At 51.6% G+C, this 140948-nt stretch overlaps 1 protein-coding gene across 3 annotated transcripts; it reads left to right on the top strand.

Annotated features, from left to right (window-relative positions):
• The first annotated feature begins 27040 nt into the window (after nt 1-27040).
• On the top strand, nt 27041-124640 carry GFRA2 (GDNF family receptor alpha 2). Of its 3 annotated transcripts, XM_021942094.2 has the most exons (9): nt 27041-27772; nt 32974-33288; nt 40816-40899; nt 67494-67848; nt 111138-111247; nt 112375-112515; nt 114513-114685; nt 122154-122207; nt 123262-124640. In XM_021942094.2, the coding sequence occupies exons 1-9, from the start codon at nt 27733-27735 to the stop codon at nt 123382-123384; spliced, it is 1395 nt and encodes a 464-aa protein (XP_021797786.2). In that variant the 5' UTR covers nt 27041-27732; the 3' UTR covers nt 123385-124640. The 3 variants fall into 3 exon arrangements, with proteins under 3 accessions (XP_021797786.2, XP_021797788.2, XP_021797787.2); XM_021942096.2 differs by lacking the exons at nt 32974-33288; nt 40816-40899; XM_021942095.2 differs by lacking the exons at nt 27041-27772; nt 32974-33288; nt 40816-40899 and adding an exon at nt 42349-43322.
• The last annotated feature ends 16308 nt before the right edge of the window (nt 124641-140948 follow it).

Genomic DNA, 140948 nt, shown 5'->3' with positions numbered 1-140948 from the left:
TCTTCTGACTCCCATCAGCCTAGCCACAAAAACCCAAGGGAGACCTGTGGGTTTTACTAGGTTCTCCTTGACCTTCTGTCAGTTTCAGTGTCCTCCCAGCCTTCATCTGCCTTTCTACATCCTCCCTGTTGAAGATCAACCTCCAGGCACTCGTACTCAGGGCTTTTTTCCTTCTTGGTATAATGTTTGTTAACAACTGGCCCTATGTGGGCCTTACTGTCGGTGAGTTGAATGTAATCCGTGGAAGCCTGTAGCTGAGATATTCCAGCAGGTAGCTTTCTGGGCTTCTTCATTTGGGACACCCTCACACATTCCCAAACCCACTCAGACTCGCCTCTCTCTGCCCCTGATGGATATTTATGAGAAAGAATGGGATAATGGACTTGAATTCCTCGCCTGCCACTTTTTATCTGTGTGACCTTGGGCAAATCACTCCATTACCTCAATCCTGAAATGGGGATAATGATACCTCGAAAAGTTGCTGTGGAAATTAGAAATAATTTATGTAAAGCGCTTACCACAGCGGCTGGCTTCAACAAATGGCCCTGGGGTAGTGGAATAAACCTGGCATCAGGAGAATCGAGTCCTCGTTCTGACTCTGAGACTCTCTGGCTGAACTTTAGCACGTTACTTCTTTCTTTGGAGCCTCTGTTTCTTCATTTGTGGAATTAGCAGACAGGTCTGGACGGTAGTTGAGTCTCTTCCAGTTCTCCTTATTGTCTCTGACCCAATCCCCAACCCCTAAAGGGCGTGGATGAAATGTTTTCCTGCTGGGAACCAAGCCAGTAAGACTCAACTTGAAATCCCAAGCACTGGAGTTTGAAGGTGCCTGCTTTGCCCCTGGATCTGGTTGGCTGCCTTTTGTAATGGGGAAAGGTTGGGTCCTTGGCTCTTTCAGGCCTGGCGTGAAGAGGAGCGAGGGGCAGGAAGGAAGGAGGGAGGAGGACAGAGTGACCTTGAGGTTGGAGCCCCGTCATCAGCCCCGAAGTGACAGGTAAAGGAGGAGTTCTGGCTTGTTGCTCTTCTCAGCTTCAATTACTGTAATTCAGAGAAGACTTGCGGCTAAGCCTTAGAATTCCTCCATGGAAAACCGTGTCTTTGCAGCGTCCGCAGACAAGGACGTTAGCAAACTGGCAGTCATCGCTCCATCAACTCCCCACGCAGGGAGGGCCGTCGCTGACAGATGGAGGTGTGTTGGCAGCATGGGTCAGAGCCTGCCCGAGCCCCTCCCGCCTGCCTGGCTCCCCTTTCTCTGCGATCACATGGCTGCTTAGCCACAGTCACAATTACAGAGCTATGAAGACGTCTCTTACCTCTGGGTGGAGGGATGGGGTGGTGGAGAGAGGGGAAGGAGCAATTCTAGAGAGGTGAAAAGAAGACAGGATGGGAAGAATCATGGACGTTGGCTTTGGACGTCTTTATGCTTGGTGGCACGTCCGTGTCAGTGGAGCGTAGTCTCTGGTGGGTGCCTTCCTGCGTGTGCGTGTGTGTGTGCGTGTGCATGTGCGTGTGTGTGATTCTCATGGTGAGTGAGGGGGAAGGAACAGCTGGCTTCCACACTTAAGGAAGTGCATCAGGCCCAGAAAGCCTGGACCTTCCCTGATTTTGGAAATGATTATTCAGTAATTTCAATGTTGACTCTTGGTAAAATTCCAAAACTGATGACTGAAACTAATGATTTGTGAGTTATTGGAAAAGAAAGGTGATTGCTGGAAGCCAGCGTGAGTTCACTTAGGACAAAGAGGGTCACTCCAACTTTTTCCTCCTTGTGATCGCTGTTTGATTAGAAAGTCAGTGTAACAGGGCACTTCAGCTTGGCAGGGGCGGTAGAGGGTGGCGGGTCAGAGGTTGTTCCTCTCCTCATCCATGTGCATATGGGACTTAAGTGTCACAGAGTGGCCTTGTGGGCTGTGCCTCTCTTATGTGTCTATTTTTATTCTGAACTTATACAGGGTCAGATGGGTCCCCACAGAGACTAGGGAATGGGACCCCTATCCTCACATGGCTGGAGAGCATGGCTGCAGTGAGATGAGCAGGCAGGAAAGAACAGCATGTTCCCCGAGAGCATGCTCACCACAAGAGAAAGGGAAGCAGGACCGGGGCCAGGCCGTCAGGACCATCAGCAGGGGCAGCTGGCATGGATACCTGGCGGCTGCCAGAACCCAGGGCCAGTGTAGAACTCTGGGTGGGCCTTGGGAGAAAGCTGTATCTCTCTCTCTCTCTCTCTATTCTATTATCTATCTCTATTATCTGTCTATTATCTTTCTATTATCTATGTATATCTATCTATTATTCATCTGTCTGTCATCTATCTATATTTAGACAGGGTCTCACTCTGTCGCCCAGGCTGGAGTGCAGTGACACAATCATGGCTCACTGCAGCCTCTACTTCCTGGGCTCTCAAGCCACCCTCTTACCTGAACCTCCTGGGTAGCTAGGACTACAGGTGCAGGCCACCATGCCTGGCTAATTAACAAAAATCTTTTTTTGTAGAGATGGGGTCTTGCTCTGTTGCCTGGGCTGGTCTTGAACTCCTGGTCTCAAGCAATCCTCCTGCCTCGGCCTCCCAAAATGCTGGAATTACCAGCATGAGCCACCACACCCAACCTAAAGCTGCATACTTCTGATTAGAGGTACAATACTTAGGTCCCAGACAGATGAAATGTCCTTCTTCTCGCCTCACAGAGCCATCATGCACCACCGCCCCCCCCCGCCCAAATCAAGCAGACATCCATGGCTAGACTAGACAGCAGAGTGAGCCTTTCCGAGTTTCTGCTTTCTTTGCAGGTAGCAGCCATATAGCCTCAAAAGGCCTGAGTTTTAGACAAGTGTGTACAAACCTAGGTGTTCTTGGGAACATCCGGGAATTAGACCCTTGGCTAAGCGGGTGGGGACTCATGTGGGTTGGTCCGTCTGTGAGCAGGCGGTGCAAAATCATTCCTGGCAGCCTCATGAATAAATGAAAAAGATAGAGTCTGGTTGGTAGCTCACTTGGGTGGATTTAGAGCTTCTGAACAATGGTTTGTAAAGGGGTTGCTGGGATCCCAAATCTCAGTCTTTCTCCTCTAGAAGGGGCACCTGGTATTGTACCAGAACACTCTGTTCTAAACCCTGTTTAATTCGACCATTTCATCTATGACGTGGACGAAGATGCAGACAGCAGGATGATTAAATTTCTAGATGACAGAAGGGATAATTGAAGTTCAGAGAGATAGCTGAAGATTTGAAAGCATCCTGAGAAGCTGAAAGGATGCCTGAAACAAACAAGATGAAATTTAACAGGACCAAATATTAAGCCCTATATTTAGGTAATAAAAGTGAATTATGTAGGTACAGTATGGGAGAAGCATGACTTGGGAGAATTTCGAATTAAAATCCTGCGGCCGGGATGCTCTGAGCGCAGGCTGCCTGATGGGGGCAGCAGAGAGCAGGGTGCGGGAGGGGCCCGCAGGAGGGGAATGGAGCCAGCAGCTGAGGCCCCGGCAAGGGCAGCCATGGGTCTGGAGTTGGAACGGGACAATGCGCCATCAGGCCGGCAGAAGCTGGCAGATGAGGGCCGAGTTGTGGCACACAGGTGCCAGGTATGTGAGTTGTCTGCATCCAAGTGAGACTGGGTTCCCTTTGTCCTGGGCCACTTGTGTCCCAGGACTGCCTGCTCTGGTCAGCTGGGATCTACCCCTTCTCCAAGGTGGTTTCCAGTGGCCACACGCTTCAGTAGGGGCAGAGAATGGAAATGACAAAATGACAGAGAACACAGATGGGTGATAGCCAGGGGCTGGGGGAGTGTAGAATGACGGGATCTATGTGGAGAGGGAAGAGTTGCCCATCTCGATTTCCAGTGTTGGTGAAGTAATCAAAGGGCACAGAACTATAGACACACATTGTAACCAAGTCAGTTTCCTGGTGTAGCATAGTTATGTAAATTGTAACTGTTCAGGGGAAATGGGCAAGGGTCTGTGAGATTGCTCTGTACTATTTTTACAACTTCCTGTGAGTCCAGAAGTGTTGTTTTAAATTAAAAGGAAACAAGAGCCAAGCTTTTCTCTGCAATGAGAGGGCTGGAGGTTGGGGGATGGGGGGTGCAGGGGCAGATCTTCATTCACTTGCAGGGGAAGCTATCTGTTAGGATAGCCTGTGGGGAAGGTGGGGGAGGACTTGTATGCAGAAGGCCACGGTCCCTGGCCTTTGAAGAGCCTGTGACAACGGGCCCAGGACATTAGGAATGTAAAACTTAAGCCAAGGCTGTTCCTCTGACCCACGTGCCCTAGGTGGGTGGAGGACCCGGGAGGCACCAGAGTCTTGGGTTCCTGCCTACAAGTTTGGTTACTTGTTGCCAGGGAGAAATGCTTGGGCATTTAATTCTAGGAAGGGCACTGAAAAGGCCTCTGATCCAGCCTGGGAAAACCCATCCCGAGTTCTCTAAGAGCTGGTAAAGTCACATGTTAAGATCTTCTGCTTGGGAACTTAGGAGGGGTTAGAGTCCCAGGGGAGACACTGCCTCTCAATCTCAGTCCAGCACTGGCCCATGCAAGGACCCGCTGTGAGGATGCCTCACCGGGAGGCCGATCCCTGCTTCTGTTCCAGGGGAGGCCCGAGGCAGAAAGTACAGAGGGATGCTGCTGGCTGGGCCTCCACAGGGGCCCTCAAGGCCTCTGAGGAGGTGGCTGCCCATGCCGGCTATGTCCTGGCCACTGTTCTCTGCAGGCTGCTTCCCTTCTTGCCTGGGGCCCAGGAGGGGCCAGCCACAGGCCTGCTTTTGAGATCAGTGTGATTTAAAAATGGGTTTTCTGGAGAAGACAGAGTGTCAAGCAATTCTGCGAGGCTGTCAAGAGGCAGCTCCTTCCCCTGATGGGAGGCCAGGTGGCTCCCCAGGTGCTTCCTCTCCCAGAGTTGCTGGGAAATATGACTTCCTTTATACCCATAGGCTGGTGGCCTGGTTGCTGAGGGTTGCTTGGGTGCTGGGGGCTCCTCTGCAGCCCACCAAGTCTGGTTCCCAGGACAGGAGCCTCACTTATGCCTCAGTGCCCACCTCACTTCATTCCAGAGGCCCCCTTCCCAGAAGCCTGCACCAACTCCTTTTTTTCCCATAGAGTCCTAGAGAATTCAGGCTCTGTACCTGACATCCCTACTGTTACCATTGGCTCCACTGAGTGCCTGCAGCCCCCTCCCATGATGGCATATCCCAGCCCCTTGCTGCCATCACAGCCACTGAGAAGGGGTCTTTGAGTGACAGCTCCTTTGGTGCCTCCATTACCCCCAGTGCCAGCCAGGACCTGCCATTTCCCTGCTTCCCTGGGGCCCCGTTCTTTTGTATTCTGAGCATGCCAAGGAGCTGGCACCAAGTGGTCATAGATTTTGATCTCTATTGGCAGCAAAAGCCCAGGAAGGACTCTGTCCAGAAGGGAGGACTTGACGGGATTCTGGGGCTACGGCTCCAGGTCAGTGAGGGGGGTGGGCAGAGGGAGGAGGCTGACCTCCCGCAAGCTGGAGGGGATGCTAAGGAGGGAGTGGAGAAGGATCGCATGTTGTGGGTCACTTCCACCCCCATAGTCCACTGTTGTGGATGGTATCTGGGGGCAAGTTTGGGTTTGGTGCTCCTGTGTTCATCAGAGAAGAAAGCCGGAAGTGACGTGCTGGTGGCTCAGGTGTAGGAGGGGTTGGATCCCATCTGTCATGTGCTTTTGCATTTGGCTTTTTATGGAGCCTGTGAGGCTCACAAGTGCTCCTCCTTGAGCCGAGCTGGTCAGAGACCAAGGCTTGTTTATTCTGCAGCCTATTTCAGATCATGCGTTGGGGGATGATCAAGGAGGGTAAAGTATGTGTTGCAGTTCTGCCCAGGACTGTAGGAGAAGCAGCATCTGGTGGCTTAAGGTACTGGATCCCATCAGCTGCTGCAAATTTATGTTGCTGTGTGAGGGTGTGGGTGATGTTGCCTTTGCTGTTCCCCTATTTCCCTTCCTGGGCCGTGTTCTATAGCTAAAGACCTCTCCCACCCCTGGTGCCATTGGGCTTCCCAAGGAAGTTACTGCAAGGCTGTTTTTCAAAGACCAAACAGAGGTTGCAAACTCAAGAGCCATGAGTGGCCAGACAGCAACACAAAAGTGGGGGCAACACAGTACGATGATGCAGGGGCCAGGTAGGGAACTGGGGGGCACAGGCATCAACTGAAATCATTCACATACAGATTGTTCAAAAACTCTGCCAAAGGAGATACATCCACAGGGGACATGCATTCCTTCCTCTCCTGCCCTTAGAAGGACTCTCTCCTGGTCCGGTTCCTCGGGGTTCCTCCCACATCAGCCAGTGACAAACAGGAAAAAGCATGGAGTGCGGGTCTAGGCCCAGCTCATTCACTTACTCCTTGCATGATGTTGGGCTGACACTTGACCTCTCTCTGCCTTGCTTTACCCGTCTGCTAAATGGGCACACTACCCTTGTTATCCACTCTGAAACATGGCCCCAAGGAAGAAATGAGACAGTGTATTTTTTAAATTCATACCCTGCTTCATTCCACAATGCATTTGAGGCAGCTTCTAAAAATACCCGTGATAAAAAGAGATAGAAATAAATAATATGTGAAATCACTTTGCAATTGTACCGTAAACTCATTTTCCTTATTGTCACTCGTAGCAGTGTGGAAGTGATAATAGATATATTTCCAGACTCATTTTCGATTCAACCTTGGCTTCAGGGCCTTCACTGAAATGCAGCTTGGGTGTGGGAAGCTCAGACCCTGAAGCAGGCCATCCACATGGCCCTAGGGCCCAAGGGCTGGTTTTGCTGGAGGGGGTTTGGGTGGCTGGGTGGTGGTCAGTACTGAGACTTCAGATCCTCTGGATAGAGACTCCTCCAGCAGCTTTGTTATTATTAATGCCAAATCTCCCTGAGCGTTGTACCCTTTGTGCCTGGACCTGCCCTGGAGGCTCAGCTGCAGAGAAGAAAATGACGGAGTCCCGTCCTACAGGGGTTCACAAGGAGGGATAACGGAAGTGAAAGGCACGTATTAGGCTTACTCTGACTTGGGAAAATTGACTAATTCCTTTTTATTTCAATTCCTTGTCCACAAGATGGACATCATAACACCTCTTCCTCCATCATAGCAATGCTGGAAGGATAAAATGAGACTGTGCTCTGATAAGAAAAATTGCTATGCAAATGCAAGAAATCACCATCTCTATTCAGTGCTGCTCTAAAGTGATTTCAAAAATAACAGAGCCATTAGGATTTGGGAGCCGACATGACGAGAGGGTTTGCCTTAAATACTCCACCACGGAGTTTTTCAGGGGTCTGTGCAGGACTAGGAACTCAGGCCACAAAGATGAGCCCTTTCCCCAGAGAAAATGGAATGCCTACCAATTTTGGAAGATGTGTTAAATATTTAATATGTGCCCAGCCCTGAAGTTGGCACTGTGGAGTGAAAAGGTGTTATGAGCTGAACTAGTTCCCCTCAAAATTCGTATTTGGAAGCCTTGACACACACTACCTCATGTGAGTGTATTTGTAGGAAGGGTCTTTAAAGAAATGATTACATTAGGCCGGGCGCGGTGGCTCACACCTGTAATCCTAGCACTTTGGGGGGCCGAGGCGGGCAGATCATGAGGTCAGGAGATCAAGACCATCCTGGCTGACACGGTGAAACCCCATCTCTACTAAACAAAATACAAAAAATTAGACGGGCGTGGTGGTGGCGCCTGTAGTCCCAGCTACTTGGGAGGCTGAAACAGGAGAATGGCATGAACGCGGGAGGCGGAGCTTGCAGTGAGCCGAGATTGCACTACTGCACTCCAGCCTGGGCAACAGAGCGAGACTCCGTCTCAAAAAAAAAAAAAAAAAGAGATGATTACATTAAAATGAGGTCATTAGGGTGGGCCCTAATCCAATCTACATCTACATAGTAATTTTTCTTATCAGAGCACAGTCTCATTTTATGTTCCTAGCATTGGCATGATGGAGAAAGAGGTGTTATGATGTTCATCTTACAGACAGGGAATTGAAGGAATTAGTCAACTTTCCCAAGTCGGTATGTGGTTTTCACTCCCAGTATCCTTTCTTGTAAGCCCCTGTAGGATGGGACTTGGTCATTTTCTTCTATGTTTTCTCTGGAGTTCTTATAAGAAGAGGAAATTTGGACACATGAAGAGACACGAGGGGTGTGCAAGTGCAGAGGAAAGGTGATGTGAGGACACAGCAAGAAGGTGGCCATCTGCAAGCCAAGGAGAGAGGCCTCAGAGAAGCCTTGATCTCAGAATTCCAACCTCCAGAACTGTGAGAATATATATAAATTTCTGTCATTTAAGTCACCCAGATTACTTTGTCACAGCAGCTGTCTTGGTTTGTTTTCTGCTGCTATAACAGAATACCACAGACAAGGTAATTTACAAAGAATAGAAGTTTATTTGGCTTACGGTTCTGGAGGCTGCAATCCAAGAGCACGGTGCTGGCATCTGGTGAGGGCCTTCATGCTGTATCATCCCATGGAGGAAAGTGGAAGGCAAGAGAGGGTGAGAGTGAGCAAGACAGCAAGAGATGGCTGAACTCACTTCTGTAACAAACCCACTCTTGCAATCATGAGCCCACTCTCTCAATAATGACATTAATCCATTCATGTGGGCTCTCAATGATCTCAGTGCTGAATACTACCGTAATGGCAATTACATTTCATTATGAGTTTTGGAGAGGACATTCAAACCATAGTAGCAACCTGAGCAAACCAATACAGATTTGTGCAGAAAAGTATGAGTAATTTGCTCCTTTAATAAATACTTATAAGGGACTATGGGATTATGTTAGGTACAAGAGATACAAGGATGAATGAGAAAGATGTGGTTTCTGTTTTTAGGAAGCTTGAAGTGACCAATAGGAATGTTGTAGCTGCCTTTGAGATAGGAAGATAGGACCAATGCCCTGAGAAAATATGATGACATATCATTATGTGTGGATACAAAAAGTTTACATTGAGAACAGATGCCCCTCTATTTACAGTGGAGTTATTTCCCAATAAATCCGTTGTGAATTGAAAATATCATAAGCCAAAAATACATTTAGGCCAGGAATGGTGGCTTGTACCTGTAATCCTAGTGCTTTGGGAGGCAGAGGTGGGAGCATCACTTGAACCCAAGAGTTCAAAAGCAGCCTAGGCGACACAGCAAGACCCCATCTCTACAAAAGTTAAAAAAAAATTAGCTAGGTGTGGTGGCTTATGCCTGTAGTCCCAGCTACTCAAGAGGCTGAAGCAGGAGGATTGCTTGAGTCCAGGATCTTTGACTGCAGTGAGCTGTGATTGTGCCTCTGCACTCCAGCCTGGGTGATAGAGCAAGACACTATCTCAAAAAAATGCACTTAATATACCTAACCTACCAAAAATCATAGCTTAGCCTAGCCTACCTTAAATGTGCTGAGAACACTTACATTAGCCTACAATTGGGCAAAGTTATCTAACATAAAGCCTATTGTATAAGAAAGTGTTGAATATTTAATGTAATTTATTGAGTACTCTTCTGGAAGTGAAAAACAGAATGGTTGCATGCATATTGGAAGTAGTTTCTACTGAAAATGTATCTCTTTTCCACCATTGTAAAGTTGAAAAATCGAAAGTTGAACCATCAGAAGTTGGAGACCCTCCGTAGCTCTGACGTCAAGTGATAGAAACTCAGAGAAGATAAAAAGAAAAGAAAGCAAAAAGGGGCAGTTTTGTGGAGAGGAGTCTTGAATAATTAGGGTAGATGAAGATCTGGGCTGCCTCGACCCTTTGCAGGGCAGTTATAGGACCAGCAAGAGGTGGTTTACCAGAGGCGCCCATCCCTGGGGACTCAGCTCCAGGTGACTGGCCAAGACAGGCTTCTCCCCGAGGGAACTGCCACCCTCTGGGGCCCAAAGCTTCTGCCTTGCAGCCGCTGGGGCTTGGCCAGCCCTTCTGTGGTTATTTGCTGTTGTTTCTCCAGGCAGATGGGGACTGCTGGCTGTTCATCAAGTTAGCAATTAACAAGTAATTCATTAGGTGCCTAATGAACAAATTATTAACCTGGCAAACCATGTCCAGCCACTGACTGGGGAGAGAAATGGCTATTAATAAGGTCTTGGAGTGGCAGCTGCAGTTTAGTGGTTAAGGCACTGGACAGGACCACAGGAGACGTGGGCTCTGGAAGCTTGGGCCAAATTGCTTTATGTCTCCCGGCCCTAGTTTGACTGCTCGTGTAGTGGGGGTAAGCAGACCCTATTAATGGGGGCAAATGAAATGTCAGAAACTGTATGAATGCAGAGCATCAGACTGTATAAACTCCAAGGCCCCTTAGTTCTTAGTCTGCATGACTCTACCTCCCCAAGCCATTGTAACATACACTGAGGCCATCCCATAACCCCATAATTGGTAAGTACTCACTCGCTGCTTCAGCTCTTCCTGAAACTGTGCAGAGGGCTGTGCAGCATAGGGAAAATATGTGTAATATGTCCCCTGCCCTCATGGAGCTTACCATTTGGTTGGGGCTACCAGATGTTCATGCCCAGCAAACTAACTAGAGTGTAAAGAAATTTATGATAGGGCTGAGAACTATAGAATTTCACAGAAGAAACAGAATTGTAAACTAGGGTGAAGGGGAGGGGCTCACAGGAAGGTAGGAACTTAAAACATGATTTCGTTGTGCTTTTTTTTTGATGAGAAAAATATTATGTGCTCATTCCCCCAGATCTCCAAATAGAGGAAATTGGAAAGAAAAAGATAAAGATAATCTGTAATTTCATCACCCGGAGGCAACTGCTGTTGACATTGCCTTGTGCATCTGAGGAGGACTTTGACAGGCGAGGTGGTGGGAGGATATTCTAGGTGGGAGGCATGCTTTGAGTGAAGGCTCTGGGTTTGGGGAGAATGTTTGGTGGACACTTCCGGGGATGGATGTGTGGACCAAGCATGCTGGAATAGTGGTCCTGATGCAGAATGGAATCGGAGGCTGGAGCAGGGGAGAAAGGGCTGGAAAGGGCAGTAGGGGCCATTCACCAATGAGGCCAGGGTGAAAGAGGGTCGGGGGAGCTTATGAGCCCAGAAGCCCCAGCCAGCAGGCCAGACACTCTGCTCTTCAATAACACTCATGACACAATGGAACTTATTGATGTTGCTGCCCCACTTAGCAGAAATCCTGCAAAAACCTCTGCAGGAAAAAGACAAATCTGAGGCTGTGCTCGAGCTGCCAAACAGAGCGTGGGGACAAAGGAAGAGGCAGGGTGGGCCCACTTCTGGTTGTTGTTAGGGGCTGTTTCAGGGGTGCCAGCAAGACTCCTCAGAGTAAGGCATCTGTCCTATTTTGTTCCCCACCCAGGAGGTGTGACCTTGCTTCATCCCTAGGGCATATCTAATGCACCAGTTTTTTTTTTTTTTTTTTTTTTTTTAGCAGAGAAGTTTATAGTTGAAAAAACTCTTTTCTATAAGATAATTAAATAGATAATAGATATTTCTATTATTCCTGTTTTGCAGATGAGGAAATGGAAGTTCAGAGAGGTGAAGGGACTTACTTAAGGTTATGTAACTAGTGACAGAACCAGGCTGAGAATCCAGATCTTAGAACTGCAAATTGTGTGTATGCATGTGTGTGTGTGTGTGTGTGTATGTAAAATTAGTGACTCCATTTCACTATAGGGAGTAGCATAGGTTTGTGGTAAAGTGGAGACAGGGGACTGACTTCTGCATTCAACTTCCTGCTCTAATACATTATGAATTAAAAAATATGAAGAACCTTTGACTTGTTCTTTATTATCTTCATATATCAAATGGGACTATTAGTACTATTTATCTTCCTGGGTTGTGAGGCTTAAATAATATAATACAGGTGATGTGGACTTAGCACACAGTAAGTGTTTACTTAATGTTAGCTATGGGCCGTGCACAGTGGCTCACTCCTGTAATCCCAGTGCTTTGGGTCGCTGGGAGTTTGAGACTAGCCAGGGCAACATAGCAAGACCCTGTCTCTAAAAAAATAAAATAAATTAACCAGTTACGGTGGTTTGTGCCTGTAGTCCCAGCTACTTGGGAGGCTGAAGTGGGAGGATCACTTGCACTTAGGAGTTGGAGATTACAGTGAACTATGATTATGCCACTGTACTCCAGCCTGGGTGACAGAGTGAGATCCTGTCTCTTCAAAAGAAAAAGTTAGCTATGATCATTATTGTGTTAACTCTATGCTCATCTGAGTCACAGAAATAACTTGAGTCTTGTTCCTCAGTTCTCTGCCATTGCCAGTCACTTTGTAGTTAGGAAGAATACATTTCCAGTTCTGCAGGGATCGCTTGGCTCTGCAGGGATTGCTTGGCTCTGAGGGGACCAGACTTAGAGTTCCCTAAAGGACTCTGATTAGCCAAACACCCCAGTTCTGCGAAATGCAGACAGTTCTTTGTTGTCTGTGACAGAGGTCTTGATGCTCACCAGACATTCCATTTCCTCATATCTTCTAGTCCCACTGTTGTTAGACAGGAGCATGTAATTGATTCTGGCAATGGGCTATGGGTAAAAGTGACATGTATTCTGGCCAGCTCTCTGCACTTCAGTTGTCTCTCCTCTTGCCTCAATGACTGAAGAGGCCTTGTGTTCTAGGTGTAGCACTTTCAAGATGATAATGCATAAGTCAGCCTGGATCTCTGAGTGACTATGTGGAACAGAGTCCTCTGCCAAACTACACTGAACATGTTGCATGAGGAATAAATAAACCTTGGTGGTGTTAACCCTCTGAGACTTTGCAGTAGTTTGTTGCTGCAGCAATAAACTTAGCTTAACCTAGCTTAACTAATACAAACCATTTTTGTTGACTGAAGTCTGATATTTTACATGAATGCTTTGTATTGTGCAACTCCCCACAGCCTATTATAGAGTGGGTTCACACCCATCATCTTTTTTGATATCTAGAACAATTATGTATATGGAAGTACCTCCTGGGAAGAGCTTAGCAAGTATTATTTCCTTATGAAATGATTTCTCTAAAACCTCCATTTCTATGTGTATGCATTATCCAGTCAGTCCTTCTCCCCACTATACCATAATGCTACCACCATAGCTTCCAAACATTATTGCACTTACTCGTTTGTACATCTGCCTCCTGCTACTAGGCTGTACGCTTTTCGATCCTGTCTTATTGAAGACAGAAGGCCAGGCATGGGGGCTCACACCTGTAATTCCAGCACTTTGGGAAGCCAAGGCGAGAGGATCGCTTGAGCCCAGGAGTTCTAGACTACCCTGAGCAACATAAAGAGACCTCATTTCTATAAAAAATTTAAAAATTAGCTGGACATGGTGGTGCATGTCTGTAGTCCTAGCTACTTGGGAAGCTGAGGTGGGAGGAACACTTGAGCCTGGGAGGTCAAGGCTATAGTGACCCGTGATTTAGCCACTGCACTCCAGCCTGGACAACAGAGTGAGACCCTTTCTCAAAAAAAAAAAAAAAAAAAAAAAAAAGAAGAAGAAGAAGAAGACAGAGGCAATGTGTCTATGTCAGTGCCTGGAACATAGTAGGTGCTTTAAGGCTGGTGGAATGAGTCACCAATGATGTGAAATAGGCTGGTGGAATGAATCACCAATCATGTGAAATAGGCAGGGCAGGTGTTATTGTCCCTGTTTTACCAAGGCACAGCCAGATTTAGGGACTTTACCAAAGCCAGGCAGCTAGAAAGTGGCAGAAGCAGGATTGAGCTCCATCTCCTGACTAAAGAGCCTCAAGTAACAATCACCAGCCGTTCACTGAGCAGGTACTTTTGAGCATCAGCTGAGACGGGATGTGTGAGGGCACTTTGTACAGGGTGAGGAGTGAGAAGGGTGAGACATTCTGGTTCCTTTTGCATTTCCAGTCTGCAGACCGCCAGTCAGGAGTCCCGCGTGGTGGTGTCAGAAATGGAAGGACCTAACTAGAGCAAGGCAGCGTGCTGAGGAGCGGACGGGATGGAAGTTCCCTGGGGTAGGAGGCCTTGCCTGCCACACCCTTATCTGCAGGACAGAAAGGATGCCTTTCTCATTCTCCAGCACCCGACTCCCATTCATGCTTCTGGGTCCTATCCAAGGGGCGTGCTGGATGGAGCACTGGGCGTGGGAAGTTTGGCGAGGGCTGCGGGCAGCACCTTGTGAGGGGATGCCGCCTTCCTCAGGGCTGATGAGGTGTGGGGCCCTTCTGTAGCAGGGATTTGTTTTAATGGGTTGTCAGATTCCCACAGGCGCTGATGGTTTTTCTTGACAGGATACGTCTCTAAAAACCCACTTCCTTTACCCACTCTGCCTGGAGCACAGTAGGTATCTAATGCCTTGTTCCACTGAATCAAGGGGAAGCAGGAAAGAAGGCTCTCACTTGATCTCAAAAGGGCCAGGCCTGTGAAGGGTGGGTGTGGTGAGGAACCTGCTGGGCTCCCTTCCTGCTCTCCCTCTGGCTGCATGAATTTCCTGGGCCCATAACGGCGTCTGTCTCCGGTCCCTTGCTAACAGCAGCAGGGCTGTGTTGACTGCTGAGCAGATGACATTGCGTGTGGCTGGCTATTGGTTGCACCTGTGCAGCCCATTTCAACGCTCCCAGAAGGCTCATTAGCAAGCACAACGTTAGCCCTGCCCTCCTGCCTCCCAGTCCTGCAGCCGCTGTGTTGGGAGGCCTGAGGTTACTCTCATTGAGAAATGAGACCATGAGTCCCATTCATACTCCTGGGTCCGATCCAAGGGGTGCAATGGATGGAGTATCAGGTGTGGGCAGTTTGGCGAGGGCTGTGGGCAGCACCTTGGGATGTCCCCCTTTCTCAGGGCTGATGGGACATGGAGGCCCTTCTGTAGCAGGGATTTGTTTTAATCGGTTGTCAGATTCCAGCAGGGGCTGAGTGTTCTTCTTGGCACAATAGGTCTCCTCCACAAATCTTCTCTGTTCTCCTTAGGAAAGTGGGATGGTCTGTGTCTTCTGAAAAGTCTTGTGGATGCCCTCACTGGACTTTTTTTTTTTTGACTCCAGGTCTCATTCTGTCACCTAGGTTGGAGTGCAGGAGTGCAATCATAGCTCACTGTGGCCTGGAGTTTTTGGGCTGAAGCCATCCTCCTGCTTCAACTTCCCAAGTAGCTGGGACTACAGGTGTACAACACCATACCTGGCTAATTATTTTTTATTTCTGTAGAGATGGGGTCTCACTGTGTTGCTCGGGCTGGCCTCCAACTCCTGGGCTCAAGCTATCCTCCTGCCTTGGCCTCCCAAAATGTTGGGATTACAGGCGTGAGCCACTGTGCCTGGCCCCCTATTGAACTCTTATGGTATGGCTGGGCATAACACAAGTCATCCATGGTGTGAAGGATAGAGGGCTTCTCAGTCACCTCATAGAAGCCCAGATTCTACAACTGGAGGGGACTCAGAATTCATGGAACTAGGACTTGCAGATGGGTTAGATAAACTTGTGTGCCACTCCAAGTGACTGGTTGTGTGCCTAGAGCATTGCATCCAGAAGCCTTACAATATCTGCCATGATTAGGAGAGGGAGTGGCATGTGAATGCTGTAGATTCACCTTCTGGGGTCTCATTTGAATCCCTTTTTCATGGTATGGGACTTCTAAAGTTAGAGATCTATTATTTTGCATTAGGGCCTTGTCTCTCTGTTAACATTTCTTTAAAATGCATATGCCTCAGAGAGGAGTAACAAGAAGGTATTGAAGAATTCAGTGATTGAGATTGATTGCAAAAAAGGGCCATTATCAGTTTTGCTGGTTCTGGAAAAAGAGTTTACTGCACCAGTATCTCTTAAAATAAATAGATGATCGCTTCCCTTAGGATCTGTTTACAAGACTGTCTTCCAAAGTGGCAGTTGGCTGAAAGGAAATGGGAGAACAGATCCGTTTGGTGGAAGGTGAGGTTGGAAGCTGAGGTTGGAAGCTGGAGGTGTCCCCTAGCCAAAGTGCTCCCTGCAATGGGAACACCAGGGGGCCAGAGGTACGGAGGCACTGACTACCTGTGGGAGGGCACAAGGCCAGCTCTACCTTTTCCTCTATTTAGAAGCCACCAGCTCTTGATCTCCCATCCAGAGAGCCTTGCTTGGTTTGTCTGAACAGGACACAGGCTTCTTGTTGGGGGAGCCCTGTGTTCCCAGGACTGTTGCTAGCTCTTTGTGGGCCATGCCTCCATTGCCCACTTCAGGGGGATTGGCTTGGGGACTGCAACCCCTTTGTTTCTTCAGACTGACAAGTGACTTGGTTCACTGGGCGGGAGGGTGGTGGGCAGGGGATCACACTGCTAATAGGTAAGAATGAGGCAGTGTATTGTGTGGATTGGGAATTCTAACGAGTCTGTCTCCCATGAATGCACTGAGTCTTTATAGAATTAGACTTTAAAGTCAAGAGCGTAAGTCAATCTAGCTTGAATTAAAATAACTTAAATGGCTAAAAAATCCTCTGGTCAGGGCTGGGTGCAGTGGCTCATGCCTGTAATCCCAGCACTTTGGGAGGCCGAGGCAGGTGGATCATGAGGTCAGGAGATTGAGACCATCCTGGCTAACGTGGTGAAACCCTGTCTCTACTAAAAATACAAAAAATTTAGCTAGACGTGGTGGCAGGCGCTTGTAGTCCTAGCTACTCAGGAGGCTGAGGCAGGAGAATGGTGTGAACCCAGGAGGTGGAGCTTGCAGTGAGCCGCGATTGTGCCACTGCACTCCCGCCTGGGTGACAGAATGAGACTCTGTCTCAAAGAAAAAAAAAAAATCCTCTGGTCAGATTTATCAATTTTCCCTGAAGAGAACAAAAGAGGAGGAAAGAGAAACATTTATTATGTGGGTCAGTTAGAACCCAGTGAGTCCCAAACAAGTAGCTAAGTGGTTTGAAACAGGCTAGTGATCCTGAGCCTCAGCCCCTGTGCTAAGGTTATATTGGGTTAGAGGCATCATTTGCCCGTTCATTCATTCTACACTCATTTGGCAGTTATCACAGGCCAGCCCCTAAGGCTATGGTGATGAAGAGGATATAGGTCGTGTTCGAACAGAGCTCCGAGTTGAATGAAGAGTACAGATAAGAATGGGAGATTTCAACAGGATGCAAGAAGAGCTAAGAGAAGCATACACAGCAGGACCTGGAGGCCTCAGTATTCTTACTTGTGAAAAGGGAAAGATCCTTTTTACAAAGAAGTCCCAAGTCACTGGAGTAGCAAAAGCTGTCCCAAGTAGTGCAGTGGCCAGGGAGTACTCATCCTGAAACAGATAGCAAAGGGTGGTCCCCAGAACTCACCATGGGATGTGGGTTGCCTGGAAAAGTCAACAGGTTCTTACATCTGCAGGACATCGCTTACATTTCAAAGCATAGTCATATTCAGTGTCTCATTTGATCATCCTTGTCCCTTGTGACAAGGGCAGGGTAGAGGACTGTTATCCTAAAGGAACTAAAATCACATGGTCAGCTGGTGGCAGAGCTGGTAGCTGAATCCAAGTGTACCTTGCTGGCTCATTCCATGAGGTGAACTGGATGGAAGATGAATTTGGGGAGTTAGGTTGGAGCAGAGATGAGGAGAGCACTGAGATTCAATGGTACACACATCCCTCCCTCTCTCCCTCCATCCCTTGCTTCCCTTTTCTTCCTTTCCACTAGGAAATCCTTCCTGAGGGCAGATCATGGGCACTGTGCTACCCCAGACTGTGCTGAACTCTTTTCTGGGCTGGCAGCAAGTCTGGGTTAAAGCTAGAACTCAAATTCTTGTCCAAGCCTCTTTCCAGAATACCAGGTGGGATGTTCTCCCAGGAGTCAGGTAGGAAGAATATGAAAGGCCGGGCCCATCCCAGGGCAAGGGAAGATGGCAGAATCCTGGGCTTCATTGCCGGGAGGAGGGCAGAACGCTTAGCCCAGCCTGCCCCTCCCCTCCCAGGGAGGAGGGACTCACCTATTTTGTAGTGGGGAGGCAGCAGTTGCCTGTACCCCTGGGAATGTCCCATCCTGGAGCCCACTGTGTGGACTGGACGTGATGGTGACTATGTGACTTATGCTGGGGAGTAGGAGGGGGAATTGTAGCTGCTCGCTATGGCAAGGAGCAGGCTGCTGTCATTGAAAGCAAACAGCATCCACAACAGCCAGCACTTCAGGGGCAGACATGCTGCTTTCTGCCCAAAGGCCACTGCAGTCCGAGTGACTTCTGGGATCCTCCCCATATACTGGATCCTTGTGGACATGGGAGTTATGGAAAGGCAAATTCCATATTGGCATAAGGAAAAACCACTCACCAGCCTGGGCAACATGGTGAAACTGCATCTCTACAAAAGGTACAAAAATTAGTTGGGCGCCTGTAGTCCCAGGCATGCACCTCCATGCTCAACTAATTTTTGTATCTTTTGTAGAGACAGGATGCTGAGGAAGGAGGATCACCTGAGCCTGGGGAGGTTGAAGCTGCAGTGAACTGTGATGGCACCACTGCAATCCAGCCTGGGTGACAAAGTGAGACCCTGTCACAAAAAAAGAAGAAGGAGAAGGAGAAGGAGAAGAGCCACTCAATTGTCCGAGTTATCTGTGACTATAGAATGCGGCCCCTGAGTCAAACAAGATGCTGTCACTGGAGATGTTTATATGAAATTGTCTTTGTTCTTAAAATTAAAAAGTATTTTATTTTATTTTACTGAAGCATTTAAGCAAAAGATAACTCATAAATAGGGAATTTGGGGTTAGGACACCTTGGTCCAGTCCCAGACCAGCAACTTCATGACTGTGTGATCCCTGTCAGTGGGACAGATCACTTGATGCCTGGACTATATGTCTTCCCATGTGAGAGACACTGACTTCAGAGAGCTCTTGGGAGGCCCAAGGGAGGCAAACTTGCAGAAAAAAGCACCAAAGGCTGTTGAAGGCTGTGCACTTGCTGGTAGTTTATTATTGTTTTCATGGAGGGCTCCTTCCAACCTACAGCAGGTGATGACTAAAATTCTACCATTAGCAATTCGTTCTTTGAGGTTAAACATTGCTCCGCCACCTGGGGTTTCCTATTCTGGAAAGAGAGGATAGCAGGAAAGTAGGAGCGCGTGGGGACAGTGCGGGGAAGGAGACAAAATTCTAGATGATGGGAAAAGAAGTTTCCAGAATGAAAGTCAAGGTGAGGGGGTAGGCATACAGCTAAATGTGCTCATCTGGCCAAACTCTGGGTTGGGCCCAGGGAAGGCATGTGTCCTCAGAGAGAGACACTTGTCTCTGTTTTCTAGCCAAAGCCCCTTGGGAGCTGCCCTCTGTGTCCTGCAGTCGGACCTGTGCCTTTTGAGTGGCAGTCCAGCTCAGACCTAGCCCTTGGCTAAATAGATACTGTCTGTGGGAGCTGTTGGGACTGAGAGCTCTCTGCAGGGGGCGTCAGGCAGCAGGAGCCGGCTCCCCAAGGCTTGGCAGGAGGAGTCATTGCCCCTCTTCCTTGATTCTGCCTTGACCTTGGGTAACCTGGCAGATGGCCAGTGTCTTAAGAGATGTGGTGGGTGTGTGTGTCCAAAAGAGAAGCTGTGAGGTTTCTCCAGGCAGTTTTCATCTGCAAACACAGCACCAACTTCAGGACAAGGCTGGGGTGTAGCCAGTATGGTGCTAACTACAGAGGGAGTGCAGTGTCACTGGGGCAGCAGGGGCAGACCAGACACCCAGCTAGGATATTTTAGGCTTATGATAGCTAAACAGAAGGGTGGTTTAGTAGCTCAGCTCCTGCTGCCATCGGGCAGCTGTGAAGGGGGAAGGTGAGGAATGAGGTTTCACAGTTTTCTTGGGAAGTCTGGGATTTCTGGTGAAACAGGAATTCAGAGAAACAACCCTTCCCAGGTCTGTCTTGGATGACACAAAGACGATGCCAGATGACTTGAGCGCTTTTTCCTTGCCCTCCATCATCCCCTATTATGGGACAAAGCAGCAGAGAAGCCCGGGCCTGTAGTAGGTGGGTGCGATTTCTGTCCTGTGAGAGAGGCCGGGTTGGAATTGGAAAACCCACTGGACGAGTCCTTAGCACTGCCACTTGCTGGCTATGTTTTAACCTTGGCCATGTCATGAGTGGTCTTCAAGAGTGAGTTTGCTCCCCAAGGCCGGGTGCGATGGCTCACGCCTGTACTCCCAGCACTTTGGGAGGCTGAGGGGGGTGGATCACCTGAGGTTGAGGGTTCGAGACCAGCCTAGCCAACATGGTGAAACCCTGACTCTGCTAAAAATACAAAAATTAGCCAGGCAAGGTGGCACATGCCTGTAATTCCACCTACTCGGGATGCTGAGGCATGAGAATTGCTTGAACCTGGGAGGTGGAGGTTGCAGTGAACTCAGATGGTGCCACTGCACTCCACCCTAGGTGACAGACTGAGACTCTGTCTCAAATTAAAAAAAAAAAAAAAGACAGTGTGTTTGAGTTTGTTCCCTGAGAAGGGAAACTAATTCTCTCATGCCCCCCTCCCAGGAATGTTGTAAGGACTTCGAGATCATGGATGTGGAAGATGCTTTGTACAGCCGGGAAGTACAATAGTCACATAAGGTGGTCTTGATGGCTTCCTGTCGGAGCAACTTCCCATCTGCTTCCCCACTCTGCCCACTCTTTCCAACCCCCATGGGAGCTGCAGCAGCTGCAAGTTCCTCCCTCTCTAATGGGCTACCCTGGGGCTTGCAGGACTCCCTGGGATGGGTGGGGCTGCAGAGAGGTCTGTGAGGCCCTGGGGAGAGGCTGGGTAAAGCCAGAGCTCCACCTCCTGCCGGTGCCTACCTCTAAAGAGAATGATGAAGCACTGAGAACACTGACCGAAATCAATTAGAGAAATCAATGGCCCTGAGTGCAGTATGCATTTCTTCCCTCCTAGCCCAGTCCCACCCAGCCTGCCCCAACAGCCCTGTTCATTCTTCGGGATCAGATGGTTTATTTAAATTCCTGCTGGTCTCCATTCCCAGACTACTGTGCTCATTCCAGGCTGGGACTCTGGGATCTGGAGTGTGGAGGGAATGTTGGTGAGGGGTCAACCTGTCAGTAGGAGGGAGACAGGGGCTGGGAAAGCCCATGCATGACCCAGGCCCAGGGCACTTAGCTGGGCACCTGACAGAATCCTTTCTAGGCTCTAGACCTGAACTCCAAAGGTTACGCCACACAAAGTCCACAGTAAATATTTTATTTATTTTTTAAATAAAAAATAAAGTGCTCGGCTGGGCGTCGTGGCTCACACCTGTAATCCCAGCACTTTGGGAGACTGGATTGGGGGGGGTGGATCACCTGAGGTCAAGAGTTCGAGACCAGCCTGGCCAACATGGTGAAACCTTGTCTCTACTAAAAATACAAAAATTAGCTGGGTGTGGTGGTGGGTGCCTGTAATCTCAGCTACTTGGGAGGCTGAGGCAGGAGAATCACTTGAACCTGGGAGGTGGAGCTTGTGGTAAGCTGAGATCGCGCCACTGTACTCTAGCACTCCAGCCTGGGCGACAGAGTGAGACTCCGTTTCAAAAAAAAGAAGGTCACTCTCAGGATATGCTTAATTTTTTTAGAATAAAAAATAAAACAAGGTCCACAGTAAAGGTTTTTTTTTGTTTTTGTTTTTGAGACGGAGTCTCGCTCTGTCGCCCAGGCTGGAGTGCAGTGGCACTATCTCGGCTCACTGCAAGCTCTGCCTCGTGGTTTCAGGCCATTCTCCTGCCTCAGCCTCCCAAGTAGCTGAGACTACAGGTGCCCGCTACCACGCCCGGCTAATTTTTTTGTATTTTTAGTAGAGACAGGGTTTCACTGTGTTAGCCAGGATGGTCTCGATCTCCTGACCTCGTGATCCGCCTGCCTTGGCCTCCCAAAGTGCTGGGATTATAGGCGTGAACTACCGTGCCTGGGTCACAGTAAAGATTTTAAAAGCAATTTCAGGCTGGGCACAGTGGCTCGGACCTGTAATCCCAGCACTTCGTCAGGGTGAGGCAGGAGGGTGGCTTGAGGCTAGGAGTTCAAGACCAGCCTGGGTAACATATGGAGGCTTCATCTCTGTTAAGTAAATAAATAAGCCAGGTGCAGGCCTGTAGTCTCAGCAACTAGGGAGGCTGAGGGCCAAGGATGACTTGAGCCCAGGAAGTTAAGGCCACAGTGAGCTATGACTGCACCACTGAACTCCAACCTGGGTGACAGAGTGAGACCGTCTCAAAAAAAAAAATTATTTTGATTCTTATGATATATTTTCACACTGTTGCTGGACAGGGAAGGGAGGAAGAGGGTATCTCAGGTATTCTGAAGGGGAATATGAACATACGTGGGCCTGGAAAGCCACCACTTTTCTTGTTGATACAAGGCACAGAATTGACCAGTGAGGGTTGCTGGATCCTGACTGCCCGAGTTTGAATCCAGATTCTGCCACTTAAAATATGACCTTGGGCAGCTGAATCACTTCTCTTGCCTCTCCTCTCTCATTTGAAAATGAGGCTATTAATAGTACCTAATAATAGCCATCGAGTTGTTACAGAAATTGAAAGAGTATTAACATGTATCTAGCCATAAAGTTGGCTACTTTAATTATTATTTTTCCAAGGACAAAGGCTGAGCCGCTAGGCTGGTCACTTTGTCTTGGCCTGGCGACTTTCCCTGTGTTCCAGCATCATGCTGATTCATCCTTAACACTGCTTCTAACAACCCTTTCCCTCTGTCCACGCCCACTGCCACTCCCTATTGGGCCCTCATTACCTCCGCCTGGGACTGTTAAAATCGCCTCCTAATTGGCCCCTGGTCTCTATCCCTCACACAGTGATCAGATCAATCTTCCTAAAACATTATTCTCATCATGACACTTGCCTGTTCAAAAACCTTCAGTGGCTCCTGGTGTGTGAGTCTGAAGACTGCAAGGCTTAGTTTTCCACTTGAGCACCCCAACTGGACCCTCTAGTTCTTCCCCAACCTGTGCCCTTGGCTCCTGCCACCCACCGGATTGTTCCTTTCCTGAGAACTTTCTCTTTTTTTGAGGCAGGGTCTCGCTCCATTGCCCAGGCTGGAGTGCAGTGGTGGGATCTCGACTCACTGCAACCTCTGCCTCCCAGGTTCAAGTGATGCTCCTGCTTCAGCCTCCCGAGTAGCTGGAACTACAGGTGTGCGCCACCATACCCAGATAAGTTTTTTGTATTTTTTGCAGAGACGGGGTTTCACCATGTTGGTCAGGCTGGTCTGGAACTCCCAACCTCAGGTGATCTGCCCGCCTCTGCCTGCCAGAGTGCTGGGATTACAGGCATGAGCCACCGTGCCCAGCCTCCTGAGACCTTTCTAACCACTGTGCTCTTGCCTCCGCTGTTTGCTTGCCTGGAGTGTCCTCCTCTGTGCTCAGCCAATTCTACCCATCCTTCCAGCTCCAGCTTGAATCCTACCCCTAGCAAGTCCTCTCTGACTGCACTCCTGAAAGTCAGTGGTACCAACTCTTCCTTTCTCTCACTGTGCCTTTGGTTTTTTCAGTATCTTCTCATAGCTACACGCCTGACTCTATAAATGCTTCCAGGGCAGGGGCAGTCTTGCTGTATTCCCCAGAGCCTTTGGCACTGTGCTGGGGCCAGAGAAGGCATTCAATAAGTCTGTGCTGATGGATTGATTGTGGGGTGCCCTGGATCACGTTGTGTCCTATAGACGAGGACACTTCCATCTTGCCAGTTCTGTGGCTCCTGACAGTCTTAGCTGGATGTGAGACACCTTCTTTTGACTGCTGGTCGATTTTTATCTCATGGGTCAGGGAACCCTCAGCCTTCTTCCGTTCACAAAGGAATGAGATTGTGGTCAGTGAGCGGTGTGGCCCAGGCCTGGGTGCGCATGTGTATGTGTGTTGGGGTGGGGCTGCAAAGCCCTCCCCTCTGCTGGTCCTTCTTCCCTCTCCTGCTGTCCAGAGAACCTACTCCGTAAGCAGAGAGAACTAGACAGATAAGAGAAAGGGAAGGAATGGAAGGTTTCGGTGTTCCCCTCCCCTGCAGATTCGGACTCTGGGATCTGTGATGGGGAGGGGCTGTGGGCAGGAGGCTTAGCTGCCAGTGACCTTAGGAGCACTGGAATGAGCCAGGAAGGCTGTAAAAGGACTCAGGCACTATGGAGTGTGTGGAAGTGTGTTGGTGAGCCTAGGGCTTGCTTCCTACCTGCTAGAGACTTCGCCTTTCCCTGTGACTACCTCTTGCGCCATCTGCTCAGCAGTCTCTGTTGCCCTTGAACCCCTATAGCTTTTTATTTCTGCTCTCATTTGCCCCTTAGGTTTTATTGCCTTGTCACAGGTCCCTAATTCTTCTTGTAGAACCCAGAGTAAAGCAGTAAACAACTTTATATGGGCCAGGCATTGTACTAGCCACTTTGTGTAGTATCTCATCTAATTTCTACAAGGTTGGTTTATTATCTTTTTTAATCCCCATTTTATAGATGAGATAACTGAGGTTCAGTAGTCCTCTTATCTATAAGGTGTTATAGTACGTGTCCAACTGTGTTTCCTCTGTAGATCCCGGCACAAGGGGGGGTCCTTCCTCATGGCAGATGCTCTGGACATACGGGAAGATGCCATTTCGAAGAGCAGCTTGGGTTGAGTGTTGGGATGGGCAGAGGGTGGGGTGTCATGGGATGTTTGTATAGGCAGTAGGTAAGAGAGGGTCCAAGGTCAGAGCGCCCTGCAGCCACATGAGCTGAATGCTGGTGGTGACTGATTGGTGTTCTCTACTGTCTTTGGGATGGCTGGATGCTCTTGGGTCCTAGAAGCGTCACTTACCTCCTGCTACTGGAATCCTCTTAGTCCCGAATGGGAACTCAGAGCCATCCCCAGGGCTTCATTGCTGCTTTCTCAGTGTCTGGATAGGTGGGAGGGGAGAACTACCATATATGATTCAGCGAGTCTCCCTCATTATGCTCAAATGAGGTTAAAACAAAGTGATTTTTTTTTTTTTTTTTTTTTTTTTTTTGTGGGGAAGGGGAGAGGGATATGCTGAGCAGAAATTCTGGAGTTTGGAGCGGGGTCCTTGGAAGAGGGAAAGCCTGCGTGAGATTCCGAAACGGGTGGTGGTGGGGAATATTTGGACAACCAGGAGACTCTGGAAGTCGGGGAGCTGGGAGTGGGGAGAACATTCACTTAGGCGAGGCTCCCAGCCTCGGGCCTGCAGGCCAAGACTGCCTGGCAGTGTAATTCCTGTCAAGTTTTATCTTTTAACCTACACGTATCCAAAGCCGGTTCCTTACACTCCTCAATTTTTTGGAATAAAAGCCAAGAGACCTGGTCAGATGCGAAGTCACTTCCTAGAACAGGAGAGGCTTGGAGGAACGACAGGGAGAGCAGGCCTAAAGGTGGCTTTCCAGAACTCCAATCCCTAAGCCCTCTGTCCCAGACTCGCCACTACCCAGCTAGGGCCTAGGCTCTAAGCAGGCACCATTGGATGGCTGGAGGAGAAGATGGAGGGAGGAAAGTCGATGCCCCAGGACGGACCACAGGAAAGCGGCGTTCACAGGAGACCCGCTCTCTGTGCTTCCAAGGCCAGGAGCAGCCGCCTTCCCGCCCAAACCCGCAAGATGGAAGTTGCTCCCTCTAGTTTTCCCAATACCTAAGGCTGCTGGTTTTGTGAGTGACCCCTCCCTTCTCGTCCAAGTCGATTTCTAGCATTTGCTGGATTCCAGAGTCTTGTTATTTAAGAATGCATCTTAACCGATACTACTGAATTCATCTTACGTGCAGCCCAGATTCAGTTTTGGGCAGCACGAAAAGTTTCCGAGGTGCTGCGGGTACCCCGCCCCAGTACACCGCGTGTGCGAGCCGAGCTGCGTGCGAGGAACGTGGCGCGAAGGCCGGGGGATGCCTGGTAGCTCCCCGGCATCCCGGGTGCCCGGCTGCGTGGGTGTGAGCCCTCGCGCGACCGCGGGCCCGCGCCTCTCCCGCTCTCGCCGGAACGTGACCGCAGCCGCACCTCTCCTCCAGCCGTTTCCCAGCCAGACGCTTCCTTTTTGGTCCTTCTGGACGTTTATTGTAAATTCTGTGACTAAAACACGCCGGTGAGCCCGGCCCACCGACAGATGGATCAATCGCCCCCTTCCCGGCTGAGTGGGGAGGAAACACCCCACCCCGGAGCCTCGGGAGCCGGCAGCTGCCTCGGGACGAGCTCCTCGGAGCCCAGCAGGCCGCGGAGCCCCGGCCCGGGTCGGTCTCCGGGCGCTCCTGCCGGGGTGGGGTGCAAGCCCGTGCCCGATCCCTCTGGGGCGACTCTGGCAGGTTCGCTGGCCTCCGAGGAGGTGGTCAGGGTGCTCCGGCGCAGCAGGCTTCTTTCCGAGCCGAGGGAGGGGAGACCGACCGGGGAAGGGGCGTCTCGAAGGGGTGGAGGCCGGAGCGGGCGGGAGGTGAGCGCGCCGCGGGCGTGAGGGCAAAGTTCCCGAGGTCCGCGCGGAGAGCACACGTGTATGTGCGCGCGGGGCTAGGCCGGGGCCGGCAGGCTGCACTGGGGCCGGAGGGGATACTTCCTTTCCCTGGCACCATCGGGGAGACGCTCTGTCGGCCTCGGCGCCCGGGCGCAGGGACGCCTCAGCCTACGGAGGGTGGAGCCCCCGCTCAGACCCGGGCCACCAGAATAGGATTTTTCTAGCGCCCTGCTCCCCGCGCCCCCGGATGGCTCGGGCGCCACGGACTCCGCGCCCTCCAGCCTCAGCTCAGCTCCCCAGGCTTCCCAGACCCGGCGGCGCAGGGGGCGGGGGCAGGGGCAGTGGGGGTTGGAGGGCGCAGCCCGTCCCCAGGGTGGGGAGCGCTGCGCGGGGAGGAGGAGGGTGCCGACGCTTGGGTGGGTTCGAGCCCGAGCGGTAGCCGGGGGAGCCAGTCAGTTTCCGGCCAAGGCAGCAGGTCAGTCCCAGGAAGGGCGGGCGATTGAGCCGAGGGAGCCGGCGGCTGGGCTCTCCTCTATGCCCGCGATTCCCTGCGCCGCCGCCACCGCCACTGCCACCGCCGTGTAGCCGCCGCCGCTGCAGAGCATCGCCGCGCTCCCGCGCCCCGCTCCGCCAGCCGCCTGGGAGCCCTAGCGCCGAGCCCGGGGCGGAGGAGAGGGGCGCGGGCGCGAGAGCCGCGGCGAGGGAGCCGCGAAGGGGGAAGGGGGCGGGCGGAGGGAGGAGCAGGGAGAGTGGGAGAAGGGGGAGGGAGAGAGGAGAGCTAGGGAGAGCTGGAGAGAGCGAGAGCAAAGAGCGAGCGAGGGAGAGGAGAGAGAAAGACACACGCACGCAGAGACACACGGTCACTGGAATTCCATTAGAAAAAAGTGAGCCGAGCAAGGGTTAGCGGGAGAAGATTATTTTTGAATCTTGTCTTCGTCTTGGTGCGAAAGAAGCGACTCCAGTCTCTCGTCCTCGAAGCTCCGACTGGATTGTTCCTGGGCGCTGACACCCGTCGGTGGATTTCATTCCTATTTGCATTTTATTCCGACCCCCTCCCTCGCCGCTTCCTTCCAGCCCTTTACTCGCAAATCGCCTATCTCCCCACCTCACCAGGCCCCTCCTGGGAAGCGCAGGGGAATTGGACCCGCGGGGACTCACGCTTTCCCGGACGATTGGAAGGGAGGGCTGACCCCAGGACCGGGCTCTTGGCTTAGAAAGCCGATACACAGATACGCGTATATTTGATTGTAGCGGGCAAGGGGGGCGTCAAGAGGCAGCCCACCGCCCTCCTCTCACCCCACCCCCTCCAGCCAGAGGCGAGAATCGCAGGACTCGGGATCTTCATCGGGTGGACTAGCTGGGATCTCTGCATTGGATTTGGGGCTGATTACCACTGCTTGACTATTATTATTGTTGTTGTTGTTATTTTTTTTACACAAGGGAGAAAGACAAAAAACGGTGGGATTTATTTAACATGATCTTGGCAAACGCCTTCTGCCTCTTCTTCTTTCTAGGTGAGTACCTGCGGGCGGCGAGCTCAGGGAGAGGCGAGAAGCCGGGGAGGCGGGGGGCGAGCGGAGCGCCGGCGGGGGGCTGGCGGGAGGCCGGCGGGGAGAGCGCGCCGCGGAGCGAGCCGGGCCCGGTGCTGGCGAACCAAGCGGGGCCGGGCAGCGGGGATGCGGACGAGGGACCAGAGCCACGGCTGGCTGGCGACGCGGGGGGATCGGGAGGGAGACTCAACATCCGAACCGGCCCCGCAGACACGCACACACACACACACCCGCGCTCGATCACATGCCAGTATAGCGCTCATCTCCCCCGAAATAATGGGTTCGAATTGCGGCAACTTAAGGAAAAAAAAATATCCAACTCTTGATCTGCAAGGAGGGAGGGAGGGAGAAGCTCCGAGGCGTGGAAAGAACAGTCCTGCCGGGTCCGCCTTTCCTGGTCTGCTCCCCGAGTCGGTCGTGGTGGAGGGCGCGGGTTTCTCCGGCGGCTACCGCTTGGACATCGCGGGGTGGTGGGGAGCGCTGGCAGTCACTCCCCACCTGCCAGCCGCGCCTGGCAAATGCAGCCCGCGTCCCCAAACCCTGAGTCCCTAACCGGCGGCTCCACTCCCCGGAACACTTTTCAAGTTTCTCCCTACCCAGTCCCGAGCCAGATGGGTGGGCGGGAGCGGAGGGTTGTGAGCAGCCGTTCCCGGCCTTCCCTCCTCCACCTCTGGGGGCCGCGGACACCCGTGACTGGTGGGAAGAGACCGGAGGGAGGCCAAAGTTCGCTTCCTCCGTTGAAGAGGGTGGGAGGCGAGGGAGGAAAAACGGGTCTTAACAAAGACCACTGCTCCTTCTGTAAGCGCCCCCCTCCGGCCCCCGCCTCCAGGACGGGAGGAGGGGCTGCCTGGCGCCCCGAGCCCCACGCAGTTTCTTTTCCACACACAATTCCCAGCCGCTCGCTCCCTTAGCTTAAGCTCGGTGAACTCTCAGCGGCTTGGGAAATGGGTCTAGAGAAGGCAATCTCGGGAGGGAGATGAGGAAAGGCGGGCGTTTGCAAGGCTGTGCACCACCGAGGTCCCAGGCAGGGCTGCTGCCAGGGAGTAGATGCTCCCATAGAGGGAGCTGAGTAACTACTGTGTGTGTGTCTCTCTCTGTGTGTGTTTGTAAGGAGCACACGTCTGCTTCAGTGAGGGTGCAGTTCTACCACCTTGGCTTGCTGTGTAGCCAGTGTTAAGCCAGGCTGATCAGCCGGGGTCATGATCCTACCCTCTCCCTCCTGCAGCAGGGGATCCGGGAAGGCCCCGAGTGGGGAGGTAGGAGGTGGTTACAGGAGGATGTGTGTGGTCTAAGAAGTGCCCACCAGACTAGGATAAGGGACCGGAGTCATTGGGTGTCCACGCAGGCTCTGGACTTTCTGCCTGTCCCCTATGCTTCCTGCCAGGTGCGAGTCTCCAAGGGGGCAAGGCCCTGCTCTGGTGTGTGGCCTTAGAGGTCCTGCCTCCCTCAGCCAGAGGCAGCTTCTCTCTGGGGTGGGAGGGGCTCATCAAGGAAACTGGAAGGTGCTCTGGGCCGGCTGTGATCCCCAAGCCCTTTCTGACAACCCTGGCAAGTGGACTCTCGTTCTGAAGGGGCTACTATAAAATCTGACCTTTTCTCCCACCGCTGGCTTGAAAACCCGGCCTTCTGGGTCCAAGCATGATCAGGGCCAAGGGGAAAAAAAATTGTATTTCAGGCAAAGCAGCCCGATTGTCTACTGCTGAGCTGTACACCCCAGGATGGGCAGGGCTCCCAGGTGTGGGTACCATCTGGGGTCGGGCTGGAGAAGAGCAGTGTGGGCCCCTGGTCATTGCAGGCAGGCTTTCTTCAGCCAGGCAGGCCGAGGAGTCCACCTTTCTCCTTCTCAGAAGTGGGTGTGTATGCGTCTGCTTGGGGGATGATCAGAGAGGCCCATCCCAACGTCTGCAACCCTGGAGGCTGAGTGTTGAGAGGTGGGGGTGAGAGCAGAAGAGCAGCAGGCTCAGCATCCCATTGGGTCACAGCCCTTCAGTTTCCTTTCCTCGAGAAGTCCCCTTCCAAAGCTGGGCTGAGTGGAGTGACCACAGATAGTGAAAGACTCTGGGTTAGGCCAGTGGAAAGGAAGGGATGGGTTGGTGTTTAGGAAACTTCAGCCCTGGGGCCCTTTTCCTGGCAGGGAACTGGTTGAAAATTCCACTGGGTGGGTGGGTGGGTGGAGGGTGGGGGGAGGTTTTTCTGGGGCTTGAGACTTGGTGGTCAATTTCAGCTGGGGGCAGAGGCCTTTTGTGTGCCCTTACACTGAGATTCTGAGTGAGGTCTGAGCTGGATAACCCATGGTGGAGAGAGAGAGAGGCCTTTCTTGCCTAGTATCTTGACCTCAAGTGCTGACCCAGGGAGAAAAGGAGATGGGGAAAGTGACTCGGGCGGGGGTGTTGAGCTGGCCAGGGGGCCACTTCCGACTGGCTTTCTAGCACATGCTCTAACTCTGGTGGGATGTTGGATGCAGTAGGGCAATTGTAGCTCTGTGTCGCTTTTCCACCCCCCTCTACCCCCGTGTCTTGATGGATCAAAGTTTTCTCCTAATTTAGGATTTGGAAACATCACCAGGATACCTCCTGCCCTTCACTCTCTTAGGATTTTTAGCTAAAGGCTGCATGCTGCATGCTGCAGGGATTCCTTTCTCTGGCTGGGCTTCATTGGTTCTGGGGGTCATGGAATGAACTAGAAGAGTCAAGGATGGTTTGGTGAATGGATGCCCTGGCCCTTCGCAGAGTGCGTCCCTTGCCTGGTCACACGAGCCAGGTGGCAGGATGGGGGAAGCCCTCTCTTTTGGCATGGGAGCCTCCCTAAGATTGTGCAAGGATCATCCTGTGAGGCTCTAGGCCTCAACTGTAGGACAAGCAAAGTAAATGTCCTTATGGCCTGAATCCCCTGGGCTAATCTGACCTTTAAGCATGCTGTGAATTCTGTGCCTACAGAAGGCTAAGGAAGCCAGGAAGTTCCATTCCCAGGCCCCCTATGACAGTGCAGTCTTCGTTTCAGTAAAGGTGGGAGGGCATTAGCCTATGGGGAGGCGGGGGGTGGGTGAAGTCCGTGGAGGGCCCAGGGCTGTGCTGTTCTAGAGGCTCCCGCAGGCTGGCTGGGGGCCACAGGTGCAGGCGGGGCCGTGTCAACTCATCTGCTCTTGGGGGCCCAGCTGTACCCGGGTCCTGCTCAGGGAGGTAGGAATCTGCTGCAGCCGGGAAAGAAAGATGCTGCCTCAGCTTGTGTGGAGGACACCTCTCCAGCCGTTGCCGGGCCTCAAACTCCGCGCTGATTTCTTCTCTGGTCTTGTCTCAGCCTGGCCACATCCATCAGCCTTCCTGTTCTGGGGCAGAGGTCTGGTCAGTGGGAGAAGGGCACGTTTTTTGCTCTGGGCCCCGAAGAAGCCTTCTGTACCCCAGGCCCACCCCTACTGCTCTTCTCTGTTGCCTCCTGGGGGTGTGTCTCCCACCCGCCTGGTCCTACAGGGAGTGGATGGATTCCTGTTCCCTGGGGGCTCTCGGGAGTGAAGGCCCGCTGTGCAGCGCGCTGCCCCTAGGTGTCGCTGTCTCCCTGCGGTAGCGCCCCCCTGAGCAGGGCCTCCCAGGGGAAGGCCTGAGAGCGGCTTTTCTGGGTAGGGATGGGGGATTCTGCGGTATTGAAGACGGGACTTCTGGCCTAGGATTTTATTATGTTCTGGGGCTAGAAGCCTCCCAAATTACTCTTGGGGGTCCAGGAAAGAGCAGTCATGGCTCTGGGCCCTGGTGCGTGCTTTTCCTGGGGGCAGGATCTGGAGTTAGGGGCTTAGCAGAGGACAGAGGGGCTGGGAAGACGATGTCTGTGTCTGGAGGAAACCATTTTAGGAGCTTGGCTTTGAAAGGATCAGGCGAGCCTGTCCTGCCGTTTATCTCTCTTCTTCCTTGTCCCCTCCCTCCTGAGGCACTGTGGGTGTGGACACTGGGGCCAGGACGGGAAGGTGGCCTGATAGGGGATTGCACACTGGTGGAGGAGCAAGGTTCCATTTGCAAGGCTGGGGTCCGAGGAGGGGAGCTTTTCCCTTTTGCAATTATTTGGCTTTTGGAAGGAAGAACAAAATAAGAGAGGAGAGGGGAAGGGGGTTTCACAGGAGGGTGGAGAGGAAAGAAAAAAGAGGAAAAACAAGGCCATTCGAAGATAAGAGGTAAAAGGTGATGAAGAAACAGACCTCTTGGGAGACTGTTAGCAAGAGAAGCGCAAGATACAGCCAGGCACAAGCCGAGCTAGAGTGGGGAGGAGAGAGCAGAGCGCGCAGGGGGCATGGATGCTCCCCAGGCTTGACAAAAGCATTTTCTATTGGAGGGGGCTAGGGTGGAACTTGTCTTGTGGACGGCGAGGGTTCAGGTCTCCGTCTGGTGTGAAGTTGGACTGGAAGGTGTGGAGGGGTGAGGCGGGAAAGGGGTAGCGGCGCCTCCTTCTTGGGCTTGTCGGGATGGTAGAGTTAGGCTCATCTGTCCCTGTCTTGTCTTAGAGTCAGAATGAGAGTCAGAGTGAGTACACTGGGAATCTGAGGGGGCGTTTCCACCGCTATGTGTGACCTTTATTTTTCATCATCCTTCTTCGGGCCTCAGTTTCCCTAGGGTAAAATGTGGGGTTGGACTCTATGGTGTCTATAAGGTCCTAACAGGCTATGACAACGAAACGACTTGACACTGCTTCCAAGGGTTAGTGCAGCGCCATGGGTGGGCCTCTGGCTGGAGGTTTATTGGGGTTTATAGGAGGCCTGGGTGGTATGAAAGTGAGATCTTCCCCACTCCCTGCAGTCCCTAGCAAGCAGTGGAGCCTCCAGCCAGCCGTGCAGTCCCCAGCTCTCTGCTGAGGCTGTGACATTCTCATCTGGGCTCCTGACGTCTTAGACTGTGATCTTGAGCCGGGATCTTCCTGGCTTTATTGTGCCGTGCTCCTAGGCCCAGGGCCGCTGCTAAGGAGGAATGGAGTGCAAACGGAGAAAACTTACTCGTCCATCCAGGGGAGGATGACGCCTGAGTTCTCCCTCGGGTGTGAGGAGGGCTGCCCACAGAGTCGCCTTGGTGTGCTTTGGTGTGAAATGGGTGTGACGTTCCCAGCAGGGCCCAAGCCCTAGGCCTGTATCTTGGGTGGGAGATTGTGGCGGCCATCATTCATGCTTGTCTTCCCTCCCCACTACCCAGACGAGACCCTCCGCTCTTTGGCCAGCCCTTCCTCCCTGCAGGGCCCCGAGCTCCACGGCTGGCGCCCCCCAGTGGACTGTGTCCGGGCCAATGAGCTGTGTGCCGCCGAGTCCAACTGCAGCTCTCGCTACCGCACGCTGCGGCAGTGCCTGGCAGGCCGCGACCGGAACACCATGCTGGCCAACAAGGAGTGCCAGGCGGCCCTGGAGGTCTTGCAGGAAAGCCCGCTCTACGACTGCCGCTGCAAGCGGGGCATGAAGAAGGAGCTGCAGTGCCTGCAGATCTACTGGAGCATCCACCTGGGGCTGACAGAGGGTAAGCCTGGGCGGGGTGGCCCAAGGGGAGGGGGTGTGGCACAGGCGGAGAGGACATGTGGCGGGCCAGGGGTTCAGGAGGGAGGACTAGGTGATGGGGCGAAGTGGCCAGCTCTCTGTGTCTACCTGCTAGGGGAACCTGGAACCCAGAGAAGTCGCCACCCCACCAAGGAGGGTGGCATTGTCGGAAAAGGCCAGGAGAGACAAAGAGGAGGCAGAAGCGGCAGCTGGAGAGGAGAGAGGGAGGTGGTGGGAGGAGGAGAGCATGTGCTGGAGGAAGCGGGGTGAGTGGGGTGGGGGAGGTGGGCAAGGGTTGGGGAGGATCAAGACCACATGATTCAAGCAAGGACAGTGTGAAGTGGTTCCAAGAGAAGGTGAGGTAAGAGTGACCAGGCAGAGATGGATCAGTGAGAACCAGGAGAGAGAAGGGGCAGGCTGGGTGCAGGCAGAGAAACCAGCCACTTCAGCTGCCCCGGCTGCTGCCCTGCCCCGGCTGCTGTCCTGCCCTGGGGCTGATCCCAGAGCTGGCTGCCCCTACTCTGCTCTTCTGGCTCCTGCCTCCCTGCTTCCAGGACACCAGCCCTTCATGTGGCTTCTGCAGCCCATGGCTGGCCTGTCACCTTCTACAGGGCTTGGGGCAGTGTGCAGGCAGCAGGCCCCACATCCTTTGGCAAACCTGCCCCTGAGTCACAAAAGTAGAACCTATAATCCCTCCGCCAATAACACACTCTCACATCCCCTTCCTCTCCAGACCTGGGTGTGGAGGATTTGCATTTGTTTAGGAGGTGGGTCACTGTAACCAGTTTATTAACTGAACGCATGTTTATTGAGAATGTATTGTCTGCTACGCTCTAGGTGTTGTAGGAACAGTTGAGGGCAAACTGGTGCAGCCTCTGGCCTCCTGGAGCTGAGTCTGGCTGGGGTGTGGGTAAATAAGGGGGCTTCTCTCATTTGATGGCTTAAGTGCTGTGAGAGGGAAGACACAGGGTGTGATGGTAGCAGCTTGGAGGGGGCGTCCACGCCCTTGCCGTGAAATCTAAAGCATCTTCCTGGAAGAGGCAGGCTTCAAGCTGAGGCTGAAGAGTGAGTCAGAGTCACGAAATGGAACATAGGTGAAGGGAGGCAGGAAGAGTGTGGGAGGTGGAGGGAACAGCATGGAAAGGCCCAGTGTGAGTACCGAACCTGTTTACAGAGCTGCAAGTGGCCTAGAATGGTAGTGGGTGGCAGGTGGTGTGTGGCGGGAGGTGGTGGAAGTGGGGAGGAGAATTAGGGGCAGAGGGAAGGATCCCTGAAGGGTTTTAAGGGCGATGATCAGATCTGTGCTTCAGCAAAATGTTTCTGTGGTGCCAGTGGAGAGAGTAGATTAGAGGACTGTCCAGAAGCTGCTGCTGTGATACAGGCCAGGAACAGTTGTGGCAGAATCAGGACAATGGCAAGGAAGGAGAAATGGGTCTAAGAGCTCTTTATTTATGCATTTGTTATTTTTATTGGGGTCTCACTATGTTGCCCAGGCTGGTCCCAGACTCCTGGGCTCAAGTCATCTGCCCGCCTCGGCCTCCCTAAGTGTTGGGATTACAGGTGTGAGCTACACACCCAGCTAATTTTTAAATTTTTTTTTGTAGAGATGGGGTCTCGTTATGTTGCACAGGCTTATCTCAAACTCTTGGGCTCAAGCAGTACTCCCACCTTGGTTTCCCAAAGTTCCAGGCTTACAGGTATGAGTCACTGCCCCCCAGCCCTCTGAGAGTTATTTAGAAGAGAGAATCCACAGGTCTTGGTGACCAGCGGGAGAGGAGAAGGTGAGGGGAGAGAGGAGTCAAGGAGGGCACCCAGTGTCCTGTCTTAGGCAGCTGAGCAGGTGATGGAGGCCTCAGAAGAATCAGTCCAGTCTTTGAGTGCAGAGGGGAGGGCAGGGGGATGGGGAATCTATTTTGGGGCCCATGCCTTGTTGACCACACCCTGCAGACGTGCAGGTCTGGAGTTGAGGGAGGAAGTGGGTCTGAGTGAGACTGAGGAATGGACATGAGCCTGCAGGTGAAAACTAAGGCCAAGGGCGTGGGTATGACCACAGTGAGAGGAGGGTGGTAACAGACCCCGGGGACCATCTTGGGGACCATGGCATTTAAGGATGTGGAGAAGGGAGCCTGCAGGGAGCTGAGAAGGTGCTGGGGAGAGGTGGGAGGAGCAGCAGGAAAACAAAGGGGGGGCTCATCCCAGAAGAGAGGACCCTCAACATGGTCGGATGCTTAGGGTAAGCTGAGGCTGAGGCTCTTAGCTTCTTAGGCATCTACTGTGTGCCTCAGAGGGTGACACACTGGAGGGGCCATGCTCCCCATGCCAGCCATCGTATAGGGCAGGAGACCTTTTCCCTGGACCCTCCTGCTGGAGGGAGGAGCCTGGTTAGGGAGTGGAGGGGAACAGGGGGATCAGGAAGATGAATGTAGATGACTCTTTCTGGAATTTTAGTGTAAAGAGAACAAAGGATGCTTAAAAAAAAAAAGATGGGAGAGGATTGAGCAGTTTAAAATCTAAGGTCGGACAGTAGCGATGGCGATGTTGCCATGAAGAAGACGGAAGGGTCTTCTGTGGAATGATGCCCTTGGGAAGGGGAGGGGCTGGGTCCAGGGCACAGAGTGGGCCAGGGGATGAGCCTTAGAACAGGGGAGCAGTGCTCCCTCTAGGTGCTAGGAGGGAGGGAGGAAGCGGCTGCAGGTGTGAAGCCAAATAGACAGGGATCCCTGACCAGTCAGAGATGGCTCGAATATGTTCTAAATACAGGAATAAGAAATGCGTATAATTACTACTATCATTAATAACAAAGTATTCCTCATGAATCAGGTGGTGCCTTGTCCCTAGCAACCTGGATTCCTAGAACTAGCATGAGCAAAGGGAGGAATACTGTCCTGAGGGTACTGCACTCTATTCTTCAGGAGATAAGGCGCTGTCTTCACCCAGAGCCGGACTCTGTAGCTCACAAAGAAGTAAAGCGCTCGATGCCTGAGCTGAGTAGTTTTGTTTCTTGTCTTCTTTCTGGCAACCTTCACTTTCCACCCAAGGGAGACTGGGCGGCAGGTTCGGGTGGGCTGCAGAGTGGACAGGGGAGAGGACAGGACAGAACTGTCAGCCAGAACAGCCGAGTTGAGCACTTGGGCCTTTTAGCACCAACAGCTCTTCCCATCTCACTGGCTCCCTCTGTATCACTGCATCAGGCCACAGGAGGACTGTGCCGATGGGATCCAAGGGAAATAAGCATGATGCTGTGTGCGTTTAGCTGCACACTACTGTGTGGTTTTCAAGGCCGCTTGACTGGGAGTGCCTGACTGCAGATGGCTTCTCTGGTTCTAAATCTTGTTTTTTTGAGACAGGGTCTCACTCTGTCGCCTAGGCTAGAGTGCAGTGGCATGATCACAGCTCACTGCAGCCTCCATCTCCTGGGCTCAAATGATTCTCTCACTTCAGCCTCCCGTGTAGCTGGGACCACTGGAGCCTGCTGCCATGACTGGCTATTTTTTTTTTAAAGCAGAGATGAGGTCTTACGATGTTGCTCAGGCTGATCTTGAACTCTGGAGCTCAAGCAATCCTTGTGTCTCGGCCTACCAAAGTGCTGGGATGATAGGCGTGGGCAACTGTGCCTGGCCTTGAACCTTTTTATTTATTTTTTAATGAGACAGAGTCTTGCTCTGTCACCCAGGTTGGAGTACAGTGGCAAGATCATAGCTCACTGCAGCCTCAAGTTTATGGGCTCGAGTGACCCTCCTACCTCAGCCTCCCGAGAAGCTAGGACTACAGGCACGTGCCACCATGTTTGGCTAATTTATTTTTTGTAGAGGTGGGGTCTTGCTATGTTGCCAGGCTGTCCTCGAACTTCTGGCCTCAAGCAATCTTCCCATTTTGGCCTCCAAAAGTGTTGGGATTATAGGCATAAGCCGCTGCGTCCCGCCTGGTTCTAAGTCTTGAGATGGTTTATTAATTCATTTATTCAACAACCATCGGTTAAACACCGACTGTGTGCTTCAGAAGGTAACAGCGCTGTAGGAACTGTGTTCCCTGTGCTGGCCGGCAGACGGGTCGGGAGACCTTTCCTCTGGGCCCTGCCTAGAAAATACACCCTTAACGTTTTTCCTTCCATAGAAGACTGCATCTTTTCCCCATAGGGGAATTCCACCTTCTCCTGGGTCTTGGGAGCCCAGAGGTAGTTTCTGCCCAGGGCTGACCAGGGGAAGCTAGGAGGCCTCCAGGTAGTGTTCTTGTGAGTGGCGGGGTCTGCCTGAGAGGTAAGCATCCATGGCCTGTTGAGCAGTCTCCCTGAGGGGGACTGCGAGTCCTTCCTCCCTGTTCCTTGATAACATGTAATAACCTGGCGCAGGCCTGGAACTGCGGAGAGGGCAAGAATCGCTGAGAGGAGCAATGTGTGTAGGCTTGGATTTTCCTTCTGATTCTCAGCCTCTCCTTGGCCCCTGCTGGTGGGTGTGATTTACCATGGGGCTCTGTTCCGCCTTCTTCCGCTCCCTGGGACTTAGCTCTCCGTATGCAGTCGAGGTGCACAGCAGGTGCAAAGAGCCTGTGGCGGCAGTGGGGAGAATGGAGAGTGGGCTGGGGTAGGAAGGTGACCTCAAGACGTGGCTGCTGAGCTGCTAGAGTCTGAACTGCAGAGGATCTGGCGATCATTCGGGCTCCCCACTACCATCTGGCAGGGAAACTGAGGCATGGATGGGTGAGATGGCCTCCCAGGGCACACAGCAAGCTCGTGGCAAGACCCAGAGTGGGTCCCAGGGCCCCAACTCCTTATCCAGGTCGCTTTTCACTGCCGGTGGGGAGATCCCATGGCTTGGGCCCCATTTTCCTCCACTGCCACCATTTCCTCCATTACCACCCCCAGTATTTACACAGGGGACTGTCACTGTTGGCTGCATGGGGACTTTGAGACCAGGTTTCTTGCCCTCTGCAAAGGTGACACTGAAATTCAGGGTCTTTTGGTCTGAAGATGAAGAGCAAGGGCTTCTTCCATTCCCAGAATCTCACATTCTGGCTCTGGTTTCAGTGGCTCATGCCTCAGGATTTCTCACTGGTGAATTCCATGGCAGAGACAGGCTACACAAGTTGACTTAAAGAGGCTGGGCCCCTCCAAACCAGTTCCGGAAGAGGCTGTTCCTACCCTGCCACCCCTACCCCATTAATTAAACTGGCCTAGCTCTACCTAGGCCCGTGGCTGCACTAGATGCAGTAGGGAAGGACAGGCCCCCCCACCCCCACCGCCCCGGGGGGACCATCTGGCGGACAGAAGACTGATCTTGGGAAAAGGGGAACAACAGTACTTATTCAGGAATGATTTGGTTCCAACAACACTCTGCATTTTGGGACACAGTATTCCCAGCAGTGAAGCACTTAGACTTTGGAGCCCACTGCCTGGGTGTGAACCCTGGCTCTGTCGCTTGTTAGCTGTGTGACCTTTGTCAAGCTACTTAATGTCTCTGTGCTCCTTGTTCCTCCTTATCAGTCAAACAGGGAGAAAAATAGTGCCTATCTCATACAGTAGTTAAGAGGATGATGTGAGCTATATCTAAAGCACTTTCAGTGCTGGCACTTGGAAAACACGGTATAACATTATTTTTATTGTAAAAGTGATTTCCTAAGTTCCTACATTGTTTGGCCTCAATAAATAGCAATGGCTGGTCACCCCACCTCAAGGAGTTTTTCAAGAGAGTCTAAAGTGCCCGTGGGTGGGGTGGAGGACACTGAGATCATCCAGGCTGGTGAGGGGTCCAAAGGCCCCAAGGAGAAGGTGGGATCACATATGGGCCATAAACAGTGTGTCTTGACTGGGTGTGGTGGCTCATGCCTGTAATCCCAGCACTTTAGGAGGCTGAGGAGCTCAGATCACTTGAGGTCAGGAGTTCAAGACCAGCCTGGCCAACATGGTGAAACCCCATCTCTACTAAAAATACAAAAATTAGCTGGGCGTGATGGCAGGCACCTGTAATCCTAGCTACTCGGAAGGCTGAGGTAGGAGGATCGCTTGAACCCAGGAGATGGAAGTTGCAGTGAGCTGAGATCGTGCCACTGCACTCCAGCCTGGGTGACAGAGTGAGACTCTGTCTCAAAAAAAAAAAAAAAAGTCTCATTTGGATTAGACTGTCAGCAAATTCCAGCTGGGCACCTGCTATGTGTCCTGGGTGTCGCAGGGCATGAGGGATGCTCTTAGGAGGTGACATGAAAGGCACAGGCTATTCCTTATGCAGGGAATGTGCCTCCTCCTTGTCATCTGGGGCTGTCCCTTTTTCTAGGGGTCTGCCAGGAATAACAGGCAGCCTGCTTGCTCGGTGAGCCTGCAGGGGGCTAGTTGAGTCTCCACTTCCAGCCTCTGGGTGACCACATGCAGAGGGGTTGCAAAGCCCATCTTCCAGATGCATGATACCTTGCTGCAGGTAGCCCTGAAGAGACTGCCCCACCTGTGCTCACTCCTAGGCAGAAGGTGCCTGCCTGGGCACTGGGCCCTGCCTGGATGGGAAATGAGTGTGTGAGGCTGTGGGTTATCACCAGTGCCCTGCTTCTCACTACACACACACACACACACACACACACATACGCGCGCGTGCAGGATGAGTGATGAGCCATCAATTTCCCCTTGCTGATAACATCTCAAGAGGCTATTTTCTTTCCTGCTGAGGCCTTAGCAGAGGAGGGTGGGATTCCTGACACACTGGTGGGGTCTTAAGGGGAGCCCTGGGCCATCCATCTCCTGTCACTCACTTGCTTTTCCATTCCTGAGCCCCCGAGGCACCCAAAGCCTCGAGGAAAGGTCCGAGGACCTGCAGGTGGTGGGGAAGACAGGAGGGCCCTGTGGGAGAGGGGCCACGCAGACCGAAGCTGGGGATCAGATCACCCACTGAGCGGAACTTCAGCCCCTCCAGCAAGATTCTCCTGGCGACACGATGGGAGGCAAAGAGGAAATTCTTTCCTCCTCAGTGACCTGGGCGGAGCTGGCATGGTGTGATGGGAAAGGATGCTGGTGGGAGGGCCAGGACAGCAGAGTCTAGCTCTGGCCCTTCCAGGAGTAGCTACGTGATCTCAAAGCAGGTTTCTTCACCTCTCTGGGCCACCTCACAGCCCTCTCTTGTGAAATGGGGAATGATCGTGGAGAGCCCTTTGACTTCAAATCCTGCGATTGATACCTGGCCTTACGTGGGCCAGCATTGCCCTACTTCCCCCAGACGCACCTGGAAGTCCTTCCAAGGGGGCCGGCCGTGCAGTGTGGTCACGAGAGAAAAGTGTCAGGCAGTTCTGAGCTGCTGTCAGGGAGCTTCTCCTCTAGTTGGGAGACAGACCTGCCTGGGTGAAATGCTAAACATTTCGTTGCTAACGTGCCCTGGTCCTGCAGTCTTCACTTTGGGAAGGGCTGCTCTGTCTCTTATCCCCTGGGTGGCACGGGCTTTCCCCTGTTAGAGAGCTTTCCTCTGGCAGAGTTGCTAAGTGCCAGCAGCACTCTGGCCCGGAGAAGCCCGTGTCTGATGCCTGTTCTGTCTTCCAGGTGAGGAGTTTTACGAAGCCTCCCCCTATGAGCCGGTGACCTCCCGCCTCTCGGACATTTTCAGGCTTGCTTCAATCTTCTCAGGTAAGTGAGCTCGCACTGGGACTTGGCCAGTTCTCCTCTTGTCCCTGTGGCGTGGCAGATGGAGCTCTGGGCTTGGACAGGCGTCCTGGCATCCGAGGATGGCCCTGCTGCCCGTCAGCTCACCCTTAACAGTTCTGAGCCTCAGTTCCTCCTCTGTAAAGAACACGATGCCCACCTCTCTGGGTGCTTGTGTGGAGCAAGATGTTGATGGAAATTGTCTGGTCAGCTGGCTGTCATGGAGTAGGGCTTGAATCTGGAACCTGGTGTCACCCTTCTATCTTACCCTCGTTCCCTCTTTCCAGTTCCCTGGCTCTCCTGCTTTGGAGCTTTTCCACTTGGTCATGTTGCTTACCCTGTCTGGGCCTCAGTTTCCTCCATTGTGATGGGAGAGTACCGTCCTTACCTCATTGGATTGCCATGAGGTCTAAGTGGGTCAGTGGGTGGTGAAGGGCTCAGCACGCTGCATCAGTCAGCATCAGCTGCGGCTTGGTGTTACTGGTCCTATGATAATCTGTTCTGCCCTGGGTTTTCCCTCTCTCTTGAGGGCTCTGCTTCTTGAACCACAGGAAGGGAAGTGTCTGCAGGAGTCACTCTGGTCCTCAGGCCACCCCCTGTGCCGTTCACCCTGGGGAGTGATACAGTCTGCATTGGGTTCTAGCTTTGCCAGGCTCCACATGTAGGGGCCAGGTGAGCTCTGGGGGTCTTTCTTCTTGGCTTTGTTCTTTGTGGCATCTGGGAGACGCTGGGCCCAGGGCAGCCCACCCTGCCTGGGTGCTGGGGAGGGGCTTCCGGTCTTGGGAGTGCTCTGTGGGGGTGGGGGGTGAGCTCCTCTAGGGATCGGTGGAGACTGATGCTTCAGGGGTGGCCAGAGTGGGGCTTGTTCTCAGGGATCTTTGAGCACAGGAAATCTGGTTTACAGGCAGTTTTGTGGCAGTCTTTGAAATCTTCTGGAGTTTCTATGGCTCTAAAGCAGGGTTTTCAACAGCAGCACTATTGACATGTTAGCCTGGATAATTCTTTCTTGTGGGAGGAGCCGTCCTGTGAGTCTGAGGATGTTCAGCAACGTCCCTGGCCCCACTGGATTCCAGCAGTGCTCTTGCAAGCTGTGACAACAAAGATGTCTCCAGACAGGGCCACATGTCCCTTCGGGGCACAGCCACTGCCAGTTGAGAAGCACCGCTGTAAACCGTGAGCTGAAAGCATTTCCAGTGGGACCCTAAGCCCTTTCGAATAAAGAACTCTCCAGGGCCATGTTTCTTAGCCATTCTTTTGTTTTCATTGTTGTTTGCTGGGGAGAAAAAATAATTCTTCCTAACTAGTGAGATTAAATACCAAGGAATAACATTTTGTCTCGAAGGTTTGAGTTTTGGAGGACCAGAAGCCATGGTAAGATCTCCTTTCTCTTTTTCTTTTTGCCCACTCAAGAACCAGCTTTTGCTCCCTTCAGGTGACCCCCTTCCCTCCCGTGGAGAAAGCACGCTCTAGGAGATTGAAACAGGGATGATACACGTGTCCCTGGTGGGAGAAATCTTGGATGCCCAGGAAGGGAGGTATTGGCCAGGGCGTAGCCATCTGGGCATGGCCTTGGGCGCTGGTGGTGGTTGGGTTGGTGGTGAATGGAGTGGAGACCTCAATGTCAGCTGTGTTGAGCACCTTGCCCTGGGCTCTCGACATCATAATCCCCCCGCCCCAGTGGGGTCATAACAGAGGCTCTGAGCTCAGAGCAGCTTCTATGCTGGCCTTGCCTGTGGGCACCATGGCAGCTCTATGGTAAGTCTTGGCCAAGGGCTGGACTGGATGGGGTTGACTGGGAGTCCTTCCCGCACAGGCATTCTGATTCTTACATTTCCTGATGAGTTTTGCATGGAAATCCACTTTGGACCATTCCTTCTGAGGCAGTGCTCTGGGGCTCAGAAGCAGGTTGAGGATGCCATTAGCCTGTGGATGCTATGGTGGGCACACCCTGGTGGCCCCCATATGTACCCACGTTCTACTCTGTGTGAAGGTCGGGTACTGGCAGATTACTACTGCGTGCACAGGTGACACTGGGCTTCCCTGCAGGAATAAATAGCTTTGACTTGCTTCTGGATGTTGAAGTGCAGAGATCCTCACCTTAGCCCAAGCCCCTGCTGCTCCTGGGACTCACACTTAAATATCTTCGTAGCAGAAAATCTTTACGTAATGGACTTGACACTCTGTGGGACAGGATGTTGACAAGACAAATGAGGAAATTACTAGGTCTGCAGCTCACTGAATCAGCCCGCTTTCACCTGCTGCCCAGAGATAACTGGGCCCTATGCAACTCTGGGTTTCTGTGCTCCAGGGACCACTCCCTGCCATGACAGCTGGGCTTTGGGGACTGTGCTGGTCCCTCCTCATTGCCTCTGCTGACTCTGCTCCACCCAGAGAAGCCTTAGGGGTAGGTAAGTAGGCAGCTCTGTCTGGGGAGACTTGGGCACATAGTTGAATAGGGAGGCCCTGGCCCTGCCACGAAGAAACCAAGCTGGGGCTGGGCACAGTGGCTCACACCTGCCTCTAATTTCAGCACTTGTGGAGGCCAAGGTGGGAGGATTGCTTGAGCCCAAGAGTTTGAAGCTGCAGTGAACCGTGATGACACCACTGCATTCTAGCCTGGTCGACAGAGTGAGACCCTGTCTCAAAAAAACCTCCCAAAACACACACACAAAAGAAACCAAGCTGGCCATGGTGAGGAGCTCAGCAGAAAGGAGGCGAGAACGGGAGCTGGGAGGCGGTTCCAGTGCGGTCCCCACCATAGATCCCCTGTAGGGTCTTGGGCAGGCTCATTTCATGTACCAGATCTTGTGTCTGAATGAGGACGTGAGCTTGGAGCAGTGCTTCCCAACCTTTGTCCCATCAAGGCACACAGAAAATGGTGATGTGGCAGGGTGAGCAGACCAGCTTAGTGCTCAGGCCATCACGAGCCTCCTGCTTGTCAGTGTCTGGGCACACGTATCCCCCATCTGTGTGTGGTACGCTGGCTGCAAAGTCTTGTTGTGAGTAACCAAGAACCTGCGCTAGAACTTTGGCATTAAAAGGCTGTCACCCCGCAGGATTGCACGAAATCCTGTGGGAAGCCCCTCCCCAGCCCCACTCATATTGCCTGCGTGCTGCCCCCTCCGCTTCTCTGTGTGGAAAGACTGTGGGTAGGGAGGGAGGCGTGGAGTCTTGGTCACCACTTCTGGTCTGTACTATCTCCAGGTGGGGCATCAGGGAGGATGCTCCTGTGTCTCTGGGACTCAGTCGCTACTATCTGTTTACCAGCTCCTGTCTGTGAATTCAGGGCTCCGTTATAGGGGCCTCCTGGAATGTCTGTTCTTCTTCATCTCTTTCTGTTGGGGTTCTTGGAAAGTCATACTGGGATTCTGTTGCAAAGCTGCCAGGATTCCTGCAGCAACCTCCAATGTCCAGAAGCCTTGGGGAAGGGCAGCTTCTTCAGTCCTCTCTGCCCAGTGCTGCCTGACAGACCCTGGGCTCAGCGGTGGGTCAGCGAGTCCTGAGTCCAGGACCAGGTAGGGAGCAGTGTGGCTGTGATCTGAGTCACAGTGACAGTGATGTTAGACGTGTCCACATGTCCTGCCCTCCCCTTCTATGTGGGAAGAGATTTCATGGAGAAGAAGTGAGTTTTGTTCTGTTTCTAGCAATTCAAACTGCCCTTGAAAGCGTGGGACAGTATTTAGGGAGGTGCCTGGAAGAGCGCGGGCCTTGAGCCAGACAGTCCTGGGTTCGAATCCTGACCAGGCCTTTTAGGGGTGTGTGATCTTGTGGCTCACTGTGGCCTTTTTGAGCTGTGCTGCCTACGTCTGTAAGATGGACATATGATGCCCTAAAGGGTTCGGTGGGAATGGATGTTGGCAAAGTGCCCATGGCGCATCAGGGACTGAGCCAGCCTTGGCGCAGTGGGTCATCCTCTGTCTGCCTGGGGTGCTCAGTGGAGGCAGAGGTTGTTTAGGTGGGTGCAGGGGTTGAGGAGCTGAAGTGGAGCATCCTCCTCATCCCCAGGCTCCACGACCCTGTGACTGCTGAATCCCAGCTGATTTCACCTGGGGAGGCAGGAGAGGGTGGAACCAAGGTGGAAAAGAAAGAAGAGATCTTTCAGGAAGAGAGAGGTTGCAGAGGGAAGGAGGACCTGGAAGGGCGGTGTGGAGCCAGCAGGGATGTGGACCTGTAGAACTAGAGAGAGGTGGGTGGACGTCAAAGTGGTGATGAAGAGGACTGGGCGGGTTGGGCAGAGGTGTCCTCACCAATACTGCGGCCATGCCTAAGGGACGGGGAGAAGTGGGCAGATGGCCTTGGCTGTTATCAGGCGCTGTGTCTGCATTCTTGTGAGGGGCAGGGGCTCCGGGGTCTGGCCATGCCGTGCAAGTGTGGCTAGAGGCTTGGGCATGTGGCATCCTTTCTGAAGCTGGAAGGGAACTTAGGAATCATGGAGGCCCACCCCTTCACCTGACAGAAGGGGAAACTGAGGCTCAGAGGGACGGCACACATGTCGATGGGATTCCAATCCCCGTCCCACCTCTGAAGCACTTCTCCTCTAAGCCGCAGTCCTGTTCTCTTGCCCAGCCTGGGGCCAATGGCAACACCTACCTCTGAGGATTTTTGTTAGGACTAGATGAGATAGTGCAGGTGAGTGCTTGGCCTGAGCCTGGCATGCTGCTCTAAGCTATGTTAGCTTTTTAAAACATTAGTATGGACTGGTTTCTCCAAGGTCCAATGGCAGGTTGTGGCTGGGCCAGCTTAGAACCCGGCATTCTAGAAACTGTGTGTGCCTTTGCTGAAGCAAGGCCGCGTTTCATGCTGGGATAGTGCTTGGTGGTGACTGGAGTAAAGGTGATCAGGTGATTTCCACAGAGCAATGGGCCCCTGAGGCTCAGAGGGAGTCTTGGGTGGGGATGGCCATCACGTGCTGTGCTGTGACAGGGACAGATAGAGGCTGGTGAGTGGCCTGGGCTCAGTGGCCTTTGTGGACTGAAGATGGAAGAGATGGCATTGTCTACCATGGTTGGCCAGCATGCATCTGGGGTGGGCCATCTTGCTTGGTTGGAGCCTGGAGAGGGCCAGGGATGTTCTCGTTAGATGCTCCTGTGGTCCTTGTTGGAGGGCAGGCTCAGGAGAAGAGGGAACTAGCACTCAAACGCTACGCCTTGCCAAGAAGCCTTGCATACAGCCTCTGAGAGGTGACCGCCACCATCCCCTGGTGCCACAGCACTTTGTCCTTTATCATGGTGCTCGCTGCCACGTGTTGGGGGCATGTGTGCGATTGTATGTGTTGGTCTCTGTGTCCTGTGCAGCCATCACCCTCTGTGTCCTCTGTGTGTGTGACACTTCCTTTGTATCTAATACACGGCCACCGAGGATCTTGGCATCACGGCTGAAATGTGGACTTTGAGACCGGCTAGTCCTCGTTTTGAATCCTGGCCTTACCGTACTGTGAGAGCTCACTGGACCCCCTGAACCTCGTGTTTCTTATCTGCAAGATGGAGCAGTCCAGCTGCCCTGCAAGCATTGGCACTCAGTGTGCCGGGGCACAGGAGCACCTTAGGTGCTGGCGAAGGGTATCACTGTTTGCTGACCGGAGGGAGCTGATGGCTTTGCGGGAGGTGCTAAGCAATTGTGAGGTGTCACATGTGTGTGACATCTTAGGAGTATCTGGGGCATTGAGAAGGGGCGGATCCTGGCCGAGGTGTGCAGGAATTGCTCATGGAAGGGGCAGGGCAAGGCAGGGCAGGGCAGGGGCAGGGCTGGGGCAGGGCTGGGGCCAGACCTCGGAGGAACATGTTTTGTTCAGTAAATATTGAGTGCTTCGTGTGTTCCGGAGATGGTCAACCACTGCTGTAAGAGAATCAGACCCGTGTCCTCACTGTGTGGTGCAACAGGCAGATACTCACTTAGGGACTCCCTAAGTGGCTTGTTTTCAGCAGCAGTGTAGACCAAGTGCTGCCCCAAGAGTTCAGGGGAGGCAGCAACCAGCAATGACTGGGGAAATCAGGGAAGTCTTGCAAGAGGAGAAAGTGCGACGTGGGAGTGGTGTTCCTGGTGGCATCATGGCTGGGAGGTCTGGCCGAGCCTGGGGTGATGAAGGAACCCCAAGTCTTTTGAGCTTGGGGGCTCGGGACAATGAACAAGGATCCTTGTGGCAGACAGGACAGTGGCCTCTCTGGGGTGCTCCAGCCCAGGACTTCTCCGTGGCAGAACTCAGGATGACTACCTGATTAGGGGGCTCGGGTCCCTAGGGAGGAGTTGGTCTGCCCTTGTTGTGGGGAGAGACTTATCCCTGGGCTCAAAAGTCAGTCCCCAGGAAGACACCCCTGTGGCCTGGTGGGGGCTGGGGGAGGATTGGACCCAGCTTTGCTCGGCCAGGTGTCTAGGGAAGCCCCTTGCCTTCCTGGGGTCGGCTCCGTCTGTGCACCCCAGGCCTGGGGGCAGGAGACCTAGCCTTTGTGTGGGCACCCCCTCCTCTCCTTGGGCTGCTGAGCAAAAGAATACAGGGTGAGGCTTTAATGTTTCAGCAGGTCGGGCTGGTGCCTCTCAGAGACCCCGTTCCGAGGCCACCCTGTGATGAGGTGGGGGCACGGGGCTGAGGGCAGGGAAGAAGCGGAAGAACAGCAGAGCAGCAGCTCTCCCTGCCCCCTTCGCGGTGGCTTGGGCGATAAACTGCTTATCCTCAGGTTGTCTCCCTGAGCCGAATGCAGAAGTGTGTTATTTAAATTTCAAAATCACATTCTTCTTCTAACAGCTGTCAGAGGCTCTGAGTGTCAACGAAAATTGGGCTTTAGCTGCAGCTCTGTCACCTCCGACACCTCCCCTTTCAGGGAGAATTCATCTGATGGCCAGGGAGTGGGTGTGGGGTGCAAGAGAGCGGGGGCTGTGGGGACAGGGAGAGGTGGACTGTCAGGCGCTGGAGACAGGTGACTGAGCGGCTCTCACGGTGCTTGGGGCCGCCAGGAGGAAGGCAGTTTCCCTTTCTGCAGGGGCCAAAGCTGGAGGGATCGGCATTTTCCCTCTTCTGTTTTCGTCTGCTCGCTCTCTCTGTCAACGCCAGTGACCTCAGGCTCTTGTCAGTGGGTAGAAGGATTTGCCGGCACTAAGGTGTGAGCAGAGTGTTGGTGACTTCATCTTTGGTTGCCTTTGTGTCCAAGTGAGAAATTGCTATGAGAAAGACCAGGAGGAACAAAATGTAGTGTCCCCTCCCACCAAAGCCTCTTTCATGGTAGTATTTCAGGTGCTGTGGTTGAAGTGAGATTTTTTTGGATGAAGGTATTTTCTGGTACCCTCCAAATAACATCGTCCAGGGAGCCACCTGCCTGCTTCTCCTTCCATGTGTGGGGCAGGCCCCGCCAGCACCTGGGGTGGGGGGTAGCTCTTGGCCGGATGCCCCTGCTCGGTGCTGCTCCTGAGACGGCACTGGTGGGGCTCCGTGCTCCCTGAGCACGCCCTGGCTTCGCCATCAACTGCACTCGCTCCGGCTCAGAAAACAGGATGTGAGCACCTGCACTGGGCACTCCCCTCCCACCCGTGTGTGCATGCTCCTGTAACCCCGTGCTGTGCACGGCGAGCAACAGCGGGAGAGGGGTCATTGTGTGACAGGAACACGTGTGTGTGTCTGGTGTGTGGAGAGTGTAAGTATGCATGGCATATGCATGGGGTGTGTGTGTGTGAGGTGGGGTGTGTGTGTGTGTGTGTGGAGTCGGTAGATATGTATAGGCAGTGGTGTGTGTGTGTGTGGTGGTGTGTGTATGTGATGTGTGTGAGGTGGAGTGTGTGTGTGTGGGCATGGTGATATGTGTAGGCGGTGATGTGTGTGTGGTGGTGTGTGTGTATACGTGATGCGTGTATGTGGTGTGAGGTGGTGTGTGTGTGTCTGTAGTGGTGTGCGTGGGGTGTGTGTGAGATAGTGTATGGAGTGCCTGTGATGTGTGTGTGGTGGTACTGTGCATGGCAGTGTGTGTGTAATGTATGTGTTGGTGTATGTAGGTTGTGGTATGTAGTATGTGTTTAGAGGTAATGTGTGTCAGTGGTGGAGTGTGTGTAGGTGTTTGTGTGTGTAGGTATGTGTTAGCATGTGTGGATGTGGGGTAACGTATGTGTGCTGGTGTGTGTGATGTGTGTGTGGGACAGGGTGTGCATAGGTGTGATGTTCATGAGGTGTGTGTGGAGTGTGTGGGTGGGCAGTTTGTGTGTGTACCAGGGGTGTGTATGAAGTAATATGGGGTGGTGTGTATGTATGGTGGTGTGTGTGTGTAGGTGTGTGTAACGTAGTGTATGGGGTGTTGTGTGTGTAGTGTGTAGGTGTGAGGTGGTGTGTATGTAGGTGTGTATGAGGTAGTGTATGGGGTGTTGTATGTGTTGCGTGTGTGTGTGGGGTGGTGTGTGTGTGGGGTGGTGTATTGTGTAGGTATCAGGTAGTGTACGAGGTGTGTGCGTGGGTGTGTGTGGTGTGTGGAGTGGTATATGTGTGGGGTAATGTGTAGGTGTTTATGAGGTAGTGTGTGGGTTGTGTGGTGTATGTAAGTATGTGTGGGGTGGTGTATGTGTAGGATGGTGTGTGCATAGGTGTGTGTGTAGGTGTGTATGGGGTAGCGTATGGGCTGTTGTGTATGTGGTGTGTATGTGTAGTGTGTGTAGGTGTGTGTGGGGTGGTGTGTGGGTGTGAGGTAGTGTATAGGGTGTTGTGTATGGTGTGTACATAGAGTGTGTGTGGGGTGGTGTGTGTGTAGGTGTGTGCATGTATGTTGGTGTGTGGGGTGGTGTATGTGTGGGGTGGTGTGTGTAGGTGTGTGGTGTGTGTAAGGGTGTGTGTAGATGTGTATAGGGTAATGTATGGGGTGTTATGTGTGGTCTGTGTGGTGTGTGGGGGTGATGTATGTGTGGGGTGTTGTGTGTGTGTTGTGTGTATATGTGTATAGGGTAATGTATGGGGTGTTGTGTGTAGTGGTGTGTGTGTAGGGGTGTGTGTAGGTGTGTATGCAGTAGTGTGCGAAGTGTGGTATGTATGTGTAATATGTGTCTAGAGTGTGTGTGGGGTGGTGTGTGTGAGGTAGTGTATGCGGTGTTGTGTGTGTGGTATTGTCTATGGTATATGGAAGTCGCATTAAATTGGTTTATGTGTGGGGTCATGTGTTTATAGGTGTGCATGGTGTGTGTGTAGGTGTGTATGGGGTAGTGTATGGGGTGTTGTGTGTATGGCATGTGTAGGTGTGCATGGGGTGCAGGCGTATATGGGGTAGTGTATGGGATGTGTGTGTGGTGTATGGTGTGTATGTAGGTGTGTGTAGGGTGATGTATATGTGGGGTGGTGTGTGTGTAGGTGTGTGGTGTGGTACATGTGGTGTGTGTGAGGTAGTGTATGGGGTGTTGTGTGTGGTGTGTGTAGGTGTGTGAGGTATATGGGGTGTGTGTGGTGTGTGTATGTAGATTTATGTGTGTAGGTATGTGTGAGGTAGCGTATGGGGTGTGATGTGTGTATAGGTGTGTGTGTACGTGTGTATGGGGTAGTATATGGTGTGTGTGTGTAGGTGTGTATGGGGTAGCATATGGGGTGTGGTTTGTGTATAGGTGTGTGTACGTGTGTATGGGGTAGTGTAGTGTGTGTAGTGTGTGTGTAGAAGTGTATGGGGTAGTGTATGGTGTGTTTTGTGTGTGGTGTGTGTGTGTACGTGTGTATGGGGTAGTGTATGGTGTGTTTTGTGTGTGGTGTGTGTGTGTACGTGTGTATGGGGTAGTGTATGGTGTGTTTTGTGTGTGGTGTGTGTGTGTACATGTGTATGGGGTAGTGTATGGTGTGTGTGGTGGTGTGTGTGTGTATGTGTGTATGGGGTAGTATATGGGGTATCGTGTGTGTGGTGTGTGTGTGCGGATTATGGGATAGCATATGGAGTGTGGTGTATGTGGTATGTGTATAGGTAATGACTATTAATATGGGGGTAGTGTATGGTGTGTGTGTGGGGTGTGTATGGGGGTAGTGTATATAGTGTGTGTGTGGTGTATATGGCATGTGTGTAGGAGTGTATGGGGTAGTGTATGGGGTGTCGTGTGTGTGGTGTGTGTGTTAGTGTGTATGGAGTAGTGTATGGGGTGTGGTGTGTGGTGTGTACGTGTGTATGGGGTAGTGTATAGTGTGTTGTGTGTGTGGTGTGTGTATATGTGTATGGGGTAGCGTATATAGTGTGTGTGGTGTGTATAGGTGTGTATGTGTACATGTGTATGGGGTAGTGTATATAGTGTGTGTGTGTATGGGGTAGTGTATGGGGTGTGTGTGTGATGTGTGTACATGTGTATGGGGTAGTGTATATAGTGTGTGGTATGTGTGGGTGTGTTTGTAGGTGCGTATGGGGTAGTGTATGGGGTGTTGTGTGTGTGTGTGGTGTGGTGTGTGTTTGCATGTCAGTGTGTGTGGGAGTGGCTGTGGGTTTTTGGCAGTAGCCTTCTGTCTGAAGGGATAGGGAAGGAAGGGAAGAAGGGACAGGGAGGGAGGGGCCAGAGTGGCTCAGAACAGTATCAGCTCTGACTATCAGAGCAATGACTCCCCAGCCCCCTGTTCATCCTCTTAGGGGAGCCGTGGAAAGAGGGCTCAAGGGTGAACAGGGAGGGGCATTAGAAAAAGGGAGGCCATCTTTGCCTGATCAGCAACAGAAATGAGTGGAGTGCACTTGGTTCGTGTGTTTGGGGCCTCCTGTGTCTGGAGGGTTCCGAGGTAACTCGGAGCTTAGGCTCAGAAGGAAGGTGTGTGAATTTATCCCCAGATATTCACTGAGCACCCTCTGTGGGCCTTGCCTTGTTCGAGGTGCTGAGGATACATCAGCGAACAACACGGGCGGGTGCTGCTCGTATGGAGTTTATGTTCTTCTATTAACTGGAGACAGAGAAGAATAGAAAACAAGCCAACAAACAAATTAACAAGACATGTGAGATAGTGAAGAATGCCAAGCTGAGAATTAAAAATAGCGTGATGGGACAGAGGTGACTGGGAACGCCAAAATCTGACTCACAGGAAGGATCCAGCCATGGGAAGATCAGGGAAATGGCAGAGGGAACAGCTAGCCAAATGCCTGGGTGGGGTCCTGCCTGTGGAGGGTGGGGCTCAGGGAAGCACATGTGGCTGGGTGGTGAGAAACCATTGGAGGCATTGAGGCAGTTGACTAGCACAGTATGATCTATGTGTTTGAAAAGATGACTCTTGCACTCTGGAGGATGGATCATGGGGGTGGGCACAGAGCAGAGTGGAGCCAGGGAGATCAGTTAGGAGGTTGCTGCAGACGGTCGTAGGTGAGATGGAGAGGATGCATGGGCTTGGAATATATTTTGGAGGTGGAGTTGAAGGGAAGTGGGATGAATTTATGGATAACTTGATATTTTGGACTTGAACAACAGTGATGCTGCTTGTGCCATTTACTAGGATGGAGAAGATGAGGGGAGGAACAGATTGGGAAGTTCAGTGGGCAGAAATTAAGAGTTCTGTGTTGGCCGTTTTAGGGTGGAGATGCCAATTAGATCTCCCCCTGGAAGTGCCAAGGACGCAGTTAGATGTAGGCCTGGAGTTCTGGGGAGAGGTCAGGGTTGATACATGGATTGAGAGTGAGTAGCATATAGATAGTGTTTAAAGCCACGGAACCATGAGGTCATGGAGGGAGGGTGTGTAGTCAGGAGAGAGCGAGGCTGGGTCTCACCAAGTAGAGGAGGAAGAGCTAGCAAAGGCAGCTGAGACTAGGGCCAGAGAGGGAGGGAGAAATCAGTCAGCTGTGTCAGGGAAGCCAAGACAAGTAGAGGTGTCAAAAAAGGGGAAGTGGGCCAGGTGTAGTGGCTCATACCTATAATCCCAGCACTTTGGAAGGTTGAGGCAGGCGGATCTCTTGAGTTCGAGACGAACCTGAGCAACATAGCAAAACCCCATCTCTACAAAATATACAAAAACTGGCAGGCATGGTGGCACATGCGGGTGGTCCTAGCTACCCGGGAGGCTGAGGTGGGAGGATTGCTTGAGCCCGCGAGGTCAAGGTGGCAGTGAGCTGTGATCATGCCACTGCACTCCAGCCTGGGTGACAGAGTTAGACTAGGTCTCAAAAAAAAAAAAAAAAAAAAAGAATAAATAAATAAAAAGAAAGAAAGGGGAAGTGGTTAGCCTGGTCAGATGCAACCCAGAAGTCAAGGCAGTGAAGTTTAGAGAAGTGACTTTCTGATTCAGCGACAGAGGCATTGAGGCAAGCCTCTGTCTCAATGCCTCCAATGGTTTCTCATCACTCTTAAAATAAAAGGTTCCAGCCACATGTGCTTCCCTGGGTCCCACCCAGGGAGGACCCCACGGGCAGGACCCCACCCAGGCGTTTGGCTAGCTGTTCCCTCTGCCATTTCCCATGATCTTGGTAGAATATCGTTCTTGGAGGGTGAGGTTGAAATGTTGATGTGGGGAGGATGGAGGAGAAAATGTGAAGGGAGCAGGTAAAATCAACAACCAGAAATCTACTCTTTCAAGCTTTGCTAGGAAGGGGAGGAGTGAAATAGGGGGCTGGGCAGTGGTCAAGGGAAGGCTTTGCTTTTGGTTTTGTTCTGTCTTGAGAAAAGCAATGATGGTGGCACATTTGTAACTTTTGGGAAAGATCCCGAGAAAGGGTGAAATTGAAGGATGTAAGCAGGAAGGGGCGATTTCAGGAGTGATGTCTTCAATAAGTGAGGAGGGATGGGTCCCTGTGGCATGCACCAGCACGCATGGCAGGGCAGCCTTTGACGAGGCTGGAGCTGGGTCCTTCCAACAGAGAGAAGGCAGAGCTGGGTGTCCAGGTGAGACAGGTTGGTCACTGGTGGGTGAGAAGGCGAGGGCATTTCTGTCCAAATCTATTTTCTCATCAAATACGAGTGAAGGTGCTATGGTCTCAATATTTGGTCCTGCTGACCAACAAATTTATAGGTTGAAATCCTAAACCCCAAAGCAAGGGTTTTAGGAAGTGAGGCCTTCGGGAGGTGATTAGAACATGAGAGTGGAGCCCTTATGAATGGAATTAGTGTCCTTCCAAAGGAGACCCCGGAGAGCTCACTTGCCCCTTCTGACAGGTGAGGAGGACACGGCCAGAAGACGGCTGTCTGTGAACAAGCAATTGAGCCCTCACCAGACACTAAATCCACCAGCACCTCGATCTTGGACTTTTCAGTCTTGAGAACCATGAGAAATAAATTTCTGTGATTTATTTATAAGCCACTCAGTCTGATATTTGTTATACCAGCCTAAACAGACCAAGACATAAGGTAATTAGCTTAAGCAGGGGAAGGCGAGAAATGGCTGCTTTAAGGCATTTGGAGCTGGAGATTGGGACTTCAAAGTGAGACCAGTTAGCCCATGTGTGTGTGTGTGTGTGTGTGTGTGTGTGTGTGTGTGTGTGTGGTTACCTAGTGACCTTTGGCTGCTCAGGAGCCAGCATGGAGTTGGGGTGGTTGGGTTTCACTGGGGTTATTGGTTTTTGACTATGATGGAGGAAGAGAGGAGGAGGAGAGGGGCTGAGGAGCTCAGGGTGTTGCGTGCAGGCTGGGAAATGTAGGTTGGGTAAGGAGGAACTGAGGACAGGGTAGGGGGACGGTGAGGGAGAGCAAGTGGCCGGGTCAGTGGGTCAGGGTCTGGGAGAGGTTGAGGGTTTTCTGGAGTGGGAATTCCAGAGAGGGAGCTGGAAGGTGAGGAGAGGGTGGCCTGAGGTTAGGAAGTGTGATGTCAGCCTTTCAACAGGGATTTGGATGTTGATGAAGGTCAAGGTCAAGGATATGACTATGGCAATGGGGAGCTAAGGGTAGGAGGAGATCACTAGAGGCGGATAGAGTGTTGTGCAGACAAACTGTCCCTGTTGCGTGGAGGCCTCTAGGAATGGTGCCTGGGAAGGGATGAACCGGAGATGGTGAGCCAGGTGTGAGGTCATTCCTGAGAGAGCGGAATGGCAGGTTGGTGAGTGACAGCCTCCAGAGGAGTGGGGGCAGCTGATGACATGAACTTCCCAGGAGGACAGATGGGGCAGAAATGATGAGGAGAAAGGAGACCCACAGCCATCCATGAGCTGCCCAGTGGCCACTTCTTTCAAAATTAGGATGCTAAATAACAAAGTCACTGATTTTACAAAATGCATTGATTTACCCAAACTAAGGCTTTGAATTGTTTTTCATAGTTTTAGAAATTGACATTTAATGGTTTTCATGGCTTTTGAAGATTTTTGCAAATGGTCTTCATAGCTGTATTTTAAGATATATTCAGCTTTTGGGGAGCTAAGGGTCATGAGTTCATGTGGACTTCTTATGGTGAGAAAAGTGTATTTCATAATCAGTAAACAAAAGTTTAGCTTATGATGGGTGCTTCAAATCCTATGTCCATTCTCTACACCATCAAATAAAAAATGCTGAGGAAAGATTTAGGTTATCGCATCAATATGAAATGCCTCAAATTTGGTTTTTAATGGTTACAAATACAAAATTAAACCCAACTCATCATTGTGGGAATTGGTGTGAGAATGGTAAAAACCTCAAATATTTAAAAAAACCCCAAATACCAAAACTATATTCAAAAGAAATAGGGCACTCAAAAGTGGTTGAAAAAATTCCTTTGAATGTGAAAGAATAGAACTTAAATTTTTAGTTGTCAGAACCACAAAATTAAGACTAACGTGAAATTTGAGAACTTGGAGAAAGCATTTTAAGTGTGGTTAAAATTTGACAAACTATAAAATGCAATTTGAAAGGTTCCAAATTGATTTTATTTCAAATTGATGTTCAGTGTATTTGCCATTCGTCAAATTGATTTTTGGCAGGTTAACCTGCTTCCAAAAATGCAGGTTCACCTGGAGAGCGCTGGGTGGTCCCAGTGTCATGGTGGGGCTGGGAATGAGGGGAAAGTTCAGAAAGAAAGTTGAGATTATAAGGAAGCTTGGACTAAGACTTCCCAGGACTGATTTGAGGAGGGTGAGCACCCTGACCTACAGAGCAGTAGGGGACAAGGGTTCAGGTCCCATTGGATCCTTGGGCTTTGATTGACAACTGAAAGGACTGGGAGGCAAAGCTCTGGGATTGGTCTTGTCAGCTCCTGCGGATGGGGACACTGATGTATTGCTTCCAGCTAGATGTTACGGTGCTCTTGGCCCCCACTCCCGGTGGTGAAGGGGCCCAGAAGGAGGAAGATGCCCCGAGATCTTGCTTGGGATGGAGCAGAGGAAGCCCTGAAGATCTTTTGCTTATGGAAGGGAAGACTGGGGACCGTTTTATCTTTTGCAGCATAGTGTGTAGAGGCCGGAGCACAAGGGACTGTCTTCTTTTCCTAGCAGGGCAGTGTAATGTGAAGGTAGCCTGAGAGGTGAGATGGGAGGGAGGACCTTTCCAGCCATGGGACACTTTATTTTTATTTTTATTTTTTTGTTTAGACAGAGTCTCGTGCTGTCACACAGGCTGGGGTACAGTGGTGAGAGCCCTCAGCTCACTGCAACTTCCACCTCCCTGGTTCAAGCAGTTCTTGTGCCTCAGCCTCCTGAGTAGCTAGGATTACAGATACGCACCATCACACCCAGCTAATTTCCATATCTTTAGTAGAGATGGGGTTTCACCATGTTGGCCAGGCTGGTCTCGAATTCCTGGCCTCAAGCGATCTGCCTACCTCGGCCTCCCAAAGTGCTGGAATTACAGGTGTGAGCCACTGCACCCGGCCAGGTGACACCTTTTAAAACAAGCATCATTGCCTGTGCACTAAGGGTTGGAAACTGTAAGAGGTATTTTCATCCACATTGTCCCTTTTTCTCTTAGCGTAGTCCTCTGTGTAGGCAGGTAGGTATTCTATCTCAGTTTTGCAGGTAAGGAAAGTGAGGCTCAAAGAGGTTACACAACCTGTGCACACTTGCTCTGATAGTGGCCCAGCCAGGTCCTCCATCTTCCCCACAAGCCACTGCTGGACCAGGGTCTCTGCTTTTTCTGGGACCCCACACTCAAAAGGGAAAGTTTCCATTTGTTTACTTGTGATCTCTCACCTGAGCTAGAATGTGAGCACCAGGAGGGCAGGAGACTTGGTGGTTTTATTCGTCAGTCCAGCCTTACTTTCCACACAGTGGGTTGTAGGTGTTTGTTGCAAAAAATAAATGGATCTTGAGGGCAGACTGGGGTTGGATGCCCCATGAGGAGATCCAACATGAAGTGTGGAGGTGATGCTCATCCAGCATGAGGTGTGGAGATGACAGTCATCCAGCATGAGGTGTGGAGGTGATGGTCATGGTGGCTTTAACCCTACAGGGAGGGCTGGGATTAGGGGCAACTCCCTGGAGTCTCTGCTCCTGGACCCTCCCTTTCTCTAGCTGCCCTTCCTGTCTTCCTTCCAACCCTGCTGAGAGTTTATTTATTCTGCATCTCATTGGGAGTTGCCCCTCTGCTCACCCTTATACCCCTAATTATTTGGGGGTGTCAGTTGACTATCCTTCTTTTTGAAACTCTTGCCTTCCATGAAATCAGCATCTCTTGGTTTTCCACCAGCTGAAGGTCCACTCCTTTCCAGCCTGCATTGAGCATAATGGAGCTCTGTCCTGACTTACTTCCTCTTCTTTGTTCTCATCCCCAACCTAGGGAGCCTCACTGAGTTATGTGACTTTCTACAGCCTCCAGTGTCAACCATGCCAAGTTTTGCGTCTTTAGCCCAGACCTCTTTCCTAAACTCCTGGCTTGTGGACCCTTCTGCCTATTCAACATCTCCACTTCGACATCTGATAGACATCTCAAACTTAAGTCAAAAACAGAATGGTCCATTTCATTCTGCCTCTCTTCTTTCCAAGTCTTTCCTTGTTCGTGAGATGATATCTCCATCTACTTGGTGCTCAGGCGAAAAACCCAAGAGGTTTTCTTGATTTCTCTCTCTCCTCCCACTCAAAATATAAGCAATCCTGTTGGCTTTATCTCTAAATTATATGCAGAACGGGCTCACCTTTTGCCCTCTCTGCAGTCACCACCCCACCCCAGCCTCCACTAGCTTCCTGCTACTGCAATAGCCTGTGACTGGTCTCCTTTTCTGCCTGCCACCCTCAGATATACCCTCAGTTCCATGTGTCAGTGAATGAGATCATGCGCCTTCCTCCTTAATGCTCTCCAGCGCTTTGCATTTTAGAATAAAATCTGAAATTCTTACCTGCTCCCCAAGGTCTCTCCTGACTGTCCCTCTGACTTCTACTTCCTCTAACTTCTGCCTCCTCTGGGAAGCTCCGGCAACCTTACCCTTCGTTTTGACTAGGAATGTGCCAAGCTCATAGCTGTCTCAGGACCTTTGTGCTTGCTCCTCCTTTTGCTTGGAATTCCCTTTCCATGTTTTTGTGTGTGTGGTCCATTACTGCCCGTCATTTTAGTCATTCTACCTCAACTTGATGTCATCTCTTCGGAAAGGCCCTCCCTCATTCCCTGGTCATTCTTTTTCTTTTTTTTTTGAGACACAGTCTTGCTTTGTCTCCCAGGCTGGAGTGCAGTGGCGCGATCTCGGCTCACGGCAACCTCTGCCTCCCAGGTTCAAGCGATTCTCCTGCTTCAGCCTCCGGAGTAGCTGGGATTACAGGCACCTGCCACCACACTCGGCTAATGTTTGTATTTTTAGTAGAGATGGGGTTTTACTCTCTTGGCCAGGCTGGTCTTGAATTCCTGGCTTCCACTGATCCACGTACCTCAGCCTCCCAAAGTACTGGGGTTATAGGCCTGAACCACTGTGCCCAGCTGGTCATTCTCTTTTAAATTCCCTTATTTTGCTTTCTTTAAATTTCCTTCCTTCCTCCCTCCCACCCTCCCTCCCTCCCTGCCTGCCTGTTGTCCCTCCCTTCCTTTCCTCCTCCTCCTTCTCCTCCTCCTTCTTCTTCTCTCTCTGTCTCTCTCTTTTTCCCTGTTTTCCTCTCTCTTTCTTTCTTTTTTTGAGCCTGAGCCTCACTCTGTCGCCCAGGTTGGAGTTGCAATGGTGCGATTTTGCCTCTCTGCAACCTCTGCCTCCTGGGTTCAAGCCATCCTCCTGCCTCAGCCTCCCGAGTAGCAGGGATTACAGGTTCACGCCACCACTCCCAACTCATTTTTGTGGTTTTAGTAGAGATGGGGTTTTGCCGTGTTGGCCAGGCTGTAACTCCTGGCCTCAGTGATCCGCCCGCCTCGGCCTCCCAAAGCGTTGGGGTTACAGGTGTGAGGCACTGCGGCCGACCTTATTTATGTATTTATGTGTTTACTATCAGTCTTTCCCTCACTAGAGTGAAAGCTGCAGGAGAGGGAAGATTCTTTCTTTCCTGCACATAGCTGGATTTTAGGGCCTGGCATGTAGTTGGTGTATGAAAATATTTGTTGACCGGTTACTAATGCAGGGACTCAGGTTCTACTCTGGGAGAGGTGGGTATTGTTGGGTGTCTGTGTGTGTGTGTGTGTGTGTGTGTGTGTTCTTTGGTGTACACACATGCTGTTGAGTTTGCACAGTACCAGAGTAGGCTCCTTTTAGCCTGCCACGGTGGACCTGTGGCTCCGGCTTGAAGGAACGAGGTGAGACAGCAGGGCTTTCCCTGGCCCTCCATCCCTCCGAATCTCGCACTGGTGCGTTGGGTGGGCAAGTGGGAGAGGCACAAAATGTAAGGGATTATGCAGTTCAAAACCCGTCATTATTCAGGTAAAGAAATGAGACCGAGGCCGGGCGCGGTGGCTCACGCCTGTAATCCCAGCACTTTGGGAGGCTGAGGCGAGCGGATCATGTGGTCAGGAGATCGAGACCATCCTGGCTAACGCGGTGAAACCCCATCTCTACTAAAAATACAAAAAAATAGCTGGGCATGGTGGCAGGCACCTGTAGTCCCAGCTACTTGGGAGGCTGAGGCAGGAGAATGGCGTGAACCCAGGAGGCGGAGATTGCAATGAGCCGTGATGGCGCCACTGCACTCCAGCCTGGGAGACAGAGCAAGACTCCGTCTCAAAAAAAAAAAAAAAAAAAAAAAAGTAATGAGACCGAGAGAGGCACAAAGATTTACCTAGGGTCTTCTTCAGCTTGGAGAAGCAGAGACAGAATTAGGAACCATGTTCTTTAACCCCTATTTAAGTAGTAGAGCTCTACATCTTGGCCCAGGGGCCAAGGATGGGCTCAGGGACAGACACTGCAGCTACAAATGGGATGAGGGGCAGTTTCCTGGGAGGCAGGAAGGGTGGTTAAAACACCTGGGTCCTCATTGTCTGGGAAGCTTTACAGGATTTGGAGCCCCTCCTTTCTGCCCACAGGCTCATTTGTTATTGGAAGGTCTACCTTAAAGATCCTCTCTGTCGGGAGGTGGCAGAGGGGGATGAAACCGCTGGGGGGTGTGCTTAGGTGACAATAGCTGGCCAAAGACCATCTTCTGTGAAGGGTGGGTTTGCTAAATTGTGTGTTGGGTGAGGTGTGTGTGTTGGGTGAGGTGTGTGTGTGTGTTTGGGGAGTGGGCCAAGGGCAGCCCTGCGCCTCCCCTAAGCATTGGTTCTCAGTCTTTGGAAGGTGGCCTCAGAATCACAAGGAACTTGTGAAATCCAGATGCCCGGGTGCTAGCCACAGAGCTCCTGACTCAGTGGGGCCTGTGAGTCACAAATGCACCAGAGGTCAAGCGCCTTTTCTCTAAACCAGTGACTTCCTCCTCTGAGTGCATTGCGCACCACTGCTAGAATGGGAGATGGGGCCGACGAATACGTATTTTTATCTTTATTGCATTCTAATGTGTTAGAAAATTTCAGAACCAATGTAGGTGTTATCATTTAGGATAAATCTAGATAGGTATTGAAAAATGTAAAAGGTGAGTCAGTAAGGATTTAAACAGATTCATTATTTAAGAATTAAGGGATTTAGGCCCAGTGTGGTGGCTCATGCCTGTAATCCCAGCGTTTGGGGAGGCCAAAGCGGGCGGATCACCTGAGGCCGGGAGTTTGAGACGATCCTGGCCAACATGGCAAAACCCGTCTCTACTAAAAAATACAAAAAATAATTAGCCGGGTGTGGTGGCAGGTGCCTGTAATCCCAGCTACTCTGAGGAGGCTGAGGCGGGAGAATCGCTTGAACCTGGGAGGCAGAAGCTGCAGTGAGCTGAGATCATGCCACTGCACTCTAGTGGGTGACAAAGTGAAACTCCGTCTTAAAAAAAAAAAAGCATTAAGGAATTTAAAGAAAAAATTAATTAAACGTCAGTAGTAGAGGTGGTACTGTTAATATGACCAAAACAAGATAGGAAACTGAAGTTTGGTAAACCTATCTCAATATAAAAGTTAAATACATATTTAAAGAATATGAGTTTAAAGAGCACTCATATGCTTGCCTGCTGGGGATAGGGAGTTCCACTGTCTGGAACCACAGCTCAGTGGTACAGATGGACTCTTGGCTCAGGGCAGCACCCCAGGAATTAACAGGAGAGGCTGGGCTGGGTGTGGCTGGGGCAGGGCTATTGGGGAGGCTGAGCTGCAGCCTCTGGTTGTGCATCCCCCAGCTGGCCTGCCCCTCTGCTGCTGGCTGTGCTCCCTGGCTGGCTGCGCTCCCCCGGCCTGGCCCTTACCCAGGGAGGAGGAGGGGAGGAGATGAAGAAGCTAGAGTGTCCCCCAGGGCCAGGAGCCGAGGGCTGGGAGGATGACTTAACTGAGGTTTTGGAGAAGGCCAAGTGTTGTTAAATCCCTCCTCCCTCTCCCTTGGGCAGCTGTTTACCATTTACTCCTTGGCCATCAAGGCTGTTCTCAGCCGGCCTGGGAGACCCACCAGGGCTGGCGCTGGAGCACGTGTTGAGTTCAGGCTCTCCAGGGCCAGCCCAGGCCTGGGATCAATTTCTAGCTCCCGAATCTCTCTCAGGTCTTGTGTGGTCTCAGCTCTCAGTGCAGGGGATAGGGGCAGGGAGACGGAAGGGGCTGGGTTTCCTGAATCCCCATTCCCCACCCTTTGCACATTTTAGTTCAGGGGCTGTAGCCCCCGTGCCAGGCAAGGATTGTGAGGGGTCTTGGTAGGTGAGGTTTGTGTTTAGAATCCCCTACCTCCTTCTTCCCAGTGGGGACTCACCTTCCCAACAGGAGGGACAGGAGCCTTAGGGTGGATGGCAGGGCAGTGACTGTGTCAGAAGGGGTGTGCATCCAGTTAGCCTGCTGCAGATGGCAGTGGCTGTCCCTGTGCCGAGCTCTGACCCCACCATCTCCCTCATGATGAAAACGCAGTGCAGGCTGCCTCATTGGCGAGGTGCTTGGCAGAGCCTCAGAGCCCAGGCCCGCTCCTGGGGGCCTTTCTCCCATCATCCGGCCCACTTGAACCCAGTTCCTGCCAGGAGGATTAGAGGGGGCATCTTCCTGGTAACCAGGTAGGAGCTGCGTTTCTCGTTTTTTTTTTTTTCCTAGGAAATTTACCAAGTTTTTGCCCAGGAGTTTACATGTTCTGCCCCCTAGCAAAAGCTTTCACTATTCAAGCTCCAAATGGAAGCCACGGAGGCTATAATTACACCAGCATTAGCTCAGGAACCTGCTGAGAGGAGTGGGAACGGAGCACCTGGGGAACCTGGGGGCAGCCGCAGTCCTAAATTAGCTGCCATTCCGCTTGCAGTTGCTAACCTCCTCTCTGGGGTCCCTCCTGTTGTCTCTCCTCCACCTTGGCCCCAGGCCGCTCCACTCCTCCAGCCAGCAGCCAGCCAGCCTCTGACAGGTGCATCCCACGGCTGGCTTGGCAGAACCTGACCCTTAGAGGCAGTGTCCCCACAATAGCCCTAGTGTTGACAGGGATCCTGGGGTCCTTCTGGCCTGGGCAGAATGGTTTGGTAGCAGCTCAAGGAATTGTCTGAGAGGCCACATGCCCCAACGTGGCTGAAGGCCCTTGTCTTGGCAGTCCTTGCCTTGGTTTCCATGTTCAGTCATATTGAATTGCTTGCAGTTCCTCCCAGCGGTTGCCCCTGCTCCCCTCTGTGCCTGGGATCCTTTTCTTGCTGTCTTCACTTCCTCTGAGTCCTCCTGTAGATTTCAGCAGAGATATCACTGCTTCCAGGACCCACCCCCTGCCACCCTGGGTCTGGACAGGAGGGTTTTCTCTCTGCACCTGACTTCCCCTGACACAGAACTCACATTGGCATGGGCTGGTCCTCCGTCCCTAGCTGTGTCTCTGGCAGGGTTGCAGGCTTAGCGTCTGAGGAAGTGCCTGGCACATAGTAGATCCTCATTAACTATATATTAATGGATTGATTGGGAAAACAATCATTTCTTTTGATTCTCTTTCTGCCTTAATTTCTCCTAGCCTACTTCTTTTTTTTTTTAAAGGCTTATGTCTTTAAGAGTGGTTTTAGGTTCATAGCAAAGTTGAGAGGAAGGTACAGAGTTTCCATCTACCCGCTACTCCTCCCCAGGCACAGCCTCCCCAGCTATCAGTATCCCTCTATAGAGGGAGGCATTTGTTACAATTCTTGAACCTACATTGACACATCATTATGAGGCAATGCCTAGAGTTTACATTAGAGTTCCTCTTGGTGTCATACATACTTTGGGTTTGGACAAATGTCTAATGGCATGCATCCTCCATTACAGTATCATACAGAGTGGTTTCATTGCCCTAAAAATGCTCCATGTCTGCCTCTTCCTCCTCCCCTCCCCACCGACTCCTGGGAGCCACTGATCTCTCTGTTTTCCCTTTTTCAGAGTGTCATACCGTTAGAATCATAGGGTGTGATATATGTCTCCTTTCATGTAAGTTTCCTTCATGTCCTTTCATGATTTGATAGCTCATTTCCTTTTATCACAGAATAAGATTCTTTTGTCTGGATGTACCCTCCCCTCTTTTATTTTTACAACAAGAAGAGAGGGCACTTTTCTCTTTCTGCCTTTAAAGGGCTATTGTTGGCCAGGCGCAGTGGCTCATGCCTGTAATCCCAGCACTTTGGGAGGCCGAGGTGGGTGGATCACCTGAGGTCATGAGTTCAAGACCAGTCTGGCCAACATGGTGAAACCCCATCTCTTCTAAAAATAGAAAAATTAGCCGGGCGTGATGGCAGGTCCCTGTAATCCAAGCTACTCAAGAGGCAGAGGCAGAGGCAGGAGAATCACTTGAACCTGGGAGGCAGAGGTTGCAGTGAGCCAAGATCATGGTGAATGGCTTAGTCTTCGTTGATTATCCCCCAAGTTTCACGTCTGGGCTGGGCCCCACATGGTCCTGTGTTGATCACTGTTGTCTACTCTGTACCATTTTCCTTGCTTAATAATATTAGTCAACATTTTTTGAGCACTTGTTGTAAAATAGACACTGGCCTAAATACACTTATTCCATCACCCCTTAAATACCTATTGTATAGCACCTGCGTGTCAAACACTGGGTACTAGGGACACAGCACTGAGCACAGCCCTGCCTTCCTGGAGCTTGTATTTGATGCAAACAAACAAATTAGTGAGTACATACCATGGCAGATAGTGATGAGTGCTGTGGGAAAAACAGGTCAGAGTAGCGGGTACATGGAATGTGCATGGGGTGTTGTTACTATGTGTGGGGTGGTCAGGAAGGACTCACATATTAGATAACATTTGAACAGAGTCTTGAAGTAGATGAGGAGAGTGGTTGTATGGCTGTGGTTGGAAGGGAGAGACTTCCAGGCCAAGGGGAGAGTAAGTGCAAAGGCCCTGTGGCCAGGCCATGTTGGGAGTGTTCCAGGAATATCCAGGAGGCTGGGTTGCCTGGAATGGAGTGAAATGAGCTGGGAGAAAGGAATAGGAGGTGAGGCCATATACAGCCTTGCTGGCTGATGGACATATGATATGTATCACATATATAATTCTACATTTGCTTGTAATCACAAAAAAGAAACAGGTGAAATTATTTTTATTACTACATTTGTTTAACATCATAGATCAAAAATACCCCTTCGATGTGTAATCGAAGTAAAAAATTATGAGATACTTTACATTATTTTTTTCTTTCTTTTCTTTTCTTTTCTTTCTTTCTTTTTTTTTTTTGAGACAGCATCTCCCTTTGTTGCCCACGCTGGAATGCAGTGGTGTGCTCTTGGCTCACTGCAACCTCTGCCTCCTGGGTTCAAGCGATTCAAGTGATTCTCTTGCCTCAGTCTCCCATGTAGCTGGGTGTAGTCTACGACGTGTCACCATGCCCGGCTAATTTTTGTATTTTTAATAGAGACGGGGTTTTACCATGTTGGTCAGGCTGGCCTCAAACTCCTGACCTCAGATGATCTGCCTGCCTCGGCCTCTCAAAGTGCTGGGATTATAGGCGTGAGCCACTGTGCCCAGTCTACATTATTTTTTTCTTACTACATTTTAAAAATCTGGTGTGTGTTTCAAGGTCTTGTGTGAACATGTGAAATGCCCTAGACACATTTCAGGTTCAGCAGCCGTGTGTGGTGAGCGGACAGCATTTCAGAAAGCACAAATTGTTCTGCCACAGCAAATCAGACAGCACACATATAGAGGTGTGTAGGCCATGCTGAAGTCCCCGAATGAGCTGGAGAATCTATGGGGGGTTTTGGAGCCTAGGAGCGATGGCTGTCTGCTGTAGGTTCTGGAAGGTTCTCTCCAGCTGCTGTGATGAGAGAAGATTGTCATGGGGTGGGGTATGGGGGCACAGGGCAGAGCAGGAGGCTGGGAGAAGGAGGCTGTTAACAGGCACAGTGTCAGTGGCTCGGATCCAGGTGGCAGCAGTGGCGGTGGTGAGAAGTGGCTGGATTCTGGTTGTATTTTGAAGGTATAGCTGCCAGGGTTTGGCAGTGTGTGAATGAGAGAGGAGTCAAGGAGGCGCCTGGAGTTTTGGCGCTGGCAACTGGAAGGATGCAGTTGTTTCCAGCAGGATGAGGAAGGCTGTCAGAGGTGGAGGGAAGCTCTAGGTTTTGGAGGGAAATATGAGGTTGGGTTTGGATGTGTTAAGGGTGAGATTTGGGTATTAGGCTTGCAGCTGGAAGTGTTGAGTTGGCAGTTAGACAGATGAGTCTGGGGCTCAGGGAAGAGGTCTCATCCAGTGGTATAAATCTGGGGGTTGGAAGCACAGTGATGGTGTTTCAGGCCATGAGATGAGCCGAGAGTCCTAGGGAGAAGATACATGTAGAGAAAAGGAGGCTGAGTCCTGGGTATGGAAGATGGGACCAGCAAAGCCCGCTGAGCAGGAGACTGTGGGGAGGTGGCAGGGAGCCGGGCAGAGAGTGGAAGGAGGCAGGAGGGAGGAATCGGCTGTGTCCAGTGCTGCCGATGGGCTGAGGGAGATGAGGCCCGTGGATTCCCGAGCATCCATCAGACAGATGGGGCCAAATGTCCAGCTGAAGCGGGTCCAAGAGAGAATGAGAGGAGAGCAGGGGACAGCTGGTGTAGACAACTCGATTGAGGGGTTTTGCTTTAAAGGGGAGCAGAAAAATGGAGTGGTAGCTTAAGAGGGCTATGGTCACGAGGAGATCTTTTTTTAATTGAAGATGGGTGATGTAATAGCTGATGGGAATGGTCTAGAAGACAGCAAAATCATGATGTAGGGGAGAGAGAAAAAAATGAGCCATCTCATTCTTGCTCACGAAGGCCCTGTGTGGTAGATACCAATTTGCAGACAAGGAAACTGAGGCAAAGGTTCAGCCATTTGTCCCAGGTCACACAGCCAGTAAGTATCAGGGCCAGGAGCTGAATGCCGATGGCTGACCTCTAGAACACCGCCAGCCTTGGCCATTGTGCTGTTCTGCCTCTTGGTTTGCTGGCTGGAGTTGTGTGCTTTTCCAGAGTGGGCCCTCCTCTTGCACTTTTATATCTAACATGGCACCCGGCAGAGGGCTGTGCAGAGGTAGGACCTGATCAATCTTTAATGGGCAAGTGATTAGAACACCAGGAACTGTGTGCTGGAAGTGCTCAGTCGCCTGGCCCATGTGAGAGGGACGCATGGCCTGAGCCTGCCTTACTCCGAGTGAGGCACCTTGCGTGGAGAGAGTGGTGCTCAGGAAATACTGGAAAGCATTTGTAGGGTGGATGAAGAGTGGATGAGGAGCTTACATCGAAGGTTCTCGCTGGCATAACTGCACTTCTGGGTGTGACTTGGGTTCCTGTGCTGGGCAACCTTGGGCAGGCCCCTTGCCCACACAGTGCTTCAGTTTCCTTATCTGTAAAATGACAAGGTTGAATGAGGTGATCTCCCATCTGGCTCTCACCAGAATGCCTCAGGAGGGCATGTGTGTGCTGTCTGCACCCAGGCTGCTGACGATCCCATCATGAGCATTGTCTGACCCCAAATGCCAGTGTGCTGCTGGTGGGTGCATAGGGGCCCCCTCCATTGTATGACGCTGAGCCAGTCACTTTATTTCCCGTATTTGTAAACAGGGCCATACACACCTAGTTGCTTGCCTTTTAGGCTTGTGAGGAGTTTTAAGTCTACTATTGTCCTAGATTGCCATGGTATAGCTCACCCTGCACCAGGCGCTTCCTAAGCACTCCCTCAACCTGTGTATTAACTCCTTTACTCCACCACAGCTTTAGGAGGTAGGTCCTGTGAAATGATCCCCATTTCACAGAGGGGGAAACTGAGGCACAGAGCGGGCACATGGAAGCATATTGAGTACTGGGAGACATCTCCCAGCAAGGGGGCAGCTGCGTCCTCCTCATGCTTGTGCGGCCTCTGACCTGCACTCCTGTTCCTCCTCCAGGGACAGGGGCAGACCCGGTGGTCAGCGCCAAGAGCAACCATTGCCTGGATGCTGCCAAGGCCTGCAACCTGAACGACAACTGCAAGAAGCTGCGCTCCTCCTACATCTCCATCTGCAACCGCGAGATCTCGCCCACCGAGCGCTGCAACCGCCGCAAGTGCCACAAGGCCCTGCGCCAGTTCTTTGACCGGGTGCCCAGCGAGTACACCTACCGCATGCTCTTCTGCTCCTGCCAAGATCAGGCATGTGCTGAGCGCCGCCGGCAAACCATCCTGCCCAGCTGCTCCTACGAGGACAAGGAGAAGCCCAACTGCCTGGACCTGCGCGGTGTGTGCCGGACTGACCACCTGTGCCGGTGAGTGCCGCGGCAGCCCCGGGGGTGCTGGCGGGAGGGGGCTTGCATTGCTGGGCTGTGTTTTCCTTTTTCTGCATTCCTTGGGGTGCATCGAATTATGACTCTGAGTCCAGCAGAAAGGGTGTCAAAAAGGGTAAAACTGACTTGGACATGTGCAAAGTGAATTTTCCATTTCATTCATCCATGCATCCATCCATCTACTTTATTCATTCGTTCATTCATTCACTCAGAACAGGTTTATCTTTTGCTTACTCTTGGCTCAGCTGGGGAAACCAAAACGAACAACCCAAGGAGCTTGTAATTGAAAACCATAGACTCCTTGAGCCTTGGAATAAGAGACCTTTGGGTGCAGTGGCTCATGCCTGTAATCCCAGCAACTCAGAAGGCTGAGGCTGGAGGATCACTTGAGGCCAGGAGTTTGAGACCATCCTGGGCAACATAGCAAGACTCAGTCTCTACATATATATGTGTTTGTGTGTGTGTGTGTGTGTATATTTAGACACATACATGTATACACACACACATATATACTTATATATATATATATAATATAGAGCTAAATTTCAGCTCAGTATAACCATGCATCCCTCCAAAACTACCTTCCTAATAATGAGCCTACACTGGTTAAGCACTTACTGTATTCTAGGCTCTGCACTAAGCTTTGGACATACGTTATGTCATCTCATGTTCACAATAACCCTGTGACTTGGGTATTTTTACTCCTGTTTTATAGGTGAAGGGACAGAAGGTCAGGAAAATTTTGTAAACTTGCTCAAGGTTACACAGCTAATGAATGGTAAAGTCAGGATTCAAAGCCAGGACTGTCCGACTCCAGGACCCATTCCTCACCCCGACACTAGACTGGATCGGACCTGAATACAGAGTGAACTGTCTCTCTCTCTCTCTCATATATATATATATATATATATATATATGTACACACACACACACGTATATATACACACACACACAGGTACATATATACATATATGGCCTTTAGACAATTTAGTCCCACTTCTAAAGAAAGTTTCTGCCTAATATCCCAACATATGTCACGTGGCTATCAGGAAGGGTGCTCTCATAAAACAAAGAGGCAGCTCACTCTGTATTGAGATATAATCCAGTCTCAATGGATCATATGAGTGAGGAATGGGATGGGGTGAGGAATGGGTCCTGGAGTCGGACAGTACTAGTTTTGAATCCTGACTTTACCGCTCATTAGCTGTGTAATCTTGAGCAAGTTTATAATATTTTCCTGACCTTCTGTCCCTTCACCTATGAAACAGGGATGAAAATACTCACATCACAGGGTTATTGTGAACATTAGATGACATAACGTGTGTCCAAAGCTCAGCACAGAGCCTGGAATACAGTTAGTGCTTAACAAGTGTAGCCTCATTATTAGGAAGGTAGTTTTTTTTTTGGAGGGGGGTGCATGGTTATACTAAGTTGAAATTTGGCTTTATGTAATTCTCATGTTTGTCCTTTTTGTTTGCTAAGTATGTATTGAGATGCTGTTGTGTGCATTTCTTGATCCTAAGGCCTGAGGATACAGGGGAAACAGACAAAGGAAGAGGTGATCCCAATTCAGTGGGATGAGGCTGTGGGCTCCCAGAGGAGAGAGCACAGGAGAGGGGCATCTGGCACATCCTGCGTGTCCCGGGGAGGGGAGGGGGCCTTGAGCTGAGCCTTGGGAAACAAGAAGGAGAAAGCCAGGGAAGAAGCCTGTTGGAAAAGCATGGCTTTTCCACGGGGTGGAAGTGGGAGAGGACGTGGGCTCTGGGGAGCTGCAGGTGTTGGGCACAGGTAGAGTGGGCCATGATGGGAGTGAGGGGGAGGCTGCTGGAGAAATGGGGATAGAAGTGGGTGCAGGTGTTTATAGATTGCCTGTTGTGTTCTAGACACTGTTCTAGAGGCGTTATGTCTCATTTAATCCTTGCAACAAAACTGAGGTAGGTACTATTATCTTTATCTGTCAATGAGGAAACATCTGGCAAGTTACAGAGAAAGTAACTTGCTGAAGGTCACACAGCCATACATTTCAGAGTCAGATTCCAGCTAAACTACTTCTTTCCGGTATTATTGAGTGCTCCAGACTAAGATAGTGAGTGTGGGTATGGAGAAAACTGGATTATTTCAGAGGAAATTGGGAAGTGGCCTTGATGGGACTAGGTGACTGGCTGAAAGTCACCTGGAGATAGAACCCTGGTGGCAAGAACTATTTCTGTTTTGTTTACTCCATACCCCGTCCTGCATGTAGATCCTGGCATGTGGTGAGCATTCCATAAGGTTACTTGAATGGATAAATGGATGGTGTCTACCATGTTTCCTAGTTGAGTAACTCTGGGGAGATGGAGCCATTCAGTGGGGGTGGTATTGGACATGCAGCATTTGAGGGACCTGGGGGACTATTGCCACCTTCTCGGCAACACCTAGGGGGCACTTGGACTTGTGGGTTTCGACCTCGGTAATGAGGCTGGAAGGAAGAGATGGGTTTGGGAGTTATTGGGTACTTTGCTGGTGGTCAAAGCCACAGAAGTAAATGAGATGGCCTAGGAGGGGTTGCTAGATAGCTCAGGAGAGAGTCTGGCCTGGAGATGCCTGAAGATTTGGGCATCCTCAGTGTTTAAGTGATAAGGCTTGGAGCGAACAGTGGAAGCAGAAATCTACTGGAAACACCAGTGCTTAAGGGAGGGGCAAAGGAAGTGGGATGTGAGACTGGAAGGGAAGGGGATTTCAGAGGGAGGAGGTAAACGAGCTGTGGTGTCTCACAGAGTGTGTATACCTGTGTATGCCTGTGTGTATGTGCATGTTTATGTGTGTTTGTGTGGTGGAAGATGGACCGCAGGGGGCCCAGGCCTGGCAGGGAGGCAGAAGTAGAGGCATTGGGCACAAGCTACCTTCTTCAGAAGGAACCAGGGCCAGGGGCTGCAGAGAGACGGGAGATGGGGAGGGAGAGCCGGGGCCCTGTGCACACAGAAGGGGAAGTGCTACTTTGTGTGGTTTGCAGAACAAGCTCTCCTGGGGTTTGGAGAAGGGCCTGATCCCAGAGCTAGCTGCAGGGCTCAGGGAAAGCTCTGTGAAGAAGGTGGGTTTTTATCTTTTGCTTACTTAAAAAAATATATCTTATTGCCTACACAAACCAATTGAGGCGATTGAAGATGAAACTATGCATACCACAATGAGGAGGGCCAGCCTTAGAGAGGAGGAGGGAGCAGATGTGGCCACGCTGCCATTTGCCATCGTGACTGGACTTGAGCTCTGAGCTTCTTTGTTGCTGGGATAAAGGGGAGGCTTGATGGGTCACATAACTCCCCAACCATGATAGATGGGGGCATGATCTGAGACACATTCGCTGCTTCTTCTGAATGCTAAAGTGACCTTTGGGGGCTGCGCCCTACACAGCTGCATGGAATGATGGAACAGACGGGAACTGGACCTTGAAGGAACTGGAAAAGACCAGCATGAATCCAAGCCCAGGACCCAAGCATAGGAATGGGCCAGGAGCACTCAAAAGCTGGAGGACTGCAGGGGGCCTGGCGACGGGGCCTGGAATCAGGCCGCTCAGGTGTCCGAACTAGGCATCTTGGGCAGAGGAGTGACTGGGACACTGCACCCATTTTATTAGTATTGCTTTAAGGAAGGATGGATAATACGACAATGTAGTGGACAGCTCCTATGGGGTCTGCAGCCCTGAGATAGGGGAATTTGGAGCAGGGTGTTTTGTGGCTTGGAGAATGTCTGTGTCTGTTTAAAGAACGTCTGTGTCTGTTTAAAGAACTAGAAGCATTTTTTCTTTTCTTTTCTTTCTTTCTTTTTTTTCTTTTCTGGAGGTGGGGGAAGCTAGGAAACAGGAGAATCAAGTGATACACTTCACATGGTGGAACCCGAAAGGGCATTTAAATAGGACTAAGTATTGCGGGGGTCAGGACTGAGGAATCCTGGGAGCTGAGGGCTGACAGTTTCTGAAGTGTGCTGAGCCAAGCAGATGAGCTTCTTGCACTGGGAAATAAATTTAAACAATGGCGACTCCAGGGCCCACAGACAGTGCTGTGTCTGGATTATTGAATTAGGTACATGGCTCACTTTAGGAGGCCTGGGATCCTGAGTAGGAAATTCTGATTGCTCCAGGATGTGGCTGGGTGAGCTCCTGGTCTTGAAGCAGGGCGTTCTTCCAATCCATCTCTCCCTATCTCCCACCAACACACCCATCTGCATGCAAATTTCAATATGGTCCTGAAGAGGTAAGGAAGGAATGAGGGCGGAACCTGCATTAGGAGGAGTCTGGCAGGAGCATGGAGAAGTGTCCTTTAGGGAAGCTTGCGCATGATGGAGAGTTGAGGTTTGGGGCGGGGTGCATTGAGACATGCATCCGGAGCCACAGAGACTGAGACGCACAAACACTGCAGGTGGTGGATGGAGGTGGCTATGGTGGTGCCCCAGAGTCAGGGGACCTACCTTTACTCTTCACCTGCCTGGAGCCTCCTGCATGGTCCTCGGTGGGCCGTTTCACTCCTCATGCCTTGGGGGGTCTTCATCTATCAAATGAGGATCCTGAACCAGGTCATCTGTAGGGACCCCGCGGTCTTATAAGTCTATGGTTCTGATTCTGTTGAAGCAGTTTTCCTGTCTGTCTTCTCCCTCTGCTCCTGCCCTCTCCACGGGAGGTTACTTTACTGGAGAGATGAGCTGTTGGTATAAGGGGAAGTGGCCCAGCCAACCTCATCAGGGTGTATGGTGTGGGAGAAGGTATTTGAAGGGCCTGGAAGGAGAGGAGTGGCTTCTTTCCACACTCTTGCAGGCCTGACTTGCTGACCCAAGCGTTGCTTTCCCCAGAATCCACAAAAGTGCTCAGGTGTCCTATGGATTCCTGTTATCAGCATCAGAGGTGACACAGGTGGCTCAAGAGGGGCCCCTGGAGAGCAGGAAGCTGGGTCGTGGCTCTCGACTGTGCCTGGGAAGGGGTGCACTTCTTCCTTTCCCTGGTTTGACTTCCTCCAGGTTTCTGCCCTCCAGGATGGGGACCGCAGGTGGAAATCTTCATTCTGAAAATGGAGAGCCCAATGCCAGGGTGTTTGCAGCAGGAATTGCAGAACCCCCAGCCTGCCTTTGCTGGTACTTGAATGAATGAAGCCAGCCTTGATGGGTGTCCTGGGAAAGCCCCTCTGGGCTTGCGATTCTGGAAGTGAGGCTCCAGCTCTTGGGCATCTCCTAGGAACATGCCCATGCTGCAGTGCTATGGCACCTAGCCCTGATGCAGCCAGGCCTGCTTGTCCCCTGTGGTCCCTCCTCCTACCGAGAGAGTTGGCCTAGAGATGCCCAGGCTTCCTGCAGGGTGAATCTTGGCCCAGGATTCTTGGGGGAGGCTCTTCCAGAGCCAACCTCACCTGGCACTACATGAAAGAAAGTGCATCGATTCGCTGTGCGGCATACCGTGTGGCAGGCCTCGTCCATCACCCGTGTGAGATTTAGCAGGCTCTGCATGCTGTCTTATTAAATGTCACCAGCGATAAAATGTTGGCAGTTTCCTTTGATCTAGGGTTTAAAGATGCATTGGTTAAACAAGGATATCTGCTTGCTGGGCCTTGGGGTTTTGGGAAGCACTTCTGAATCCTCCCATCATCCTTTGAACTCAGAGCAGTTTGGGGTCAGTGGCTGAGGATGGAGCCTCTGGGAGTGGAAGCTTTGGGTTCTACCAACAGTTCCACCCGGCTTTGAAGTTACATCTCAGGAATCTTGGCTCTGTCTTTGGCCTTTGTCTGGTTCATATCCCACGAACCTTAGGGCTGTGGGCTTAAGCTAAGTGAGCATCAAGGGATAGACCAGGAGAGACGTTTCCTTTAAAAAACTTCTGATAAGGAGCCTGGAAAGCCTGGAGAACTTCTTGGAATGCATCCATGGCATTTGGCTGGATTGACTCTAGCCCCCACAGTGGGTCAAGATCTACATTTTAAAAACACAGTCTTTCAGTTTTTACCCTCTCAGCTTACAGCCATTGCAACGATGGTCTCAGATTGTGTGTGTGTGTGTGTGTGTGTGTGTATGTGTGTGTGTGTGTGTGGTGGTTGGGGGGTCGTGGGAGGATGATGCTGTTGTTTTCTAAACTGTGTCCCTACCAGGCCTCATTTGGAAGTGGTCCTCTGAAATGCCCTGTTCCTCTTAGTCTGCCAAGAGAACATAAATAACTCCTTACTGGCTCAGTGCCATCTCCTGGGCTGTAATTTCACCTCTGGGTGCTGAGGATGTGTATAAATAGATTCCAGCCTGGAGCTACCCTGGCAACCTGGGCCCTTTCCTGAAATGGACACTGCCCTTGTCAGAGAGGCTTGTTGGGAAGCAGAGGAAGTTGGGCTCACCTCCCTCAAGGCTGTCCTCAGCGGGTGGGAAGGAGTCCCTTCCACACACTCTCCTTCTTGCCCAGCGTAGGGGGTGTTCAGTATCTTCAGGCAGTGTGGACGAACAGGTCTGGCTTTGATTCTTGGCTCCTTGGGGCTGTCCCTCAGCTTAATGGCTTCCCATAGGATCTGTTGGCTGATGCTTTTAGCAGATCGTGTCTAAATGGCAGCAAATGATTACTTGCGCAGGGGTAGGTGGACTGATGCTTCCAAGCCTTCCCTCCCTTTAAAGGAGAGGTCCTTGAATATCTTGAAATTATACAGAAGGTTTTGTGTGTATTTTCTAGAAAGAAGTTTGTTGCATTCATTAGATTCTCTAAGGGTTCCTTGATCTCCCAAAGCATAGGAACCTCTTCCTTCTCTAGATGACCAACTTGGATTGGCTCCCTAAAGAAGGATTTTGAGTCTGGCTCCTGGCTCAGTAGCAAAGTGGGCTGTGATTGATTAGTGATGCCTGCCACAGGCATAGGAGGGGCAGCATGGATGCTCCACAGAACCCAGCCAGTCCTCCCTGGGGCCAGCAGATTACCTACAGCAGGAAGAGTGGGGGGTCCTGTGACCATTTCTTTATTATTTTCACTACTCTTTATTGATCATCCATTTTGGGCCAGGCATTATGTTTGATTGGGAGAGTTAATGAAGTAGGTAGAGGTCCTTGTCTTTGTGGCACTTAGAGCCTAAGGAGGGGACTCTGTGTCAATTGTGTCTGCTGTGGGAGAGGAGCCCCACTACCATTGCAGCTACAATTGTGTAGATGATAGCTTTTTACTCAGGTTCTCTTGAAATCCCAATTATACTAGGTCTTCCCTGGGTCACCCTGCTGGCATTGCAGAGCAGCCCTTTCTTAGGGGAGAAGAGTCACAGAGAAGTAAAATCTCACCCAGGGTCCCACTTGGCCTTGAGCAGTGTCCAGAGTCCAACAGCCACATCCAACCCCAGAGCAAAGCTGTGCAGAGGAGTGTGGGGGAGAAAGGCCACCCCCTTCCTGAAGAATCTAACTGCAAGGAGCTGAGACCCTGAGATCCAGCTTCCCTTTGGGGATCCCATGTGGCTGCTATTGCTGGTCTCAGTAGGGGCTCTGCTCACTCTTTAACTCTGGGCCAAGGGTCCCCGAGTGACCCTTCCTGGAATTTCTGGCAACATGTTGAGACAAGGCTGGAATGCTGGATATTACTTTACTAAAGCCTCTGGGGAAATAAACACAGAGAGAAGCTCCAAACAAGAGCTCTAGTTTACAAGAGAGGGTTCATGCATCGCCCTGCTGTGGCTGCTACCACTTGGCAGGGCTGCACAGAGCCTTGACCTTAACTTTACAGGGTTCTCTCAAGGCATCTGGGCTCCAGAGGCTCACACCCCAGGTGGATGAGATGCGGATCCTGTTTGGCTAAGGCTCCCACTTGAGTTTTGCTTGAGGACCCAGGCATCTCTGAGTGGCTGGGGAGGAGTGACCCATTCATGACGTGTCACTTATGCAGGGAGTATCCGAATGCAAGCCAGCATTGTTTGTTCATACCAGAGGCCTCACCTACAACTGGGCGTGTGTTTGTTCACACAGGGGCAGACACACTCAGCCACCCTGGTCTTGCATTGTTCACACTGGCTCCCTGAGTGTTTCTGCTTTCACTCACTGGCATGGACTGTCTCCTTGCCTGGTGTCTTAGTCAGTACAGGCTGCTGTAATGGAATACCATAGACTGGGTGGCTTCAACAGCAAACCTTTACTTCTCACATTTCTGGAGGCTGGAGATCTGAGATCCTGGCTGGGTTTTGATGGCACCTTCATCTATAAAGGGCCCATGGTGAGGGCCTTTTTTTCCTGGTTATGTCCTCTTACGGTCTTTATTGATGTGTGCACGCAGAAGCAGAGGAGAGAAAGAGAGAGAGATCAATCTGGTGTCTGTTCCTCTTCTTATAAGGCCACTAATCCCATCATGAGGGCCCCACCCCAGTGACCTCATCTAACCCTAATCACCTCCCAAAGGCCCCATCTCCAAATACCATCACACTGTAGATTAGGGGTTTAACATATGAATTTTGGGGAGACACAAACACTACGTTCATAATATCTAGACTTCCCCTCCATCAAGCCTGTTTGGCTCCCATCCTGTATCTCCCCTGGCCCCTGCTTTTCCAGACACTCTCTAGAACTTGTCTGTATCCTTCCTATGACATCACGTGACTTTCCTTTACTATTTTTCTTCCCAATCAGGCCTCTGTTTTTTAATATTCTCATTTTATATTACTACCTCATTGGCTTCTTTCTTTCTTTTTTTGCTTTTTTTTTGAGATGGAGTCTTGTACTGTCACCCGGGCTGGAGTGCAGTGGCGTGATCTTGGCTCACTGCAACCTTCGCCTCCCAGGTTCAAGCGATTCTCCTGCCTCAGCCTTCCGAGTAGCTGGGACTACAGGTGCGCACCACCACACCCAGCTAATTTTTGTATTTGTAGTAGAGACAGGCTTTCACCATATTGGCCAGGCTGGTCTCGAACTCCTGACCTCGTGATCCACCTGCTTCAGCCTCCCAAAGTGCTGGGATTACAGGCGTGAGCCATTGCGCTTGGCCAGCTTATTTCTTTAACAACTATTTGTTGTGTGCCTACTCTGTGCCAGGCACCATGCTAGACATTGCCCCCTGGAGAACACAGTGTTGGTGGTCTCTGCCCACTTGGAGCTGACAGTCTGATGGAGAGGCAGATGGTGAGCAAGCAGACAGACAAGCATCTAGATAATGCTGCTGACATGAGCAGGATGCAGAAAGAGAGAATAACAGGGGCAGAGAGGGGGAATCTGCTTGGCCAGGAAAAGTTTATCTGCAAGACGACATTTAAACTGAGACCTGAGGAATGGGATGCCTGGTGTCAGATCAAGGGGAGAAAGAGCATCACGTGCAGAGGGCATAGCATGTGCAGAAGTTTGCAGGAGGGAAAGGGGGGAAGGTGTGGCTGGGCAGTGGGGCTCGGAGACAGAGGCACAGGTTGAGGTTGGGAGGCAGGCGGGGGCCAGATCACTCAGGGCCCCACAGGCCACAGCAAGGAGTTTGGACTTCTGAGTACAGTTGGAAAGGAGCTTCTGAAGCCAAGCAGTGCATTGTGAAAATTGTGATAAGAAAGATGACTCTGGCTGCTGGGTGGAGAATTAAGGGAGGAGGCAAGGACGACTGCAGAGAGGCGAGGGAAGAGGTTATTTTAGCATCACTGGATCAGAGATGATGGCCACTCAGCCCAGGGTGGTGGCCAGGTGGAGAGAGATAAGTGGATAAATTGGAGATATTTCAGAGTTAGAAATGATACACCTGGCCTGAGGGTGATGGAGGAGCTCGAGAATGACTCACGGGCTTCTGGCTTGAGCAGCTCGGTGGTGATGGTGCCACTTTCTGAAATGGTGAAGGCCTAGGGGGAGATAAATCAGGAGTTCCATTTTTGGCATGTTAATTTCGAGATGCCTTTGAGACATTCATATCTGGCGCTTGACTGGGATTGTAAATTCTGGGGTCATTAGCATATTTATGGCAATTAAAGCTAGGGGAATGGGTAGGATTCTCCTAGGGAGAGTCCGGCTGGAGAGAAGGCGCTGGGAACCTGCCTGGCACCCTGTCAGTGCCCAGTAGTGCTGGGTGCTGTTATTACGGTGTCCTAGGGGTCAAAAGAACATGTTCTGAAAAAGAGGGAATGGGTAGCTGTGCCGTGTGCTGTAGAGAGGTCTGGAAGGATGAGGACACCTGGGTCACCAGTGGATTTGGGGACGTGGAGGGCCTTGGTGACTCTTACACAGAAGTTTTGATGGATTGGTGATTACAGAAACCCGATCGGGGCTGGAGAAATGTTGGTCAGTTGGTTGGTTAGAACTTCCTGGGGAAGACGTTAGTGGAAAGGGAAGGTGTCTGCCCCTTGGGTGGAGACATGGCTGAGGAGAGCTCAATAGCGGTTTGGCTTTGATGGCTGAGGAGAGCTCAATAGTGGTTTGGCTTTGGGAAGTGCGGGGTGAGGTGGAGGAAGGTGGGAGAGTGAGGGTGACCCTGCCATTGCAGAGGAGCCAATCCCAGCCGCTCCGCCATTGCACTGGGGAAGTCTCAGCCTTGGGACATCCTCTAGTGTGGGGAGTACACCGCTGTTGGTCTTTGATGCTGACTCTGTCCACTGCACTGTGCTTAGGACCCTAGGATATCCCACTCACCATGTCCTCCCTGGGCTCGGAGGGGCCGTGGTATGGCTGCCACCAACTCAGCTTCTCCTGCTATGGCTAAAAGAGTCCTTCAGGTGTGGGAAGAGATTCTTCTCCACACCAGTGTACTTTTGTGAGCAACCTGGATGGCCCAGCCCCTTAGAGAAGCCAGCTCTCGGGCTGCCCAGAGGAGCCTTGCTTTTCAGCTTTCGGTCGTCGTCCTCGAGGAGGCATTGGAACAGAGCAGGGACTGTTTGAGAGGTGCCCTTGGCTCCTGCAGTGGAAGTCCTGCCCAGGGTGTTTTGAGGATGTGGCCTTTCCTGTGGCAGCCTTGGGATGTGCTCTACCTTCCACGTGGGCATCCCCAGAGGGAGGTAGCCCTGCCCCCTTTCTTGTGAAGTGGCTTGTGGCACCTGGGTGTCCTGGAACCAGCTCTCAGCTTCGGGGCCCTTTCGGGGTCTCTCTTGGAAGACTCAGAGGCCTCATGCAGGTAGCCCTGTTATCTTAGGGTTCTCTAAATGTGTTACTTCATAGGAGGACAAAGTCAAGTCAGGTGGAAGGGGTCCTGGATTAGGAGTTACACACTACCCCTGGCCCAACGTCCTCACACTACCCCTGCCGATAACTAACTCTCTGATCTTGATGGAAATTAGGGTGAGTTTCTTTGTTAGGTAGTGAGTCCCCCATCCTCAGAGGTGCAGAGGCTGGTCCTCTTGCCAGCATTAGAGGAGTGTCAGGGAAGGGGTCTTGGAGGTGAGTGGGCACATCAGATCACTACTGGCACTCTCCTGTTCAGAGCAGAATGAGGACATTGACTTATGAGCAAAGAAGCAGTGAGCTATTTGCTCCTCATAGAGAGGGAGAGGGAAGTTTGGAGATCACTGTCCCCAGTCTCCCTGGCCCAAGACACATTCTCTCAGTTCAGAAGGAGTTCTCTGGAGCACGTGACCCCTCTGTCCATGCGGGTGCGCTCTGATCTCTAGGACCAGGAGAAGAATCCTGATGAGCTGGGGTCAGACAGATCCTCACTTAGCAGCTGCAGGAGCTGGGCATGTTCTTCAAAGCGTGGAACTCCCATTTTCCTTGTCAGAAATCAGGTCAGTAGCACCTCAGTGGAAGCTCTGGAGTCCATTCAGGAAGCCTTTTGTGGAGCTCTGTGTCTGGGAGCCTTGCACCTGGGATGCTTGAGTGAACCGCAGACCTTCCCTAAGGCACCCACAGGCTCGCCCTGGCTGTGACATGTGGGGCCGGTCCCTACAGGCTTGGTGGGGCTGTTGCGAAGGCCTCTTGGAGGTGGCATCTAAGCTGAGTTTGAAGGGGGAGTAGGCCTGAACTAGGAGGAGGGCCTTCTCTGTGCTCCTTGCAGAGGGCACATGTGTGTAAAACTAGAGGTACCCCAGAGGAAAGAGGGACCCAGCTCACAAAGCCCTGGACGTTGGGCCAGGAAGTCTGATTTTCCCCAAAAGACAGTGGGGAGCCATGAAGTATTTTAAGCAAGAGATAAACATGATTCAGTTGGTGTTTTAGAAAGATCCCTTTGACTGCTGTGTGCAGGTGAGTTAGAGGAGAGCAAGGCTGGAGACAGAGTCCCTTTAGGAAGCTGAAATGTGATGGAGTCTGAGATAGGACCAAGGCAGAGGGCAGGTGGTCAGAGACCTTCAGAGGTCAGCTCCCAGGGCCTCATTGGATGCAGACAGCGAAGGGGGGAGTTTGGGATGGTGCTAAGGTCTGTGGCCTGGTGGCCAACTGGCTGGTGAGGTTGTCACCTGAGAAAAGGGGATGGGGAGGAGGAGGAACAGGGGGAGGGGGCTAAGAAGGGAGAGGGGAGGAGGGGGAGCTGGTGGTCCTTGTCTGGCACGGAGGGACAATGTTTGGGTTTCAGACTTATTTGAAAGCCTTCGGAACATGCAAGAGGAAATGTCAAATCCAAAAAGTGTTTGTGTATCTGGGAGTTTGGGAGAGAGGCAGGGGCTTGGGATGGAGATTATGGGATTAAGGGAAATAATGCATGAAAAGCAGCAAGCATCGTGCCTGGCACACAGGCACATGGTAAACATCATTCCTTCAAAGAGTGTTTAAGCTCATTTGGGGAGACAGGGCTCACCCGTGTGAACCGCTGTTAACTACGAAGAGGAGGCCCTGTTTAATTAGGTGTTGTAAGGATTAAACTGCTCACTGCAGGCATTCTGAGAAGGGAAGCCATGGGGCTGGGAGAGCGGTGTGGAGACAGGGTCCTGTGGCAGGCACCAGAGGGAGGGAGGCTGTCCTGGGCGGAGGCTTCTGGGAGAAGAGGATGGGAGTGGGAGGCAGGACTGAGCCTCCGGGACGGCGGGACTGTCCTGCTCAGGGCAGAAGGTGCTGGCTGAGGGAGGAGAGTCTGTGCGTGTAAGGTTGGAGATTTGGGACATCCTGGGAGACACTGAACAGGCAGGGGCTCCCCTGTTCCTCCCAGGCCCCGCACCTACCAGTCCTCAATTCCAGCCGGCTCAGGGTTCTCTAAAGATGCTGTTTGATAACAGCATGAAGTAGAGTCAGGTGGAAAGGGTCCTAGATTAGGAGTTACACTAAATCCTCACACCACTCCACTCCTGCCAATAACTAACTGTTTTTTGTTTGTTTGTTTGTGTTTTTTTTTTTTTTTGAGACAGAGTCTCACTCTGTCATCCAGGCTGGAGTGCAATGGCGCAATCTTGGCTGACTGCAACCTCCACCTCCCAGGTTCAAGCGATTCTCCGGCCTCAGCCTCCCAAGTAGCTGGGACTATAGGCACGTCCTACCATGCCCCATTAATTTTTGTATTTTTAGTAGAGATGGGGTTTCGCCATGTTGGCCAAGCTGGTCTTGAACTAACTCTGTGATCGTGTTGGAAATTAGGGTGAGTTGCTTTGTTAGGTAATGAGTTCTCCACCTCAGAGGGGCAGAGGCTGCAGGCCCCCTTGCCAGCATCAGAGGAGTGTTGGGGAAGGGGACTCTTTTAGGTCCCTTCTGAGCATGTGTAACTCGGACCAGCTGTCTCTTGGGACAGGTTAAAGGAATAGATGATGTGCTCTTGGAGGTCTCCCCTCCGCTCCCCTCCCCTCCGCTCCCTTCCCCTCCGCTCCCTTCCCCTCCCCTCCTCTCTCCTCATCTTTTCCTTTCCCTCTTTTCTCTTACTTTTTCCCGCTAATTCTCAAAATGAAATTCACTTTACTGCTTTCGTTGATTATAAAAGCCCTATGTGCTCATTATAAAAATAATTTCAGGACAGAGCACAGTGGCTCATGCCCGTAATGCCAGCACTTTGGCAGGAGGATTGCTTGAGGCCAGGAGATTGAGACCAGCCAGAGCAACATAGTGAAACACTGTCTCTATTAAAAATACGAAGGAAAAAATTAGCCAGATACGGTGGTGCCTGCCTCTAGTCCTAGCTACTCTAGGGGTCAACATGGAAGGATCGGTTGGGCCCAGGAGTTCGAGGCTGCTGTGAGCTATGATCTTGCCACTGCATTCTAGCATGGCACCAGAGTGAGACCCTGTCTCTAAAAAATTAAAAAAAAAAATCAGACAAGACAGAAAGGTATAACTAAAGAAACTAGAAATTATCTTCATTCCTAACACCCCAAAATAAGCCATGGCTAGCATTTTGGAGAATATACACTTTCAGCTATTTTTTTAGGTGCATATACATGTTTGAACAAAAATAATGTCACACAGTGTGTGTTGTTTTTAGGCTATTTTTTTCTCTCTAAATACATTGTTAACATTTTCCCACTGGCTTTTTATGAGAGTCTGGTTTTTCCTGATGGGCGTGGGTCCCTGTGGATGCTTGAACAGCTTGGCTTTGCACACTTGTCCATCTACTCTCATTTAAGAAATGCATGTCTGGACCCGAGCCTGCCAGATGGTAGGAAACAGCCATGTGCTAGGCTTCCCAGGGGAAGGGGATGCGCAGGCAGTAAGACCCTCAGAGAGCTCTTGGATCCTCGACGTGGGACTTCCCAAGGTGAAGGGAGGAGAGGGAGCCCGAGTGAACCAGTGGTCTTCCCAGCACGTGGGGAGTGTTTCTGGGCAGTTTCAGTTTCTTGAAAGCAACAAGACTGTGGCTAGGTGCTTTAGCTTACACACCTGGAGTCCAAGCACTTTGAAGACTGAGGCAGGAGTTCAAGAGCAGCCCTGGGTAACATAGTTACAATCTTTTTTTTTTTTTTTTTAATTAGCTGGGTGTGGTGGCATGGGCCTGTAGTCCTGGCTACTCGGGAGGCTGAGATGGGAGGACTGCTTGAGCCCTGGAGGTCAGGCAAGGCTGCAGTGAGCTGTGATCATGCCATGACACTCCAGCCTGGGTGACAGAGTACAGACTCTGTCTCAAGAAAAACGAAAACAACACAGTAATGAACACCCAGCCATATTCTTGTTGCTTTCATTTGGGCTTATGAAAGCTCGCCTTTAAGGAGGTTGGGCCAGTAGGGGATCCTCAGAGAGACCAGACTCAGCACCAGCAGTGGGTGGGGAAGGGTGGGTCTCCACACAGCGGCTCTCTGTGCCCTGGACCGCCTTGCCTACTGGCCTGAGCACTCTGCGTCATCCCCTGTGTGTGCTTTTGAAGGAGAACTGGTATAGAGGTGGTTGCTGGTATTATGGTGCATAGCAAGGGGCCTGGCAGGGGTGGATGGGGGGCCTTGGTTTCCACATCTTTCTACACATTCACGATGGGATAGATGTGTGCTGTTTAGAAAGGCAGTGACTGTGGGGCCTTGGAAGACATCATTGTGCCTGAAAACATGGTTGATGGACTCCACAGGATTTGAGACTTCACCTTTGTGAACCCTGAAAATTTGAGACAGGTCTCAGTCAATTTAGCAAGTTTATTTTGCCAAGGCTGAGGACCTGAGCCCATGACACAGCCTTAGGAGGTCCTGACTACATGTCCCCAAGGTGGTCAGAGCCCAGCTTGGTTTTACACATTTTAGGGAGACGTGAGACATCAATCAATATATGTAAGATGAACACTGGTTTAGTCCGGAAAGGCGGTGGAAGCGGGGCGGGGGGGCTTCCAAAAGGTGGGAGACAAAGGGTTGCATTCTTTGGAGCTTCTGTTCTTAGTGAGCAGGGGGATGACTCTGAATAGAATGGGAGGCAGGTTTGCCCTGAGCAATTCCCAGCTTGAATTTTCCCTTGATCTTCGTGATTTTGGGGGCCAGGATACCTTGCAACAGAGGAGATATAAAAGATCATCAGCAGAATTTCATCTGATAGACGAAAGAAGCTGAAGTCCAGAGAGGTAAAGTTATTTGCCCAATGTCACCCAGCTAAGGAGTGACAGGACCCAGACAAAAGGTCAGGTCTGGCCTCCCTGGGCAGGTGCCCTGTTCTTCGAGGCAGCTTCCAATGCATAGGGCGAACTAGAGAGTGAGTCAGAAACCTGGGCCCCAGTCTTGGGAGATATCCCACCTTTAACCCTTAGTTTCCTTATTGAAAAGAATGGACAGAGTCAAATCTGTTCAGAACACCTCACTAGGCTGTTGCAGAAAAAAGGAGAACCGCTGTGAAGGTAGTTGGAATGCTGCAAAGTTCAAAAATGTGATGTTTCCCAGTGCCTCTGCTGGCCTGCAGACCTGGTCTGGTTCCAGCGGGAGAAAGGTCTGGCTGTTGGGTAGACCCTAGGAAGGCAGCAGGGGCAGAGTGACAAGGAAGGCTGGGTGCTTGGATATGTGCGGAGCCCTGGCAGTGGCTTCTGGCTTCTAGCTGCGGGTAGAAGGTCGTAACACCAGCTAGATTTCAGGCTAACCCAATCTTGGCAAAAGGGAAACTGCCTCTGCTTCCTTCCCTTTTCTTCCAGCTGTTTCCCAGGGAGCCCAAGAGACTGCCCCGAGCCCCTCCACTCCTTCCAGAAGCCAGGCCGGTCCACTGCATGCTGCTGGCTTTGCAGGAAGGGGTTGGGGTGTTGGGGAGCCCATCGGTGGCGGCCCCCAGTGCAGAAAGCACAGTCCCCTTTCCCCTTTCTCCATGAGGACTCAGGCCTGCGTCACTCTGGTTGCCTGCCCTCCCTCCTCTGCGGATCCACCTCCCAGAGGTCAGTGGCAGAAAGGAGGGGGGAGAAACAGAAATGATGATGACTTTGATTTTTTTCTTTTGTCGGAGCCTGGGGAGGGTGGTTGTTTTGCTTCCTGGACCTCAGCGGAGGATTCTCTGCCAGACAATCATGTTGGCGCTTTCATTGCTTTCTGATGCTCCTCTAACTGCGCGGGGTCGGCTATTAAATGGTCATCAAACCTCAGCCTCTATCCCATCAATAGTCATAAAGTTGGGGAGATAAAAGCCATCAGTTTTCCATTATAGCTGAAAGCAATACTGTAGATAGCTATTTTCTGAATGCTGCAGAGAGATGTATTTTAACTGGAGCAGGGTATCCAGTGGCCCCCGGCTCAGCCGTGGGTCCTGTTGGGCCTGGGATAACCTGCTAGGTGTTTAAAATGGGGGAGGGGCTGGGGCTTTCTCTCCCTTCGCCCTCTCTCTCCTCGAAGAATTGAATGGGCAGATCATCAGGCTTGGGGTGCAGGACGAGGCCTCCGTGGTGGGACTGTGGGCTTCTACCTTTCATTCTAAGCAGATGCTGGGGAAGAATGCAGTGAGTTGTTATCTGCTCATTCTCATGAGCAAGGACCCTCCTTTCCCTGATCTTGGGCTTCCGGCAGGCCAGGGCCTGGGTGTGGGGTAGGTGTCTGCTCATCAGATGATCTTCGGGGAGCTTGGGAAAGGCAGGGAAGGTCGGTGCCTGCAGGGTGGGTCTGCGTGGACCAGGAGCGGCTGCAGCCGGAGGAAGCTGGGTGCCTGGGATGCGGAACGTTTCAGGGGGTGGCGTCTCCTGATATACAGTCCCCTGTAGCTTCTCACAAATGAGCAGGCCATTTGGAAATGGATTTTGCAATCAAACAGCCCGGCAGCCGGCAGCCAGCAGATAAGTCCTCAGAATGAACTTTTCATTGCACTCATACCCCAAGGCTCTCCTCACTCTGTCTCAGAAGAACCTAGGTGCCAGGACCTCCTGCCTCGGTTTCCACATCTGCAGTGGCCTTTCCTGGCACCCCTGGCCTCCCTGAATGGGTGACTTGCCTCTGGCTTTCCTGCCTCTGGGTCTTGCAGGAACAGGTTCCCCTGCCTTGGAAGTGCGCATTCCTTAGCTCTTTGAAGCCTGTCCATCTTTTCCCTTTCAGAGCTATTCTTATGTGTGGAAGTGGTTACGTGTGTGGATTTAGCTCCACAATACTCTAGGGGGTGTTTTCATTTCCTAATTTTTTGAATTCCTTCAAGTTCCTCCTGCCTAGCCTGGCTAGCAGGAAATGTAGCTGCAGTGAACCGAGCCGCTCCTGTCTGTGGCCTGCAGGACCCTTAGACTGGGCTCACAGGACTCATAAACGAGGCTAATCTGTGCTCTTGCACCTCCTCCTGCTGGTGTCAGGGGGGCTCCCTGGTGGATCCTTCAGCATCTGCTGGGGCCTCTGCCCTGGGTGGACCCATTTGCCCCCAGTGGCTGTAAGCTCCAATGACCCTGGATTTGCACAGAGGGATACCCCCTTCCCCTGTCTTCAGACTCATCCCTCATGGCCATGGGGCTCCCTGTTCTGCAGCCGCCAGTGCCTTGCATCTGGACCATAGGACAGTGGCCTTTCCCACCTGCCGGCTGCTCTACTCGGCAGGCTCTGGGCATCTCCAGCTCTTGACCATCCTTCTTAAGGCCTCTGAAAATGAGGCCTCTTCTTAGTGACAGAGACAACGAGACTTCCCGACCTCAAAGTCCTGCTTGTCGCCTGGAAGGGACACATGGAGGCGAAGGGAAAACACATCTCATTTATTTTCTATCTCCCCTGCTGTGTCTGTAGGAAGGTAAGAGCCAGCTTCCTTCTCTACCGTGTTCTATGCAGTGACACCAGGAGCTGCTGGCCCGCAGGCGTGTTCACTTACCCCTGCATTGGGCCCAGGGCCTGGCCCGATGACTCAGGGCCCACAAATACTTGTGAAGTTCTTAAATGCTCTTTGTCTCCTTAAACAGAGATAGTGGAAGATGCCTTCACCTTTTCTTGGTGACACAGTGTTATTCTGGACTCTGGGTGAACCCGCACAGATGGTGTATGCCATGCCTTCAGGTGCTACTGACTTACATGGAACTGTTGGCCCCCACGGTAATGAACCCCAGATACTGTGACTTTTGAGTCATTGTTGTTTGCTTTTGTAGTATTTCTGTCTCCTTCGCTGTTTGCTGTCACTTCTTGCTGCAGGTTCTATCTGCCCCTCGGAGCTTTCTTCCGTCACTCTTTCTCCTTCGTGAGTTTTCTGTGGCACAGAAAACCAGATAACTGAACGCATTGGAATTATGTGTGCATGAGGAGCCGTTAGACTTTAACAGCGGGCATAGAGTTTTCTTAGGAGTAAACGATCTGTTTTGGGGAACAAACTTGTCTGTTCAGGGGACTTCCTCATTCCTGGCAGGCTGCCAGATGAGTGACTTACAAATGTGCTGTTTTGGCAGAGCCCTTTTAGATTAAAAAATATATTTTAAATGACTTTGGAAAAGGGAGAAGAGGGCATATGAAGGCCTTTTGGAGTCACAGTTGGCCATTGAGATGGATATGGATGATGGACCTCCTAAGATTGTTCTCTGTTTCTTTGCTAAATGACATGGCCCACATCCTCATTGTTCTCAGCTCTCCTTGGTGACCTAACATATTTTGACCCTGTGTTTTTGTCACAGACTGTGGGTCCCGGGGTTTGATGAGGATGGTTTGGTCTCAGTGGGTGGGGTTATGGCACCAGCATAGAACATTGACTCAGAAGACGAGGCTCTCATGCTAAAGCTGTCACTGCCTCACCACGTGACGCTGGGCGAGTTGGTGGTGGTAACAGTAACACTTGTTCTAGACGGGGGTGCTGGGAGGATCAGGCAGAAAGAGGGCATCACATGGCAGGGCCCCTTTCAAACGAGGGGACATGCATGCTGAGTTAGTGTCTGTAGCACGAGGAAGGGAAGGATCGCGGGGCCAGAATTCCCGGGTCCCAGCCCAAAATCTACCCCATCTCACTGTGGAAACCGTGAGGAATGCATGGAACCTCTCTGGGCCTGCTCCTTTATCTTGATAATTAATATTTATCTCAAATTCTGTGCTTCCTATGCTATGATTTACCTTATTTCTGAAATGTGGGGAAAGGAAAGAGGGAAGGTACGATTTGAGGAGAACCATAGGCTCAGGGCATTAATAAAGCGTGGGCTGCCCTGGGAGGTAGGACCGTGAGGGCTGTGCATTCTGTGGCCATTCTGCCAGGCTTGTGCTTCTGCAAGTTTGAGTGAACTTGGGTGGACTGTGTGTGTTTCTGAGTGTAGTATCTGTGCGTTTGTATATGTGAGAGAGACAGACGGCGATGGTGCTGGAGAGGCTCCTGGAGAATTAGGAGCCACTGGGAGAATTAGGAGAGGGTCTCTCTTTCTGCATTGCCATGGAAGGCTCAAACCCTCGCTCCCTGTGTGGTGCAGATAGGGGCCGAGGAGGGACCTTGGGTAACCCACGTCCCCCTCTGGCTGCAGCTCCTTCATTTCTGTTGCGAGAGGATGGGTAACCTGGGTTTTCTTTTCTTTCTTTTTTTTTTTTTTTTTTTTTGAGACAGAGTTTTGCTCTTGTTGCCCAGGCTGGAGTGCAATGGCATTATTTCAGCTCACTGCATCCTCCACCTCCCGGGTTCAAATAATTCTCCTGCTTCAGCCTCCTGAGTAGCTGGACTACAGGCATGCGCCACCATGCATGGCTTATTTTGTATTTTTAGTGGAAATGGGGTTTTACCATGTTGCCCAGGCTGGCCTCGAACTCCTGATCTCAGATGATCCACCCACCTCAGCCTCCCAAAGTGCTGGGATTACAAGTGCGAGCCACCGCACCTGGCTGGGTGACCTGGTTTCTAAGCCCTTCTCATGCCATAACACTGAAAACCCAGGAAACACCTTTACAAGGACACCCCTCCCACCAAGAGAGGCTCTTGGGGTCCACCCTGCGGCTCCTCCTCCTCCCTGGATTCCCCAGAGTGTGGTGGGATCTCTGCCTCCCTAATTCCAGGCTTGCTGCGTCTGGGTGCAGGCCTGTTGAGCAGGACAGTTGTTCTGTTTAGTATTTGGGCTTCTTAGGCCTGGAAACAGGAACTCCAGGCAGGCCAGGGTGGGATGTGGTCTCTGGAAGAGTGGAGAGGAGAGTCGTTCTCTGAGAAGTCCGTGGGGAGTGGCGGTGGGAGGGAGGGAGACTCAGTGTACAGATTCTTTGGGCTGTGAATGTGGGTTTGTACCAGCGTGTGTGAGCGAACAAGTGTGTGTGGGCTTGAGAAAGGGATTCCCCTGCGAGCTTGTCTGTGTGTGTCTATGGATTTTGACAACATTGTAGGTGCTCCTTCTGTAAGGAAACTGCCGTCTTCTTTAATGACGGTGAAGCCCAGTTTCTCTGCAGATGTGAAGAGGGGAAATCTGTAAGTTCGAGGAAGGGCAGGCAGGTCTCCCAGGCCCAGCTCTCACACTCTGAGACCTTCTTTCCCTTGGGGATCTTTTGGAGGGGACCTCAGCCACTCCCTGTTGGCCTGGAGGGGAGGGGTAGCCCTGCTCCCCTTTAATACTCAGGTCCCAGGGGGAATGCCTATTCACTGTTAAAGCAAGTAGATAGAGACAGGGTCTCACTCTGTTGCCCAGGCTGGAGTGCAGTGGTGTGATCACGGCTCACTGCAGCCTCAAGCTCCTGGGCTCAAGTGATCCTCCCACCTCAGCCTCCCGAGTAGCTGGGATTACAGCGTGACCCAACACACCTGGCTCCTGTCAACTTTCTAATGCCCCACAGCTCAGCCAGAGCCAGGCCGAGAGGTTTATGACTGCTAAGTAAAGGCCCAGGGAGACAGAGATGAGCAGAGAGTCACCTGGGCTGCCTTGTTTTCCAGGTCTGGGTTGGCCTCGTCCTGCTCCGGTCTTGAACTGCCCCATGTGGTAGGCACCACTGTGGAATCTGCCACTTGGGCACAAGCCTAAACGCCCAATTCTGCTGTCCAGACCCCAGACAGCAAGGCTGCAGAGGAGAACTGCCCCCTCCATCCAGCAGTACTAAGGCGACCCTGAGTAAGCTCTTGTGTGTTAGCCACTGGGTTACCATTTTAGGAGTTTCCATGTCAAACCGTGCATACGTACTCTATAACCCTTTGAGGTTGCCACTCTTAGAATTTCTTTGTGTTCAGATAAGGACACAGGATTAGGGATTTTAAGGGACTTGCCCAGGGTCATATGGCTTATGATAAGGTCGAGCAGAAACCTGAAGCAGGGCCTATTCTGAGGGTTCTATTTTCCATGCATCCTGTACTTTCTCTCCAAATGTGGTCCGTGGACGCCACATCTCCATCCATCATGGTGCTTATGAAAATGCTAGTTCCTGGCCAGGTGCCATGGCTCATGCGTATAATCGCAGCACTTTGGGAGGCCAGGGAGGGTGGATTACCTGAGGTCAGGAGTTGGAGACCAGCCTGGCCAATGTGGTGAAACCACGTCTCTACTAAAAATACAAAAAGTAGCCGGGCTTGGTGGTGCGCACCTGTAATCCCAGCTTCTTGGGAGGCTAAGGCAGGAGAATTGCTTGAACCCCGGAGGCAGAGGTTGCAGTGAGCTAAGATCGCACCACTGCACTCCAGCCTGGGCAGGGCGACAGAGCAAGACTCCATCTCAGAAAAGAAAAAAAAACAAAACAGCTTGTTCCTGGGTCCCTCCTAAAACCTGTGGAAACAGAATCCTTGGATGTAGGGCCTGGGAAGCCAGTGTGTCCTGGGTTCCTTGGGGGATTTTGTTCATGGTGAGGGTTGAGAACCACAGTGGGCAGGCACATCCTGGCCCGTATCTGGAATCAGTGCTGTGTGGCGGCCTGTGGACGGGGAGTCCCACAAACTAAATTACTTTCGACTGTCTATTACCATGTGCCAAATGTGTGTGATGAGGAGTTTGTTTTCTGATGTTACCCCTGCCTGTGCATTTTCTAGAACTCTTCCTATGGTAGAAGGAGTGTGCCTGAGCTGAAGAGCAGCCCAGACTCATCTGCACGGTACATCTGCACACTTTTGTTTTAATATCCAGCTGGCATTTTTACTATGGAAATAACCCCTGTTTGTTTATCCTCTGGAAAATAATCAAAGTATTTTCCATGAATCCAGACAGTCCCTGGACATGGGCTGTCGTTGCAGAGAGACTGCAGTGGTAAGGAGAGGACAGATGATTGGCCTGGGCCTCAAAGACTGAGGGAGGCCCAGAGAGGAGGCTGCTGTCTGCGGGTAGATGAGGAGCAGCAGCATCCACCCCGCTGTTCTGGCTGATGTGGCCTGTCTAACCCTGGTCCGGAGCACGCCTGGCCTTGGGGAAAGGGCACTGGGAATCTAGGAACCCAAACCATGCCTTTGGTCATCCAGCCTGCCTCCTGCAGGGGGCCGTGATGGGGAGGTGGTGTCCAGGCGTGGTGCGCTGAGGCTCAAGCCCCACAGACTTCTGCCCTGGCAGAGCACATGAGGGAGAGGAGCACACTGGGACCTGTGCCCCAGTGGGTCATGCAAAGTCCAGGGCCTGGGGACTGCACCTGGAGAGACCCCCATCCTCTGTTCTTACATAGAGGAGCCCCTAGCAGAGGCAAGGGAGGCCCTGTCCTCCCGCTCCCATGGGAGGTAGGGCCCAGCCCCAAGTGGCAACAGAGCCTGTGACCCTGGAGAGCGAAAGCCTCTCCTTGGAGGAGTGACCACTCAGTCTGGACACACAGAGGGTTCGGCCTGCATCTGAATCAAATTGGGGTGAGGGAAGTGAGACCAAACACCTCGTAGAAACAGAAGGGGATTGATGAGTGTAGTGGGTTGAATAATGTCTGCCAACATTCATGTCCACCCGGAACTTCAGAATGCGGCCTTTGTTTGAAAATTGGGTCTTTAGGGCCGGGCACGGTGGCTCACGCCTGTAATCCCAGCACTTTGGGAAGCTGAGGCAGGTGGATCACGAGGTCAGGAAATCGAGACCATCCTGGCCAACATGGTGAAACCCAGTCCCTACTAAAAATACAAAATTAGCCAGGTGTAGTGGCGTGCACCTGTAGTCCCAGCTACTCGGGAGGCTGAGGCGGGAGAATTGCTTGAACTGGGGAGGCGAAGGTTACAGTGAGCCGAGATCAGGCCACTGCACTCCAGCCTGGGAGACAGAGTAAGACTCTGTCTCAAAAAAAAAAAAAAAAAAAAAAAAAAAAAAAAAAAAAAAAAAAAAAATTAGAAAATAGTGTCTTTGCAGATGTAATTAAGACAAGATCATGCCACATTAGGGTGTGCCCTAAATCCAGTGGCCGGTGTCCTTATAAGACAGGAGGACATACAGAGACACAGGGAAGAAGGCGGTGAGACGATGAACACAGACGTTGAAGTGGTGCAGCCACAAGCTACGGGATGCTGGGTGCTACCAGAAGCCGGAAGAGGCAAGGAAGGGCCCCTCCATGGAGCCTTCAGAGGAGGCAAGGTCCTGCCAACACCTTGATCTTGGACTTCTGGCCTCCAGAACTGTGAGAGAACAAACTTGTGTTATTTTAAGCCACCGAGTTTGTAGTAATTTTTTACAGCCGCCCTAGGAAGCCAGTGAGGCGGGGTCTCTCAGGCTTCTTCAGGGGCTGTCCCCAGCCAGAGAAGGACTGTCTTGTTCATGTTGCTGTGATCCCTAAGGTGGGTGGTACCCGGCTGCCTTCATGACAGTTAATATCCCCCGAGAGCTGGGCAGCAGGGGCTCGGATGCGCAGGTACAGCTTAAGGAAGACCTGGAAACGGGAAGGGGGATTTCTGAGCAAAGGGAGAGGAAGTGGGTGGGTGCCAGAGCTCTGGTTGGAGAGGATGGGGTGGAGTCCACCCGGGTGAGGGATGACTGCGGTGTTCTTGGCAGAGGGAGGTGCTGGAAATAGACCACTGTTTTGAGGGCAGAGGCCAAGAATAGGGGGGCTGCCTCTTTGGAAGGGCCTGGCTTTCCTCTTGGCAGCAAAACCCAGCGCCTAGCTCAGGGGGACTCTCAGGAGAGAGCCACAGCGTTCGAGATCAGGCAGCTCTGGCTCTGCCCTTGTGACTGTCACTCCCATCCTGGGGTCTCTCTTGGATTCTGCTGCCGTTACCACACCCAACCCCAGAGAGTGATGCCGGATGCATGTTGGAGCCGCAGCCCCAACCTGTGCATGCCTCTGAGAGGACCGGCGGGCCTTGGGCTTGCACCGCAGAGAGACCCGGGCTCAAGTCCAGGCCCCACACTTCCTGGGTGTGCCACAAGTCATTTAGTTGCTCTAAACCTCAGCTTCCTTCTCTGTAAAGTGGGGAATTTTGTACTACCTGTGTGTCTCAGGGTGTTCATGAGGATTAAATGCACTAATGCTTTTAGAGTGCTTAGCAAACACCTAGTAAACACTCAAAATTGTTAGATATTATTATTTATTTTGAGTTTGGTTGGTCTCTTAGTAAATATAAAGGCAGGACTAAAAGGAAATAATTATAGAAAACATAAACAGCATAAAAATACGGGTTTCTAAAGTACAGGTTTCAGCCTGAGTGTCTTGGCTGGCTCAGCATACTGGTGGCTGTCCCCCCGCCCCAGGCTGGGCATTCACTGGACTTCCGTGAAGGGCTTCTGCCCTGGCCTCTTGACCTCTTGAAGCCACTGAGGCCCTTCAGTATCCTGTTGCTGACCACAGCTGCCGATTGCTTTGTGGTAGGATCTGGTCTGCAAGTCTCACTCTTTGTCAGGAGCTCGATCGGAACAACCCAGCCCTGAAGTCTCTGTTTCGGAAGGAAGTCAGGAATCTTCTTGAGATGAACTGGTATTAGTTTTGGCTCCTCAGCCTCTCCAGACTGGCTGGCTCTGCTTTGAAGATGGAAGCTTGGGTGACATCCTACACTCATGTCTGTTGCTGTCCCCTGCAAATCCCTTTCAAATCAGAGTCAGTCAAGCAGGATGGGTTTAGGAAGGTTTGCAGTGTGAGGGTGAGTAGAAGGAAGGCCTAGCCGGGAAGGCCAGTGTCCAAGGATTGTGCTGGTGTCCAGGGACTATGCCAGTGTCCAGGAACTAGAGGACAGGCCCCCAGTGCTGCTGGCCATTGCAGCCGAGGCAAAACATCGTTATGTGTCCCACAGAGACCTCCACCATCAGGGACTCTGTATGATGCCATTCCATGTGCTACCTGTATTTGAGCCTAGGGGTGGGCCTTTAGCGGGGAGGTGTCAAGGGGGCTAATACTTCCCCTGCCAACTCCTGAATGCTCCTGGGATGGGATTGTTCTTGGTTTCCTTTATGTTGTTTCCGTGCACACAGCCTTGCCATTGTCTCAGGGCCCTGAGTACCTTCATTAAAATGTCAGACTTCACCCCCTGCAGACCCTTTGCTTGCAGATCACCAGCCATCTGGTCTCGAATTGCCATTCCCAGTTTGCCTCCTGGTTTACAGGGCTTTGTCTAAGGCCTTCCAGCAGTGTTTTTATCAGTCCATTACTTGCAGAGGAGTCTATCAAGGAATGGCCGTTCAAGGAATAGTCCTCCTATTAGCTGTGCCACTGGTCGACTTTCCTCACTGCTACAGATTTGCATGTATCAGAACTCACGGTGCTTCGTTCCAGAGTGGCGATACGGGGAATCTGCTTGCTTTTCTCAACTCCCCCACACCGACCCCCCAGCAATATCTGGATGAAAGTCTGTCTGTAAGGACATCTGGTATATCTCCCGTGGTCAAGGGGCAGCGAGATGGAACACCAAGAAACACCAGGCCCCCCATGCAAGACCATCTGCAGGGAGATACTGTCAGGCTCTGCTGCTGGGACAGTTACCTATCTGTGCAGGAAGTGGAGGATTGTTCCCTAGGGTCTGGGGTCGGAGGTAGTCATCCTGGTTCACTTTTCTCCCTGCAGATTCTGTAGCTCTGAGAGTATTGTCCCCTCTGTGGGCAGACGGCCTCTCTTGTTTCCTGGTGAGCCTGGGCCATGGTCTCTGGCTTTCCATACACTCTACCCTGCCAGCCTCCATTCCTTCTGCCCTGTTTGACTTCCATCCCTGGGGCTTGTCTGTTGAGTCAGCCCCTGTCTTCTGCCACTTGCTGTGGGGACTCCCCTTGGCTGACACACCAAGATTGCCTTTGACCTAGCACCCCAGATACCTGCTGCACAAGCAGGATGAAGGAACTGGAGTTTGTTCTGCAGGAAGTGCTGCATGGCCAATGGTCTTATAGCCAGCCCACTTTCTAGCCTGTTGAGAAGAGGACTGAGCGAGTGGTTTTGGCGCCCTTGCTCCTGCTGCAAAATTTCCCAGGGGGACTACAAGTCTTCCCAGTGGACCTGGAGGGGCGGGTGGGGGGCCGTTCCTTCCACCCACTGGAGAGAATCAGAGGTTGGTGGTGGAACCCGCAGAGGCCTCCTTCTGCCCTGTGCTGGGGTCCTGGTGCCTGGCAAGGCTTCTGTTCATGCATCCAGGCCCTCCGGGGAATGTAGAGATTCCAGCTCCAGAAAGCTTTCCCGTGGCTAGATCTATTTCCTGCTCTCTGCAGTCCCACTGACCTTGCTGGCCTTCCTTCTCCTCTTGGGTCTGCCCTTCCTTGTGTCTGGATTTAGACTCAGATGTTTCTTTCTTCGGTACTTTGTACTTCTATATCCTGTCTCCTGGCAGAGCCCTGCAGAGTGGTAAGAGGGACCTCAGTAGAAGAAATGAAGAACCTTGCCAGATGCCAGAACCTGCCTGTTCTAAGATAAATGCATTCAAACTCTTGATGAGCTAAGAGTCTCCTCGTTCCTTCTTGCTTGGTGTTCGAACTTTACATAGGAGTCCCGTCCACTTTCTGCCCTGTGGGAAGAGTCTACCTGGATGCTTTATCTTCTCCTTGGATGAAGCCAGAGGCTTCAGTTCAAATTCTCAGAAGCACCTGGGTCCTGATGCTCAATATCTTTACAGCAGAGGTTTTGAGAGGGTTGGTAACGAATCCAGAGGGACGCAATGACCGCCTGCTCTCCCTGGCCTGAGTGGTCTGCTGTGTCCCCTCTGATTTTTATCCAGCCCACTCCACGTGGGGAGGCACTGGTGGGAGGTGATTCATGGCAAGACTGTAGCTGTATGTAACCAGTGCTGGGGCATGCACTGCCTACATGGGGAGGCCTTGGCTTCCAGGCCATGGGCATGGCTCCCAGTCTCCGATGTCAAAAGGACATCTAATGTTGTCACCTGTTGTGGAGTTGGAGGGTAGAAATAGAGAGGACCCAGGATTCAGGGCTTAGGGAGAGGGCCTCTGATTGGGGGGAAAAGGGGACTCTTTCACTGAGGGTGTGTGGCCGTGCATGCATCGGTTGGAGCGGCAGGGCCTTCGTGTGGGTCTGCGTGTGGGGACACGTGGGAGAGCTCACTGCATGCGGGCGAGACCAAGGGCCCATGTTCTCTCCTCCCTGGATGCCGTATTCTGTGCACCTGAACTTAAGCTGACAGGTTAGAAACCCCCCAGTTCATGGATTTTATTTTTTGTAAAACACTAACCTCAGCTAAGAGAAAAGAGGGAAGAAAAAGAAAAAGAGCTGAGTTCAGCAGCTACAGTTTGCTGTATTTTTCATCTTGCATCAGCAAGTTGGGACCACAAATAATCTGGTCTTATATGCTCCAGTGATGCTGCTGTTAAGACTTCACCCTCCTCCTAAGGCGCTGTATTCCTGGGAGCCCGCGTGGCTCCCTTCCCTGGCTCCTGGCTCAGGTGGCCAGGAGGTGGGCAGACAGGGCAGGGAGTCCAAGTAGGAGGAAGGGCACAAAGAAGGAAAAGCGCTGGCTAGCAAGGGGGTGTGTAATTAATTTCTGAATGGTTTCTGGGATTAGCTAAACATTTCCTTTTAACCGGTTCCCCCCAGCCTCACATCCTTTGTTAGTTCAAGAAAAATGTCATTTATAATGGATGTTGCCTTGATAAACTGCTCTAGAGAAGCACAGCGTTCTCATTAGTCTATATAATGAGAAAGACCCCTAGTGGTGGCATAGCTGCCCAGATATTTGCCTGCTAGGAAAAATATTTGTCTATTCAGTTTTCTCTAGAAGGCTTGGAATGGAGGGGCCGATGCCCCCTGAAGCCTGTGGCTCTGAGAATATATTTGCCCTGTGCTTTTTTAGAGCAGACCCCAGCCATGCCTTGTCCTCCCTGCTTCCTGGTGGGTCCGGGATGTGGTGGGCAGGCTCCAGCCCACGGTACTCACATCAGTGTCTTTCTCCCTGCTTTGCCTCCTGTGCTGAAAGCTGAAGAGAATTTGGGTGCAATTGGACTGCCTTTTTCTTATTCCCAAGACGAAAGATCATAAGCAAGTATACAGTGAATTCTGTTTTTCAGAGCTAGTTTTGCAGAGGGTGGTTTGGTTTCATCTCCCAAACACTCTTTTGTGTGGGTATCACAGCCACTTAGACATGGAGAGGTGCAGCAGGCATTTTGTCCCAAATCCTCCGCCTCGTCTCTGACTTCCTCTGCCCTTCTGCGTGTTTGAGAGTGGACACTCCACCCAGCCTTCCTCCACAGGGACCCATTGGATTCTCCTCTGTAGGTCCCAAGGCACTTCCTCGTGTTAAGTGTGGTGCTTAAGGATGTGTTAATTCTCGCAGGCCACTGGGGCCTCCTTTAGTGAATGGCTGTTATCAGAGAAAGCAGAGACACTTTTCCAAGTTTCTAACCACCCCCAGGGAGGATAAGAGGAAGCGGGGGAAAGGCAGACACACTGGAGGGCATTTTTGGGAGCTGAGCTATCTTGGTGCTCAAGTTAATGAAACATTGACACATTTTGCTGTGTGCTAGCTGAAGATCTGCCTATAGTTTTACTTTTCAAGGGGAGGTGTTAGGAGAGTTCTTAGATCTCCTGCTGCTTAGAGAAAGTCCTCTGTGCCTCCAGACACAGTCCTAATCAACCAATCCCTTCACTTCCCTTCCCTCCCTCCTCCTCCCTTCCCCTCCCTTCCCCTCCCTTCCCCTCCATTTTTTTTTTTTTTCTTAATCATTCTCTTCCTCCCTCCATCCAGTGGCAACTGAGTCCCTTTTGGGTGTCAGGCACTTCTTTGGGCACTGAAGGTTTAAACATAAGATGGTTTCTATTCTGAAGGAACTCATAGCTTAATAGGAGAAACATATTTAAAATGTAAGTTATGATACAGTGATGCAAGTGCAATAATCGGAGTTTGTGAAACATGATTAGAGTTGGGGCAAGGCATTCAGGGAAGGTTTTCTGGAAGAACTGGTACCTGAACTGGGTTTGGAAGGGTGAACTGGAGAAAGTTGAAGGAGCACGTGGCTGGGGAAGGCTTTCTTGGCAAGAGAAGCAACACAGGACCAAGGCGTATGAAACATCATGGTTGGGGAATGTGTGTGTTTGAAGTTGCTATAGGGTTTGGGATGGGAGAGAGGAGAGATGAGATGGCAGAAATCAGTACATCCTGATCATGGATGGGGATCAGGGTGGCAAAGATGGGTTGTGGAAGCCCAGGGACTTTTCCTTCAGGGACTTAGACTAGAAATACACAGGGCTCCTCATAACAGCCAAGGCTGACATGCCAGGCATGGTCCCTTGTACTTCTTGGGAATCTCAGTTACTCTTCCCAGAAACTCCTTGACCCCTTTTATGGATAAGGAGCTCAGTCACAGAAAGATGAGTTGCCCCAGACTATTCCCTTTGTGACTGGCAGAGCTGGGACTTGAACCCAGGGGATTTGGTGCCTGGGGTTTTGCTCTCAGCCACTGTGCTTTCTGCCTCTCCGGAGTTCATGCTAAGCCTAAAATGCCACTCACTTGAGGCTGAACATTCATCTCTGACCTTTTCTCCGTATGTTGTATTTCAGGCAATGGGATTTGATGCAAGAACCTATCTGAATCTTTGTAAGAAGATGCCGTGGAATAATAGGGTTTGCATGGATTGTGAGGCCGAGAAACACATTCTGTGGAAGGTGAAAGGAGAGGCAATGTTGGGAGGAACAGAGCTGGGGAGGGGTCTGGGTCTTTTTTGAGTAGGAGGTCTTCAGAATCGGGAATGGGAAGAATGAAGGCTGGAGCTGCTAGAACTAAGAGCAGAAGAACTTGGCTAATGAGACTTCAGGTGTCAGGGTCTTAGGACAAATGACTGGTCTAGGAAGAGCATTTGAGAGAGTGACCCCTGCAGGGGCACCTGCCACCCGCTCCTCAAGGGAGTAAACCTGGTTCTTTCTACTCATGAGCAGGAGGGGAGGGGAGGGGTGGGGAGAGAGAAAGGGAAGAAACCCATCCTCTTACCACCAGCAAGAACCATATCAGCATTCAGAGAAAGTTGAAAGAAATCTTTCAGCTGGCTGGCTACCTAGCTCAAGGCTAACCACACTCTTAACACAATAATAAGTCAGTCCTCACTGAATAATTAAATAGAGAGCCTTCATAAGTATTGACTTAATGTGACAGCAAGTCTATAGTGACTCGGGGTTTGCTTATGTAAACACAATCTCTTGTTCAGCTTACTTAGCAGTTCAATGAAATAGAACAGTCCTTCAATTAAAATCAAATGATGCATACGTTTAATTCTTTCTCCTCTTCCCTGGTAATAAGAGGTTTGGAACATAGGTGAAGGGATTGGGGAGAGAAGTGGAGAGAAGGGGATCTGCCCATCTGCTTGTGTTTTTGGAGTATGCGAAGGAGTGTATCCAATGGCAGTCTCGTGGAGGAGGATGTGGCCTTGGCTCCCATCTCTGGGCCCTGTGGGAAGATCCAGGTGGACTTGGGTTGGCCTCTGTCCCATCTAGGCCCTCCTGACTCTCTTCCAGAGCAGACTTGCTGTGGTTGGCATATTGGTCTCTTGGTGGTGGCTGGGGTCTGATTGATTGCTTCTGGTCAGCCAGGGTTCAGTACTCAAGCCACAGCCCTCTTAGGTCATTTCCCATGGTCACCTTCGTGGCTCCCCCAGAGGAGAGAGGGGACACTGGGTGAGCTCCAGGCTGGATGGGAAAGGGGAGCCAAGGAGGCAGGTGGCACCACAGTGACTCCCTTGGATGGCTGCAGGAGAGAAAGAAACCTTTATTTTGTGGCTTCAGAACACTGAAGAGGGGTATGGGAGAGGGGTATGGGTAGGGGGGTGGGCAGAGTTGGGGACTAGGGACAGCACAGCAGAAGGGAAAACCCAGAAAACCCACTGGCTTTGGGGCTAGGATTTGAACCTAAGTCTTCTGGCCTTGCTGCTGTGTTATTTGTGAGTTAATTAACCTCTCTAGGGCTCTATTTCCTTAGCAAAATGGAGCAATGATACCAATGTCAGAGAACTGTTCGATTACCACGCAGTGATGGTAACAAACCCTCGTTGTGTGGTCCTGTGCTAACAGAGGAGGCGCTCGTTAGTAAATCAGTGAGAACGTAGCCCTTTGGCTTGAAGGGACATAGCTCCTGTCTTCTACATGGTGTCTTATGCTAAGGATTGGGTGGTGGAGCCTCCTAATGTTAATCACCACATCAGTGAGCATTGAGGGAGTGCCCACTGTGTTGCAGGCACTGTTCACACACATACACACATTTGTTCACTGGATATTTCATTTAATCCTTGTAAGGAATGTGTTAGTCTGTTTTCACACTGCTGATAAGGACATACCCAAGACTGGGCAATTTACAAAAGAAAGAGGTTTAACTGGGCTTACTGTTCCGTGTGGCTAGGGAAGCCTCACAATTATGGCAGAAGGCAAGGAGGAGCAAGTCACGTCTTACATGAATAGCAGCAGGCAAAGAGAGACAGTTTGTGGAGAAAAACTGCTCCTTATAATAACCATCAGATCTTGTGAGACTTACTCACTGTCACGAGAACAGCATGGGAAAGATCTGTCCCCATGATTCAGTTACCTCCCACTGGGTCCCTCCCACAGCACATGGGAATTCAAGATGAGATTTGGGTGGGGACACAGCCAAACCATATCAGAAAATATGCAGTTAAGTAGCATTATTGCCTCCATTTTGCAGGTGAGGAAACTGAGGCCTCCTTTAATTACCTACTCAAGATCACACAGTCAAGTGGAGCTGAGCTAAGGTTCAAACACAGTCCGTGGGACTTCAGAAATTGGATCTCATGGCTGGGCGTGGTTCAGTGCAGGGTCTAGATGGAGGGGTTCTTGAAGAAGTCAGGACCTCTTGTGGGAGGAGATCAAAGATTTCTATTTCCAGCAGCCCCCTGAGGTCTTGGTTGTGTCCTGAAGGGTTTGGTGGCCATTTCCCAGGATAGCCCTAGGCTCTCTCTCCAACCTGCAAGCTCCTACTACCTGCAGCAGCCCAGGAAAGAGTAGCCAGGTCTTCTCTGAGATGGTGGCTTTTCTGTCTCAGCCACTTTGTCTTAGGACAGAGAGTCAGTTGAATTTGCTGAGGCTTCCAGAACCCATAACATTTTCTCTAACAGAAGGCTTAGAGAAATCGCTGTTTATAATAACTCTGGATTCGTGAGGCCTACTTCAATTGAAGTTAAAGAAATAATTAACAATCATATGGCAGGTTTATTAAAAGTGAACATAATGAACAGTGTCTTCTATTAGCATCTTTTGAAATATACTTCTGAATCTTGTTGGTTCATAACTTAACATTTTCTCCATTTGTAACCAGGGGGCATAAACTCTATTGTCTCCTGCTTTTTAACCGCATAACATGATTTCATGTTTAAATTTTCATACATTCACACTATCTACGTCCTTGCCATTTTGATAACAGTGTAGCTTTTCCTGGTGTTAATATCTATCTGAGCTGTTCCTTTCAAGTTAAGCTGGAGAAAGAATCCAAGGCCAGCTGTGTCTTCTTTCATTAATTTGATCATCATCTGTCTTCAAAGTTGGTCTCCTTGAAGTGCTCCTGTTACTGGGAAGTACGGGAATTCTTGATTCTCATCTAACTTGGGAGAAAGAATTCAGCCAAGTGATGCACAGTGAGGGTTAAGCAGCAGAGTTTCTTGAAGGAAGATGAATTAAGCTCCAAGAGGGGAGCCGGCTGACCTGGCTGGAAAAATAGCAGTAGCAGTGTTTATTTAAAGAGATAGTGCACTCTGAAGGGCAAGACCCAGCAGGCTGCTCAGAAGAATGAGCCAGCAGCAGCTAGTGCTGGGGGACTCTCTTAATGGGAATCTACCTGATGATTCATGAAGGGGAGTGAGGGGTTGTTTCGGGAGGTTCCTTTGGGCATGCCTGCTCTAGGGCTGTGCATGCTAGTCTATATGTTACATGTCTCATTGGCATTGAAAATCTCCATGCAGGGCTGTGTTTTTTACTATTATAATGAGCAAAACTCTCCTCTTGGGTGAGTTATTAGAGGCGTATGCATGCCTGTCAGTGAGGGAAGTCCCACCACGTTTATCTCTGGCTATGGCATGATAAGTCCCCCTTAGGGCTGGAGGAGCCCAATCACAAAGCCAGAAGTAGCCAGTGTAGCCGTTGTCTTTTCTGCTGAGTGTCAGTGGGCAGCATCTCTGGGACTTCATTTCCCAGGGGCCCCCTTGCCTACCTACTTCTGGCCATCTGCCTACTCCAGCACTCCGGCAATCCTGGCTCTTTTGCATGGGCTGGACAGACCGTTTGTGGGTTTTGTTTTTGGCCTGTGTGGCCTTTCTGGTGTGTGCTGCTTCTGATCACTTAGGACCTGGACAAAGAAGGTCATGCAGAATTAGAGAGCGAAGCTAAATAGTAGTCAAGAATGTTTCTTTCCTTTCTTTCCTTTCTTTCCTTTCTTGCCTTTCTTGCCTTTCTTTTCTTTCTTTTCTTTCTTTTCTCTTTCTTTCTTTTCTTTCTTTTCTTTTCTTTTCTTTTCTTTCTCTTTCCTTTCTTTTTTTTTTTTTTTTTGAGACGGAGTCACTCTGTTGCCCAGGCTGGAGCACAGTGGCATGATCTTGGTTCACTGCAACCTCTGCCTCCCAGATTGAAGTGGTTCTCCTGCGTCAGCCTCCCAGGGAGCTGGGATTACAGGTGTGTGCTACCATGCCTGGCTAATTTTTATATTTTCAGTGTAGACAGAGTTTTGCCATGTTGGCCAGGCTGGTCTCGAACTCTTGACCTCAAGTAATCCGCCTGCCTCTGCTTCCGAAAGTGTTAAGATTACAGGCGTGAGCCACCGCGCCTGGCTGAGTGTTTCTGTTCTAAGTGACAGAGACCCAACTACCTTAAGAAAAATAAAAACAGGATCAATTGGCTTGCATAATAAAATATAGAAAAGGCAGGGGAGAATCCCAAGGACTCGAGTACAAGTAGGTCTCAGTCTCTCTCTCTCATTCTCTCTCTCTCTCTCTCGCTCTTCTTGTACCTTGTTTCTGCTTCTCCCTCCAGTTAGCTGCATGTGTATTCTTACTAGGATTATGAGGCTAGAATTGTGGTTCACATCTGTGGTATCTTAGAACCAAAAAGAAAAGCATGTTTTTCCTTGCCTGTCCCATTAGGAAAACTTCAGATAAGGACCCTATTGGGCCCAGCTGATGTTATTTCCTTATCTCTAGGCCAGTGTGGCTAGGAGAAAGGGGTGCTGTGGCTTCCCAGCCCGAGTCATGTTTCCCGCTGTGCCCAGGAGGTGGCATACGGCCTTTAATAGAACCACCTGGCCCTTGGGAGGTCGAGGCAGGCAGATCATGAGGTCACGAGTTAGAGACCAGCCTGGCCAATATGGTAAAACCCCGTCTCTACCAAAAATACGAAAATTAGCCAGGTGTGCTGGTGCGTGCCTGTAGCCCCGACTGCTCGAGAGGCTGAGGCAGAAGAATTGCTTGAACCTGGGAAGCAGAGGTTGCAGTGAGCCCAGATCATGCCATTGCACTTCAGCCTGGGTGACAGAGCGAGACTTCATCTCGAAAACAAAAAACACACACAAAAAAACAAAACTACCTGGCCCAAAGAGGAAGTCCTCTTCCCCAGCCCACCCCAGGAGAGCTGCTGTTCTGGGCAGAAAGAAGAATAAGTATCCACTGTACCGTTGAAGAATAAACAGGAAGGAAGGAAGCCAAGTTGGTCCTTGACTTCATGAAACCAGAGGTGGTGGGAGGACACAGGAGAGGATGGAAGATCAGGTTGTCCACAGTGAGCCCTGGAGGTCAGAAAGCAGCCATGTGGGTGACATTCATTTTCCCTTTTCTCAGTGTCACATCACATTGAACCCACTAACGAAGGCCTGCACTGCCAGAGGGGACGTTAGAAAGCCATTCCAGGAGCACTTGGGTCTAGTAAGGCCATTTTCTCAGCATTTCCATAAATTGTCTATGAAACCTATCATGAGTAATTTGCACTTCTTGGAAACCCTTTTCTCCGTCCATGAAATAAATATTCAAGTGCCCCATTCTTTTGTGTCAGGCAGTGCTGGTGTCTGCCCCTGTTCCCGTCGGCCGCCGTACCTGGCCGTGGTGTGCTGGCTGCAGGGTGTGTGACTGTGCGATCCAGCCTTTCTGAGCTTCTGTGTCCTTATTGTGAAATATGCTACTTCGTGGGATTTTTCAGAAAATTAAATGAGATTATAGCACCTGACACATAGTAAACATCAACTTCCTTTCTTCCCCCTCCTCTTCCACTTCTGCAGCGAGGACAAACCTGGTTTCCATGGCAGTAACATAGCAGGTATCACCTGATAAATGAGAACTTCATTCAGGCCTGAAATTATAGAACTTTTGGGGGCTGAGATGGATGGATTACTTGAAGCCAGGGGTTTGAGACCAGCCTAGGCAACATGGCGAAACCCCATCTTGACTAAAAATACAAAATAAATTAGCCAGGCATGGTGGTGCATACCTGTAATTCCAGCTGCTCTGGTGGCTGAGGCACAGGAATTGTTTGAACCTGGGGGGTAGAGGTTGCAGTGAGCCAAGATGGTGCCACTGCCCAGCCTTGGCGACAGAGTGAGACCCAGTCTCAAAAAGAAAAAAAAAAAAGAACTTCAGCCTTCTTCAGACAGACTTCAGAACTTCAGTATGTATTGATCAGCATTGGAAAGTTTTGGGGTTCCCCAGTATTATTCTACATCAGACAGATTTGGGAAAGTATGCTTTTGGGAAGGTGTTTACAGCCTGGACCGGGGGAGGTTTCATTGATAACAATTTCCTGTATACTTCCTGTTGATGAAGACCGAAGCAGAGTGCTGGGAAGTGTGTATCCAAGTGTAACTGTGTGTCTCTGTGGCGATAGGAGTGTGTGTTTGTGTGTTTATATACAGACATATGCACTCTTTTCCACGTAACTATGAGCCTTCTCCAGTTGTGGTTCAAAGCACTGCTTTTTTTTTTTATGGCTAGGTCATAAAGTGTGGATATTTAAAGCTGAGACTAGGAGGTGAGGTCTGAAAGGTACCCACAAGCCCAGCTCTGAAACCTGTGCTGGTGGCCACATTCTCAAACTTCAGCCTGCCTCAGAGTCACTGGGAGGGCTTGTTAAGGTGCAGATTGCTGGACTCTGCTCCTACAATTTCAGATATTGCTTGTCCGGGGCCAGGCAGGGAGACGGGGGTGGAGCTAGAGAATCTATATTTCTAAGAAGTTCCCAGCTGATACGATGTTGTTGGTCTGTGGACCACACTTTGAGAACCAGTGACCTGTAGAAAGTCCACCCGTACCCCCGTGAATCTGGATGACTTCTGCTTGTGTGGTTCGATCTTTGCACACTCAGCCCTGCTCTCTTCCCCTTTGCTGGGGGCTTATGTACTCATCAAGTAGTGTTGCCAGGTGGGTGTGGTGGCTCACACCTGTAATCCCAGCACTTTGGGAGGCCAAGGTGGGTGGATCACCTGAGGTCAGGAGTTTGAGACCAGCTTGGCCAAGAAGGTGAAACTCCATCTCTACTAAAAATATAAAAATGAGCCGGGCATGGTGGCGCACACCTGTAATCCCAGCTATTGTGGGTGGGGTGGGGGTGCTGAGAATCACTTGAACCCGGGAGGTAGAGGCTGCAGTGAGCTCAGATCGAGCCACTGCACTCCAGCGTGGGCAACAAAACAAAACAAAACAAAACAGAAAAAAACAGTGTTGCCAGATCCAACAAATAAAAATATTGGATGCCCAGTTAAATAAATACTCTGGGTAAAAAAGAAAAACTGTTTAGTGTAAGTATTTCCCAGATATTATGTGGGACATACTTATGCTAAAAAAAATATTCATTGTCTGAAATTCAAATGAATCTACACGTTCTTCGTTTAATATGGCAACCTTTTCATCCAACTGGGGGTCTCTCTGTCTCTCTCTCTCCCTGTCTCCTGCTGCTGCTTTCCTGCAACTGAACAGGCTACAGCTGCCAAGGAAACACGTCCAGAGAGGGTTTATGTTTTCCGGACAGATCCACCTGCTGCCCTGAGCTCACTTGGCAGACTTGGCTTGGTCTCAGCCGAGATGGACTTGGCTCCTCTTCATTTTGGTTCTCTTGCTGGCTCTCTGTTTTTTCCTATCTGTTCCTCTTTCTCTTTCTCTCTCTCTCATGCCTTCTTTTATGCCATCTCTCATATGAGGGATTTAAAAGGCAGGAATCTGCAAAGTGATGGGGCTGATCCAGGAAAAGTCTGTTCTCAGCAGCAAGACCGGAGTCCAGGAGTGACCTCCCGGTGTTGGAGGAGAGTGACGTTTGGCCTAGAGAGGGCACAGAGATCACCAGCAGCATGCCTTGTATTATGAAAAGGGGTAACATTTGCCTTGGAGAAGTTTGCCTAGCAGTGCGGAGGCGAGGGGTCATGGCTGGAGTGGGACAGTGTCCAGGGCTTGAAGGAAATTGACACTATGTGGTCTCTAATGCTGGCAGAGGGAGCCCACTACTGTGGACTTGATCACACATGGAGGGGCAGAGAGAAATTTGAGCAATCAGAGGCCTCCTGGAGCCTTGGTCTTGGACTCTGTGTCCTCCTAAATAGCTCCATTTGTCACTTTCTCTTGCCAAGGCTGCTGGACGCTGAGGATGGAGCAATGGAGGAACAGAAGGCTTAGCCGCTTCTCTTCACTTTGCTGTCCCCTTTGCTGTCCCCTTTGCTGTCTGCCGGCCTCAGGCCTGGGTTCTCCCCCTCCCTTTGCTATGAATAGCTCTCCAAGGCCCTGGCACCAGCAATCAGGCCTGCTTTCAAAGAGGTAGGTCATAACCTCAGAGGAGTGAGGAGGTGCTCTCGTCAGTGGTCACCTGGGGCCTAGCCAAGGGGCCCTGTGTGCATTGCCCTGCTTTAAGGGCTGCGTTCCTCTTCCTGTGTCCCCAGCATGACGGGGAGAAGGACAGCGGGGTCAGGAGGCCCTGGTTTCCAGTAGGCTGGGGCACGGTAGGATGGGAGAGCAAGAGGGAGCCCCGTCTCCTTGATGTGGTCACTTGCCCTGTGTGGGACCCAGATCCACCTTGCAGGATAAGTGGGTCTGTTTTTCCTTCTGTATCAGACACCAGGGAAAGCTGATCCTGCTGTACACTTGCAGCGGCAGGCACAGCGCTAGGCAGAGAAGGAAGATGAGGACGATGCCTCCTGTCTCCATCGGGTGCCTGCCATTCCGAGCGCCCTCACGCACTGTCTCCTTAGCTCTCTTTTGCAGCCCAAGTGGGGAGGTTGGCAGGCATGACTCTCCCTGTTTGTTCACTGGGGATACTTAGCCTCAGAGACATGACAGGCCAGCCCAAGGTCACACAGCCAGCGAGCGAGGGATGGAGTGTGGCCATGCGACAGATACCCGCTGCTCTCCCAGTGGCTGGGTCTGCCCCTCTCCTCTTCCCTGAGGAGTCCCTCTGGCCAGCCCCACCTTGGTCTGGATGCTTTCACCTTCTGTTTCCTGGCTGGCTTCCTCTACTCCCGCCTCTCTCCCTATGGCCTTGCTCTCCTTGTGGCCCATCAGGGAAATATTTGGGATTCCCCAAAGGGCAAAGCAGCAGTAGCCATGTACTCCCCATTCATGCTGCTGTTCCTTCTCCAGCGTGAGAAGCTGCATGGATGAGGAGGCCAGTTGAGGTCCTGAGGGTTCCTAATGTCAGGGATGGGAGAACTGGCCTTGCAGGAGGGAAACAAGGCTCCCTGTGTGCTGGGTGGGAGCTGCGTTGCCTGGGAGGCTCCCAATACCTGCAGAGAGTGTGTGGGCCCTCCGGTCTGCTGTGGTGGGCAGTGTGCTCCCCCAGGGAGATAAGCAAGCCGTGACCTCCCACTGCCCCAGTCCCTGGCCCGCAGGCACTCTACCTCAGCCCCCTTATCTGGGGTTTCCTTTCTGATGTTGTATCCACACTTGCCATTCCCATCTTTTATCTGTTAGCCACACGGCAGGGCTCGATGTGTATCTGGAGAAAGGATACATGGCTATCTACACCTCGTCCCTGCCCAGAGGTGCAGCTGTGGAGGATATGGATGAGGAGATCAATGGAGTCTGCCCCTCCGCGAATGTGTGTTCTAGTTGGAGTAAACCCAGCAGGGCAAAATCAGGAACTCCTCGTGCAATGAAGCTTTCAGTTGCCTGGTCCAGGCTATGTATGTGTAGCTAGAATATGGAAATGGAAGAAATCCACACAGCTAGGTGGGAAAGGCTTTGTGGGGAGGAACTGGTGGTGGGGCAGGAGAGAGGTGAGCCTGATGTGCGATGGCCTGGCATTAGAATGGACTCCTGCATTAGAGCTAAGACCTAGTGCTTGGATGCCCTTTGGTGGGGAGAGGATGGGAACCAGCGGCTTTGCTCATTATCGAGTGGCCTGCTTGTCCCACACCCTGTAGGATGTGGAGCTAGGTCCTGCCTTTATCTTCTTGCCCCCCTGCAGCCCACTCCGGTGCTGGGACCTGATTGTATGCCCTTAGCTTCTTCTGGAGGGAGACATTTGGCCAAAGCAAACATTGAAGTCTTTGAAAGGGCTGCATTTGTTTCCTGGGGCTGCTGTAGCAAAGTACCACAAGCTGGGTGGCTTACAACAGAAGTTTATTCTTTCGCTTTTCTGGAGGCCAGAAGTCTGAAACCAAGGTGTTAGCAGGGCCATGCTCTCTCTGAAGGCTGAAAGGGAGTCTGTTGCATGCCTTTTTCTTTCTCTTAGCTTCAGGCACTGCTGCAGCGCTGGGCATTCCTTGGCTTCTGGCTTCATCGCTCCTGTCTCTGCCTCTGCTGTCTCATGGCGTTCTTCCCGTGTGTCTATCTCTTCCCTTCTGATGAGGACACCAGTCGTTGGATTTAGGGCCCACCCTAATCCACTGTGACCTCATCTTAACTTGATTACATCTGCAAAGATCTTATTTCCAAATAAGGTCATGTTTATAGAGCCTGGGGATTAAAACTGCAACTTTTTTTGGGGGGTAGGGCAAATTCAACTCAACAGATTTTGTCTCTAAATCCCATCTACCTGTTAGAGTCTCTGTCTGCTCTCAAGCCACTTCTTGGGTCCCTGGAGGTCTGGGACATGGAGACCCCCCCGCTTCCCCTCTCACAGCACTCTCATTTGCTGGCTGCGGAGGGGAATGGGTGTGGATTTTGACATTTGAGATGGAGTCGCCGCCTGCAGGGGTGAAGGATTGCTTGGAAATGCTGCTGCTGCTTGTTTTGAGGAAGTGGAGGGTGCATTTCTGGGCAGAAGAGAAGGCAGAGACAACTGCAGATTTCCTCCTCTTTTCCTGTGGAAGACATTGCTTTCCTGAGGTGCAGAATGATGGCTCTGGAAGGGCCTTCAAGGACTCCAGACCCTCCTCCCACACAGGAGCACTGGGACCTGCCAGAAATGGTGCCCACCTTGTTGGAGCTCTAGACTTGAGTCTTGGCTCCACTACTCAGTGACTCTGGTCTTGGGGGCAAAGTTGCTTAGCTTCTCTGAGGCTCAGCTGCTTCATCTCTAAAATGGGATAATAATAACTGCTTGTCAGATCTCACAGAGCATTTGTGAGGGTTAAATAATAAAAGATGGATATGAAAGTACCTTTTAAACCATCATTGTGGTAAAAATACACATAACAGAAAATGTACCATGTAAGTGTACAAGTCAGTGGTGTTAAGTGTATTCACATGGTTCTGGAACCTTCACTGCCATCCATCTCCAGAACTTTTGAATCATCCCAAACTGTTAAAGTGCCATTTAAAGTGCTAATTAGAGTACTTTTTATTCATTTGATACATAAGAAACTGGAGTCCCTGAGAAGCAGGGAACTCAGGCACAGCCACCCAGTGAATTAGGGCAGAGCTGAGCCGACTCTTGCTTTGGTGCCCATGGCCTTCTCTCAGCCTGCAGAGGCCTGGGACACATCTCAGGAGGGTTTCCTTCTTCTCTCAGACGCATCCCTCAGGATCACGGGGGCCTCTAGAGAAACGAATTTGTCCAGTGGTGGGACACACTCAGCCCGTGCCTGCATGATGGGGGCCCCCTCAGCAGGCACCAGCACCTTCTCGTGGAAAGCCTGCATTCTCTCTGCTGGCTCAGGCTGGCTCAGTCCCTCTCAGCCTCCTGTCTCTCTCTGCCTCTACCTGTTCCTTTCTCAAATGGGACAGGGTTCCAGTGGAGAACCAGGGGAGCTGAACCTGGGGTGAACTTGGAGATGGCTTCATGAGGTTCCATATGTGCAAAGGGTGTGGGCAAGGGATTTGGGTGACCCGGGTTCTGGTCCATCCTGCAGCTAGCTTGTCGAGTCGCCATAGAATTCTCATGGAGTGCACGGTGGCTGAAGTCCTGCTGTGTGCCCATCATTGGGAAATATCCGTGAACAGACCTTATTACTAGCTGCTTGGAGCTGCTGTGAGACATAGTTGATGTGATACATAAGGGCTGTGTGTGTGTCTGGCAAAGGACACTCACCTGTAGAAGGTGATGATTGTCACTTGACATGGCAGAGAGGGGAGCATCCTCTCCCAGCCCAGGCTGATGGTAACATTCCTGGCCAGGGCCCAGGGCAGGAGGGAAGAGAAAGGAATGGAGTTCGCCATGCATACTAGACTTGGATGCCCTGTGCTCCGTGGAACCTTCCATGTCTAGGTCTGGAGCTGAGGTCTGGGGACAGACCTCAGCTCCGACACTGTCTGACTTCAAGTGGCTCATGGCCCAATGGGGAGCATAGAGCTGTGCACAAGGAGTTTTAATGCAGTGTCATCGATGCTGACAGAGGGGAATGGGTGATGGCATGTTATGGTCACCAGGGGAAGGGAAGGCCACTTCTGCCTGGTGGGAGTGGGATAGGGAACTGGGGTAGGGGTGGAGGGGTGGCAGAGGAGCCTTTGCTCTGGCTTACCGCAGAACAGACCAGTAGAGGATGCCCGTGGCATGTCTCACCCAGGGAGACTCTTTTGTCTCCCTGGCTAGTGGCTTCCTTGACCCTCAGACGGGTCCTATGAAGCATCTAGGGAAGGGACTATTCACCCATTTTGCAGGTGGGATTTTGCAGTGCTGGGTTGAAGCACTTGGGCAGGCTCATCCAGGACTGCAGCCCCACAGAAGGTGGACCCAGCTTTCCTGCCTGGGGTCCAGGCATTCTCCGCAAACCCACCCGGCTCCTCCCTGTGTTCCTTTGCCTAAAAGAGCCATTTAGAGCAGGCTGTTTCTGTGCCTTGTGGGGTCCTTTGCATCAGCCAATCATTCAGTTTTTCTTAAGCCGCACTATGTACCTGTCTCTCCGGAAATCTCTGTCCTCAAGGAGCTCACAGCTTGAGCCCCCACAAAGACTTGGTTCCCCCGACTTTCCTCCCCTCCCTCTTCCTGGCTTCTTCCACCCTGGGAAGCTGCAGGGAGGAGATGCCACTGGCAGGACAGAGGAGACAGAAGGCAGCCAGACTGAACCGCTTTTCTCCATTGCATCTTCTCCCCGCCACCAGGTCCCGGCTGGCCGACTTCCATGCCAATTGTCGAGCCTCCTACCAGACGGTCACCAGCTGCCCTGCGGACAATTACCAGGCGTGTCTGGGCTCCTATGCTGGCATGATTGGTAAGCTGTTCCTGCACACCTGGGTTCTGTGGGTCCTTGCTGTCCCCATCTCAGCAGGGCAGGGGCCGCAGCCCGGCTCAGGGCCAGCCAGGGGAGACAGCCTGAGCCTGGCCTTCTCTGCAGCAGATTCAGAGAGAGCTGTGAGGGGAAACCAGCGGAAAGGCAGTTCTGTAGCAAGGAGGGGGACCCAGCTCTTTATCATGTGGGGAGGAGGGCCCCAGGAGCCTTCTAAGCTTTTGAAATAAGAAGCAAAGGTGGCCGGGCGCGGTGGCTCACGCCTGCAATCCCAGCACTTTGGGAGGCCGAGACGGGCGGATCATGAGGTCAGGAGATTGAGACCATCCTGATGAACACGGTGAAACTCCGTCTCTACTAAAAATACAAAAAAATTAGCCGGGCGTGGTGGCGGGTGTCTGTAGTCCCAGCTACTCGGGAGGCTGAGGCAGGAGAATGGCGTCGACCCAGGAGGCGGAGCTTGCAGTGAGCAGAGATCGCGCCACTGCACTCTAGCCTGGGCAACAGAGCAAGACTCTGTCTCAAAAAAAAAAAAAAAAAAAAAAAGAGGAAGCAAAGGTAACATTTGTGGCACGGTTCTGACATTCCAGGCTCTGCACCGAGCAGTTTACATGGCCTGTCTTACTGAATTCTCCCAATAGCTCTTGCTAGGGGGTTGGTGATATCTCCATTTTACAGATGAGAAAACTGAGGCTGTAGAGAAGTTGAGTGACTTGCACAGGCTCACCTCGCCGATAAATGTCAGCACTGGGGTCCGATCCCAGGACGTGAGCCTCATTCACCCTGACTCTAGAACACTGGCTGCTTGTTGGTGAAGGAGAAAGCACGGGCCCACGCTCTGGGAGGGGCTCCAGGGCATTTTCTCTGCCTTCCTGGTGGCGAGGAGCCCAGTGTCCTCTATGCTGCTGGCCCCTCTGCCGCTGCTGACCCCATGGTCCCTGGGATAGTCATGCTCAGAGTCAGGAGTGTGATTGGGACGGATGTGTGTTTGGGGGCCAGGTGAGAGGACAGGTACTAGGCCTCTGCCCTGCTGTGCCTGGGGTCGGTCTGTGGGCCCAAGGGGAAGGCCCTACTGTACCTCTCTCTTCTCCCCCACCTTTCTCCCTGCCCAGGGTTTGACATGACGCCCAACTATGTGGACTCCAGCCCCACTGGCATCGTGGTGTCCCCCTGGTGCAGCTGTCGTGGCAGCGGGAACATGGAGGAGGAGTGTGAGAAGTTCCTCCGGGACTTCACCGAGAACCCGTGCCTCCGTAAGTTGTGGATGTTCTCCCCAACCGCAGCAGCCCCTCCCACTCCTCCTGGAGTCTGTCCTGGCCATTCCCATCTCCTTCCGTGGGGATGGCTGGTGATGTATATGAGGCTTCTCCGCCGTGGGTGTTGCCCATGGGGACATTGGGTTTTGAGCTCTTGGAGATTCACACCAGAACTGTCAGTAGACCAGCCTCAGTTTACCATCAGAGGCCTTGAGCCTATGTCAAGCCTGTTATTTGGTCTGGTCTGTTACTGGGACAGCTTCAGCCAGGTTCCTTTGGAGACTGAGCCCTCTCATGAGGCTCGCTGGCGTCTGTCATATCTCCCTTTAATGAGTTTGTTTGCCCCTGGAATCGACTTCCTTTCACATTGTCAAACTCCTAACCCAAAAGCTAGAGAAACTTTAGCCACAGTCTAGCTCAGTCTGCCTTTGATCTTTCCAGCCCAACATCCATTGCCACCCATGCCCACCTGAAGGTTTCTTCCCTATTTCCTTCCCTCCTCTATTTATTCTGTCCATCTCTCCATCCTTCTGTTCCTCCCTCTCTGTGTGGCACTGGAGATTCAAGGATCCAAGTCATTGAGGAGGTATAGCCTGATGGAGGTGGACTGAGAGGGGTCGCTCGTGATCACAGTGCAAGTGGACTGCTCTAGAGCAGGGGTCTGCACAGGGTTCTTGAGGAGCCCAGGGTGGGGATGCCCAAGTCAGCCAGGAAGAGGGAGGCCCCGAAGGTTTCTTGGAAAATGTATCTGTGGATGCTTAGCTGGGCATCAGTCAGTTGAAGAGGCAGGGGATGCCTGCCAGTCCACCCTGGGCAGAGGTCCTGGGCTCCACAGAAGACCATGGCGGGTGGAGGGAACTGCCAATCATATAGCCTTGCTACATAGCACTGAAGATGGCTAGAGTGGCAAGAGTGATCTGGACAGGTAGACAGCATCCTTGTCGTGCAGGGCCTTGTAGGCCTGAGGCATTTAGATCTTCTTGTCCTGCAGGGGTGACAGTGGTATTGCGGGTGTTTGAAGGAATGTCAGCTAGGGTGTGAGATCAGATCAGCATTCCAGAAAGCGAATCTGCCTGTGTTGTGAGGCAGTGGGGGTCAGAGTGAATCAATTCCGACAGGTGACGTGACACAGAGAGGCCCATCAGAAGGCCATAGTAGCTGCTTACAGGGGCACAAATGGTGGCTGTGAACCAGAGCAGTGGGAGGGGAACAACGATGGGAAATGGGGTGGAGGGATCTTTAGGAGGTGGGCTCAGCGGGCTGCCAGCAGGTGTGCAGGGAGGCACCATGGGTGACCCTCAGGATTCTGACGTGGGGGACCTGGGTAGATAAGAGATGATACCTTCAAGGCTGCAGTATGAGGGGTCAGAGGGAAAAGAGCGTTGACAAGGGTAGGAGGAGACACCTAGCCCAGGCTTAGACATAACGAGTTTGAGATGCATGTGGCACGTGGAGGTGGAGGTTTTCTGGGCACCTCTCTGGATGGTGTGGGAGGAGCAGAGACCACCCAGGGAGAGCCTGTGGTGTGGAGCAGGCAGAGGGCTGAATGTGGGGCCCCTGCATGCCAAGGTGGGGACCTGGGAACGTCCGAGGAGGCACAGGACCCGGAAGAGCCTGTGACTAGGGAGCTGGGGATGAGGAGCTTCGGGAGGTGTGGCCGGTGGCACCATGCAGAGGAGGTGGCCCCCTCCTCCCCTAGGCTCCCCTGCATCCCACCCCCTTCTTTTTCTCCTTTTTTCTTCTGTGTTCCCCATCATGTACACTTCTTGCTATTCTGGCTTCTTTGTGTTTTAACCTCTCTTGCTATATTCTGTAGCTGTGAGACCTTTGTAGGTATCTGAAAAAGAGGTTCAGCAGAGGGAATCTGCCTGTACCATGCCCTGTCCCGACTTCTGGACTATTCCAGGGAAGGGGATGGTCACGGTGAGGAGCAGGGACAGGAGTGATGGACGTGGGTCCTGACTTCTCTGCATCTACCCTCACTCCCATGCCAGGGAACGCCATCCAGGCCTTTGGCAACGGCACAGATGTGAACGTGTCCCCTAAAGGCCCCTCATTCCAGGCCACCCAGGCTCCTCGGGTGGAGAAGACGCCTTCTTTGCCAGATGACCTCAGTGACAGCACCAGCCTGGGGACCAGTGTCATCACCACCTGCACGTCTGTCCAGGTGAGGGGGGTGTGGCTGAGGCATGGGGGGAGCACCATGGTGCCGGAAGTGGTGTGGGAAATGATTCAGCTGAGGCCGGGGAGGGAGGGTCCTCCCTTTCGATGAGGGACCCGAGAGGCAGGGAGGAGCTGCTGGGGTTCATTCTTCTCCCGTTCCTTCATTTGGGCATTCACCTTGGAAATGTTAAACCCGTTACATCACAGTGTTATACCTGCCTTGCAGGCTGTGGGGTCTGAAGAGCAGGCAGTGGGGCACAGCCTCGGTGCAGGTGCAGGGGGAACAAGTCCTGGCTGTGTGTGGGGCAGCGAGGCACCTGTCTGAGTGGGGCAGCAGGCTCATAGGGTCAACAGTGCACATCCACGGTGCCAGGATGCAGGCTTGAGCAGGGACCCAGCTTGGCGGGGGTTCAAATCCTTCCTGGGCACCCACTGGAGAAGTGCGTGTGCCTCTTCTGGTTAGGGAAGCCCTCCCCTTCTCTTTCCGACTCCTTCTACTTCCCTTGTGTGCCCCCCTGCTCAGGAGCAGCTGACCTCCAAGTGCCCTCCTGGCGGCTGGGTGGGGAGCTCTTCCATTTCCTGCTCCTTCCACTTCGCTCCCCTCCTGATTGGAGCTGAGGTGCTGTTGTCACCCTTGGGCAGCTCCTAATGACACTGGATATGCTTGAGTGGCTGCGAGCAGGGGGCTCGGGGTCCTACTCTGCAGACAATTGCTCAATTTCATGCTAGAGCGGCAGGCAGCTCAGCCAGTCAGGGCTGTGCCACCTGTCAGGTCATCCAGACCTCACCAGCCTCCTGCATGCACCCTTCGTTCTGAGCGCCTTGGGCTGGCCCATCTGGAGAGAGGCTGACATAAGAGGATGCTGGCAACCTTCCCAGGACTCCCACTGTGCTTCCTTGTGGTTGTAAAGTCCAAAGCCGTGGCTTTGGGACCCCCACCCAGCCCCCTTCACTGTCAGCCCTGATGATTCTGAGGCCCATTTAATTCTTTTTCTCCTGCAGTTTGCCAAGCCATCGGTTACTTGGTTTCTTTTAGCCCCTGCCTGGTTTTCTGTGGTCTCACCATTGGGGGGCTTGCTCAAATCTTGGTTTGATCTCAGTGGAGATACGGGTGATCTCTATGTGAGATGGTATATGCAAAAGTGCTTGGTCAGTGGAGGAATGCTGCACAAATGTTAGGTGTTACAAATCCGGGGTCTGGGGAGGCTGCCTGGCAGGTGGCTGGAGGCCTGTGGACTAAGTCAGTCTGGGCAGGACAGCTGAGAGAGCCTCCCAGGAGGAAAGGAGGAGAAATAGACCCTCAAAAGGGGTCCAACCACCACCACCCTCCAGGTTTCTTCTCAGAGAAATGGAAGAGGAAGGGCCTCTGATTCAGTTTTAATTATAATGTTTTTAATGAGCACCTACTATCCCATGCTGGGAGCTGGAAGTGTCAAGTGAGTAAGCTCTCGCCTCTGCCCTTGGCTTGTCTGGGACTGGCCGGGGTGCCTTCCCTCCTCCCCAGCCCACATCTGTCCCCCGTCCTCAGCTCTCCTAGCTTGGACCATCTCTGATTGAGTGACTCTGTGGTGGCCCTTGTGGGGCCCTTGGGTGTTAGGGGCACCCACAGCTATAGGAAGGAGTCCCTGAGTGATTGCAGGGACCGAGAGCTGAGCCTGGATGGGAGGAAGGGTTGGGGGAGCCTGTACACCCTAGATATACCCTAGAGACAGAGGCAAGATTATTTTGCTGATCTCTGTCCTTCCTTCTTCCTTGGGGGAAGGCTTAGGGAGCCCCAGAGATGGTAGCCAGTTGGGTCCCTACATGGGTATCTGTATGTCAAGACTTGAAGGACCCTCCAAGATCTTCCCAAACACAAGCGACCAGAGGCCTGGTGATGACAGCAGCATGTCCACAGCCCCACAGCCAGTTGGCAGTCGAGAAGGGCCAGGAACCCTGTCCCCCGGCCACCTTCTGCTTCCTCCTCCTCCAAATCTGCTCCCCGCAAAGGACTTTCCACAGTGGGAGTGGGGCTGTTGAGGAGGGCTGTGGGTGTCTTGGACGCCACCACACTAGAGCCAGGAGCCCCCTCCGAGTTGGCCCTGGTGTCTTAGGTCCTCCTCTCAGAAGTGTCTCCTTCAGGGTGTGGCCCCCTCTCTGGGCAACCCTGCCTGCCTGGGGCTCTGTGGACCTTGGAGAGACCTGATAGGGTCTGCAGAATGGTCTTTCCTGGAGCCTTCTGGCCCGGCCCATGTTTATTAAATATATACCTCGTCTGAATTCCCTCGCCCTTCTCTCCACCCCACTGGGCTCTGGAACAGGGAACCTGAGTGTCAGGTCAGTCTTGGACACGTGCAGGATGGGTGAGTCAGCTGCTGACGGGCACTTGGCCATTCCTCTGAGCAAGATGCCTCTCCTTTCCCTCTCCCTTTCCTCTCCACCTGGTGCGTCCTACCCCGATGTCACCTCTTGGGAATGCCTTCTCCAATTCCACACCAGGTTGCCTTCTGCCTGCTTTGGGCTCCCGCTCTGTGTGTTCATGGCCCCATCATGATGTGTTCTCCTCTCCCCTGCTAGGCCAGGGTCCCCAGAGGCCAGAGTAGCATCTCACCCTCCTGTGTCACCCTGCGTAGCTGGGTGCACAGTGCCTGGCGTGGAGTGGGTGCTCCATTCAGGTGGAAAGAGAGACCCCGGAGTCCCCAGTTCATTTGATTTATTGGAACTCCCTGCTGTCCTGGAGGATGGGGTCTGTGTGTTTCAGTGCCTGCAGCTCTCCTCCTCCTCCTGGGTGCCCCCTGTAAGCACAGGACTGGGCAGCTGCAGAGGCGAAGATGCTTTTCTATTGAAGATGTAGGAAGGTTTGTTAGAGACTCTTGGTCTTATGATGGGGCCTGGACAGGGCAGTGCAGTGGGGGCTGGGGGGAGATGGGCGATGGTTGGTGCTTCCCTGGCCATGGCCTGCTGTTCTCCCCAACACTCCCCTGGGGCTGCTCTGGGCCCAGAATGCCAATTTGCAGGGCCCCATAAGATCAGCTGGAGTCCTACCTTTCCCAGCACCGGGGAGCCCTACAACACACCATCTCCTTTGCCACCCCCGTCTCCACCTGCCCACCTGTGATTCAGATTGCCAATCACATCTTGGGCAAATTAAAAATGAGTTTTGAGAGATTGCCCCAAGGCCCCCTCACTGCATGCCTGCTGCCGACTCTGCAGCCAGTGGCCACCTCTCTCTCCTTCCTCCTCCTGCCTGCTTCAGGATGGGTCTTATACCCAGCACACAGGCCTGTGGACCTCAGAGCATGGTACTGAGAGATCTGTCAGTGCACTCATTCATTGACTCAACAGAAATTCTTATTGCACATCACTACATTGCAGGCACCAAGGCTAACAAGCATCATGGGCCAGGACTGTGGTCCCGGTGCTGGAGGATGGACAGGATGAAGCTCAGATGTCTATGAGGGAGAAGGTGATTTGTGCACCTGCCGCGTGCGGGACTGATAGAGGATGATGGGGTCCAGAGGATGGAGAGAGTGCATTGACTGGGAGTGGAGGCCAAGGACCCATGGGCATAGCAATGCCTGCTGCTAGGCCTGAAAAGAATTGGGAGAATGGGTGTGGGGTTGCAGTGGGCGGACTGCCCCAGGTGAACCAGCAGCGGAGCCAAGGCACAGTCAGAACAGCACAGAGTGCTGAGTAGGGGTCTACTGTGCAGAGAGGGGGTCTGCTGTGCCTGGTTTTACAAATGAAGTGTTACTGAAACACAACCACACCCTGTGTGCATTGTCTCCTGTCACAGGCGGCGTTGAGTTGTTGTGATGGAGACGATGTGAGAGGTGTGAGTTACTGGGGATGGCCCAGGTTAGGGAGGAAGGCCAGGGGCGCTGAGATTTAGAGGCGGGGCCAGGGACAGAAGCAGGGAGTGCTGGAGAACCGCAGCTCCAGCCAGCAGGAAAACACTAGACCAGCGAGGCTCTGGGACTGCCGGCCCAGGCTTTTGGGGTAGGTAGGAGGTAGGCAAGGAAGAGGAGGAAGACAATAATTTCCTTCTCACTTCCTGGGCAACGGAGCATCCCTGGGAGAAAGCTCTGGAAGGATGAAGCATGCCTTTCCCACTGTCTTTCCTCTGTGTGTGCGTCCTTCGCCCAGTGCCATCTGCAAGAGCCAGTTCTTTAATGCTCCTGGTGGCACCCACAGCGCAGCCCTTGGGGGTCGGCTCTTCCCAGAGTCCCCGTGCTGCTTCCATGGTGGAGGATTTACTGTTAGCAGCCCTGTGTCCTGCCATCCTTGCAGCCCAGGCCTGTGCACTTTGGGACTGGAGCCACAGACACCTCCAGGGGATGACAGGCTCTGAGTAGGGACGGAGTAAGCCCCAGGCTGTTTCCCTAGACTCTCAGGCATCCTTCTCTCCCCTCTGTGTATTCATCTGCCGTGAAGGCGGTTGTATTAGTCTGTTCTCACGCTGCTAATAAAGACATACCTGAGACCGGGTAATTCATAAAGGAAAGAGGTTCAGTGGACGCACAGTTCCACATGGCCGGGGAGGCCTCACAATCATGGTGGAAGATGAAGAGCACAGGGACGTCTTACATGGTGACTGGCAAAGAGAGAGCGTGTGCAGGGGAACTCCCATGTATAAAACCATCAGATCTCATGAGACTTACTCACTACCACGAGAACAGCACAGAAGATACCCACCCCCATGATTCAGTTATCTCCCACCGGTTCCCTCCCATGACACATAGGAATTAGAGCAGCTACAATTCAAGATGAGATTTGGGTGGGGACACAGCCAGACCATGTCAGTGGTTACGTGCGAGTTTATTTCTCAGAGTATGAGCTCCTGGAGGGTAGGGAGGTACTGAATTTGAGACACTGGTAGTTTTGGCATCAGAGGTGGTCTCTCTCTCTGCCCCTCCCCCCACTGGGTGCTGCTTTCAGAAAAGGTCAGCTGCTGGGCAACACTCCCACCCAAGGGCTCTGTCGCCCCTGGCAGAGACCGCGCCTTGGGGCAGACGTCCCTTGGGGCTGGCCCAGGGAGGTGTTTCACTGTCCCCTGATAATCAGCATCAGATGAGAGGGTACAGTGGTTGTCCTCAGCCCCCTCGCCTCCCACTTCATTCTCTCCCAGGCCCTCTATTGCCTCCTTCCTCTATTTCTTCCCTCTGTCTTTTGTTCCTCTGTCCCCTCCCCTCTATCCTGTTTCAGAGGAACTTGTTAAGTTCTGCTCACTCCGAGGAGCAAAATCCAGTTGCAGGCCCCCCTTGTGAGCCTTTAGATCCTCTCTCTTCACACTTGGCCAAGCCCCCAGGTCAGGGAAAATGCTGCACTTGGCAGGTGCTGGGTGCTTTGTCAGCTGCTCTGCGTGGGCTGACCTTGGGTGTAACCCTGGAGAGTGTCTAGGTCCGGGGCTCCCCTGAGAGCAGCACTCACAGCCACAGCATGTTGTGTAGGCCCCACCCTGGGGCCCTTCTTGTCGGTTGTTGTCTCAAGCCTTATTTTGTTAAGCAGTAGACTATTGTCCAAACAATTTTATGCGTACCTCTGATATACAAATAAGCTAAAGACTCCAATACACAAAAGAGCTAAGACTCAAATATACAAAACAAATAAAAATGGAGCTGATTTGGTGGACAGGCCGTGAGGACCTTGAGTGCAGGGGGCTTCTGCCTCTGTGATTCCCTGTGGGTTCCTTTGGTTTAGTGAGGAAAGGGGAGGGGACAGAGGAGAGGAGAGGACAGAGGGAGAGGGGAGGGGGGAGAGGGGGAGGGGACAGGAAAGGAGGAGGGGACAGAGGAGGGGGGAGAGGGGGGAGGGGACAGGAGCTGGGGAGGGGACAGGAAAGGAGGGGACAGAGGAGGGGGAGGGAAGAGGGGGAGGGGACACAGGAGATGGGGAGGGGACAGAGGAAAGGGGAGGGGGGAGAGGAGAGGGTGGGGGGACACAGGAGATGGGGAGGGGTCAAAGGAGAGGGCTCCCAACGGTTTAGTGAGCTCTGTTGGTTAGGGACACAGGGATAAGACAGGGACTCCCAGAAAGGGCAGGGACTGGCCTGCCACACCTGAAACAATGAGAGTAGGAGGTGATGCTGGGCGTCCGTAGGTGTCAGTCCGCAGGCACAGACTCCAACAAGCCATAGGATGTCACAGGTGGGGACTGAGGTGACTGAGCAAGGATTGGCCAAGGGACTCGGGAGGGCAGATGCGAGGCCATGAGGACAGCACAGCCTCCGAGGGGGTGGGCGTGTTCTGTTTCCCCCGATACCCCGCCCTGTGGCCTCACACAGTCTTAGCTGGAGCAGCACCAAGTCCTGGGGAGTGGAATCCAGGCCTTGGGTCTGGAAGGGTTGTAGAGCACAGGCCCTTCTGCAGAGGGCAGCAGCTGGGGAGTTGGCTGGGCATCACCTTGGCACCTGGGGACACTCCTGGTCCCATTCTTGCTGTGCTAATCATCACCGTGGCCCTATCTCCACCATTGGCAGTGACTCTACTCTTGGCCAGGGTCTCCATGTGACAGCTGGGGTCTTGTTTAGCTGACCAGATGCCCTGGGTGGCAGATTGCCTGTGATGTCCAAGGGGTTATTGATACTTCTGGCCAAGAGCTGTGATTGTGGCATAATTTCTTGGGCTTCCCAGTTGCTTCTGGTGGCCAGAGCCTCCCTGGAAGTGCCCTGGGATCAAGCCGTTTGAATCCTGGATGGAAGCGCTGCGTCCCCAGCTGGTTCCCATGGATCTCCATTACAGTGATGATAACAGAGGGCTGTTCATCATGCACACCCCCTGGCCCTGCATCCTGGTGGCCATGCCAGGGTAGAGAATCCTGGAATCATCACCAAGCCAGCCTTCTTCATCCCTCACCTTGTCCACAGTGCTCCCAGGTGGGGCACATTCGTGTAGGACAGAAATGGGCTGGTGAAATTGCCAGATATCCACCTAATGGGTACCAGTGGCAGACATCACTAATCAATCACGCCTCTCTTCCCCTCAAGCCCAGATGAATGCTTATGATCTTTTTCTATAGAGTCCTCCATTAGCCATGGCAAATTAACAGGAGTTGGCCGGCCCTTGGAGGCTGTTTCTGATCTGTGGCATTCATTCATTCATTCATGGATGCAGGCATCTAGTGAATCTGTTGAGTTGTTGTTATGAACCAGACACTGCTCAGTGTAAGGAAAAGAAGACACGGTCCCTGCCCAAGACTTGCTCTGAGTATGTGGACAGACATGCAAATGACTGATGACTATATAATGCTGCTAGTTGGTAGCAGAGTTAGAACTCTGTTCTCTAGGAGCCAGAGGAGTCAGGTCCTAATTGCTGAGGGTGTCAGAGAAGGACAGAAGCATTTTGTGCTGCGTGGAATTGAGCCACCCCTCTTCACTGTGTGTACTGGCTGTGCTTAGCGAAGCCAACAGTGCCTGGCCTCATCTAAGTCTCTGGACAAAGCCCGGCCAGGAACAGCCTGGTGACTTGTCCTGACTGGCGCCTTCTCTCTCGCAGGAGCAGGGGCTGAAGGCCAACAACTCCAAAGAGTTAAGCATGTGCTTCACAGAGGTGAGTTGGGGGCAGAGTGGGGATGGGTGCAGAAGGCTGGGCCGGGAGGGGTGGCATTTCCCTGGCGAGCCTCAGATCCAGTGCCCTCAAATCTCATCGCATGGGCTGGGCCAGCTGAGCTTGTGGACCAGGGTGGGCACTTAGTCTGCTGGGGCAGGGTGAGGGAGCGCAAAGGCTGCTTCCAGGGCCCCTGGCTCTCTCCTTGGGGAGAGACAAATGGCTGCTCTGAGCAGAGGCCTTCCCATACCTTCCTCACTCTTTAAGACAATTGTGTTGACCACCTGCCCGGCACTGTTTCTGTGATATTTAGGAGGCACAGCAGTGGAAACAGACACAGTTCTTTCCTTGAAGAAACCCCCAGCACAGGAATGTATCTGTATCTATATCTCTATCTATATCTATATCTCTATCTCTATCTCTATCTCATCTCTATCTCTATCTTCGACGCGATCTTCGACGGACTTCGACCTGAAAACTTGATACCTGGCTTTATTTAAATGAATAATTCTTCCTTCCCTTCCGACTTTCCGACTCTTCCTCGACTTCGACTCTTTTATCGATGCATTCTCTCATTTCTCTTTCCGGATCCTTTCCTTCCTCTTCCTTTGTCCTTCCTCGACGCTTTCTTCGACTTCTTCCTACCCTTCCCCTCTCCTTCCCCTCTCCTCCTCCTCCTGTCTCCTTCCCCTCTCCTTCTTCTCTCCTCCTTCTCCTTCAGTTCTTTCTACCATCTGCCTCCTCACTGGGACACAGGTCCTCAGCCCCGATGCAGGGAGGAGTAGCCTGTTTTCCTGGTGACCACTGCCCTCCTCTCCAAACCCCAGGGCTTGCGACCAGAAGGGACAGAGCACTCCCTTTTGCTCCTGCCTGGGCCAGCTCCAGGAGAGTCAGCACTGCCTTCAGAGTGCAAAGGAGGGTCCCCGTGGATGGAAGAAAGGGGCTTGAGGTGTCCAGTTCTTCCCGAGTCCATTTCTCTGCCTGGTCCCAGGCCTCCTGATTGTTTTCTTTGTTTTCATTCTCTTTGTTCCTGATTCTCCTCCTGCTCTGGACTCAGCTCACGACAAATATCATCCCAGGGAGTAACAAGGTGATCAAACCTAACTCAGGCCCCAGCAGAGCCAGACCGTCGGCTGCCTTGACCGTGCTGTCTGTCCTGATGCTGAAACTGGCCTTGTAGGCTGTGGGAACCGAGTAAGAAGATCTTCGAAAGCTACGCAGACAAGAACAGCCGCCTGACGAAATGGAAACACACAGACACACATGCACCTTGCAAAAAAAAATTGTTTTTCCCACCTGTCGCTGAACCTGTCTCCTCCCAGGTTTCTTCTCTGGAGAAGTTTTTGTAAACCAAACAGACAAGCAGGCGGGCAGCCTGAGAGCTGGCCCAGGGGTCCCCTGGCGGGGGAAACTGGTACCGAGGAGGGCACGAGGCTCTAGAAATGCCCTTCTCTTTCTCCTGGTGTTTTTCTCTCTGGACCCTTCTGAAGCAGAGACCGGACAAGAGCCTGCAGTGGAAGGGACTCTGGGCTGTGCCTGAGGCTGGCTGAGGGCAGGACGACACAGCTGCTTCCCCACGCTGCCCACTCTGGGCACCTGCTGGGGGCTGGCAGAGGGCATCGGTTAGCGGGACAGCGGGGCTGGCCACGGGGGTCCACCTTCAGCCCTTTGGCTTTGAGGATGGAGGTGGTTTTGCCCTCCCTCTCTGCCCTCGAGTGGGGCTGGTGGGTCTGCAGCTGGTGTGGGGACTTCCCCACGGATGGCGGTGGAGGGGGTTAGCACTGCGCTGGGCTCCCCGTGACTAGCACAGAGTGGTGGGGCTGGGGCCAGCTCCAGGACGGCTTGGGAGCTCAGCCTGCCTGGGAGAGCCCTTTGTGGCGAGGCAGCAAAACTCGGGCATCACCTTCTTTCTTGGTGGCAGAAATTTTGAAGTCAGAGAGAAATGGTCCTTTGTTGGCTTTTTTTGGTTTCTCGTGGGTCCTTTGGCAGGTCTCCCTTTGGGGAGAGGGAGGGGAGAGACCACAGCCGGGTGTGTATCTGCCGCACCCTGTTCCCTCCAGCTCTCCTGCTCTCTTCTCCCTCCTCTTCCTTTCCACTTTCTCTTTCCTAATTTCCTAGACATACGCCAAGTGTATGTACACACCGGGGCTCCTCTCCCAACATATATGTATATATACATCCATATACATATATTGTGTGGTTTTCCCCTTTCTTTCCTTTTTTTAAGCAACAGAACTATGGAAACAATACCCCAACAGATGAGCGAAAATGTATTATTGTAAAGTTTATTTTTTTTAATACTGTTGTCTATAATGGGGAAAAAGGACATTGCCCCCCAGTGCCCTGCTCCAGTCGGCCTGGCTCGGCTCTGGTGGGGGCTTCTGATCCGCATCCACGCTTAACCAAGGCTCCAATAAATGTGCTAGGAAGCAAGCCGCCTCTGCCTCGGTCCCGTGGGGTTTTGCCCCCGTTTTGTTCTTGGTCCGGTGTTAACTTGTGTAAGGGGTGCTCCCGGTGGGCTGGGGAAATGTGTGTCCGTGTGTGTGCCTGTGTGCATGTGTGTGCACCCATAGGTCTGTCCCGTGTGTCCGCACTGTGGGTAGATGGAGTTCCGTTAGGAGCTGGTTTGACACTGGGGGCGGGATCTGCGGGTCTCTGCTGTGCTGAGCCTGGTGGGCTGTTCTGTTCCCTCCTTGCTCACCTCTCCAGTCAGCACAAACGCCTGTGGCTCCCAGACTGGAAGAGAATGTAGTGGACGTGGGCATGGTGGGGAGCGACAGCTTGGCATCGTACGTTGGGAATGTTCTATTGTCAGGCTGTCTGGGTGGCCCTGTTAGTCTTACACAGAGCAAAGTGGTATGTCCCTCTAGGACTCCTGGCTTATTTGAGATATGTAATTGTGAGTGCAAGTGACCTGGCCTTTTGGGTCCCACCAGAGAAGGAGATGATTGTGAAATGTTCTGGGGTCATGGTCTGAAAGCATAAGTATTTTTTGGGTCTCCCTCTATTCCTTCCTTTCCTGTTTCTCCACTTGCTACCCAGGCCGCACTTGGATACTCGGCCTGCCATAGTCTCCAAGAGAGATTCTCCCCAGAGAGGACCAGGAGGATGCCTGCCGGCCAAGTGTGTGAGTCTGTGCATGTATGTGAGCATGTGTACATGTGCGTGTGGGCGTGTGCAGGCTTGCACATGTTCATACGCACGTGTGAGTATATACCCATGGCAGGAGGGCGAATGGAAGACTGGCATGCAAGAGGATGTTTCTACTGTCAGCCTGGCCTTCAGGGCTACATGTGAGCCCATCCCATTTCAACTGGACAACAGGATGCAGTTTTCCCGTCTCCCAGTCGCAGGTCCTCAATGGCTTTTGCTTCTGGTTGTACATATGTGAGCAGCATCCGTTCACGGCATTCATCACTGTGGTGTATTGCCTTCCAACCTCTGCATGGAAGGCGTACAGTGAGCCAGCCAGGTCTCCGTCCAGCCATCGCTGGCCTTACTGAGAGTAGACGTGGTCATGGCATCCACTTAGGAATCCATGTTCTTTGCAAACAGCAAAGACCATTTAACTTAAAAAGTACTTTACTGGAAGGCTATGGGAGAAGGTGGCTCACAGAATTCATGGAAGGTGGAGGGATCACGGGAGGCGAGGGCAGCGACCAGAGGGCATCTGAGGGACTGGAAGGCAGGATCTGCAGGGTCATCATTCTGCTGCCAACCATTGCCCATGTGACTGAACTGGGCCTTATGCCTGCCTTCTGCCATAGTTGGGTGTGAGAGGGAGGATATATATGTCATGTCTGGTATCTCTAATAGGAGGTAAGCCCTTAGGCTACATCATGGGGGAGAGAAAATTTCCCGGGAGGAAAGTGAGGTGCGATTATGAAGGAGGAATGGATACTAGCTAGCTTTACTCTGCCCTAAAATGTCTCCCTATCCAAGTATCACATGGCTGAAATTTTACGATTACGATTATTCGTTCCTTTGGTTGAGATGATTCTTATTTGTGATTCTCTCAAAATATGCAAATAGAACTGGAAGAGTAAAATGTTGCCATCTTAATGTTAGTTAATTTAATGGTGTGAATGAATTCTAGTAACATTAAGACATTTGAGACTAGACATTGAAATTGGTATTGAGGGACCAAAAACAGGAAGTTAATCATGGAAAGATTGGTAGAGACCACCAGAGATAGATTTTTTTTTTTTTTTTGAGACAGTCACACTCTCACCCAGGTTGGAGTGCAATGGCGTGATATTGGCTCAACTGTGGTCTCTGGCTCCTGGGTTCGAGCAATTCTTGTGCCTCAGCCTCCCAAGTAACTGGGATTACAGGTGTGTGTCACTATGCTTGGCTAATTTTTTTTTTTTTTTGTATTTTTAGTAGAGATGAGGATTTGCTATGTTGGCCTGGCTGGTGTCGAACTCCTGACCTCAAGTAATCTGCCCGCCTTGGCCTCCCAACGTGTTGGGATTACAGGCATGAGCCACCACGCTCGGCCACCAGAGACCGATTTTTAGATTATTTTAGAATGGCTGTGGGAGACTGCAGCCACATGTAATCCAGGGCCCTGTGCCTTAGCCCCCGAGTCAGCAAAGGGTATAAAATTAGCTTTTGTTGCCACCAGCGCCCTGAGGATTCCTGATTGGGGCATGCCTCTGTCTGTAAGTCTGGCTCACTGCTTTTTCTAGGCTCTGATACCTTGTCAAGTGTGAAGCCATATAAGGTGGCCAATTCAGAAGCGCAGGATTGGGTGAGCAGTGTCTCAGGTCCCATGTTGACCCATGGTGGTCCTCACAGCAGGGTGCCTACCTGGTATCAAGACCAAACACAGTGTCGTCATCTTAGTTCCTGGCACTCCAGGCCCTGCCTTTGCAATCGGCTTGGCACACAGGTTTCCCAGAACTGGGCTCAGCACTGCTCTTGCTGGTCCTGCCCTGACGGGGATGCTCAGGCCCTGGAGGTGCCCTCCTGTCTCCCACAGACCTTTCTGATGGTGGTCCCAGGCCTGCCAGGATGGACACCTTTGGCCAATCCAGACTTTTCGCCCTGCTCACTGAGGAGCCCACCGGGTCTCTGGTTTAGCCTCCCAGTGTCAGCTGCCTGCTGATTCCTGCCTCTGAGGGTCTGATAGCCCACCTGCTATGGCTTCACTTCATGCCAAAGGGGCTTGTGTGTGTGAGTGTGTGCATTCACCGATGGCCTCACTTCATGCTGAAAGGGGCTTGTGTATGTGCGTGTGTGTGTGTACATCCACACATATGCACCTGTCTCTAGTTCCCAGCCACAGACCATCAAATGCCTAAGATGTAGACTTTCCTTTACTCACGAAGATCAAAGCCCCAGTGTTCACTGCCAGCTGGAGAAATTCTTTACCAGCATTTTCTAATCTGTGAAGTCAGTTTAAATTGGGCTGCCCCTCCCAAATATGCTGAGACTGGTCACATGCTGCATATTTTTAAAAACTTATGTGTTTATTTAAATATTTTTATGATTTTTTGAGACAGGGTCTCACTCTATTGCCCAGGCTAGAGTGTGGTGGTATGGTCACAGCTCACTGCAACCTCAAGCTCCTGGGTCCAAGCGATCCTCCCACCCTAGACGCCCAAGTAGTTGGAACTACGGGTGTATGCACTACACCCTAGTCATTGTATTATTTGGTAGAGATGGAATCTCATTATGTTGCCCAGGCTGATCCCAATTGTCTGGCCTCAAGGGATCCTCCTGCTTCAGTCTCCCAAAGTCTGAGATTACAGGCGTGACCCACCCATGCTCCTCGCCCATACTCTGTTAATACAAGTAAACAGATTCATCACCTGTTTGTTGCTCATTTTTTAAGAGTCTCAGTGGGGGTAGGTAATTTTTTTTCTTTTGGCTGGAGTGCAGTGGCACAATCTCACCTCACTGCAACCTCTGCCTCCCAGGTTTAAGTGATTCTCTTGCCTCAGCCTCCTGAGTAGCTGGGATTACAGGCACCTGCCGCCACACCCAGCTAATTTTTGTAATCTTTTTTTTTTTTTTTTTTTTTTTAGTAGAGATGGGGTTTCACCATGTTGGTCAGGCTGGTCTTGGACTCCTGACCTCAAGTGATCTATCTACCTCAGCTCTCAAAGTGCTGGGATTACAGGCATGAGCCACTGCACCTGGCCCATTCATCTTTTAAAAATTGATTCAATTTTTTAGGAAAATACAAAGTCATTTAGAAGCCGTACCGGTAAGTAAGGTTGATGACATTCTCTGTAGTGAGTTTACACGGTGGAGTGACTGCCTTCTAGTCATTTACGGGTGACTTTCAGGCACTCTTGTTCAATCTTTGTTGCCTCACCTACAAAATTGTATTAGATGGTTCAGGTCCTTCTCACCTCTAAACAAGCTCTGGAAGAGAGGAGAGAGACCAAGACAGAGACGAACAGAGGCTGCTGAGGCTGACTAAGCCGTCAGCTGGGCTTTTCCGGCCCAGCGCATCGCCTCCCCTGCAAGGCGTACCTCCGGCATCATGAGCGATGGGGGTGATCACAGCCTGCCGAGGTGACCACATTGAATCTTTAAGGTCTGATGTGTTTTCTAAAAACCCAGCCGTATGGCTTCATCACTTTACCTCCTACGTTCAACCAAGTGAGTAAATAGAAAGGGCTCTGAAAACCTCGCAAAGATGTTGTTTACACAATCAAGGCCATGCAGAGCGTCAATTAACCAGACGTATTTGCCACATTCCTCTTTTAGTGTGAAGTGGAGTTTTTGTGCTGTACCTTCCAGAGTGGAAAAATCGTATCAGACATTTTAGGAGGATTTTAATAGCACTACTGCAAACCAAACCAAAACCAAATGTAGATATTTAAAAGTACATATATTTAAGAATTAACTCATGCTTACATAGCCCTCGCCATGTGCCAGACATCATTCCAAAACTATGACTAATACCTTGTTTCATCCCCATTAGGATGCAGTGAGGCTGGTGGTGCAGCCCAGTCTACAGACAAGCACACTGAGGTGTGGCGAGGTTACTATCTTCCCTGAGATGTTATGGTGTATGGCAGTGCTCAGACGCAAACTTAATGGGCTGGCTTGGGGCCCTGTGCTGTAGCTGTCATGCCAGGCTGCCACCCTGAAATGAGTCACACATGCCACCTGTGTGCTCTGCCTGTGCTGACCATCGGTTGCTCACTTAATTGGGCTTCATCATTGCTCCCTCTCCTCCCTCTCTGGCAGCCTTGCGCTTGTGCAGGTCAGCAGTAACAGACCATCCGCAGATGCAGGACTGAGTAGACCTTTGTGGCCTTCACAAGGGAGCCCACAGGGCAATGAGGAGGGAGTTCTATAAGCAACTTCATTAAATCAAGTACGGTGTGGACTTGAAATGAGGGAGGAAGGAGAGGGGAGGAAGACGCTGCCCAAGGACACAGGCCCCTGCCCAGAGCCTTTCCGGTGGGGTAGGGAGATGGGGGTGGCATTCTACTTCAGGGCTTGCCATCTGATTTTGCTGGGATCGATAATGACCTTGCTGGGAATGGCTTTGATGGAAGGTGGCTTTTCCAGGAAAGAGACTGACCAGCTAGGATCTTACTCGCTTGGACCTGCCTGGACAGTTCTTACCTTGGGGGCGCCATGGTTAAAGAAGATAGTGTGTAAGTTTGGGAATCAGGCAGACCTGAGTCTGAGTTCCAGATTGGCCACTGACCAAGAGGGTGACCACGTCCAGTGTGAGTTTCAGTTTGCTCATCTGTGAAATGGAAATAGTGGTCCCTGCCTCCAAGGCGTGGTGTCAGGATTCAGTGCAGTACTCTGCCACATGCCCTGGCACACGGGTGCTCAGCCACTCCCTCGGCCCAGTGGCCACCCTGCCCCAGCCCCCAGGACTCCTCAGCACCTGCTGGCCACCAGGCTCCTTTTGGCAGTGAGAGAAGCTGCACTGGGACCCATGCTTGGATCTTCTTCCTTCCTCCTCTTCGCTGTGGCCTAAGAAGCTTTCACGGATTCCCCGTGGCAGACAAGAGAACATGGCTGATCAGGCCCTGGGGGCTGTGTTCTTGCAAGCATTGCCAAGTGGAATTGAGAGGGCAGGAAGAGAGAAGAGAGAGAGGAAAGAAAGAAACTTCCTTGTGTTGGTAAATCAGTTGAAGTGATCTGTGAGCCACTGGGGACGGTGGCTACAGAAGATGCAAATGTCACGCTCTTTGGAGTCCCTTTGACTGGCTTCCCCCTCTCCAGGCATGCAGGCAGAGGACGTGCTGCCAGAGCAAGTGCACCAGCTCAAAATAGTGAATAAATATTGATCAGATGGGGAGCTGAGCTGAGGGGAATGTCAACACCGATGGGAGGTGGGCTGGTGTGGGGTCAGCCTGTCAGGCCTGATGCAAAAGCGGAACGGGCTTTGCTACCTCAGGCCCCTAGGAGATTCCTGCAGGGAGAGCCCCCGGAGGGTATGAGTTCTGAGCCACCTTGATGTTTTCTAACTAGAGCCACTTCTCCTTTGTGTGCTTTTGTGTATAGAAAGAAGGCTGGCGGGGGCTGGGCATGGTGGCTCACACCTGTAATCCCAGCACTTTGGGAGGCCTCAGTGGGTAGATCACCTGAGGTCAGGAGTTCAAGACCAGCCTGGCCAACATGGCGAAACCCCGTCTCTACTAAAAATACAAAATATTAGCTGGGTGGGTGCCTGTGATCCCAGCTACTCAGGAGGCTGAGGCAGAAGAATCGCTTGTACCCAGGAGGCAAAGGTTACAGTGAGCTGAGATCATGCCACTGCACTCCAGCCTGGGCAAAAGCGTGAGACTCCGTCTCAAAACAACAACAAAAAGGTTGGCAATGGGGCGAGAGTCTGAGGACATAGTATAGTCTTTTCTTTCCTCAAAGAGTCTGGAATATACCAGAAGGAGTGTCAGGGGATCCAGGTTCGAATGCTGGCTTTGCCATCCAGCAGCTGGTGACATCAGCTAGGTCACTGAACTTCTCTGAGCCTTGGAAAGTTTGCTTTAGGTCAGGGATGGGCACGCTTTCTCTGTAAAGGGCCAGATGGTGAAAATGACAGGCCTTGTGTGCTATGCCATTTCCATTGCAACTAGCAACTGTTCTGCTGTAGTTCCAAGGCAGTCATAGGCAATGTCAATGACTAGGCGTGGCTGTGTTCCAACAAAACTTTATTTACAGTAACAGGCACAGGCCAGATTTGGCTCATGGGCTGTAGTTTGCCAGCCCCTGCTCTAGATGACCTCTGAGACGAAGCTGTCTATCCCAGGCAGTTAGAACTCTGAGGGTTTGCAGCGGGCAGTGACTGATGGGTGACAGGGCTGAAATCCTCAAGTTGGAGGAAGAGAGAGGGCATGCTAGCCCATTGTGGAAAGGGAGGTGAACTCACAGGGGAGTTGGTGGAGGAGAAAGCTGGGAGGAAAGTACGGGGTCCAAGGGGTGCAAGGAGAGAAGCCAGGTAGCCTGTGGACCAGGCATACATAGGTGTGGGCTGGAATGTGGGGGCTTTTCATGCCACGGTGAGATTGTACTCTGCTCAGAGGCATCTGGTAAGCAGGGTGAATGGGGCTGAAATCCACCCACTGTCAACTCACCCATCTGTGCACCTAACCTGGGTCTCAGCTCTGAGGAGGGGGCATCATTCTGTAATTTGCTCCAAGGTTTCTCTGTACCTGCAGAGAACCTGTGGCCAAGAGCAAATGGAGCTGCCACCCCAGTGACTGGGGAGGGGACAAGGGTCCCGAGTGCACAGAGAACTCCCTGAGAGCCCTGCATGGCTGTGGGCAAGTCGCTTACCCTCCCTGGACTCTCCTGCCCTCATCTGCAAAGGGAGAGGTCAGAGGGACTGCTCCCCAGGCTTCCTTCCGCAGTGGGATTCTGTGATTCTGTGTCTGGCAGCCCTTCCTGATCTCACCGGCCTGGGGCAAAATGACTTGAAAGGAGGCAGAATTCATCTCCCTTTCAGCAAACACGGCCACCTGCTTGGTTGCTTCAGTTTTTCTCTGAGTCTGTAGTCCAGAGCTGTGGACTGCCACCTTAGAGCTTGCTCTGTGCATGGCACCTTTCACGCTGGCTTGTTCCCACTCCTTCAGGATAGCATTTATTGGGAAGCCAACCTCTGGGGCCATGTGAAGCAGTGACCCAGCCCCCACCTGGCCTCCCTCCCTGGAGGAGGGCACACTTGAGTCACCACCTTGACCTGGACACTGCCCAGCATCAGAGGTCTTGAAGTCTCCTACGCATGGACCACCCCGGCAGAAAGTGACTAATCTCATCAAACATCTCTGTGGGAGGTTTGCACAACCACCGTGGTGTGCCTGACTGTGTGTGTGGAAGCTCTCGCAGCCAGAAGAGAGGCTTCCAGGAAAAACTCTTTGATTTTTTCCAGCCGGGCACAGTGGACTCACCCCTCCCCTCTCCTTCCCTGCCCACCAACACACAGGAGGCTCACAATGTAAGATGAGGTTGCTGCTCTCACCCTACTCCATTTAAAAGTCAGGGTCCAGCCTGGTTGGCCAAACAAATCCTTGTGGAATGACCTCGCCTGGCGCAGTCCATCCTTCACTTTTATCCTCAGTGGAAGATAAAAGGCCTTTTTCAGGGGCCCCAGCAACCTGAAATTATTCTTAATTTTCATTTTGCTAGAAAGCTGGCTGAGTGGGAGGCTGCAGTGACATGAGGGATCTGTACTAAAATATCTTCTTCTGGGAAATGTATTTCTGGTATTTCTACCTGGAGTGCGTGGTGGTGATGGGGGCTGCTGGAATAACCTTCTCTCCCAAATGGAGGAGACTTGATCTTCTTCACAACTGGAAATGGTCCAGGGGAGCTGTGGTCCCAGGTGATGACAGCGATGATCTAGCCCGACCCCTCAAACTCACCTTCCTGCATCTTGATACAGAGTCCCAGGGCAGCCTCGGAGAGGACAGGTCTAGAAAGAGCACCGGGCAGTCTGAGAAGTGTTTGTGGAGGCAGCCACACTGCTGGGTCCCTGCTGCGGGTGGGAAGTTGGGCTGAGCTGGTCTGAGCATCCTTCCCAAGTGCATGGAAGTTGGGCTGAGCTGGCCCTCTGTGAGCATCCTTCCGGCGGCGTGAAGTTGGGCTGAGCTGGCTCCTCAGGAGTTATCCTTCCCAAGTGCATGGAAGGCCATGGCTGGCCCTGTGAGCATCTTTCCTGCCGCATGGAAGTTGGGCTGAGCTGGCCCTGTGAGCATCCTTCCTGCGGGCGGGAAGTTGGGCTGCGCTGGCCCTGTGAGCATCCTTCCTGCGGGCGGGAAGTTGGGCTGAGCTGGCCCTGTGAGCATCCTTCCTGCGGGCGGGAAGTTGGGCTGAGCTGGCCCTGTGAGCATCCTTCCTGCGGGCGGGAAGTTGGGCTGAGCTGGCCCTGTGAGCATCCTTCCTTTTTGGGCATTGGTTGGCAGGTCTAGGAAGTCCACACCACCCAGGATCTGCCTCGCTGAGTCTGCACCTTGCAAAGGATCCCATCAGAAAGCAAGTCCTCCTGGGGAGGGCTCTGTTTAGGGCAGGCCTTGGGAGCATCCACAGAATGAAATTGGACAGTGGCAGGACAGTTGGGGGGACTCGAGGGTGCTACTCGTTCACAACCGACATGACTGATGGAGTGATTGATTTCTGGCAGCAAGATGAGTGCTCCCAGGGATCCCCCTGAACAGGAGTCTCTCTCGGGGGATCCCTAAGGATTCTCTTTGTCCTCTGCAAGCCCCCTGACTTCCACCCTTGGAGCCAGCTGCCCCCGCGACTCCTCCCCTTTCTCCTCTGCTCGCCCCACCCGCTGTGGTCAGGCCGGGACTACCACATACTTGAGCATGCAAGTGTAGGATTTAGACGACAGGTGTGGGACTCTGGGTATGATACGTGCATACTGATGAGGTCACCCCTAGTTGCTGTGTCCTGTTAGAAATTCAGCGTGGCACAGACTTGGAATCCAATCATTCTCTTCTAGGAATTCCCTCTTTCATCCTTCTTTGTTAGAGCCTCTTCCACCTGGCTGGCTTTCTGTCTTTCACCTTCTGCTGCCCGAGTTGTGTGTAGCCTTTGAAGGCCCTGGAGAAGGAAACCGCTTTATCCCCCCAATCCTGTGCTTTGGGTCAGGATTGCTCTTCCTCTCTGCTGTCTGGACCCAACTGAACATCATCCTGGGGGATCCATCCACTCAGAGCCCCTGAATGAACCTGCTCTCTGGGTCTATCGTGATCATTCCATCTTGTGTTTTCCACTGTCCAGGCCAGGCCCTTCCTTACAGGGTCCTCTTGCTTCCTGGGGAATAGAGTCGAGAGAAGGAACCCGCTAGAGGCACACTAGCATGTTAGGTGGCCTCACTTTACCTACGTAGTTTGCCTGAGTATTGTTACCAATTTTTTCCAGTTATTAGCCTCTTGGAATTCCGCTGTGTATTTCCCGGCTTCTTTCCATCAATCTGGGGCAAAACTCCCCTCGTTTGAATTAATCGGGAGGCTTTCAGGGAGACTCATTTAAATGAATTAAAAAATCTGAATTATACAATTTTACTTAAACGAAGAAATGTACTATAATCTGTTTCAAGTGGAACCCAGCCCTTACAAGGCCTCCCTATAAGGCCCTCCATGGTCTGGCTCACTGCCTTTCTGACTCCTCTCCAACTGCCCTCTCTACCCACTCTGCTCCAGCCACAGGGTCTTCCTGGCTGTTTTTGTACGCCCTCAGCCGATTCTCACCTCCAGGTCTTGCAGTGGCTGTTCCATCTACCTAGGACACTCTTCTAGTCAATATCGTAGCTAACTCCCTCACTTCCTTCAGGTCTCTGCTCCAACATCAGCTAATTAAAGAAACCTTCGCTCTCCAGGGAACCCCTTCCCCCCCGCTAGTTTAGGACTTCCTATTCTCTATCACTTTACTTTTCCAAAGCACTTAACCACCTTCCAACAGACTACATATGCGTGCATGTTCACATATGTGCATATGTATGTGTGTCTGTGTGTATAATTGTTTATGATCTACTAGAATGTAAGCTCCAAGCAGGCAAGATCTTCCTCTGTTTTTTTTCTTCACACCTCTATCCTTAACCTCTAGAACAGTGCCTGGCAGAGAGTGAGACTTCAGTAAATGTTTGTTAACTGACTGAAAGAAAGTAGGCATGGAGTTTCGGTGGGTCCTGGGAGGGTGTTCAGGTAGAATGTGAGGAAAAATGGGATGGGGAGAGGAACAGAGAGGATTTTGAATTAGCATATCAAAGCAGATCGCAGAGAGTGCTGGCCTTAGACAGCTTTTTTGTATCACTCAGTCAAGGCCACACTGCAGTGCATTAACAGCAGAGCTGAGACTAGAACCCTAGATTGTATTTGTGAGTCCAGTCCTCTCCAACCTTGGAAAATGGTTTCTTCTCTTAGTGGGTTCTGCACATGCCGTACAGTCTCACTTTGATTAATTTGCTTAGCAAACACTTTTCTTGTCAGTAGAGCAAAGGGAACTTTCTGTCGAGCCATTGAAGCATGGTGGGTTTTGGCCCAGTAGGATTTGAAGGAGGGTGTTTTGGTGAGAATCTCCAGGGTGGGGGTCTGGCTGTTTGGGAGACTTGGACATCTGCCGAAACAAGTTCAGTTGAGTTCCTCCGCAGAAAGCCTGTCTTGCAATCAAGCTCGAAGCCGTCTGATTTCTTCATCCTGTCCCTCCAAATAACTACATGTCCTGGTTTACCCAGCCTCACCCTCCTACTTAAAAAAAAATGACGTTCCAGCGCAAAAAATACCCTGAGTCTGTGTCTCTTTCTGAATTTGCACCAGGCGTGCGTGCTTGCTGTGCGCTGTGGCCAGTCGCTGTCTCGGTAAACAAACGGGGAAGTTATCCAGGGAAAATCTCCCCGGTGCTGAGCCTGGGCCTGGAAGGGTTAAGAGGAGCCTCGGGAAGGGGAGGGGGCAAAGAGGGGAGCAGGTGGGTTTTATTTACTAAGCGGGGGCTAATGATCACAGAAAGAGGAATATCAGGTCTTGCTTGTTCAGGTATGTGATTGAGAAAGGCCATCAGCAGAGGGAAGAGGAGCTTGTTAGAAATCACTGGGCCATTATAACCAAGATCAACAGCTGCCTCTTGAAATGGGAAGGAAATAGATACAACCTCAAGAGGACAATCACATTGAAAGATTCCAGTGTGCCTGGGTGAGCGGACATCACTTCAGAAAAGATCTACTTGGGCAAGCAGCCTCCTTATAGTCATTGTCTTTCTCCAGTCATTAGTGACAGGAGTGCAGGACATTGGTTGACGACAGAGGTCAGGGGTCAGAAGCAAAGGGCAAGGATGAGACCAGCTGAGTAAAATTTCCAGCTCCTCCGCCTCTGGGGAGGGGCCCCACAGCTGCTGACTTTTCTTCTTTTTTTTTTTTGAGACGGACTCTCTGTTGCCCAGGCTGGAGTGCAGTGGCACAATCTTGGCTCACTGCAGACTCCACTTCCCGGGTTCCAGCAATTCTCCTGCCTCAGCCTCCCGGGTAGCTGGAACTACAGGTATGCGCCACCAAGCCTGGCTAATTTTTGTGTTTTTAGTAGAGACAGGGTTTCCCCACGTTGGCAGGCTGTTCTCAAACTTCTGACCTCAAGTGATCTGCCCGCCTTGGCCTCCCAAAGGGTTGCTGACTTTTAAAGACAGGAGAAGGGAGGAACCAGGAATAGCAAGCCTTAAGTTTTCTAAATTTACTAACAATCTTGTACTTAAACGATGCTGAGTGTATACAGGACACCATGCTGTGGTTCCTGGGGAGGGGGAGTCTAAAAGGGCCTGCAAATGGTCCTGCCTGGTAGAGAGAGGAACTTCAGTGAATGTTTGTTGATTGACTGAAAGTAGGTATGGAGTTTCAGCGGGTCCTGGAAGAGTGTTCAGGGCAGCTCGGTTGGATTGAGGGTGCCACAGGCGTTTTCTGTTTTCTATACTCCCATTCTGCAGTGAGGGGACAATGGTGAGTATATATATGTGATAAATGCACACACACAGAAGTTTCTCCTTGGCAAACATAGAGGAAGGTGGAATTGTTTATTCACTTACAATTATCTGAGCCAAACCTTGGGTTCCTTTGGGAGAAGCTGATTGATTAACAAATCAAAGGGAAGCGGACTAGAAGTGGCTGGGCCGTAGAGACTAGATGCCTTCCTTCTGGCCCCACGTTGACCCTGTTGCAGTGGCATGAGGTGACCACAGGGCTCCGACTGGGCCTGACTGAGGGTTGGGGAACCCACTCTGTGGGCGGATGCTGCCGCCTGGGTGCCTGACCTCTCGTCTCAGATGCTGGCCGACAGCATGCCTGTCCTGGGCCATCTTCTTCAATGGCCCCATGATGCCATTCTCCCTGTGATAATTTGTAACTAGTGAAGAATTTTGCCAAGCCTATCATTTGAGCTTTTAAAGATGCCGTTGATTACTTGCACATGAACTCAGAGTAATCAAGGGAAGAATAGATGGAAAGAATGAGGCATCCAGAGAGGCGGCTGGTGAGGGGGTTTCCCCTCCCTTTCTTGAGCTTCCCTGCATGGGTGGAGATGGCCCCATACAACATGGACTGGATTTTGGGCATCATAACCCTCCCGCTAGGGTCCGGGATGTGTCTGCCTTCAGAGCTCTGCTGAAGTGGCTGTGCTATTGAGGTGGAAGACAGGCAGAGGGCAGAGGGGCCCTAACCAGCTCCTAATCACTGAGAAGCAGTCGTTAGCAGAGATCCTGGGAGCTCCAGCACTTGGCTGACTGTTGCCCAGGAAGAATGATTCCTTCTGCGGGATGCAGGGGTGGGGAGGAGGTATCTGCCTGGGAGTCAGGAAAACAAGGCTGTGGTTTCTGCCTGGTCTAGGTTACTTGCCTTCTGTCTGCCTCAGTTTTCTCTTCTGTCAAATACGTGGTTTGGACCAGGTGGATGTCCTGGTAAACAGCTCCAGGAGATCTAGAATGACTGGGCAAGGTAAGGTATGGATGGGCAGCTTATGAAACTGGGCTGTCTCAGTGTGGACCAGCTCAGTCTTCGGGTCCCTCAATAAGGTCTAGCTATATGACCTTGGGAAACCACTTAACCTCCATAAGCCTCAATTTTTCCCTCTGTAAAGGGGGTTACGTGACATTTGCTTTGAAGAGTTGGGGGTAATGAATGAGCTAATTCACATGACGTGCCTAGTGCAGGGCCTGGGATGGAGTAGGCGCTTAAAAAATAGGTTCCCTTTTAATTTCCTTTTTCCCCAAGTCCTCGCTGCCTGTGCTTGCATTCTTCTCATTCCATTGCTGAACCAAATTTGAGAGTTGGAAAGCTGTGTAAAGAGACTGCAATAGTTTGATTCCCTGTGTAAACGTGATGACTGGAGGACATTCTGACATTCTACTCTTGGTTCCAGTGGGGTTTGCTATCAGTCACAGCCACTTCATGAAGGCTTGCATTGTTCAAAAGCTCATTCTGGAAGACACTGTTCATTACAGAAAATGTCCCTTTGATACGGATGTGTAAGACCCTAGATCTTAGTACAGGAAAAATAGTCTTCCTTGATGTCAGACCATGATGGAACAGATCTTATTTTCCCTTTGTGCTTTGGTTGCCAGAAAACACAGTTAAGTTTGTGCTCAAGAGCTATGATGTCTGACATACTTGTACTGCCCAACCTCCTTTTATAAATCTCTCAAGGAAAACTTCTCTTGCTCCCCAGGGCTGGGAAAGAGGCCACCTTTAATGGTCCTGGATGACCTGTGCCCACTTCCATCTGAACACTCTCAGGCTGATTGTCTTATTTTCTTTTTCTCAACACACACGTGCACATACACACACTTTAAGTTCCTTAAGGCCGTGGAGTGTGTCATTCTGCCCAGTACACCCAGCACAGAACACATGGTATCTGAAACTTATGATATACTCCATGAATACTGATTGAATAAAGAGATAAATGAATGAACAAATGGTTGAAGAAAGCACTTTAGTTCAGGTTTCATGTTTAATTATCCTTCCCATTCTACTCTATGGGTTTTGATCTTTTACACTTGAACTTTTGCAGTGATTGAACACTTTTGAGTAGAAATTCAGGCTGGGCGCAGTGGCTCATGCCTATAATCCCAGCACTTTAGGAGGCCGAGGCAGGCGGATCACTTGGGGTCAGTTGGACCAGCCTGACCAACATGGCGAAACCCCATCTCTACTAAAAATACAAAAAAATTAGTCAAGTGTGGTGACACATGCCTGTAGTCCCACCTACTCGGGAGACTGAGGCAGGAGAATCTCTTGAACCCAGAGGTGGAGGTTGCAGTGAGTGGAAATTGTGCCACTGCACTCCAGCCTCGGGGACAGAGCGAGACTCCCATCTTAAACAAAAAAGAAAAAAGAAATACAACTTTAAACCTTTTTGGAATTATGTGGGGTGGAGTGTAAGTAAATGAATAAGCAACTGCATATCTCTTTCACAAAGCCTTCCTTCTTTGCCAACTCCAGCCAACGAGCCCCTTGTGCTCAAGAATGTAGATTTGGAGTGAAGCAGGACGTGTGTTTCTATTCTGCTCTGTCATATGACAGCTGTGGAACTTGGGCACATTCTTCACCTCTCTGACCTTGTGCCTGCTTATAAAATGGAGGTAGCAATATCTCTTGCAGAGGGTCGTGGAAGATTCAACAAAAGTGTGTAAGTAAAGTGGGTAACAGAATTCTTGACCCATAGTAAGTGCTCAGCAAATTTTTATGATGCGTGAAAAAAAAAAAAAAACGTTTCTGGTTCAGTGATTTGATGTGCCCTAAGTCCTGACATTTAGACTCAAATGTAAGCTCCTCGAGGCCAGGCATCTTGCATGACACTCCTCTTATGTCTTTTTTTTTTTTTTTTTTTGAGGCAGAGTTTCATTCTGTTGTTGCCCAGGCTGGAGCATAGTGACAGGATCTCAGCTCACTGCAATCTCTGCCTCCTGGGTTCAAGCAATTCTGGTGCCTCAGCCTCCCGAGTAGCTAGGACTACAGGTGTGCCCCACCACATCCAGCTACTTTTTTGTATTTTTAGTAGAGACGGGGTTTTACTATGTTGGCCAGGCTGGTATTGAAGTCCTGACCTCAAGTGATCTGCCTGCCTAGGCCTCCCAAAGTGCTGGGATTACAGGTGTGAGTCACTTTGCCTGGCCTTCTATGTCATCTTGACCACCTAGCTTGGCGCTTGGCATATTGGCTCTGCAAATCCCTGAATAAACCTCTGAACATCGTTGGAGAGAAGGTTCAGGCATTCAGTCTGGTGCATAGACTTGTGGCACATAGGTCTGGGAGGGGCCTTTGAGATCAGGTGGTCTGACTCCCCATTATATGGGAGAAATTGGAGTCTAGGAAGGTGCCGGCCTGGAACCCAGGCCCTTGGCACCAGGCAGGGATGCATTTCCCACCACAGTGCTGCCCCACCTGGCCATGAGCAGAGATGGCCCAGTAGATCAGCCATCTCAGCATGTGGCCTTGGCCAGGCTGACACCAGGCTGCAGTAATTACCCATGGCACAGGTGTGGAGCTTTGTGTTTTCAAAGTTCTATTTCACAGCCGTGCTCTCTTTTCATCCTCACAGGGAAGATATGAAATAGGCTGAGCAGCTGTTTTTGTCTGGATTCCCCATGGGAAGCTTGAGGGCTGGAGAGGTTAAGTGATGGGTTGGAGCTCCCTCGGCCAGTTAGTGGCAGAGCTGGGATAAGAACTGCAGTCAGTGAGCCCCAGCTCGGTGCTCTCTGCCCTGTGCCTGAAGAGGGAGGGGGGATGCTGCAAGCGACGGCATCTAGAAGTTGGTACCATCTCTGAAGTTTGCTCTGAAG

This window comes from Papio anubis, chromosome 8 (assembly GCF_008728515.1).
Source record: "Papio anubis isolate 15944 chromosome 8, Panubis1.0, whole genome shotgun sequence".
Taxonomy (NCBI): domain Eukaryota; kingdom Metazoa; phylum Chordata; class Mammalia; order Primates; family Cercopithecidae; genus Papio; species Papio anubis.
Note: the sequence above shows the minus strand (reverse complement) of the source record. Positions and strands in the feature narration are given on the sequence as shown.

What these genes read in the sequence shown, in the direction of transcription:
- GFRA2 (XM_021942094.2), top strand. Translation starts at nt 27,733, where the DNA reads ATGATCTTGGCAAACGCCTTCTGCCTCTTCTTCTTTCTAG. An exon ending in CTCCTATGCTGGCATGATTG is followed by an intron (nt 111,248 to 112,374) that starts GTAAGCTGTTCC and finishes CTCCCTGCCCAG; the next exon opens with GGTTTGACATGACGCCCAAC. An exon ending in TAAGCATGTGCTTCACAGAG is followed by an intron (nt 122,208 to 123,261) that starts GTGAGTTGGGGG and finishes CTCTGGACTCAG; the next exon opens with CTCACGACAAATATCATCCC.